The 144,179-nt window shown below is 43.5% G+C and overlaps 2 protein-coding genes across 3 annotated transcripts; one reads left to right on the top strand and one right to left on the bottom strand.

Annotated features, from left to right (window-relative positions):
• The first annotated feature begins 7,537 nt into the window (after positions 1 to 7,537).
• Positions 7,538 to 36,547, top strand: LOC147894533 (receptor-like serine/threonine-protein kinase ALE2). Of its 2 annotated transcripts, XM_087384705.1 has the most exons (9): positions 7,538 to 9,156; positions 9,381 to 9,494; positions 9,881 to 10,519; positions 10,721 to 11,098; positions 11,228 to 11,449; positions 30,755 to 31,141; positions 32,675 to 32,918; positions 35,497 to 35,644; positions 35,780 to 36,547. In XM_087384705.1, the coding sequence occupies exons 1-9, from the start codon at positions 9,075 to 9,077 to the stop codon at positions 36,194 to 36,196; spliced, it is 2,631 nt and encodes an 876-aa protein (XP_087240831.1). In that variant the 5' UTR covers positions 7,538 to 9,074; the 3' UTR covers positions 36,197 to 36,547. The 2 variants fall into 2 exon arrangements, with proteins under 2 accessions (XP_087240831.1, XP_087240832.1); XM_087384706.1 differs by lacking the exons at positions 10,721 to 11,098; positions 11,228 to 11,449.
• Positions 36,548 to 57,914: 21,367 nt separating this feature from the next.
• SEX1 (Pyruvate phosphate dikinase, PEP/pyruvate binding domain-containing protein) lies at positions 57,915 to 141,205 on the bottom strand. Its single transcript, XM_087384385.1, has 34 exons — positions 141,115 to 141,205; positions 139,514 to 139,837; positions 135,637 to 135,678; positions 135,431 to 135,543; positions 135,258 to 135,336; positions 135,053 to 135,144; positions 134,805 to 134,958; positions 134,461 to 134,694; positions 134,008 to 134,352; positions 123,756 to 123,866; positions 123,572 to 123,670; positions 123,333 to 123,464; positions 123,145 to 123,233; positions 122,927 to 123,061; positions 122,626 to 122,788; positions 122,414 to 122,503; positions 122,134 to 122,319; positions 121,901 to 121,963; positions 120,095 to 120,157; positions 119,746 to 119,805; positions 119,483 to 119,635; positions 119,257 to 119,340; positions 118,979 to 119,155; positions 80,313 to 80,419; positions 79,638 to 79,851; positions 79,456 to 79,559; positions 77,224 to 77,362; positions 77,000 to 77,125; positions 76,367 to 76,477; positions 76,188 to 76,286; positions 66,718 to 66,891; positions 66,533 to 66,625; positions 58,581 to 58,696; positions 57,915 to 58,357 (listed from the first exon to the last, which is right to left on the bottom strand). Exons 2-34 carry the CDS (start codon positions 139,811 to 139,813, stop codon positions 58,153 to 58,155), a joined length of 4,452 nt encoding a protein of 1,483 aa, XP_087240511.1. The 5' UTR covers positions 139,814 to 139,837; positions 141,115 to 141,205; the 3' UTR covers positions 57,915 to 58,152.
• Between the last annotated feature and the right edge of the window lie 2,974 nt (positions 141,206 to 144,179).

Raw genomic sequence — 144,179 nt, 5'->3', positions numbered from 1 at the left:
CCACATGTGTCACTCAAGCAGCTCTCGGATTGTTGCAATGTGTTTCCACGAGAGAAAGAGGGAAGGGGGAGAAGGGAGAGGAGAGGGAGAAGGGGAGAAGAGAGGTGAGAGGGGAGGGAGAAGGAGAAGGAAGAAGAGAGTAAAGGGGGATGGAGTGGCAAACACAAAGGCACTACAAGGGAAACAAGAGAACACCCAAAGACACTCTTGAAGAGAAGAGAGAGCTTGTATTCCAAACTTGTGCATACAACAATGAAGACCAAAGTCAACCACTTGGTCTTTTATACATGTCACCTTTTGAAGGGAGGGCCAACCCTAATCTCTTTATACCACTCTCTCTTCTCATTCTTTTACCATCCTCTTGGGCCCTTCTAGCTCCAAGACACAATCCTGGCTCTACGTACTTGCCATTGTGCCATCAAATCACATCACTAACCAGCGGTGGCGTATTGTTAACCAATTGGTTAACACTCACTCTCTCTAGCACTGGGGCAATTTGCTACTCAGTTGAAATTTCAATGCCGACCTGACAACCCAAGTATCTCGCCATGTGCCCTCTTGAATTCCACCATAAGCCAAGTGTATCCCCCCAATCTTGGATCCTTTGAACCTCCTCAGTCAATTGTGAGGAAGCCAACTAATTTTGTCCAATTGATATTAGCACCCAAGGCCAAACAATACATCTCTAGGGCTCCCTTGACCCCGTTTAGGCTCTCTATTGTACCCTCCATAAAGAGTGCCGTGTCATTTGTGAACTCAGAGTCCAAAAGCTCCTCCTCTTGATGAATCAAGAGCTGCATACCCAAGAGGCATGTAGCTTAGAGCCTTTGCTTCGGAGAGAAAGAGGAAGGGGGCAACCTTAATGAACTGAGCAGGGAAAAGCAAAGGCCTCCCTAATGTGACCACACTATGAGCATTTGGCTAGCACTCCCTACATACATAGCGAAAATGCCTTGAATCCATCTGTCCAAAAAGCCCAACCTCTGAATGGTGCCCTCCTAAAAAGACCACTCCACCATGTCATAAGCCTACTCTGTGAGATAGATTCAAACATAAAGGTATTCAAGAGTAAAAAATTTAGGTCAAGTGCTCATAAAATGTTTCATTATGTTGACACTCATGAATACTTCTGCTTTGAAGTACTTGTTAGATGTATTATTTCTATTGTGTTAGCATTGGTGATGCTCTTGCTTAGCGGCTTTAAATTTCTAGTTGTTTTGTGCCTAGGCGTTAATATTAGGTATTCTCTTTCTTTTAACACTTAGTATCCAATATCAATGAAGGTAGACTTGACCCCAAGTTTTAACACCCCCCCCCCCCCCCCCCAAAAAAAAAAAAAGGATTAATGAGGCCAATAGACCTATACATGCTAACTCTCAAGGGTCTTCTATGATGGGTGCTTGTATAATTTTGGGGAAGGACAGGGTTAAGGCTACATACTTCCCTCACCTCCCAAGGAGTAGAAAATCACTCCATACAGGTGGAGTTTGGGGGGGCTAGTTGCAAAGTGCCCCTTGAGCATTTGTGAATTTGGGATCATTTTTTTGGTTTCCATTATTCTTGGGACTTAGGTTTGTGAGGCATATCAGCCAGTGACCCTCCCTTATAACTAGGCGATGATCATAGCCTCACTTTAATCATGTGCATAGCCCTTAGGTGGTTAGATGGAAAAATATGTGCAAATCTCGAGGGCCAAGTGAAATTTGAGCATAAATGTTATTCTCCTTGGAAAAACTTTGATAGTTGTGGACTCATCCTTGCTCAAAGATTTAATAATGAATCTTATGTGCTAGGATATTGCATTAGAGTCCCTTGCATGTTGTGGATGTTCAATTTATTTCCATCCACAAATCTTGCAATATTTCTTTAAAATTGCTCCCAACACCTCATGGCCTTGTTTCCTTAGTGTGCTAATGATTAATGCAAAGAATATTATGAAATACTTTTCATTGGGAATTTCTATGTATTCTTATTTAAGCAACCTTATAATTCTTATTGCTTTAAACATACCAAATTTGGAAATAAGAACCCACAATCCCCTCATATGTTTAACTCTAGCTATCTTACCATTGCAAAATAGAAGGAAAATGGTCTTTAACCATCCACTCAATACATAGTTTTCTTATTTTTCACCTTAAAAATTTCCATGTTTCAGGAAGATTTTCAAACACCTAAATTGGCATTTTTTAGCACCACATGGAGAATAATGCTTGTAATTTAGCAATTAGTTTGCCAACAAGCACTTATCTATAAGCAACTGACCTTATCCCATGCTCGAGGGTCCACTAAGGAAGTGTAAGATAGCACGTGAGATCATAAAAAGGGTTTTCAAAATACTAGACAATTTATACCTTTTAAAACTTAATATAATTATAGAAGGTAGATTAAAATGGGATTTTAGGGAGATTTTTTAAATTCTATAAAGGATGAGGATAGAATATATGTGTATCAGAACGGTATTTAGCCCTTGAACGCACATGCTATATAGAGTTTCTACATAGAATATATATGTAATAGAAGGGTATTTGGCCCTTGAACGCATATGCAATATAGGGTTCCTACATAATGAATCCCCCAACATCCCATGCTTTGCATTATGGCATGACAATGGTGCATATAATGATGGTTCGGGTCATGTACCCATTCTAAGTTAGCACTGGCACACACCCACAGAGGCGTGTATTACTTGTCACATGGCATATGCCTCATCTAGACATGTGCGCCTATTGCTTCCTTGGTCATTTCATCAACCTCCATCTAGACAATATACCCAATGCCTTAAGACCCCACTAGGCGAGGCAACTTGTTATTTATAAAAGGTGTAACATTTTGCAAAGAAGTGCCTATCTTCCTCAAGGCACTTGGCAAGTCTCATTCTCCAAGTTGCATATAGGTTCAATGCATAGGCACACCCCATGTACTCCCTTTAAAGAATATATTAATTTAAAAACACACTCACCCAATCTCACACCTGATTTGAGGCTATCTAGGGGCACTTGCCTCTACCCTCCTTGGGGGATCGAACAAGGGCCGATGTCCTGGTAGGCAGGCAACCCTACCACTAGGCTGCAACGGCTTCCTTGAGCCCATGTACTTTTGCATGGGGGGGGTACACCCCATGTACTTTTGCATCAACTTCAAGATGGGAGGTTGACAAGGGGTCATAATATGCCCCCTACTTGTGCAATCAACATCGCCATGACATCTCTACCATGGCTACTTAATGCCATGTGTAACATTATAAATTAGTTAGCTTATATTAAAGGGCTTTGTTTGCGTGAGGTGCTTGGTCAAGATGTTTAGCACTTAGTTTACCATAAATTTCAACGATCATATTCTTGAACCTCACATTTCCCTTGAATAGACATCACAATTATTGTCACTTCTTTCAATAAGCATATGGAAGAAAAATGAAAGGATTTTTTGTAGATTGACCCCAATTCAACTAACAATTTCTTTATTGACTTTGATATAGATGTTGGTTATGCTTCTATAAATCCTTGGGATGCTCTAAAGAACCATACACAATATAATTTTTGATCCATGTACACAAGTTGATGAATAGGGCCCTCCATCGAGAAAAAAACATGTATTAATTAGTTAGTTGTAGCGCGGAGGGGGGGAGGGGAGGGGGGGGATGGTAAATTAAACTAAGCTTTGCGAGCTGGGGAAATTAACATAAGCACGAATGAATTAATCACATTCTAGAAGGTTCGAGGAATTCCAGCCGAATTCAAGAAGGTTCTGTAGATTCCACCCTAAGCTAGTACATGAGGGGGAGGGAGAGTTGAGGGAGGGGCAAGGAGACAAAGAGTTGAGGAGTGAGCTGATCATTATGGGCAAGAATGCTATTTAACATGTGTTTTATCACATATCCTTTGGCATACATGTAATGTAGTCTTTTTCTTCTATTGTAGTTATGGTCGAGAGAGGTTTTCTACACATTATGTTTATATAATCTATGTCACAACCTAAAACCTTGTATGAGCTCAAGGTCCATATGTATACACCCTTGTTAAACTTGTTATATATAAACTCTATGCAATATATAAGAGGGAAAAGATGAAAACTTGTGCATTTCTTGGGCATATACAAACCTCATCTTCCTTGTTATATTATGGAAGACTTGGATTGTGATTCAAAATTTTAGGTACTAAAGATCCTTTTAATAACATGCTTTAATCAATTTACAACATCATAACATACTTCGTAATATTCTTTCTCATAGCATATATCGTACGCTACTTTATGAAAACACAATTTAAAAGTTGATACTACCACTCTTCACATGATTTTAAACTCTATGGATTTCTTGAAATAGAACTAAATGTCCATTATTGGTATAGAGTTAAAGGAATTGTGTGCACTCATGGTTTCTAGGCTAGTCACACTATTGTGATGGAATGTCAATTTTAGGATTTGATGGAGCACTATTTAAGATATCATCAATTGTTCAAGCTTGACTTTTTATGACACGTATGTATTCACAAAAAGGTTCTTAAGTTTTATACTTAATTCAAACTTACATTGTTGCTTTACAATGCAAGTTTGGGTGAGGAATAGGGGGTCAAATTCAAGCCATGAAAGAACACATTGCCTTACCACGTTGCACTTGAAAAATTTTTCTTACGTAGTCTAGTATGTGCCTATTTCATTGCATATGTGTCCGTAAGTCAAAAAGTATAAGCTACTTCACACAAACTTTCAACTACCTTGCACAAATGTCTAGGACAATTACACTCTTTAAAGAAAAGAATGCCTAGAGGGAGCCCCATGTGGGGAGGAGTCTATAGATAAATGTCCATTTCTCCATGTTCCATTGTGAATCTATTAAAGTGGTCCATGCATTGGTTGACACATTTATGACAAGCTAATAAATAATCCCTTTGGAGTACGTAAAAAGGAATGTCTTGAGTTTTTCCTTAAGAGGTGGAATTTGAGAAACACGGTTCACAGCGAAGAGTAGGATGACGATCATCGATTGGGGGGTAAATTACCCAAAGCAGGCCATTCTTGTCCCCTATTCTAGGAAATGATCCATTTGAGGCAATCTCCTTATGTCAACTGTCAACCCATCTATGCTTGTCATCACAGGTTAAGGCATCCTTCTCCCCCCCCATCCCCCCCAAAGAGTGGTTAGCTAGGTCCCTCTTACACGTAAATTGGTGTGTGGATAGTGGCGAGTATGGTATGTGTGTTAAAAATTAATAAATAGAGCAGCTAGGGGGTGAAGGTAGGCTAGCTCCTCCCACACGTAAATTGGTGTGTGCGTATTGACAAGTATGGGTCTCTACATTTAAAAATTACAAATAGAATAGTCAAGTGGTGAAGGTAGGGGCAGATGGGGAGTAAATGAGATTCACGAGAAAAAGAAGAACATGAAGAATAAGGGCTTAAGTGGCTGGTGAAGGTTCATTTTCCCTTTGGAGGGTGGGAGATTACAAATGGGGTAGGGTGTTGCTTTACATCAACCCTTCACGAGATGGGTAGTTCTTTTGAAAGTAAGAGTGAAATTTGATAGGTGTACCATCCACAATAAACATGCTTATAAATGTCCATTGTGCCATCTGTGAGACGAAGGCATATTTCTCGTAGAGGGCATTGCGGGAGGCTAATGGCTATAGGGTATCTCACCCCATCGCATAAGGCTTAACATTCGGTTGCCCACGGAAATTTAGGGTGACTTGGGCCCAAACCTCCTACTGGGCAACCGCTACTTGAGGTGTAGGCTCCTTAGCCTACTAGAAAGCAAGGTGGTGGTCATTTCCACTTGTCGTGGAGCCACTGAAGGTGTATAACGATCTAAGTCTCGTAAATTGGAAAAAATAGGCGTGTCAACCTATGGACCTTCTTTGTTCATCTGAGTCATAAGAACTGGTACTAGAACTTTGTTGATCTCGCCTCAATTTGGTGTAGCTCACGACTCTAGCCCAAGTAAGATCGATTTGCCAACTAGGTAGAGTCTAACTGTTGCTCTCCCTACCCTATCTCATGAGATCTTCATGAATGCTGTGCTCCTCTTGAAAGGGACTAGGTGAGAATCAAGGCTTATTACCCTTATACTACCACACTATTGGGGAAAAGACGACGTCAACTTAGCATTCAACCGGATAAAAATTTCAAGCTAGATGGTTGGATCGTTGGTGAGAACTTCATACTATTAAGTTAAGATGCTAGTAGATTTCCTTGCTCGTCTATTTTTGGTCAGAATTTCCGTTTTGCCAGACGAAATCGGTTAGTCGAGCCGACGCCCAATATGGGTATGGCAGCTCTAGATCGAGCACCGTCGGTTTATGCAATTTAAGCGTGGTGAGCTGGAGGCCTAGGGGTTGAAGGCAAGTCCCCGCATGCCTGGATCCATCACGGTCCTAGTATCTTCTTTGCTCACTAAGTTTCCGATTAATACGGAGGGTCCACACTTGAAGTGGCACCGAATAAGAAAGGTGAGAGGGAGGAAAGAATTCTTCATGAGGTGTCTCGTGGGAGTAAGTGCCTCACAGAGCAAAGCCGACTCTCAAAACAAAACAAAACGAAACATTTTCCCGGAACACCGGTCACCACAGAGGGAGGAGTGGCTATTAACTCAGGCAAAGCCAATTTCAGGCCAGTTTCCCGGCCATGGCGGTGGCAGCAGATTCCGCTACCGATGGCCGATAGAGTCCACAGAGGCTCTGGTGGTCTGTTTTGGCCATCGGTGGCCAAACACCCAACAGTCATTGTCAAACTGCTGGGTGCGCGCACCTGCATGGCGCGAAAACAGGCCCTTCGTCTAGCCGAGAGTGCCTGAACGGGTCACCAGAAAGGGATGAGCAGTCAAAGAAGAGAGGTTGACTGGCATGGCACGTGGAAGGGTGATGCAAAGTCAAACTTGGTTGACTGATTTCGGTCAGCACTAAGATTGACCAAATTAGCTACAGGATTTCAATTTTCTACCTTCGTTCAGTGAATTGGCTATGGCGAAGCTCGCGAGCATTGGCGGACTCTTCTCTACGGCTCGCAGGCACCCATGCGCTCCCTTCCAACTCCCCAAGTATTCCTTTGCCACTTCGCAACTTGTCAGAAATCGCACTCGCGGAGTCTCTGCCAATCGCTATGCCACAAATCCCGTAGTTTTTCACTGTCGCAGTGGAGTTGACAGTGAATTATAGCCCCAGACGCTCCGTATTTCGTTCGTAGCGCGACACCACTGACCAACAGGGCGCAACGCACCGACGGTCCGATTGTCCTTCTCATCAGAGCTGGGGATTCGGGAAATGCGGGGGAGCCTGGAACAGCTGGAGGCCTGTACTCTGCAGCCGGTTCTTTGAAGGCTGGCTTCCGAGCCCCGCTGCGGATCAGGGCCGTGCGGAAGTACACCTACGGGGCCGACGTTTCTGTTCTGGATACGTAGGGCGCTTGGAAGTTGGCGGTGGATGAAAGGCCTAGGGGCGTGAAGATTCCACGACGAAAAGGGCGAGAAGCGGGACCGCCGGGGGGTCCCGAAGCCGCGAGGGAGGGGCCGAGGACGCAATGCGCTGGCGATGCAGGAGGGCGGAAAGAGATTACAAAGGGAGTCACAGCCTACAGGTGTTGTAGGGAGGAGAGGATTGTGGCGGAAGGGCGAAGGGAAGGTGATGAAATTGAATGAAAGGAGGACCAGGAAGTCGAGGCGATCCGCTGTGGAGCTCACTGTGGGAGTAGTGGAGGCATGATTGATTGATCGATCGATCGATCGAAAGAGTAACGGAGGGGAAGCGTGAAAATGCCATTCGTCTTCTCAATCCACCGTGCGTGATCTCGAGAAGAAGGTGTGAGCTGTTGCAACAGCTCTGTTGTGTGAGTGAGCTGGGAAGCATCGCGCTGCATCGGTAGATGGTATAGCCTCGTGACTGCTACTCGACGCGCTGCTTTTCCTGTGACTGATTGGAAATTCGACCCCCCTTCCCTCTGCATCCGGATCTCTGTCGGTCCTCTGCTTCCACGCCTCAGATTCCTCCGCCGAACTCATCATCAAAAGCACCGCATTCCCCCATAGCAAATCTGCGCCTCTGTCTGGGGCGGCGCGACAGGAGGAGAAGGAGAGGAGAGAGGAAGGAGAAGTCTTGTTGCTGATACGGATTGCCGAAGAGTAAAGTGCTTGATCCTGATAAAGAAAAAGGAGGCTGATCGTGGGAAAGAAGAGAGAAGGAGGAGGAGAACCAGAGCAAGAAGAAAGGACCCCCACCCGCCTGCAGGTCCCCCCCCGAATCGTGATTCTTGAGTGCTGCTGTCGGCGAGCTGGCGAAGGGCTGGAGCCTGCTCTTTGTGGCTTGAAATTTGAATCATCGTTCGATGGTCTTCCTCGTACTTTGTCCACTCGATCGGCGATGATCGATCTGCTTGAACAGCAAGCGTATCGGCATCGTACCGCACAGTAGGCTCGCAAATTGCAATCGATGTCACCCGTTACGCCCACCTACGCGCAAATCGGAATGTGCAGTCTCCTGCAAAATGTGCGTCGTAGTCTCGTAGAGACGAGAGCGTAGAGATGCCACGGAAAATTTTTGACCGAGCTGTAAAAGATCTGTCGTGCAATGCTGGATGTTAGGTGCATGGATGGATGGAGGTCTTGAAGAAACTCCAAAGATCCGTGTAATGCTGAGCTGCGGATGGCCGATTTGCGCTGCTGATTCCGCATTGCAATCTGCATCCGGCGTTGAATGCCTGCGCAGTGAAGCAGAAAAACCTCTACGGACGCTGTAGATCTGTACATTATGGCTCCGAACGGGCGTACTACAAATCCTCCGGCCTTCAAGAGGAGTCAGGTTGCAAGGGCAATCAAAGGCGAATGACAACCGCGTTGAAAAGGCTCACCGGCACCTGCATGAGCACATGGCATCTTCTTCTTGATCCCTGCAGAAGAAGAATCGCAGGGGATCACCCAAAACAGTGGATCCGCCCAATTTTGCTGCATACGCTCCTCCTGAGCTCGCTCTATAGAGTGAACTTCTTGATGGAGCAGGTCTCGTCCCTTGTTTCACAAGAGTGACATGCTGAGGATCATTTCGTTTCCGAGTGTACGCGCAAGTGCTCAAGATGTAAAATTTTGAAATCGTATGTCGGCCAGCAACCTAGCGAATATCTGCGATCGATTGTCTCGCAACTGGATCCAGCAGCACGGCCAGATTTGCCAGGAAGGTCAGTCTTTCAAAGCTGCGCATCGCGTTCATCTGAACTGAGAGGAGCAGTTTTCGTAGAAATTGTTCTTAAAGCTTGATGTTCAAAATTCAGAGAGCCCATTTTCCCGAAAATGTTCTGGTTGGGTCGGATCTGCAAGCTGCTTCGTTAAGGTTGCTTGTCCGTGATTATGAACTTTGAGAGTCTTCTCGTAATAGTATAGTATTCTCAAACTTTGGCGGCAGCAATGTGGAAGGGAGCGCCCAGAAGCTGGATCGCATGCCTTGCTGGAGTGCTGCTATGCCTTTGGGTTTTACAGGTCCAGCTCGATGAGGACGACTTTGCAGAAGTTGACGCGGGTACCATTCTTGACACTAGTCCTTTGCTTGAACCTCAATCTAGAAGTGTTTAGAAATTAGTTTCACAGTCGACTCTAACAGCCCAAAATCTCTGTAGATTATAACACTGCACTAACACTATTTGTTTGCGTTGGGAAATCCTCTGTCCCATATTTATTACTCGGCTTTTTTGCATTTTTTTGGGGAAAATTTCAACCAACATTTGACTCTCTGTATTACAACACCAGTTTTGTTAAGGTCTAGTCTCACGCGTTGGGGTAGAGACTCAAGAGGGTCAAATCAGGATGAAAGCTCTGGTGTGTTGCCTCTTAGATTTTTGACAATGCTGATTGGATTACAAAAAGATCAAATATGAACAATGAAGTTTGACATTCTGAATTTCGCAGTTGGGCAAAGTGGGCAGAGCAAATGCAAAGCGTTGTCAATTCTGAGTGTACACAGAAGATGGAGCAACTCAATTGCATCAAGGGCATCCAGGTTGCTTTCAGCAGCTTCATCTTCTCCAGTAGTGCAACCTATTTTTTCTGCAAGCCCTGCAATGTCACCCCATACTGTAGATCCTCCAGTAAAGTCTCCACCTGGAGCTTCAGCACCATTGTTGATTGCAAGTGTCTCTGCGCCTCAGCCAGCAACCGCCAGGAATCCTTCAACAAAATCTGGTACCAGCACCCCGCCAAATGTAAATAGATCCAGAGCTCCCACATCTTCCTTACCATTGCCTGTTCTACCTGGTATTTCTTCACCTGCTCTAGCCCCACCACCGATGCAACCAAGGTCACAAGCCTCAGAACCATCTCCAATTTCTAGGATTTTGCCTGCGGCACAATCGCCTTCTCCTGCTAGCAATAGTCTTGCATCTCCAACCTCTGCGCCCCCATTGCTTAGCCCTCCTGGTGGTGTAGCACCATCAACAGCTACAAGCTTCCCTTCTGCTTCCTCGCCTACTATAGCTTCACCTTCATTGGATTCTCCCCCAACTGGCAATGCATCCTCTTCAGGTTCTCCCACGACGTCACCATCCTCAGGTAATGTGGATCACTTTCCATAGCCTAGTCACTCTTGGGTTTGGTTGTACTGTGATTCAAGGTCATCAATTGAGGGAGTGCTTTCAAAAACAGCCTTGTTGGCATCAGAGAGGAATGCATGAAACATTGATAAATTTCAAATAAGTATACGCATGTCCTTTGCTAACAAGAAGCTGAGTTAATTTTAAATTTCTGGCTCAGGATGTTGCCGTTTAAACATGGTGCCCAGACCTGGGCTACCCACAAACAGCTGTATATGCGTTTACCCAATAAGACTGGAGTTACTTGTTGATAACGTTTCCATAACCTTTGAAAATTGGAGTAGTGCATTTCAGCAGGAGCTGGCCTCACAACTCGATGTTAAAGTTTTCCAAATTGAAATTACATCGTTTCACTTTAATGGCCTAAATCTCTCCCTGGAAATTGTAATTGGTCCATTGGCCAATGAGAGTTTCTCATTAAAACAGGCAGAAACAATCAAGACAGATCTGGACCAGTTCAAAGTGCATTTCAACAGCTCCTTATTTGGAAATTACACGCTTCAGCAGTTTAGATATTTTGAACCACCTATTCCACCTCGTGAGTTTCTATTGACATATATTCTTCATTATTTCTGTGGATAAACGTTGCCTGTGCATGGAAATGCTGCATTTTTTAATAGTTATTTGTATGAACTGAGCAGTTGTAGATTGTTTACCACATTGTCAGCTGTCCAAACGCCTGCTTCGGGAATGCCTCCATCGGCTGTATTCCAAATGCTTCCCAAAAGTGCACCTATTGACAGAAAGAATGGGCGCACACTGGCTCTATGGTACATAGTTGCTATAGCTGCTGCTGCTCTGATCTTAGTATCAGTGCTTCTGATTATATCATGGAAATACCTATTACCGTGTAAAGCAGTGAAGAAAACATACAGATGCTGTGTGAAAGGTATTGAATTCTGTCTCTTGAATTTTGTCATGTGATGTATTTTAAATTTTTATTCGAGGGAGAAACATGAGCAAATTTTTTGCTTCAATGAGCATCTAAAGAGTTTACATGAAACTTAATCAATAAAGCTAGTGAAAGACCTTCAACTTTTTGACCAGGGAACAAACCATTCGACTGACAGCAGACTGCCCTACCAGTTTGCATGAGACAGCTGACCCTGGTTTACTCATTCCAGGGAAGTCTGCCTTGGAGGAAATGACTTTTCCTCCATGAAAAGCAAGGGGACTGAGGGCCCATGCTGGATCATCTGTCGAGGCTGCCAACCTTTTCTGGCACGGCATTGGACCCTGCCTTTGCTGTGTGGCATATGGATTGGCTATTGGCTTTTTATTGGACATCACCCGTGGTGTAACTGTTTTTTTTTCAACCCCTCTGTTTTTCTATGTAGCATCTACAACTGTGGGACCATTCTTCTCTTTGGCTGTGTGCAATGTGCTCTAATTTTACTGGAGTGCATGATTTTGCTATAGGGTAGTATGGGCCCATTTGGTGAGCTGATCTAGGAAAGAGGACCTTTTAGGATAGGTGCTTTAGAACAGGTTCAGCTAAGAATCTTTAGAGACCGTGTACAGGAATTCAGCCCTCAGTTGCTCTGCAAATGGAGCACATGCAAGGAAACATGCCAATGGGCCCACCTAGGTGGTGCCCAAATTGGCCTTCAACCCATCCAAATGATATCATTGGAACAGCTTGGAAGACCTTAGCTGTAATAACCTTTGTACTTTTAGCCACTTGGCATTTTACTGTAGCAGTTATCCGTGTATGGTAGGACAGGGAAATACCCTGTACCTCCTACCATGCCTGTTGGTCTCCCTACAGTATGAGCAAGCAGGCTTCTCATTTGTGGTACCGTGCTCACCACATATCAGTGTTGATAGATTCAGGGGCCAGACAGGCGGAAATGTTTGGACTGATGGCAGAATGCCTGGAGCAGGATTGTGCCTTCATGGAGCATGTAAAAGGGCAGGAAGAAGGGTGGTAGGGACAGAGGACCACAGTTTGGTGGGACTCAGGACATATTAAACAACTACAATCCCCAATTTAGGGGCAAACAAACCAGCAGCCAGCAGGGCCATGCTGTCGGCCAGAATCAGGCCGACCAGCTGGTCTGGCTGACCCAGAACTGGCCGACCAGCCCACCGACCAGCTGGCCAGCCCACTGACCAGCTGGCCGACTGCCTGGGTCAGGCCTATAAAAGACTACCTCTCCCCCTCATTCTCTGTGACAGGACCTGCAGTTGCTCTTCACCTCTACCATCCTTTGCTGCAGCCCCTCCTGCTCCAGATCTGCTCCTCTGCTCCAGTTCTGCCTGCTCCATCCTGTGCCCCTCTATTCCTCTTCTCCAGATCTAGCCCTGGACCTCTAGCTGCTGCTCCAGATCTGCTCCTCACCACCTAGGGCAGCTCCAGCCCTCTATCATCTTCATCATCATCGAGCTACACGGAGGACTGCGTTTCGCTCCCTTTGCTGCTATCTTTTCTACAGTTTCTCTACATGGAATCATCTTTTTGATTCACCTCAGCCACGGTCCTTGAGACACGACGGCTTGAGGTTCTTGTATTCAGTTTTTCATATTACCGAGAGGCACTATGTTTTTTGAGTTCCGTTCTTCAGTTGTGTCTGAGGATCGTCTATTTTTGATCGCTCCACTGCAAACCCTATTCGTTTCTCTATATGGTATCAGAGCCATGGTGATCTAAAGACCCCATATCTCTGGTGATCTAAAGATCCTACTTCTTCATGGAGGCCATAGGTACGGGGAACATCACTCCTATGAACATATCAGTTTCCTCTTCATTCCGCTGCGCACTATGGGAGAGAACTCCATCTTCTACTCCCATCCCTCCCTCCCTTTCTAAACTCCATCTTCTACTCCCATCCCTCCCTCCCTTTTTGGTTTCAGGCTTGACTCCCATTCCTTCGAACAAGGAGGTCATGATCCTTCACCTCTACCAGATCTCCATCGGCATCGACTTCGAGGATCTACAAGTTCTCCCTAGGCGGGACCCTTTCTGTTCAGATGTGTCTTGATGTTTCGAATCTTCTACATGCATGGAGGCGGGGATAGACTCCTCTCTCCCGAGGTCCAAGATCGGGCACACATTGGCTCACCGTTCAGCTCCGATCTCTTCCTTTGGGGGAATCCCACCATCTCTGGATTATCAGTGCTGCTACGAGATATTTGTTCTTTACCTTTGCTTTTCCCTCCACCTTTCGGCGGTGAGAGGGGGTGGCTTATTTTCTCGAGCTTCACAGTGTTCTTATTTCTGCTGATCATATGTGTAACTCAGGCACTTGAGGAAGTGAACAATTCCCTTGCAAGGGCACTCCTCTTGTGACCTTCTCTGCATTTTTTTTTTTTTTTTGGCATTGCATCTCTTGGGCGTTTCGCAGGGATTGCCACCACCACTGTCAACATCTCTACACGACGCTCCAAGCACACAATGTCTGCTCCTCCAAATTGGCAATTGAGAGGGGGTATTAAGCAATTACAATCCCCAATTTAGGGGCAAACAAACCAGCAGCCAGCAGGGCCATGTTGTCGGCCAGAATCAGGCCGGCCAGCTGGTTTGGTCGACCCAGAACTGGCTGACCAGCCCACCGACCAGCTGGCCGATCAGCTGGCTAGCCCACCGACCAGCTGGCCGACTGCCTAGGTCAGGCCTATAAAAGACTACCTCTCCCCCTCATTCTCTGTGACAGGACCTGTAGCTGCTCTTCACCTCTACCATCCTTTGCTGCAGCCCCTCCTGCTCCAGATCTGCTCCTCTGCTCCAGTTCTGCGTGCTCCATCCTGTGCCCCTCTATTCCTCTTCTCCAGATCTAGCCCTGGACCTCCAGCTGCTGCTCCAGATTTGCTCCTTGCCACCTAGGGCAGCTCCAGCCCTTCATCATCATCATCATCATCATCATCATTGAGGTACACGGAGGACTGCGTTTCGCTCCCTCTGTTGCTATCTTTTCTACAGTTTCTCTACATGGAATCATCTTTCTGATTCACCTCAGCCACGGTCCTTGAGACACGACGGCTTGAGGTTCTTGTATTCAGTTTTTCATATTACCGATAGGCACTATGTTTTCTGAGTTCCGTTCTTCAGTTGTGTTTGAGTATCGTCTATTTTTGATAGCTCCAATGCAAACCCTATTGTTTCTCTATAGAACATTTTTTGTATTGTGTCCGGTTGTGGATGGAAATATATTTTGTTGGCTCTATATCTCTAGAGCAGTCTATATACTGGCTTGCGCACACACACATGGTTGTGAAGTACACATAAGTAAAGAAGTTTTGGATTCCGTAGTTAAACACTTCCGCGTGTAATTCCTGGACGCTCTATCAGTCTTCTGTTTCAGGATACCCTTTGTTTGGTTCATTTTTAACGTGGTGCTAGAGCCTTGATCAGACCTTACTAAATATTAAAGACTACTATATGCCCCACATTGATGGTCTCTTTTTGTTTTAACAAGTTCTAGGGTACACAAAGCGCAACGTCATCATTGAATACCTTGAGTAGAATTCATCATGTATTCACCATACACCTTCGTAAGACTAGAATATATCCAATCGTTTTTTTGTTGTTCATCATGTATTCACGATAGCTTACAATCTAAAGACACAACATGAAAATCCCAAAAAAGAAACCCATCCATGAAGTGTTGTAGAAGGGAACTCACGGCTCACCACCCACGCATTATGGTCTCTACATTGAACCACTCTCAAGTTTGAGATTCCATGAGAGCTAGCTGCTTGAGATTCCATGAGAGCTAACTGCTTGATTAAGAATATGAGCCCAACACCACATGCCCAAGTGACTTAGTCAAGATCCAACTAATAAGACTACACACTTAGGAGCTACACTACCTCAAATCCCACTAAAATGAGCCCTTTGCTTATATATATAAGCCTAGGTCTGCTATATTTTTTGCAACCGTAAACAGCTTGTTATTACTAGAATCGCCTTCTCAATAGATATAGACCTCATCAAAGGCTAACCTAAACTCCAGTCGTTACCAATTCCAAATTAGACTACGCGTCCATCCCTAGACATGTTTGGATTCTGAATTTATATGTTCTCAATTTAGACCATGATTAGTCCCGTCTAAACATGACATTGTCTCCGCCTTAGTACCCCATTGGCGCCTCCTGCAAGCCCCGTGCTTGAACTCGACAGCATACAATCTCTAGCTATTGCCAGACAAAACCCTCACTTATGTCACCAACATCTCGAGTTGCTCCACCTTTGATATGGCTTTTGAAGTTGGTGGCACATAAGGCTTGAGCCAGAAAACACGGAACACTAGATGCACAGCACTTGGTTCCCAATCTGCTTGAATCTCCTCCTCATGATACCCCCATCATTCCTTATATTGAACATACTTGCAGTGCTTGTTCCCTTGGGTCTAGTAGGTCTCCTATGCTATGGCAATCTTCTCCTTGATAGACTCTAAAATTTGCTCATAGTTCTCTGTGATGTGGTCCGCTTTCATAAACTTTTTCTGAAGTGAGAAACTTTTTGCCGAATGCTGCCTCATATGGGTCCTCCCAATGCTAGACGAATGTGTCTTGTTCAAGATACACCAATGGAACATATTGCTCACGCTAGGCTTGTATCTCATTGACATAACACTTCAGTACATCAAACGCCAACTATTTATAGATCTCTTTCTAACCCTTCAACTAAAAACTCATCTGCATACCGAATTTGTCCCCCGAAAAAAAAACCTCCAAAACTTAGTAATGAGCTTGGAGCCACTATCCATCCTAAATCTCTAAGAATGCCGCACAAGCGGGGGTGTGCAATTCCGTATATAGACAGTGCACTAGAGATATAGAACCAACAAAATATATTTCCGTCCACAACCGGACACAATACAAAAGAGGCCCAGAGTCCCATTAAACTATGGCCCTTTGTCGCTACCAAAAGTTGTCCTACTATCTGCTTGGCACTTCTAGATCCCTGAGCCTACATGCTCCCCAATGAGCTTCTGTAGACTTCGTCACATGTGCCAACAAACACACTTCCAAGCTATCCTTCCAGACAGCTACTTGTGAGGCAGTGGATGCCTAGAAGACTTGACCTCCTTGCTGCCCTAATGTGCAGCCAATGGTGAGGCCCAAGCTTCTCCTATTCCTTGTACCTTGATCCATGTACCTTGCTGTCCTGGATGACAGCCAAGGGTGCAACCCTTCCCATAGATCTTTGTTTGCAGGTCCTTGTCACCTTCCTCGGTATTGTGGAAGCCCTTCTGGCTGGCTGTGTACTGCTCCAATCTGCTCCCTGGAAGCTGCCACACTGGATGCCCAAATGGCTCTCCTGACTCCTAGTCTCCTTGCTTCCCTGGATGACAGCCAAGGGTCTTCATCCTCATGAGCTCTTTGTCTGCTGCTAATGGCCACCTCCCTTGTCCAGATCCTGGTCCTTGCAGCAGGCTCCCTGCAGCTCCAATCTGCTCCTATTTGGACTCTTGGTGAGTGAGTTATGAGGCTTCTTTACATAGGGGAAGTCCCCCTCTTTGTAAACCGACACGGTAGGGTTACACTAGCCGACCCAGCAGCCCCCCACTGGCCGGTCGGCAGCCCTAACCCACACACTCCTCATATAGGGTCTTACAAATAAGGAGGTGACTTCTCCAACACCCCCTCTCATCGACACATCTCGCCACAGTCTGGACTCTTTGATGAAAACGCTCCATTGGCTTCCATCTCAAAACCCTATAGAACAATCTAGTGTCAATCTCAATTTCTAGCTTTTCATCTAGTAGCTCCTGCTCTGCCAAGTCCGGTTCCACAAGCACATCATCCTGGTACACATGTCCATGCAAGGTAGCACCTGATGGCACCACCACCTCCCGTCACGTACCCGCCTTCGAACTCGAGAAATCTTGGTACAAGCATCCTCCAACTATCCCCCTCATAATGAGTGACCAGCTTGAGGTCCTCCAGGCACCATGCTCTCAAGGTCTGTTTCAAACCATCCTCAATCTGGCAAGTTTTGCATAACAATTTTGGTACAGAGCCACCCTCCTTGCAAAGGCACAATCCTTCAAAAGTCGAAGTAGATTCTCCCAAGCAATGAATCACGGTTGTCTGTCAGCAAGGTCCTTGCCTTCAAGCTCCGATTCCTATGAACTAGAATGTATCCAATAGGTCTTTTCTGCACCATGAAAGACTTATATGGAGCTGTAACTTGATTTAGGTAAGCCTTCTGAGGAGTTTTGTTGGGATTCCCTCTTTTGGATGGCTTTGTCTCTTCTATGGCTAATCATATGCAGTCAATGATAACAAGTAAACACTACAAACAACCTCAAGAGAGTGACTTGACATATCTTTTGGCCGAGTATACATGAATTGTTTACCATTCTTGTTTGATTTAATAAATAGACCATCATAAGCCATCAAGAAGGTTCTTACTGTACTATATTAGAATGATTGGTCACCTCCTCACTTGTGAGCCCTCATATAAGGACATGGGGGATGATGACACACATCATAGGATGGGATGAAGGGGGATGGATTAGAGCTGCCATGTGGGCTGCAGACTGGCTACCACGTGGGCAGCAGACAGATTTTTCTTAGGTTAGTATAAGGGCAGCCACATGGGCCACCCTAGTCAGCATGAAGGGCCAACCTAAAACCCTCTGTTAAGGCTGGCTGTTGGGCTGCAAAAAGCCCAGCCATGTGCCATAGAAACAGGGCAATGGCCAGGGCAAATGTGCAGCAACAAACGCTAAGATCGATGCATGAGCAGCTGCTGTTCAGCCTGTGCAGGTCAGCCAGTAAGGCTGCCAAAGCTGGTCCGCAGTGGCAGTACCAATTGTAAAGGTTGGCAGTTTGTGGGGGTCTAGTCAGCCTGTTCTTGGTCGGCTAGTCAGCAAGGTTAGGGGGCATTGTGCCTGAGAGTGCTATCAACGGGAGCAAGAACGGAAGAGGGAGAGAGAGAGACAGAGAGCCACACAAGTTTTGGTGGGTGCAGAACCCCCTAATCTTCTTTTTCATTCATTTATATATGTGTTTGAGTATTGTACATAACCGGGGTAAAGGCACAATGACCTTTAACCCCCACAACCTCCCACTTAAAGGACAATGTGCCTTTAAGGGAGAACCACCAGTGAGCATACTATCCAATGCCCATCAATACACGACAATACTCAAACCGTTGACTAGGTAGACTCTTCATCAGCATATCTGCAGGGTTCATCTGTATGAACCTTGACAAGCTCTATGCGCTTGTTCTCAAGTACCTCCCTGATGAAATGGTACCTGATCTCAATGTGTTTGGTCTTTGCATGAAAGACCGAATTCCGTGCTAACTGAATAGCACTCATGGAATCACTATGCAATGTCGGTACACCTGTATGAATCCCCAAATCTCCCACTAGCCAATCAAGCCATATAGCCTCCTTACAACCCTCTGTGGCTGTAGCATACTCAGCCTCTGTGATAGACAAAACAACGCACTTCTGTGCGCGAGACATCCATGACACTGCACCACTTGCAAAGGTGAACACATAACCAGAAGTGGATCTCCTACTATCCACATGCCCTGCATAGTCTGAATCTGTGTACCCAAGTACACGCATGTCTCCTTTACCAAAGCAAATGCACATCTCCTTGGTATCCTTCATGTACCTCATGATGCACTTAACTGCCTCCCAATGCCTCTTTCCTAGATTAGCCATATACCAGCTAACAACTCCCACTGCAAATGCAATGTCTGGTCTAGTAGCTATCATAGCATACATAAGACTCCCAACTGTTGATGCATAAGGAACCTTGGCCATCATGGCCCTCTCGTCATCTGATCTAGGACTATCTGTATGACTCAGTTTCACATATGGAAGCAATGGAGTACTCATTGCCTTCCCCCCCTCCATATTGAAATGCTGCAATACTTTTGTAACATACTCTTTTTGTGAAAGCCAAAGGAGTTTCCTACTCCAATCACGCGTGATGTGCATACCAAGAATATGACCTGCGAGTCCCAAATCCTTCATATCAAAGGCCTCATGCAACTTGGCCTTTAATGCATCTAGCTCATAAGTATTCTTGCTAGCCAATAGCATATCTTCCACATATAGTGTCAGGAGTATGAGGCTATTATCCTTAGCCCTTTTAGTGTAGAGGCAGTGATCAATTTCACTCCTTCTAAAACCCTGGGACCGAATGAAAGCATCAAACTTCTGATACCATTCTCTAGGCGCTTGCTTAAGACCATAGAGACTCTTCTTCAGCTTGCAAACTAAATGCTCTTTGCCCTTTTCTTCAAAGTCTTCCGGCTGCACCATGTAAATTTCCTCATGCAAATCCCCATGCAAGAAAGCTGTCTTGACATCCATCTGCATAAGCTCCATATCCTCTGATGCCACTAGTCTAAGTGTGGTCATCTTCACAACCGGAGAGAATATCTCATCAAAGTCCACACCCTTCTCTTGCTTGAACCCTTTAGCGATGAAACGGACCTTGTACCTAGGTACATCATCAGTTGTGACCTTCATTTTGTAGACCCATTTACATGGCAATGCTGTCTTTCCATGTGGCAAAGAAACCAAGTCCCAAGTCTTATTCTTCATAAGTGAACTCATCTCTGATTGCATAGCGTACTCCCACTTGCATTGATCCTCACGCATCATAGCCTCTCTATAGCAAGAAGGCTCCCGCAATCAGTAAGCATCACATAGTCTACCCCTGGAACAAACCTATCAGGCGGCCTAGACACTCTAGATGATCTTCTCAAGGGCATTTCAGTTTGCTGTCCCACCTGCATATCAGCCACATTTGACTCATCATTTCCACCAATAGATGATCCATCATCTACCCTTGATTGTATACCTGTGGGAGTACTTGGTGGTACCATTTCTTGCACATTTGGTGCATGGACAGCTTGCTGCCTATCAACATATGTAGGTGGATTCACATCCTGGAAAGTGATTCTCCTCATTTCCACATCCCTCATGGGTGCCTTATGCATCTTCTTTCCATTGAAGACTACATCATGGCTGTGCATGATCTTCTTTGCTTCTGGATCTTAGTCCCTCTCCCCACTTTCACCATAACCCAGAAAGATGCATTTCCTAGACTTAGGATCTAGCTTCTTTCGAAGCTCTTTTGGCACATGTGCATATGCCTCACCCAAATATACGCAAATGAGAGTAAGAGGGCTTCTTGCCACTCCATGCCTCTTCAGGAATACCACCATCCAAACTCTTACTAGGTGATCTATTGATCACATGTACTGCAGTCTTCATTGCCTCAGCCCAAAAACCACCAGAAAGACTTGCATTGGAAAGCATGCATTGCAACCTTTCTTGAATGGTACGGTTCATCTTTTCTGCAACTGGATTTTGCTCTGGAGTACGAGGGGATGTGAGCTCCCTCTTAATCCCACGTGTATCACAGAAATGCTGAAAGTCATGAGAGAGATGCTCTCCACCATTGTCAGTCCATAGGCATTTAAGCGTTCTACTTGACTGATTCTCAACCAAGGCCAGCCATTTCTGAAATACCTGGAACACATCACTCTTCCGAGCTATAGCATAAGCCCACACTTTCCTAGTTGCATCATCAATGAATGTCACATAGTATTCAGCTCCGCCTAATGATCGTGTAGGCATGGGACCACATACGTCTGAATGCATCAAATCAAGCTTTTCAAACTCTTTCTTTCCCCTTCTTTTATGGGCTGATTTAGTCTGCTTCCCATAGAGACAGTGCTCACAAAATTTAAAATCAGAGAAACTCAAATGTGGTACATAACCCAAACGGCATAAGAGTTTCATTCCATTCTAACTCATGTGCCCCAACCTGCAATGCCACAAAGAAGTGCTTGGCTGCTCGGTTATTGCAACAACATGATCAAATACCCCTGATACATGTAAGGGATACAAAGTCCTACACTTGGCACCCCTAGCCAAAATAAAAGAGCCCTTCTGAAATTTTCAACTCTGAAAGCCAAAAGTGGTGTGAAAACTTGCATCATCTAGCTGACCCACTAAAATAAGACTCTTGGTCAACTTAGGGACATGTCTCACATGTTTCAAAATAAATGCAGACCCATTTGCACAAGAAAACTTTATGTCACCTACTCCCACTATGTTACATGCATAGTCATTTCCAAAGATGCACACAACCTGTCTTTCCATTGTCATAAGTGGAGAACCATTCCCTATAGGAGTAACATGGAATGAAGCACCAGAATCCAAAATCCAATCCTGGGAATATGCATCATTTGAAGTGGTAAGCAACTCTGCAGATAAACTACACATGAAGAGAATCTCATTGTCACTATCATGTGTGATTGCATTGATCTCCTCGATCTTTACTTTTCCTTTGTCCTCCCTTGGACTCTCTTTCTTTTAATTTGCACCCCAATTTGCATTCTTTTTCTTATCCTTTTGCTCTCTTTTCAGCTTGTAGCAATCCTTTTTCATATGGCCCTTCTTGCCACAGTGGTAACACTCAATGTTTAGTGCCCTAGATTTGCTACGAGACTTCTCTCTTTCTTTGGACTTCCCCCTGAACTGTGATCTGCCCCTTTGCACATTTAAGACTGCATCCTTATTGTTGCCATCCATAGACTTCGTCTAATCTCCTCGGTTAACAAGCTACCCACAACATCATCAAATTTCAGTACTCCACCTGGTGCAAAGTTACTGATAGCTATACAGAAGGTATCCCATGAGGATGGCAATGAACATAGAGAAATATTGCCTTAGTCTCCGCATCAAAATTCATCTTGTGAGCCTGAAGCTGGTTGAAAATAATATTGAATTCATTCAAGTGAGAAGCAGTGGAGACCCCTGCCTTTATCTGCAGCTCAAACAACCTCTTCATGAGGTAAACTTTATTAGAGGCAGTTTTCTTTTCATAAGTGGCACACAGTTTCTTCGACAAATCTTCCGTAGTCTGCTCATTTACTACTGTGAAATAAACTGACTCTGCAAGATGAAGTATAATAGTAGATTTTGCTAATGCATCCTACTCATTCCAATCATTCTCAGACATATTTGCAGGCGTAGCTTCAATCCCTGCCAAGGGTTTAATTTGCTTCTTTTGAATAAGCACATTTTCTTTCCATAAAGAAAAGTTTGTCCCATCAAACTTTTTAATGCTGAAAAACTCCTTTTCAGACATGGAAGAGGATGCTATGATGCAAATAAAGCAAAATCCCAAATGCTAGTGCCTGCAAGAGAGAATCACACCAAATACCAGATGCACCCAAATGTGTATGCCACAATAGAGTGAAATATCACCAAAACTCATGTCTCAAAGCATGTGACTCATGTGCATATACTATGCATCCATATGAGCAAATCTGGCCCAAAAGAAAATGCCAATTGCAATGGCAATCCAAAATGCCAATAAGTGCCAAATGACTCAAGCATAAACACCGTCCACTGGCATATGCATTAATAATATCTCATCCAAGAGAGCATAGCACTATGAGTGCATCACCTGCAATGTGTCAAAGCTGTCCCTCAGCATAAAATAGCATCATGTGCAAAGCATCCATAAAAATAGCATCCCACAAGGCAATTTGAGCCGATCCGCGCATCCAATAAGAACCGCAATGCATCCAAATGGCCTATAAATCATTCACTGCAACCCAATGTACACCATGAATGAGCGCACTGCTCAAACTGCAACCAGAGTGATCTGCATAAGGTATGCTTAATAAATCATAGTCCCACGGTAATGACTGCTATTGAAAATAGAACCTGAGATGCCTCAAAACATGGGCGCCATTGCATAATCGGACTCAGCAAGAAAATCTGCAAATATCTCTCTTCTGTCGGAACTCCAAAATCCCAACCGATGAGTGAGAAATGGAAGTCAACACTTATCCACGGCCATGTGGCATAAATCTAAGGTTTCAAAACCTTAGAATGAAAAATGCATAACAGAGAGACGAAATCGAATACACAGAGATCTATAACTCTGAAAATCCTCCACCGAATCGCGTAAGAACTGACAAGTAGGGGTTTTTGGGCGTCCGGAACGCAATGGGACAGACGGTTTTGGAAACTGTGGTCTCAATCACTGGGTCCAACACACGGTCTGAAAAACGGTTTTGGAAACAGAGCTGTTTGTAAACTCCACCGGAGTGCGAATGATGAGCAACATCATAGAAGTTTTAGGACCTCTTGAGTCCACCGGAACTGACAGATCTGCAAATGGTTGCTCCAAACTTGAGTTCCAACACCCGGGCAGAAAAATGCAGAAACTGACATAGTGAGTCAGAAATCCAATGAAATGATCCCAGATTCAAGAATGAAGGTGTTTCCAAGCTCCTGAAGTGAAGTGGACACCAAAAGCAAGCAATAGTTGCCTCTACAAGTCAATATGGAGTCTCTTTTACGAACGGAATAGGGAAAAGCTTAAAAAACGACTTTTTCTTTGAAAACACTTAATAGGCTCTCAAAACCACTTTGCAAAGCCAAAGTGACTTTTCCAAAGGTTCCTCCAAGGTCTCTGCACACTCGGATGCAAGTAAAGTCGCCCACAAAGCTTCCCACAGAGCTTCTCCTTCCTCCCACAGAGCTGCTGAGCTTCTAGGTATTCACGATGCTCAGCTAGATCACTCGGGCTCTGATATTCATGTGGTAAAGATGAAGGTTCAATGAGTTCAACTAGGATTTCATTTCCAATGAGATTATCATCATCTCCTAATTTCTTTGGAGAGATTTTGGACTACCTTTTGATTAGCCTTCTCCTTTAGTGTTAGCCTTCATCATGGCTGAGTCTACCCTTCACCTCCGGAGTGTCGACAAAAACTCAGTACGAAGAATTTGTATAAATGGATGCTCAAGTATATGTGGGTGTGTGGATTTGTATGTGTGAGAGCATATTTTTATACTATGGTCTACACCCATTGTTGGGCGCTGATGACATTAGTGGGGATGTCATAGTAGCTAGTCCCTGCTATGCATGATGGAGTTTATGGTTTTCAATCTTGTGAGGGACTATCATGAGATTGAAACTGCACTATGTTGTGTTTTTAAAGGATGAGTTCGGGAATGTTCCTGGATTCATCTAGATATATATCTCCTAATTTCTTTGGAGCCTACTTACATGAAAAATTGGATGTACTCAACGTCCTTCTGGTAAAGGCTAATTTGTAAGCAAGTTTTCCAATTCTCTCAAGTATTAGGAATGGTCCACAACACCTAGGACGTAACTTGATATTTACCCCTCTTTAGGGTCTTTTGGCACATGCTTTCTTTAGCTAACTTAAGCATTTGATTCATATCTTGAAGAAAGTGTTTGGCTGCGTGAATATACTCTTTTTCAGGTCCACCACAGTTGGGGCTCTAGGTTGAAATCCATAGATCATCATGAATGGACTAAAACTATTGCTGAATGTTTGGCACTATTATATGCAAATTCTAATTAGTCTCAATGGTTTGCTTTTACTTACATATGCTCGAAGCATGTCCTCAATGATTTGATTGGCCCTCTCTGTTTGACCATCACTTTGTGGATGTCTCCGGGTGCTCATATTCAAGTTAGTTTTCAACCTCATGAAAACAACCCTCCAAAAATGATTGTTAAGTTGCTATGCCCATCACTAACAATACTGGCTGGTAGCCAATATAACCTATAGATATGCTCCACGGAGGTTTGTTGATTCAGGAGTTTTAACTTCTACATTGGTTGGGCCATCTTGGTCAACCAACCCACGATAACTTACATAGAGTAGTGCCCTCTCTGCGTCCTAGATATGTTAGAAATCAACCAACAGAGAGTACGCACAGTGGAAGACTGTAGAATATCCCAGGAGCTCACTCAGTGTGTGTGGTGAGTGGAATCACAAACTTCTTAAACTTATGTGCTTCAAATAGATGTGGAGCTCATCAATAGACAATAATCCAACCAAATATAGAAGCTACCAAAATAATATATTTATGTCCCAAACTATGGACACAATAAAAAGAGAAATAGATCCAAAGTCCCACCAGAGCGTGGTCTTTTGATCTTACCACCACGAACTTCTACTATCTGCAGGATATCTCTACAACTTGAGCCTGCGTGCTCCACCTCAAGCGTATGTAGACTCTCCGTCCTTTGACCTCAGCTCCTTGCTGCCCTAGAAGACAGCCAAGGCACCAGCCCTATGTGAGCTCAGTCTGCAGCCTTCCTTGGACTCTTTTGCCTCCTGGATGTGGGCTTGAGGGTGAGTGAACTGCTGCTCCTGCTGCTCCTTGTTTAGCTGGACTGCTGGACTAGGCCACCCTTTTATAGGGCCCAAGGCCCCTCAAAAATACCGACTGGATCAGGCCTAAATGGTCGACTTTTGCAGCCCCTCCAACCAACTGGAACAGGCCCTAAAACTGGCCCCACAGCTTCTATAAGTGGGGGCCCAGATCCCCTTGTTGTGTGTGCCTGGTTCCGTCCACTCACCACCATGTATGGGGCTGTGGGCTAGCCTATGTGGCCGACCAACTCTCTCCCCCACCTAGTCATGTGGGGCTATAAAACGAGGGCACAAGGCCCTTGAATCATTGTGGGGCCCAGCCCCCCTTGGTCCTGCCCTGATCTGGACCTGGAAGCTGGCTTTGACCAGCCCTACCAGTCCTCCATCTAGCAGACCATGCTGCAGGCCTCCCCTGCCACAAATGCACCACAAACAGGCCCTGTCACAGGCCGGATATCTGCTCGTAGATCCTGCCTTGTGCTGCGCATCTACCTCCGGGATACCTCGCCATCATTGCGCTCTTGTGGGGTGCTGCCCATGTGGCAGCCCCCTCTCTCTTTCCTTCGTGCATGTCCTCCCCTAGGTCTCCCTCCCCTATGCTCGCTTCATTTGGGGGCTTATAGATGGGGAGGTGACCTTTCCAACAAGATAATCCAATAATCAAATCCATGGAGATACCTTCTCATTTTCCAGATGGGATCTCCAAAGGATGTAGCAAACCGCCTACTTAAAACGTTCTAGTTGATTGACCTTGCACTTTTGGCATCATGACACATGCTTATTTCAGGGACACATACTCTCTCTATCTTTGTAGAGCAAGTAGCCAGGAGTCCTTTATCACCAACTTGTGGTGTGTCATCGTTTTCATGTGAATTCTCAATTAAAGCTTCTTGAACTGTTGGATCCCTCATAATTGCTTTCCATATTTTAGAAAAGTGAGGATCAACCTTGGGTTTTCCTTTTAGGGACTTCAGGAAATCATTTTTAATAAACTGATGAGCGGAAAAAATTTCATCTTTTGTCCTGAGGATGGGTGGGAGAATAACTTTACCATAAATTACCCTGGAGCTGTGGATGGTATTGTTGTAAGCAAACTCCACCACTAGGAGATATCTTTCCCACTCAGCTTTTTGACTAGCCACATAACATTTCAGTTTTTCTAAAATAGTGGGATTGACTATTTCACATATCAGAGTAGGGATGAAAGGAAGAGGAAAAGTCCAGCTCAGTTCCCATATTTGAAACAAAGCTCTCCAAAATAGGCTGGTCATTTGGGATCTCTATCGCTGACTATGGACTTAGGCATACCATGATGTTTGAAAACTTGTGCTGAAAATACCTTACCATATGATTAGCCTTGATGGTCTTCGGAACAGGTATAAAGTGTGGTTGCTTGCTGAATCTATCAATGATAGTCTAGGTCCCATCATTTCCCTGTTTTGACCTTGGGAGATCAAAAATGAAATCCATTGCTATTCTCTACCAAGGTGCCTGCGTTATTGGAAGAGACATCAATAGACCAAGTGTCTTATGCTTGTCCTATTTCACTTTTTGACAAACAAGGCATTCAAAAACAAACTGATGAGTATCTTTCTGCATACCTGGCCAAAAGAAATACCTCTCTAGAGCTTGTATAGTGGAAGCAATTCCACTATGTCCTACATAAGGCATAGCTTAACACTCTTCCATAAATTCCAATCTTAAATTTGTGGTAACACACAAGCATCATCATCCTTTATAAGATATCCATATTTCAAGGAATAGTGGCTGGTTGACTTGTCCGCTTGCAGCTGCTGCATAATTTCCCCAAAGTTTCGGTCGAGTGCATAATGTGGTTGTATTTGTTCTAGATCCTGATGATAAGCAATAGTAACGTTATTTACTTGGGGCCTCCAAGATAGGGCATTGGCCACTCTGTTCTGCACTCTTGGCGTATGGACAATCTGAAAATGAAACAGAGACAGAAAGTTTGCTCACTTCATGCGCTTTTTAGAAAGGCTGGTCTAGTTCAAGAAATACTTAAAATTTTGATGGTCAGTCTTGACCATAAAATCAGCCCCTAAAAGAGAATGTTTCTAGGTGGTCATAGGATGAATAACAGCCAGCAATTCTTTTCATAAATCGGAAAATGCTTTTTAGCATCTCGAAACCTCCTACTTTCGTAAGCCATCACAGGCCCCTCTAGATGCAGAGCAGCTCTGATACAATCCCCATGTGCATCACAGTCCACATCAAATGGTTTATATAGATCAAGAATGACAAGAATGGGCTGAATGGTCAATTTCTCCTTAAGAGTGTCGAAGGCTGTTCTTTTATGTTCCCCTCTTTAAAAAACAATATTTTTCTTTGCCAAATCATGGAGTGGCACTGCAATATCAGCAAAATGTCGGATAAATCATTGGTAATAAGAATATAACCCTAGAAACTGCATACTTCATGTACGGTTTTCAGTTCGGACCATTCCTGTATAGCTTGGATCTTTGCAGAATCCATCTGCCCACCATCCTAAAGAAATGATACGACCAAGATAATTGAACTTGTCGTTTTTCTTACCGTTTACTTAAAGCTTATGGTTGCGAAGTACCTAGAAAACTCTGGCTACATGCTGCCTATGCTCATCAATTGATTTAGAGAGCACAATGATATCATTAAAGAATGTGCCCGTAAAGTGTCTGTGTGGCCTGAAAATCGTGATAAAAGTGGCTGGTGCATCAAAAGGCATAACCAGAAATTCATATAACCGAAAGGAGTACGGAAGGCGTCTTATGTACATCCTGTGTACATTTGTAGATGTGATGATACCCGCTCTTAAGGTCAATCTTGTCAAAAACTCTAGCACCTCCCAGACGGTCCACAACATCATCAATATGGGGAATCGGGAATTTGTTCTTAATGGTCATCTTATTCAAGGCACCACATGCGGATCCTTTTTCTAGTCAACAGGACTGGGGAACAAAAGGGTGATGAGTTGGGCTGAATCGGCCCTTTCGATAGAAGATCCTGCACCTAGCCATTATTTTCTCCCTTTGCGATCCACTCACCCTATATGGGGTTCGGTTGGGCGGTGCACTCCAGTTTTCTAAAAAACAAACAAGGGAACCACAGGTGATTTGAAGGATTTTTCACCCAACCATGTTCTACAACACAAACGCAGGGTCTTGAATTATATATTCACGTTTCAATTCACTTGTTATTTGCAAAGCCCCCAATCTCCCTAGATGGGCCTAGACTTGGATGTTTCTTTTTACTACTCCTTTGAATTTCTTTACACCATTTGCCCCTAGGCTAGGCACAATTCATAACTAGGAATACCTAGACCTAGGCCTTTAGACCCACCTAGTGACGCAAATCACCCTCACCGATGCCCTTGACATGAAATCCTTTTGACCATATACATAAAGGGCAATGCATGTTATTTACAATTGTCAACCTCTAAAGGGAAAATGCCAATTCACCCTTCCAAAGTGATGTTATCTCAACTTGAGCCTTGAAAGCAATCTCTGAAATTTTCAAGAACATAAAAAGTCCTATCTATCAAGGGAACTTAATTCCGCATACATATCCTTCTATACTTCTTTAACAAAAACCATAGACGCAGAAATTGATTAACTTAGCAATGGAATGATCAAGTACATCGGGTACGGTTTCCCCTCTGTTGTTTGCAACATTTTGATGCTTCTTTCCCCTATGATAAAAAATCAGCTCTCTCTCAGGCATCATAAGCTACCTCCTTCTTGTGAAACCAGGGAATTCCAAGCACCACATCATGATGCTTTAAGGATGAAATAAACAAGTCCTCTTGGTCCACATAGTCCTGCACATGAATGCGAAGTTTGCCAATAAGAGGACTGCAAACCCTAAAACGAATCTATAATAGCTGGAAAAAACCTTGAAATCAGCTTGGAAAAAGCCGGACGGAGCACTTCCTAGTGACCAAAGATCTCATCTATTTCTTGATCTTCCATTTCTGTCTCTATTTTCACATTTTGAAAGACACATCAATTTCTAGGTATGACTTGAATCACAGACCACCACTAGTTGTCCACTCAACCAGGTTGAAAGACCACCTAAGACAAAAATCCATGATATGTTCATGCAAACTTTAATGAAGTGGAAGGACAAATGATATCCATTTAATAAAAATGCTTACTTGCTTCAGTGCGTGGGTAGCACAAATGTGTAAAGTCATCCCAAATTTTGTTGAGTCAATGGCAAAAAACTCACTTGAATCCTTTTTTACTGTAGCTTGAACACCTTTGTAGATGAATTTGAACCATTTCATATCAAATGTAAATACTTTGAATTTTCTAAAATTCACTCGCAAAATATCTTGTATGATTCCAACATAATGCATTTCATTTGTGATGAGATTTGTATCCCTTGCACTAGATCTAAAAAGTTGCCCATGACTCCTCGATCAAATGTGTTGAAGCCTTTCAAGTTTTCCCAAAGCTACTAATCTGTTTATCTTTCTGCTGCTTTGGAACTATACATTGATCGGGATTTAATGTTTGACTCCTTTAAAACATCATCTTTCTGTTTGCTGGCTTTGAATATTGTGTTGATTTAATGCTACAATGTTTAATTGCTACAAGATTGGGTATGAGCAAGGTAAAAAAGGATTTCGTAAGGTTGATCGTTTAGTCTTTTTATATATACTTTGGAGGAAGCATTCTTTTCTTGAGGAGGCATCCTGATGGAAAAGCTTATCTGCAAATATTCCGTTTGAAAGACCATAGGGGTCAGGAATTACTTTCTAGTGAAGTTATAGAAGTCTGGCTTTGGAAATCCTCTTGTATTTTGCACTCTATTCTGAGAACATGGTAGCAGCATAAAGGCAAAAATTCATAAAAGGAAGGGTATATTTGCAATTGCCCAATCCTATTGTGGAATAATGCTTAGTTCTTGGACCAAGAATTGTACGTACAGTCCTGAATAAAAGTAGTCCCGGGATGGATCAGAATTAGAGTATAGAGAAGGATCTCAGTAAATATCTTATGTCTTTCTTTTGGGTTTCTGATTTGAAGTCTTTGCATCTTTCTTTTTCTTCTGCAGGTGTTTGCTCAAGAGCAACCTCAAGTCCATTTGACACCGTTTTATATGATACTCGGTCAATTCCTCGTTCTGGTGCAACCAGATTGTTCACATATGATGAATTGAAGCAAGCAACGAGTAATTTTGATCTGGCAAATGTTCTTGGAGAAGGGGGGTTTGGTCGTGTTTATAAGGGAGTATTGAAGGATGGAACTGCAGTGGCCATAAAGAGGCTGACTGGTGGACGCCAGGGAGATCGCGAGTTCCTAGTTGAGGTAGAGATGCTCAGTCGTCTGCACCATCGTAATCTTGTGAAGCTTGTCGGCTATTATACAAGCCGAGATTCGGCGCAACATCTGCTCTGTTATGAGTTGATTCCTAATGGCAGCCTTGAAGCATGGTTGCATGGTGAGTATTTTGAATGTCTGGAAGTTTGAATGGCATGCTTGTCACGTGACATGAATTCAAGTGCTGGCAGCTTCCAAGGACTCCTGGTGCACAATCTATTGGCTATTGTGTAGGAGTCAAGGGTATTGTTTCAGAGTTGGGTACGAGTGAGCGTTTATAAACTCTTATTTGTCAGGGGTTTATCCAGTTTTTATCAAAAGTTTTTATGTATAGAAGGTGGCGTAATGGAGTTTTAAATAAGATGTTCTTGAGATACTTCCTCATCTGACATAAATGCTAATTTTTAACATAATCAAGAGTCCTGGAAACTTGATAGAGATACGATTGTGTGTGCATGTGCGCGTGTGTGTATGGATGTCTTTTATAAAGTGAAGAGAGTAAGGCCGTAGAAGAAGTATCAGAATGTTGGATAGTGGGAAGAAACGTGTGGTCTTCAATTCTGCTAGCCATTGAATGCGATTGCTTATGAGGGTCAAGATAAGGACATACAGCTGACCTTACAATGTTCATTAACAATTCTAGCTCTTGCAATTTAGAGAGCAGATTGAAAAAAGACTGGAACTGAAAGAAATTGAGAATTTTTTAAAAAGCCCATCCTATCTAGCTAGCCATAAATGCAACTAATTTTTAGAACCAAGATAGAAATAGATGTTTTAGCCTACTCTTTTAATAGACTTAGGTGCAGAGTTGTACGTCTTGCACGATTTTCTTAAAGGTCAGACGGTTCAATAGAAATGAGCAGGCACAGAGACAGGACAAAGGCATCAGAAAATAAAAGCAGGTGTACTATTTAAGAATGCATTGGCTTCCCTTTTTGAATCTGTCACGCCTAGAATGCCATTGGTTTGCCCAGGGAGGATTCTCTATGAAAAGATCAATCTAACCTGATACTCACTGATGGGCATGATGTTCAGTGGGGGTTATGACTTTTCTTCTTAACAGAGTTCATAATCTAATCTTACTATTTCTTTTGGTGTTTTTATTCGTATTAGAAGAAAAGTACTGGTCTCCCTTGGCAGATCTTTTCATGAAATGATGTGCCCTAGATTTTATAACTTCATGAATTTCAAGAAACATCAGGGGTCGTGAGAAACTTCAGGGGTTTCATTTATGCCACCTCATGGCATAATCTGAAAAACTAGGCAGTGCCACAATTTCGTGCCCTAAAAACTTAGTGGCTCATTCTATAGCTGCATTGGAATCGTCTCTGTATCTTTTTCTTTGGCTGTGATATTATATCCATGATTGCCAGCCAAATCTCTGGCATACTCCATTGTCAACAATCCATTCCCTGCCTGGCTATGTTTGTAATGCACAGATCATAATGTATGAAAGGTCATAATAGCTGTTATCGCTAATGAAAACTTTGATCAAATTTTGAAGGTTGACTTTGAGAGATAGTGAATGCATGTGACCTTTGTTACTTGAATATTCTGACAATGCTGAAGATCAGTTTATATCGTTCAGCTTTCTTTCCGAACTACCAGCTTGATAGATGTGGTTTCTAAGCTTCCGGATGTCTACTTTTAACAGGGCCTCTTGGTGCAAACCAACCCTTGGAATGGGATACAAGAATGAAGATTGCATTGGACGCTGCACGTGGTCTTGCATATCTTCATGAGGATTCCCAGCCTTGTGTTATTCATCGAGATTTCAAAGCATCAAACATTTTGATTGAGAACGATTTTCATGCAAAAGTCGCCGACTTTGGCCTTGCAAAACAGGCTCCAGAAGGTCAAATCAATTATGTCTCCACTCGTGTCATGGGAACTTTTGGGTACGAACATTTTGCCAGCACAGCAGCCCCCCCCGCCTCCCCCCGCCCCCGCAACCCACCATTTTCACGCATGCAGGCCACACACACACACACAAGCACAAGAGTGGACATGCACATTCACAGGCATGTACTTTGTTTTTCAGGTTTCGTTTAGTGCTTAAATCAGTTCTTTCGACAACCTTCTCCCTTTTTGTCCATTCCTCTTTCTTCCTCTTTTGTTCGTGAAATATCGATTGACATTGACATTGACGTTGACGTTGCTCATGTTGTAGTGTATAGGGCGTGCATCACCCTCTGAAGAGCAATGAAATAGTAAGCATGCCACTTGGTTTAGTTGGTGGTGACGATCTTACTTTACGCACATGAAATAGTTGTCCTAATTTTCTTTGTGCAGTTTTAGGCAGTGCTGCAAAGATGGAGGTGAAGAAGAGCATCGCTCAACCTTTTTCTCTTTCTCTTATTGCATCCTGTCTACTTGGTTGATTGGTGTTGGAAACAAGAGGAATGGATTATGGATTAGTTTATTGGTTTGCCCTCTGTGATTTAGTGGTTAGGATTACATTTAAATGTTTTAGGGGTAGTAATCAGACCTTAGGTCCTAGGTAGACTGCCGGGCTATTGTGCTAGTTCTTACCTTGTTGGAAAAGCTTTGTACTCTCAGCTACTTGCACTTTGCAAAATTTTCGGTCACAAAAAACAAAGGGGGGGAGGGGTTGAAGGGGGAGCTGCAAGGTATTGGCTTGTGTGCCATGTTTTTCATGATTCTTTTATAGTACTTACTTCGACAGTCTAGTGCAACTATAAGAGTTCATATGTACCTTACATTGATAGCTGCTTGGAAGTTTTTCCACCAAATTCGGCCTTCTGCAACTTACCAAGTCTCGTTTCCAATCCTGTGTCTCCCGTTCAAGACTCTTTTTGGCATCAATAACTAATCAAGCAGGTATAAGAAGATTTGAGTACGCTGGCCATTTGGTCAAACGGCAGCTTCTCTTTATTTTCAATTTGATGGTGGATCTTCAGCAGTGGGGCAGCCATATTGACACCAACCCTAGAAAGTTCCCCCAATTTTGTCTATTTTTTTGGGAGATTTGGCACTTCAGTAGATCCAGATCTAGAGCACCGTTTCAATGTAAAACTTCACATCCTCTTCAGATGTGGGTATTTGCTCAGATTGAAGCATGCATTACTTAGGATGCAATTTAGTAGTTGGAGCTCTTTTATAAGAGGATTGGAGCCTGCTGCCTTGTAGGTGTTGGTTCTGGTGGTAATGATTACAACATTAGCCAATTTGATTTTGAATCCTGAGTAGTTCTATTGTCTTTCAGCAGTCACACCTTCTCATGTTCATCAATTAGGAAGGTCCAATTAACTCAGCAGGTGCTTGGCAGCTCAAGTCAATCAAGAGTGTCATGTCTCAATACAAATAGGCTGAACCACTTTTCACATAGTTCGTAGTCTCTTGTGCATGCTCTCTCTTGATCATTGTAACCCTAAGAGATGGGTGACTGCTTCTTGACTCCGTTTTGTGGAATCACGCTATGGTCCCATTAATTCATAACCTCCTCCAATATATAAGTTGGCACCACCTTGAATTTGGCTCCAAGGTAAGTCAAGAATACCATAACCTTACCCTAATCATAATTTTGACTCTAACCTTGACCTTGGCTCTCTAACTATATTCCCAAGAGGTGATTGATTTTTCTCATATTGTAAAATCACCCATTGGACCCATTAATTTCAACCCCACAAATTAAGCTCTCATCTACTATGAGCCAATATATCACATGCAAGTGTTCATCTTCTAGGGCTTCTCATAATCAGAATCATTGCATTCTTAGCTTGTGATGAAGACTCGGGTGAACTCAGGAACAAGAAAGTTGTCTTTATCTTTCCCTTCATGTACATGACTCAATTTCTGAGGTAATGCTGTCTTCTTTCTTTACTGAATTCCTCATCCTCAATTGATCATGAACTCTTGTTATGTCTTCACAGATATTTGACTGTGTAGTGTTTCTTGTACACAAGCTCTCCTTACAGGCTTGCCTTGCAAGAGGGGTTCAAGAAAATTCTTCCTAAAATCTGATGAAGATTCCCTTAACATATATACTCATGCCTCTTCACACTCATCCGTGGTAAACAACTCCTGTTGTAGAGGCACACATTCTTTTTGAATAGAACTAAGAAGGGCTGAAATAAGAGTTTCATCATCATCAAAGGGACCATGTGCTATGCCTAAATGTGGCTTGTGTATGCTTAGCATCCCATTTGCTTTCCAAGATTATGCCAGAATTGGCATGCAAAGCGAAATCTATGATACCTGATCTAAAGAACTTCAAATCCAGCAGGCATTGTAACACCTTTATAAGTGGAAGTGCCTTTATTAACAGTTTAAATATTACTTTAAGTTGTGTGGTAGCTTTTGTCATGTTAGAGCATTTTTAGAGGTGACGTGAAATTCTTAAAGTAATACCACAACGTTTAAATTCATGTTCAAGTATACATAGGTGCTGTAAACTGTACATTTGCTATTTTGTGGTAAATATTGACATATTTATGATCTAATTTTCAAATGTAGGTATGTAGCACCTGAATATGCAATGACAGGCCACTTGTTAGTAAAAAGTGATGTGTATAGCTATGGAGTTGTCTTGCTGGAACTTCTTTCAGGAAGAAAACCTGTGGATATGTCTCAGCCGTCTGGTCAGGAGAACCTTGTCACATGGGTAAGTCATTACTTATAAGAATAGGATGTAGAAAGATCTGATCGCTCGTTTGATTCACAGGTTTGTATAACTCTAAGACCTAGAAAGAATCAATAAACTGTTTTGGGTCACATTTCTGGAATGCTGCTTTTGCAGGCACGACCTATATTAAGAGATAGGGAAAGATTTGAGGAGCTTGCAGATCCTAGACTTTTTGGTAAGTATCCAAGGGAAGACTTTGCTCAAGTAGCAGCTATAGCAGCTGCATGTGTAGCTCCAGAAGCTGGTCAAAGACCTACAATGGGAGAGGTGGTCCAATCTTTAAAACTCGTGGCACGGTCCTCTGAATACCCTACAAGTGGAGAACGAAATCCTTCCTCAGACATTGTAATGGCTACAAATTTGTCAAACAAATCCCTCATGCAGAATGCTCGGCCAACTTCTGCTGTATTTGAGTCAGACGGCTCATCCTCAGTCTTCTCTTCAGGACCTTTCTCTGGCCCTAGTGTACTTGAAAATGACTTTCTCTCAAGAACTGCTTTGTTCTCAGAAGATCTTCACGAGGGACGGTAGAAAGGGCATTGTCTTATACATTGGTGATATGGTCACATGCATGATTTATTTGGACCAACAGGCTCGCAATTGGAATTGATGTCGGTTAAGTGGTCCTCTAGGTCATCTCTTTATTTGTCAAAGGCTTCTGGCCATTCTAATTCTTTGTAAAATAAATTTCCTCTTTATTGAGGTTTTTGAGATCAGCTTCTTCTTCTTAAGGCTTCACTCATTTTAGCTGCTGCAGGATAAAACTATTTCTGCCACATACGAATGCAAAAAGCTGTGCATGCTACTCATGCCAGTAGCATGGCATTTCCTCGATGGGAAGGGGCACTGGACAAAGCTTTTATTGTTCTGGGTTCCTAACCCATATTTGGTCTCTGTGGATGTTGAAAATCTACTGTATTAACTAATCCCTCTTTGTCTCTGTTTCTCTTGCTCTCTCTGTCTCTGTCTCTGACTCCAAAACACACACACTTGTACTTCCTCTTTGGGCTACATGCTAGTCACATATTCTTTTATTCACTGTCATTGTTGACAGATAAGGTGTTCTCAAAAACATAATTTGAGAAAGAAGTTGCTCTGTCTAATGTTCTATCTGTATAAACAGCACTTTTTTCTTCTAAGCACAGTGTTATATGACCAGCGAAGAAGCTATGAGGACACAGTCGCCTTCAAGAAAGAGTGCTGGGAGAATAGGGGTAGAAGCATCACACTGCACTAGAGCCCAGAAAAATACAGAGGCCTCAGATGTTGTGAATAGGCGAGAATGGGCACTGCTCTCACAAAGCACTGTGATTATCTAGCTCAAATCTTCAGGAAGGCAATGTGGATCCTTAAACATCCCATACGAAGCCATGCTGCTTAATGCTGTGTAGGATTGATTGCACATAATAGCCAGCATGAACCAGGGTTGAAAAGACCACTGAAATTCCAGATTGACATCAAAACTTGGGCTGAGATAATTCGCCATATCATAGCCAGCATTGATGCCAGTCCATAAGTATCACCAAAAAAGCATTTACGAGATTATCTTTTCATGTCAAATTGCTGCATAAGGCCATCATTTTGGATGGCGACTGTTATCATCACCCAAACCCTCCTTGAGTGAGGGCAACTCCACAACACATGAACCAAACTCATAAGAGTCTCTAACAAAGATGTCTCTGACAACTGTAGGTTCTAGGGTAAGTGGGCAGTCTAGGGTGAGATATTGGGCTCTTTTGGAGACTTCCCATCTTGTAAATCTATGAGAATATAAATATACTTCACTGGATTTACAAAAAAAAAAGTGGGCAGTCTTAACTTGACAAGGAGGAGCCAGACATGGGGCGTTGTGAGTCCAGATAGGTGTTGGCTTAGATCCAAAGCGCGAGCGGCCCTGCTGTCTAGGCAGAAGCTGCCTCCCTCAGTAACCATGCCCAGCTTCCTACACTACTACTACATCCCTTCTGAAGCATCAGTTCGTTGGGTGGACTTGGGCCCATTCCGAAATGCTGTGGCATTTGGGACAACGAGAAGGTTACATTTCAAATTTTGAAAGGATGAAAGTGACATGCGGATATGGTACCACATTGACATGTACATGTACAGTGTTGCACAACCCAAAAACGCTTTCAATGCCACAAACTTTAAATGCAAACAGTGTGAATTCTTGTCACGCAGTATAATGGATGATGAGGCCCTCTTCAAAACATCTTATGAGTCTAGAACTATGATCTCTATTTCAGTCTGCTTGAGCTGAATCGCCTGCATGGTTGTTAGCCACGTTAAGACATGACATGGTAAACATGCTTTAGGCATGGTTATCTTAAGTGTCTTAAGAATAAGATAACACATTTTTTAAATTGTAAATATTTAATTAAAAAGTACATAGAATAGAAGTATACAAATATATAGATTTGGTTACTAGTATAGCCGTAGCCAAAAGCTTCCATATATTAGTAATTATATAGAATAGAAGCACTTAACAATACTACCAAAATGAACAGGAAATATTGAAGTCCAAAATTCTATGTTAGATCAATGATAATAGGTATCATAATTGAAATTTACATCACAACACAAACATCGAGATGATAACTAAAATGAAAGTTTGAAGTCACATGTGAAGATTGAGCCATGACAATTGACAGATTAAACAAAAGGGTTTTAAAACACTAGCAGATGCTTTTTGAGAAAAATATTACCCACCACAAAATAAAATACATAAAGAAACCCAAAAAAGAAAAAGAGAAGAAGGGAAAACATGTGTCTTAAGCGCGTCTTGCAGACACGTATGTTTCTAATGTGTCTCGCGTGTCTTACCTGCAAGACACATGTTTCTTAACCACCATGTCTTCATGTATCTATTGTCTCAGGCCTGTTGAAGCAGAGTATGTAAGAAGCACAAAATCTGGAGTATAGAATTCAAAAACTACATATGAACACAACCTGCTACATAAGTGCATCATTGCCATGTACAAGCGGCACCAATATAGAACTCATAAATCAACTCCGAAATTGGAGCAACTGATCTTAGCTTAAGTAATTGCATAACGATCCTACATGTGTGCTCTCATGCACAGGCCTACACAAATTTAGGTGGACCCTACTTGGACTGACAAACCTTGTGGGCATGGTTTTGTGTACCCAACATTCCCCCCCTCAAACTTATGCCAGGGTGGAATATCCAAGTTTCTCTGAGTTCACAAAACTGCCCTTTGGGCAGACCCTTGGTGAGAGTATTTGCCACTATATCCTCAGTTGTGACATAGCGGCACTAGGATATGCTTAGTCCGTGAATGCGAAACATGATCTTTACAAAGTGCAATAGCGCTTTGGTTGAATATAGAGTACCTGTGTATTTTCTGCATTTAGATGAACAGCAATCATGAGCTGCTGTAGCCAAGTTATCTTCCGAGCTGCAATGGGCACATAAATGTACTCTACTTTGGTCGCTGCATGGTAACAACCTGCTGTCGTTTGCAAATCCAACTGATGACAGCATTACATAGAATAAAACAACTCCCTGAAGTGGTTTGCAATGAATCCTATCTCCTTCCCGGTCGATAGTTCTAGTATAGCAAATGATGCCAAAGTCAAGTGTGCCTTTAAGATATTGCAGTACTATGGCGTCACCCATTGTGTTACTGCTAACTTTCATAGGTGTTGCAACATGATTGTAATCCTATATTCAAGGCATGCTAACTCATTATGATAGCACTTCTTCTAACATATATGCAACTGACCTTTGGTTCTGTTTCAAGTAATTTCCATGCCCATGCAATATACAACTTCTCCCATGTCTGCTATGTCAAACTGCTTGTTCAACTGTTGCTTTGCATTTTCCATGGCATCCATGGAGTTCCTTATCAACAATATATCAATCCACATTCAAGGCTAAAAACAAGACCACTCCCATGTGGAACCTCAAATACAAACTTGTATCTGAATCTGCACTTCGAAAAACAATTTGTTTTAAAGACGTGTCCATTTTTGTGAACCATGCTCTTGATGCTTGCTTCAGCCCATACAATGATTTGCACAATCTGCATACGATAGATGCTTTTCTCTGGTTGCATCATGTAAAATTTCTTAAATCTTTTTTGCAAATTTTTTTTTTCTTAAATCTCCATTTAGAGAAGCAGTCTGTATATCCATTGGTGGATGTCCATATGAAACTGAGTTGCATATGCCAATAAACTCTAGATAGTATTGACTACAGGTGGAAAACTCTGGATAGTACTGACTACAGGAGAGAAAGTCTTTTGGCCTGTGTGTCGTAGGTAGTGGTTGTCTTTGTTGAAATCCTTGATATTCCAGCCTCTTCCTTTGCCCTTCATTATCTTGAGGAATGTCCCGCCCTAGTTTGGCATCTGATTCAGCATTGTCCTGTCAAGAATCCCATCATGATCAAGCTGCTCATCTATCTCAGGAACGTGCTGCATTGCATTGTTTTGACCTTCATGATCTTCTACATGGATCTTGTTAACCGCCATAGTTAACAGTTCATGCAAGCGCTAGATGTTTTGAAAGACCAAGTGGAGAAGTAGGAGAGAATCTGAGATAGGTAATATGAGATCCATCTCGGAGCCATATGGGCCCAAGTGCTTGTAAAAAAGAGAGTGAGAGGTGCAAAAGAGAGAACAGGGTTGGCCCTCCCTTCAAAAGGTGGAGTGTATAAATGGCCAAAAGTTTGGGTTTGGTATTCATTGTGTACATGTAACTTTTGGGAATACAAGCTCTCTCATTCTCTCTATCTTCTTGTGAGTGAGACTTCTTGCTTTTTCATTGTGTGTTGCCTCCCTTCCTTCACTCACTTCTCTTCCACACTCCCTCTCCCTCTCTCCTTTCCCTTTCCCCTCCTCATTCTCGTGGAATCACATTGGGACAATCCGATAGGCACTCCCCTTCCTTCACTCTCCCCTTCTCTTCCACACTCCCTCACTCTCTCTTCCCTTCCCTCTCCCCTTTCCCTTCCCCCTCCTCATTCTCATGGAATCACATTGGGACAATTCGATAGGCACTGGCATTACGCAAGTGATAGGATCGAGCTTGCAAAGCTTGGATAATCCAATAGGCACTAGCATGACACAAGTGATAGCATCGAGCTTGCAAAGCTCTCACAAGGAGTCGTTTGGGAGTGGAGTCTCCATCGGCATTCCTCCAAGATCCTTATGGCACGCGGAGTCACCGTCAGACTACACATTTTTGGCACCGCCATGCTTTTGCAATGCATAAGCCTTCTTCCATTAACCACCCATTGCACAATGCTTCCTAACTTAACTAGAAGTGTTGTTAGTGGAGATTAGGATTGGTTTGAGAGGAAAAGGAGTGTGTTTGGAGTTACAAAAATAAAAACTGTCATTTCTGTCCATAGAGCATGTTTGATGCATTGAAGCTTGTTTTGGATTATTAGTTACTATCAAATCGTAGAAGTAGTTAGTTTGAGTGATTGCTAAGGTGCGTGCATAGTCAAATCTCACTAAAAACACCAAGAAATGAAGTTTCAATCAGATTTGGAAGTGGTGTGAGTGTGTTGCCAGCCACCCTTTGGACAATCTCTCATTTGGCACTTTAAAATTTGTTATTTTTTTATTTGAGTAGGTAGATTAGTTAGGATAGCACTCCCAAATACTCACAAACCTTGCACAAAAACGCAAAAATATGCAAGAATCACACAAAACCAGTCCGCGACATAGTCAGACTGTGTCACTGTGTTAAGCTTAACGCAGCAACTTCGGAAGTTGCTGCGTTATCAAACAACGATTGCCCGCTTTATCCGACAGTCATCCACCTACCTCACCTACTGACACATTGCATTAAATGGACTCACAGCTATCACATCACCGGTTTACCTGCTGCGTTAGGACTAATGCAATGACCACGGAGTCGCTCCGATAAGGAGTCGCTACTATATTCAATTGCCACTGATATAACCACCCGGCCTTGTTAAGAAGCCGCTTCTATAACCAATCGCTGTGTTATTGGAGTCATTGCGATAGAAGCCACTACTTTGTAGAGTCGTCGTGCTAAGGAGAAGCTACGTTAAGGCTAATGCACCGCAGCTACATGACAATGCAACGACTCAGAAGTCACTAGATCAAGGCTAACACAACGACTGCTGCTTTACGGCAAAAAATGCACAGTGATTGATTTTGAATGGAGCAGCCTGGTTGAGTGATCAACAAATGCACCTGAGGCACAGTGATTGATTTTGATTGGAGCAGCCTGGCTGAGTGATCAACACATGTACCTGAGGTCTGGTAGAGTGCTAGAATCCAACCCAGAGCGGGAGGACAGTGCTTCGAATAACATTCTACCCGGTCCATCAAACACCGTAGTGTGATCTTGACCTTAAGCTCATATTCAGTCCAAGGTCCTGCACACACTAATTCTTTTGGCTGGTAGGACGCAATGAGCTTTGACGCTGAGGCAAGTGAGAACCGCTGGGGCCTCAATGGCTCCTAACTCCATCTCAATCAAGCCCCAATCTCCCACATCCTCAAGCACAGCCTCAAGTCTGAGAGAGTGGCTCTCCAATCTCATGGGGAGATTCCGACGGTTTGACCCTCGTATGGTTAACCCCTTTGCTAGAGTGCCAAAGGAGTTCAATATCTTTATCAGGTGAATCCTACGGGGCCCAATGTCCAAATCTACAAAGGAGAACCATCCTTTATCAGAACCTCTCAGACTAGGGTACTCCGTTTTTGGCCATCTAGTCCTGAGGCAGGGAAACAAACAACTCGACTTTGGGAGAAACATGCTTCCACACAACATGGCTTTTCGCCGCACCCCTCTCAGTACCCAGCTTGGGTGGGAGCTCCAGAGAGCACTCCTTACCCTAGTGCCTAATGTGAATATGCTTATGCCCACGCCCTCACCAGTGTAGCCAGTGCGACCAAATCTGCCACATATTCTAGCTTTAGGCCTTATCCTATTGGGCCATGTTGTCTAATACAATGCTTGCATAGCCCATGGCCTTTTACAACCAACCTCTTAGACAGTCCAACTATGGCATCGTGCTAGCCCCACAAGTACCTCCTCCTGCACCATAGACTGTACTTACTGATGAGGCTATGAGGATCCTAGCGCAAGTCCTAGTGCAAGCACTATGAAGGGGGGCCGCGTCGCCAGCCAGTGCTGGGAGGGATACTAGTGCTGCGAGGAGCAAACCAACCACCATCTCCAAGCTCATTACCAAATTCTTGTGTCATATAGAAAGGTTCGAGCAAATTTGTGAGACCTTCGGAGACATAGGTGACTTATACAAGCTCAATGCATTTGGGTTGAGCCTGGATGGTAAAGCAAGCAATGGTGTAGGGCCCTAAGCACTGAGGAGAAGATCAATTGGGAAACTCTTAGAAAAGCATTAGCATTCCTAATGGGGTTTGCCCCCATTGGTCCCAAATGGAGCCTTATCAACCAATTGTACGAGGTTAAGCAGAAGAAACATGAGGCATTACGGGAATATATTGCAAGGATTAAACTCTTAAATTCCTGCTCGAGCCTCATGAGAGGATGAGTGATGAACGATTATTGCCACGCTTCCTCATTGAGTTAAGGGATGTGAAGTTGCATGATCATCTGTTCACCTTGAATACCACGTCATTTGAGTTGTGTAGCAAGATGGTTGTACTCTTAGATGAAGGACAAGGCTCAAACATAAAAGCCATAAATAGCTCCATCCAATGTGTCTCACACCGGCAAAACCATTAGTACAAGGGAAGCCAAGGAGGCAACTCCACTTGCAAAGGGAGCGAGCATAGATGAGGTGGACACCAATCTCTTGAACTGAGTAGCCCACCAACTTAAGGGAAGGATTGACAAGAGAAGGCCCCAACAATCATCACTTGTTTCCTAAATGAGACAATGTGTGGTGTTGACTCTGTACAGGCAACCACCCAACAAATGAGTGTCCTCGACTTAGGGCTAGGCCGTTACTCTACTATGTGCAAGATGAGGAAATCATGAGACAAATTAATGCCGGTACCCCAAGGTGATTCCCCGGCATATGTATCAACAGAGGCAACCCCTCACCTTACCTACGCCACCCAACTAGTATAGTTAGGGACAAGTTGCAATACAAAGGTCCCCTTCTACTAACTAAGGGCAATACATGGCTCAAAACCTCCCATTGCCACCATTCGTTTTAGGCCCTCAACGTCCACCACCCCAGATCATGCCTATGAACCGGGTGATTATTACCTAGTGAGTGGGAGGATCCATACTATGCCATTCTGGCATACGATTGCTGTGATTCCGATCTTCTGCCAAAATGAAAAGGCCACTGCAATATTGGATCACGGAGCGGGTGTCAGCATTGTCACGAGTGCAGTGCTGGGCGAAATGGTGAAAGCCTGAAATAGGAAGCACCAACTTGATCGTAAAACTAGCTGATAGTGCGACAATGCAGCCAGTGGGAGTCCTAAATGACATAAAGATCAAGTCCTTTGGCCTTACCTATAGGGTTTGGTTTGTGGTGATGGACTTCCACGGGCAGTCAGATGGCTATGATGTCATTTTAGGGAGACCCTTTATGTGCGCTATAGGTCTAATCCATTATTGGGCCTCCAATAGAATTTATATGCACAAGGATGAGAAGATTGTGAGGGTCAACCTACAAACCTGGAAAGCCCACCCCATGATCGGCAATCTATTTGTAGCCGAGTCAGACACTACTCAAAGAACCTCACCCATTAATGTGTTTTGAGCCTAAAGCAAGGAGGACATGAGAGAGGACGGGGATGAGCACTGGTATGTTCCACTGTTGGAACCCGAATTATCTCAAAATTGGATGCATGTCCTAGAGATCATAGACGCGGTTGAGAAGACATGAACTAAAATGGTAGCTCACAATCCCAAGGTGCCAGAAACTGTAGTTTCCCTAAATATGATAAATGTCTTAAGGGCATCAATGGATGATCAAGGACTGCAAAAGGTGAAGGCGGATCTTTAGTGGTTGAGATATGTGGGTTCTATTATAGCACACCATGAGTTCTCACCCAATTGGGAGCTAGATTGGACAGAATTAAGGCTCCCTTGGATCCCTTAAAGTAGAGGAAGCTCCCCTTGCCAAAGGTAAGCCTCCCATGGGAGAGAAACCACCTTGTAAACACAAGGCTTTGAGAGCCAGGGGCACTAAGGACTCTTCCAAGGAAAGCATCCTGCCCCAGAAGTTGTAGGGGACGAAGAGGAGGAAGAAATCGATCTGTGACAAGTCCCTAGACATTTCAAGGATTACACAATACAAGACTACAAGATACTCTTGGAGTAGGCTAAACGATTAGCCGAGCACGGAGATCAGTACAGTTATGATAGTCCCACTAAGTTCAAGGAAGTGGACCTTGCTAATGAAGGCGAAGACCCTAAACCAGTCTACATGGCTGATGATTTGACCCCTGAGCAAGAACAAGCCTAGCTTGCTTTGCTACATTAATTTCAAGATTGTTTTGCTAGTAAATATACGGCCATGAAGGGTGTATCGCTAGACGTTGTACAACATACCATCCCTATGATGGAAGATATTAGACCAGTGCGGCAATGAACCTATTTGATGAACCCAAACTATGCAATGATCGACCAAGAAGAGATACAACAGCAAATCGATGCAGGGCTCATTTACGAGATTGACTGGGTGTCTCCCATTGTCATAGTGTTGAAAATGAATGGCAAAGTTAGAGTATGCTTTCATCTCAAGAAAGTGAACTCCATGAATTGCAAGGACCATTACCTGTTGCCCTTTATGGAACATGTCCTAGAGAGAATCGTAGGCAAAGAGGCTTATAGCTTCTTAGATGGGTTCTTGGGATACAACTAGGTGTCTATATCACCATAGGATCAGCATAAAACTGCATTCACCACGGAATGCATCAAGGGTAATGCTCTTCGGACTTACTAACGCTCCAACAACATTCCAAAGGCTAATGATCATGGCCTTCAAGGAATACATGAGATATTTTTGGGAGTTTTTATGGATGACTTGTGCATCCATTCCAAATGGGATGATCCTATCAAGTATCTGAGACTCATATTCGAGATATGGTGTCTCTATTGAATATCCCTTAACCCCTTGAAGTGCCAGTTTTGGGTAAAACACGGAGTTATACTTGGTCACATAGTGTCCAAGAATGGAATTTCCATGGATTATAATAAGATCAAATTTATCCTAGAATTACCACTAATGCCAAAGGAGTACAAAAGGTTTATCTACAATAATGCCGAGATTGCCCACCCCCTATACAAAACTGCTGATCATATTTTATTGGTATGAAGAATGCCAATTATCCTGTGAGACCCTTAGTCTTGGCATCAGCCCCGATTCTGCGACCACCCAATTGGGACTTAATCTTTCATGTCCATATTGATGCTTCAAAATTCACGATAGGGTGTGTGTTGGCACAACCACGTGACTGCAATTTGGACCATCTGATATACTTTGCAAGTCACCAGCTAAATGATGTTGAGATGAATTATATTACAATTGAACGTGAAGGACTTGCCATGGTGTATGCAATCAAAAAGTTTAGGCATTACTTGTTAGCAACAAATTTGTCTTCTTTGTGGATCACTAGGCTCTCCTTTAATTGGTTAACAAACCATGCATGACTAGACGCATCATGCAGTGGATGCTCATTCTTTTAGAATTCGGTTTTCACCGTAGCTTTCAGGAAGGGACATACACATTTCATGGCCGACCGTATGTCTCGAATTCCCAATGGAGAACCATAGACAAGAGTGGAAGACGATCTTCTAGATGCACTGTTATTCTTGGTTGACTTAGTGCCGAAATGGGCACAGGAGATTAGACAGTTCTTAGCTAATGGATTCCCTCAAGAAAAGGTACTCAACAGAGATAGGGCAAGAAAATTAATCAAGGCCTTAATAGCTGGACAACCTGAATTGGGAAAGATGGCATTATGCACCGCTGTCTCTGAGAAGATGAATTTATGGAGATTTTGGATGAAGCTCATTTAGGCATTGCAGGTGGTCACTTCGTAGGAGAGCTTATGACCCATAAGATATTGCAAGCCGTATTATGGTGGCCAATGCTTTTTGCAGATGCAACCGAATTATGGTGGCAATGAGTCTCCATACCTCACAGTCAGGATTATATGCCTGTAATCAGAGTTCTCACTTACGAACCAACCCTTGGAGAACTGGGGAATAGACTTTGTATGTCCAATTAGTCTAGCCCCACAAAAGGGACTCATGCCTGTTACATTATGGAGGCCACATATTATTTCACCAAGTGGGCATAGGCTAAAGCCACACAGAAGGCGGATGTGAGAACAATGGCTAAGTTTCTCTATGAGAATGTGATATCCCGCTTTGGCCTTCCATTAGAAACACAATTCGTAAATGACACGATTTGTATACTGATGAGTGAGTTCGTCTCATCGTGCATCGAAAGTCCACATCCTATTATCCTTGAGCAAATGGTCAAGTCAAAGCTCAAACAAGATCTTGTGTCGCACAATGATGTGCACTGTCCAGGCGAGTCGCTCGCAATGACTGGGAGCACAAGATCATTGCAGCACTATGGGCTTATCGAATGGCATACAAGGTCATGACAAACTGTACACCCTTTAGCCTAGCTTGTGGGGTAGAGGTAGTTATGCCGATGGAGTTTATTATGCCAAGCCTCAGAGTCACGGTTAGGGATTAGATATTAGACGAGGAAATTCTTGAAAGGTTAATCGAGCTTGAAAAGGTTGATGAGATGAGATTAAGGGTGGCCTATGGCATAAAAATTGAGAAGCTACACCATAAAAAGTGGTTCCAATCGCAACCTACAAAACAAGGACCTGAAGGAACGTGACCTCACGCTATTACATATCATAAGAAACACCAAGCGCAAGATGAAATATCAAGGAATGGATCCAGATTGGGTTGTAGAAATCACACCACAAGGAAAATGTAGAATCGTGACCCTTGACGGTATTGAAATGGATGGTTACATTAGTATTAGCAAGCTTAAGGGCTACTATGGCCCTTTGATACCTCACACGTCACAAGCCATCCACTGAGAGAAAGAACTTAAAAAAGAAGTCACTCAAATGAAGTGGCAAGCAATAGAAGAAGCTAGGGTGCGTCAGGCCAAAGCAAAAAATTTAGGGCTCATAATTATTTGCAAAGTGTCCGCCATGGAAGGGTTAAACCCCATGGAATATCTTACCATTGCCCCAGCAAGGCTGTCAAAATATTTTGAGTTGTGCAAGGAAACCGTATGCTCAGCCAAAGCCTTCATTGACTGTGGTGTTAGCCATAACTTGCTTTCATGTGAGATGTGTACCTGACTCCTAAATTCAAGGTAACTCTTGAACCTACACTTGTCATGGTACGTGTGGTAAATGGAAAGATCTTGCCCACTATAGGCTATATCACAATTCCTTTATGAGTTAACAACCATCGCGTGGCTAGTAGATTCTATGTTATGCTAGTAGGTGCTATGGATGAACATGTTATCCTTGGAAGGAGATGGTGTTGGGCAGTTAATTGCTAAATTGATTGGTGGGAACACACAACAAGGTCTGACTAGCAACGTCACACCTTAGTCATCACCATCGGCAATGGGATCCCTAGTCCAACATTCCCTGTAGTACAAAAGGCCAATAAAAGAGCCCATGAGTCCAACAGCCCCAATAGAAGCTTTCTCATTCACTACAGTTATTACCAACCCAAAAGTAACTATAGCGATAGCTACGAACGGCAATAGATCTACTACAGCTGCACTGAACACCCCAATGCCTCGTACACTCAAAGGCAAGAACTCTTATTGTCTTTTGAAGGATACAAACCCACTCTCAGCCTCTGAGGCTACACAAAGACAAAGTAATTATATAGCTTTGCTTTCCCACCCCCATTTTACATCCATGAAGGTTCAAGCTATGTGATCTTGGAATGCCAATTATCGAAGATGCAAGCTAACAGTAGCACCATTGTAGGTGGATTCCCAAGAATTTGCGGAGGCTTAAGGATTTTACCAGAGCCACAACCTCATATGGGTGCATAAGGCTCGCAAGTCTCCTGTTGATGCCAAGCAGCCCTCAACATCGTTTACAAGAAAGGACACAATAGTACCACAAGAACCTACCTCCAAAAATGAGCTAGACATACAAGAACCTACTACTAGAGCCTCACAAAAAAATACAACTAAGAGACGACCACAGGAAACTCCCTTGTATCCTCGTGTGATTATGCTACATGGATTAGCTACACTAGCTACCGCATCAGTTACACAAGAACATGTTCCTAAAAATGGGATAGACCCACAAGAATCTGCTACACTCAAAGGGAAAGGTGAGGCTTGTTGGGTTCCGAAGTACCCCTCAACACACTCAGCCTCAACCTCGGCCTTGGTATCGGCAACAATGAACATGATAGATCCACAAGAACCTGTTCCTAAAAAGGGGAAAGACCCACTAAAACCTGCCATCGTTTCTATGCCACAAACATTGGAGGAAAGCACCAATCCCCTTGCAAGAACCACAGGGACTCAATAGATTCCTCAAGTTTATGCTAAGCTTCAACCAGTCCTATTGTCAGTTGAGGAAGGTACTCGACGAAAGCAATTTGATACCAACAAACTCACAGCACTATTTATGCATGCTTCAAAGGCACAACTCTTCATGATTTGAGCAAGTACGTAGCCTAGAGAGATGCCAGATACTCCGAGTTCTAAAGTCTCCAGTCCAATCATCCGTGCACTCGGTCTAGATGAGAATAGGGAGTTGACATCGTAGGTGAAAATAGGGTGTGATCGAGTCCAATTCACCTTAGGTGAAAGAGAGTCCTTGCCATTCATTGGAAAGTCATCCACTCCACAAAGGTTCAATCCGGTCCAACTAGGTAATTAGGGTCCATGTGTCCAACTGCACCAACTCACCTAGTCATTCACTCACTAGCACGCAGGTGGCCTAAGACCTCTCTACAGCATGAGTATGTTGCTTTAGAGCTCAAGGGGATGCAACAAGTGAGCTTGATCAAGATTATGTTGAGGCAATGCCAGTTTATTCATTGGAAACCAAAACATGCATTTGTCAATCTCGGAAAAAGAGAAGGGTTGTCTTGTGGGATGAGAGCATGACAGAGACCATTAGGGAAGGTGTGATCTTATATGTTTTCCCCGATTACTCTATCAACTTTGATTTGTTGGTCAATGATTTCATTGGTGTGGTATTGAGATGAAAGAACAAAGTACAACGGATGCCACTCCACTTTCAAAAAAGGGAAGATACACTTTCATTCAGAAGAAGCCTAATCAAAGAGAGCCTACAGTGCATCAATGTGCAAAATGTCGTTGGAATCGATGCAGCAAGTTTATTCCATTGATTTTTGTGACAGTATATGTTTCCAATGAGTTAATCGAGAAATGCTAATGGCAATGAGGAAGAATTATTGGGACGGCTCCTTGGAATCTCATACAAATTATGTATATGAAAAGTTGTCAGTGGCATGGCATCATAACATGGTTGGGTATGGTATGACTTCAAGGTGATGGTCAAGTGGTGTGTTGCAAAGCATGGTACGAGATGCATGGAATACCAAAGACATCATTTTATCAATATAGGGGGCAATTTGAGAGTGGTGCGTGATGATATGTGCATGGGAATACATGGATTCTTAGGACTAGTAGCACATAGGTATGGGCATGGCTCTCATGCAAGACTTTGTGGACAATAACTCAAAGCATGTGCCTCACAAGAGTAGAACCATGTTGTATGGTTCTAGAGAGAGCAATTGCTGATACCAAAAGTATGAAAGCAGATAGACATCCTACGTGAGGTCAACACTTCGCTTAAGGAATGGGGTTATGAGAGCCTATCTGCATCTACATTTGGTAGGATTTGGAAAACAGACTTTAGGAATGTAGCCCTTGCTAAGACTAGTGAATCATCTAAATTCACTTTGTGCAATGGGATCAAGGCTCAATTGGCAGGCACAAAAATTCAAGAGGAGCACAACTTGCTGATGGAGGAAAGAAGGAAGCACATGATACATTAACAGATTTGTAGGAACTAATACTATGCATGGCGTAAGTACTCCGAGATGAATCCAAATAAAAACCTATTCATAATCTACGATAAGACCAATTCTCCATGACAATTAGAAGTGTCACTCATTGGAATGATTACTCATATGCATGGACATGGTCATTATGGACACTTCACCCTCAATGGTTCATGGCCGTTTGATCCCAACCTAACAATTGGACCCCTTTCATTTTGTTTGCGCAACGTAGACAGATGGAAACACATGAGCTTAGAGACCTTTCTGCTGATGGGATTCCAGGAAGCAACGCTCGACTTCTAAATGCTTTGTGCTCAAGAAAGGCATTGGACTATCATCAAAGTTCTGAAGGTAAGAAGTTTTCCAATATGGGTGGCTCTTGCAGATAACACGATAAAAACCTTCTATAGCTATGCATTCACATCCATTGGCATTGCTGCTTATCTGCAATCTTTCATCTGATAAGCCTCCAAAATCTTCTCAATCCACCGTGCGTGATCTCGAGAAGGTGTGAGCTGTTGCAACAGCTCTGTTGTGTGAGTGAGCTGGGAAGCATCGCACTGCATCGGTAGATGGTATTGCCTCGTGACTGTTGCTCCTCAACGCGCTTCTGCCTCCAGCTCAAGCTTGCGGGCTACAGCCTCCGATGGAATCTTTAACGACCTTCAGCGTGCCTTTCCAAAGCGTGCCTTTCCACTAACTGCTCCGCGGTTTTCTACACAAGCTACAAGCGAACCTGCCAGCCCGGATGGTCGCTCCTTCAGCGATGGCTCCTAGTAGTAGCCTCAGCCTCTACACCGACCTATAGACTCTCTGAGAACAAGGACTCACAAAACTCGCCTCCAACACCTCCATCGACTGCTGCGATGCGCTCCCAGCATAACGAGTTCACGAGACTCCAACACCTACAAGAACATTAACGAAATCGGCATCTTCATCAGCATCTTCTAAAGATTTCGACACACCAGCACGGAACACGTGGCAGATCTACTTATCCTATCCTCAGGGTCACCACACCCCAGAGCTTGGTCAAAGACCAGCCACGTGGCAGACCCTATCTGCCACATCAGCCTCGCTTGCCACGTCATCAGTCACTCGGATGTGCCACGTGTACCTATCTTATCCTTTGCCATGTGGCATCCTTATCCACAGTGCCACATCAGTAGTGGCACCTCAGCAATGCTACCTTAGCTGTCCAATTAGCATTGACCCCTGCCAGACACACACAGTGCTCCACAGGCACTTCATGTGACCACTCTTGCCACCTCAGCACAGGGCTTCACAGGCACACCTCTTGCTAGGCACAGTGCCACATCATCACTGCATGTGACTCACAGTGACACATCATCATTGAGCACCATTTGCACTCCTTTTGCCTCTCCACCTAGATCAAGTTATATCTCTTGATCCAGGAAGAATTTGAGGGCGCTCCAAAAAGGAAAGTCGCTCGTTTTTTCATGCTCTACGCGCTCGTCATTGACCATCATGTGCACATTTCGGTGCAAGTTACACTCACATTTGAGCCTCGCCGACAAAACCACTTCCTTCACACACATTTGCCTCTACATCGACGCATCTGACCCAGCACTTAAAAAGAACAAAAGAAAAGGAATTATTTGCTGTTCTTTCATCGATCGACGGTTGGTTTAGATCTAGATCAGAGTAGACTAGATCGCCATAGAGGGGACGCTTTGAATTTCCCCAAGTTGCCAATCTAAGCCATGCCCGAATTTCTCGACTAGTACCTACTCAGAGTCAGTCCCTACGCTCACATCCGGTTTCACATCATTACATTACCAGAAACCTTACGTTCATCAGTTCAGTGAGTAGACTTCAGAGTTCGGAGGCATTGCAGATTAATTCAATGGGCAGATAGCATTTGATTTCACACACACATGCCACCATTGTAAAGCCTATTTGGCTATCTCACGGCATTGTGCACATCATTCCAGCCTTGTAAAGCCTCTTGGCTATTCCCGGCATCATTGCCACAAGCCTTGTAATATAGATCAAATTGTATATACCGCAGTTCTATCTTCACCGATGGTACAGAGATTTCACTTGGCATATTCAGTGTATTTGCAATTGATTTATAAAGAGATCTTCACGACACTTTTGAGTACATTTCTTGCACCACGTCGACTAGCAACGTCAATCTAGAGGCATTTGCAAGTTAGACAACTCCAATTACGGTACATGGAAATACCGAATGGAGACCATTCTTGTGCTTCAGGACAAATGGGAATATGTCAATGGGTCTACACCTAGACCATTGGCTGATCCAGCCACCAGTAGCTCTACTCCATCTGTTGTCACAGCACCAGCAACGGAATCTACAACAGGATCTACATCTACATAAACGGTTTCCGCACCAGTAGCAGATCCTGCCATTGCCCGAGCTCAAGCAGAATGGGATAAGAAAGACAAGTATGCCTATCACCTGATCAAGCATAATGTGCAAGATGTCATGCTAGGACAGCTCAACACAGTCAAGACATCAAAAGAAGCATGGGATATGTTCGCAGCTCTCTACGAGTCCAAGACATATCTAGGATTCTCACCTTGAGAACCAGATCAACCAGAGTTTCCGCAACAGTAGTGAAACCGATCATGCTTATGTACCCCGCATAAAAGACTACAACAATCAACTTGCAGCAGCAAGAGAGACTATGAACCCCGCAGAAATGCTTCAAGTAATCCTGAATGGACTAGGAGAGGGATACGAGAATCTAGTCCAGAGTATTGCCATCCAACGGCAAATTCTGACACTAGAATAACTTCAGTCAGTTCTACTTGGTGATGAAGAACTCAGGACTCAGGCCATTCAAGCACATAAAGGTCAAAAGAATGTCATCTACACAACAGACAATACACCAAATCCAGTTCAAGGGATAGATGTTATCCCTATGAACAATTTCACTGGTACAAAAGGATTAGTCAAAGATGTGCTCTATGTTTCGAAGCTCAGCAAAAACCTTTTGTCAGTAGGTCAAATGACGGAACACAATTACAAAATCATCTTCGACGGTGATGAATGCACTATCAGAGACAAATCCAAAAGATGTCAGCTAGTAGCAAAAGGTGTCAAGGAAGGACGCTTATACAAAATGCTAGCTACAATGCCAGATAAGCATGCCATGTCAGCTCAAATGCAACAGATGCCACTATCTGCAAAATGGCACAAGAGATATGGTCATGTCAACTTCAAGTACTTGTTAGATCTCAGGAATCAAAATATGGCAATTGGGATTCTAAAGCTACAATTTCTTGGAAAAGTTTGTGAAGCATGCTGTTTCGGCAAACAAAAGCGAACCAACTTTGTCAGAAGTACCTCTCATGCACGAGGTATTCTTGAGTTGATACATACAGATGTATGGGGTTATGCCCAGACCTGCAGCGTCAATGGTTCAATTTATTACTTGACCTTCATCGACAACTACAGCAAATATTGTTGGGTCTACTTGCTGAAAGAGAAATCTGAAGTGTTCCAGATTTCAAGAATTCAAAGCCATGGTAGAAAACCAGACAGGCAGAAAGATCAAGGTCATGAGATCAAACAGAGGAGGTGAATACATGTCTTCAGCATTCATGAAATTTTGCAAAAGTCACGGCATTCGAAGACAATTCACATGTGCAGATACTCCTCAGCAGAATGCAATAGCTGAAAGGAAGAATGGGACTTTAACAGACAGTGCTAGAGCAATGCTTAGTGAAAAGCATCTTCCGAATCAGTATTGGGCAGAAGCAATAGCTACAGCAACTACTTGCTTAATCTGCTTCCTACCAAACCGATACAGGGTATGGCTCCTTATGAAGCATTCACTGGACACAAGCCATGCATTGGGCATCTCCGCATATTTGGTTGCATAGCATATGACCCACATAGATGATGATCATCGCAGGAAATTGGATGCGAAGTCACGCAAATGCATCATGGTTGGCTACAGTGAAGAAATCAAAGCATACAAATTATATGATCCCATCAACCGCAAAGTCATTATCTCCAGAGATGTAATCTTTGATGAGGAATCAGAATGAAAAACCTCACCTACACAGGAGATAGAAGCATCGACTTCACAGTCATCTACAGAACAGGTTGATGAAGAAGAGCAAGAATTGCCAGCAACACCCCAAGCAGAGCCACAACAGCTCAGACGGTCTACTAGGGAAAGCAGACCACCAACCAAATTGACATATGCTCAGAAAGGCAAAGCAATTCCGGTGGAAACCACCAACTATGCTCTTATGACTACCATCATGGCTACAGAAGAGCCAGTGTACTTCGAAGACACAGTAGACAAGCCAGAATGGCAAACTGCTATGAATGAAGAAATGAATGCTTTGTATAAGAATAACACTTGGGAATTATGCGACCTTCCACTAGGAAAGAAGGTCATAGCAAACAAATGGGTATACAAAGTGAAGTACAATCCAAATGGCAGTATTCAGAGATACAAAGCCAAATTAGTTGCAAAAGGATTTGCACAACAATATGGTCAAGACTATGATGAGACTTAATGCTCTAGTAGCAAAGATGGATTCCATACGGTTCTTGATATCACTAGCGACACTCAGTAAATGGAATGTGTATCAGCTCGATGTCAAGAATGCATTTCTCAATGGTTATCTAGACTTTGAGGAAAAAGCCTCATTAGGACCCTTGCTAAGTGCTATACTAATAAGCTCAAAAACTCAAGACTATATTTGTCGCGTTCTCTCTTGTTGTACTGGAGAACACTCTTTGCATATGGTGAGCCATATCAAAAGTGACACCTCAATCCCCTCTAAGGAGAGATGAGATAATTGGATCTCCATCATGCATGTTCTGGTCGTCCTATGCATCGTGCATGGTCTCTATGTCTCTGGCTCCATTAATCCGTGCCGTCTCTTCCTGTTGATCCACTCTGCTCTCATGTTGGCAATCTCCTCCTCTTCTCCACACTATCTTTGGGCTGACTCAGATGCATAAAAATCAATAACATGTCATCATGCTTGATCTACCTCTACCCCCCATGGCACTGCCACCTATTATTATCTAGTCTGTTTCAATAGGATCTCTTGATGTCACCACATCTCAATCAAATAAAGGCCAATGAAGACTTGGTCAGAAAAGTGGATCACTCAAGAGAGTGGCCCAAAACTCAGTCTCTTTTGAAAGACAGAATGGTATAGTCCATGGATCTCATAGTAGACAAGCCAAGTGCATAGGAAATGCTCCTCTATCTCCACCTCCTCCAGTTGTGTAACCTACACATCCATTGCTCTCTCTCCCAAAGGCAATCCTCAGCTCATGGGACAAGACCCGCATTTGCCCAATGACTATCCTCAATGCATGTGAGACTCGTCCGTCCTCCACATACTGCGGTCTAATATTCAGTCCATCCTCATATACTCTCAAATTGGTCAGAGTAGAATTGGATTGTGGTAGGAAACTCATGGGCCCTAGGTTTGTGATGGAGTAGATCCAACACACACACACACACACACAGAGAAGGTTTTGAGAATTTTGTACCTTTGGCTCTCATATTATGTATTTGGTGCTGTTAGTTGAGAGAGAGAGAAAGAAAGAAGTACAACTTTCAAAAAGTGACTGATTACATCTCGAAAACCAGAGAGGATCGGGCAAGTGCACAAAGCTCGACTTCTCCCAAATTATTATGGGCAAAACTATATTCTAGTACTATCACAAGGGACCTTTATAACATTAATTTATACTGAGAGTCTTTGGGTTTAGTTTTGAAATCCCTAATCAGTGCTTGCCTATCTCAATAGACTGCCCATTTGCCTTCTTTGCGTGCTTCGTTTACTTTAGCAAGTTCACTATTTCTTTGTTTGAGTTGGGTCAGAGTAAGCTTCTCAGATATCCAAATCTTTGTGCTCTTCAACTTACGTGTTTGTCTCACGATCTTAACTCTTGCCCTCCCTCTGAAGTAGACTTGTGCTTGAGTGCCAGTTTGACAGATATAGCTTATATTGTTCTAGTCCCATTTAACTTGCGGTATTTCCTTCTTAAGGCATACAATTATATCGTTTATGTCTTTCTCTTCATCATCATGGAGGCATCCATCTTTCAAACCCCCAACGTGTAAGATCATTCTATTATTTACCGTAGATTCTCTTCCTTATAAAGATCAACTTTGTGCACTGTGCTATTCACATCAGCAATCATCCCTTGCTTCATAGATTTTCACTTGAGTGGTGACCATGTCAAGAGCACTTTAGAAACCAATTGCAGTGTCGGTGGAGATGCATTACATTTTTGTATTGCCTCATGGATGACTTCTTGCTTTCCATTACCCTCCATATCATGAACCCTCCTTTCTAGAGTTGCAAGCCGAACCTTTAAGCCGAAGCTTTGAGCTCTCGAACTTCGAGCTCTAGGTAATAGATGCACTGTTGTGGATTTGAGATGGTCTTCATTGGGTGGTATGTCTTTGCACGAGGAGTTGGGGCAACAGCTGCAATAGTCGACTAAGAGATCCTACTAGTTGAGGTCGAGGTAGCAAACAACTTCTTGGCGGGTTCCATGCTGGCCTGTATAAAACTGCCTACCTTAATGCTGGTTAGATGAGTTCCATGCTGGCCTGTATAAGACTGCCTACCCCAATGCTGTTTCTAACCTCCAGGTTGGGCCAGGGGTTTAGCCCAACCTGGGGTGAATGGACTGAGTTGGAACTGAACTGGGTTAACAAATACTCAAACTGAACCGGACTACTGGGCTGAGCGGAATTGAACCGAACTGCTGTGAACTGAAAGCTAAATCAGACTGGCGCTTGGTAGGTTCCATGCTGGCCTGTATAAAACTGCCTACCCCAATGCTGGTCCTAACCTCCAGGTTGGGCCAAGCGTTTAGCCCAACATGGGGTCAATGGACTGAGTTGAAACACAGAGAGAGAGAGAGAGAGAGAAAGAAAGTGTAGAGAGAGAGAGAGAGAGAGGGGGGCAGTAAAGAGAAAAGGGAAGAAAAGAGGGGTAGGGGGGAGAGGGAAGTGTAGAAAAGGAGAGAGGGGAGCGAGTCCACTCACCCTGTTGACATACACACGAGTAATAAAATATCACAGTGAAGATTTCAACAGTCCACGGTGAATTCAGATACCACGTGAAATCTTCATTTTGACTTAGATGAGGTCATTTCCATAAGCACTAAGTTCAAAAAAATCCAACGTCTCAAAATGCCCAAAGGTCCAGAAGACCGTACTTCTGCGTTCTACGACCTAAACAGGTATATTCAACATGCCATATAGACTCGAAAGGATTGTCAAAAAGTCATCTTTTATTACCTTCATATATCTGAACATTTAGTCAATCTCACTGCAGAAATGGCGACATTTACTTATGTCGGCGGCTGATAGATTGACAATAACAATATGCTGAAACAATGCTTATTAATACCAAGGATGATAGCATGCATTGATTTGAATGATGCCTTGTACAGAAGGTACAAGACAATGGAGGAGCCCATCATCCAAAATAGCGACTGCTTACATTTGCGGCCTAGTTTGTACAAGATACAATTCACCCTCCTTAATGACACCTTCAATATCCTGAGCTGAACCATATAACTCCTCCACAGCGGCTCCAGCTTCCGCAATCATAGACAGTACAGACCTCTGGAAATCATTATCTACGACGAGTGGATCTGATGAGTAGTCCACCACTCGCTCTTCTTCCTTGTCCATTGGAACACTACACAGGCAGGAGACGTTTGAAAATCAGAAATCTAAAGAATGACTAACAGAAAGCATTGATATAACTCAGCAGCACATCTCAGAATTCTTTTAATCTGATGAAAGAATCCTTTTAATAACATAAACTATCTGGCAGCACCTTCAGACAATTCTAGCTGTGAATATTGTCCAATACTATTGGGATTATCAGATGCAAATGAGCTGTCAAAAGATAAGCATACCTATCATAAAGGCCCGCACCAGCATAACCCTCAAGATCTTCACCATTAGAATCCGATCTGAAGATAATGGATTGTTTGATGAACAGCCCAATTCGTTTGCTAGGAAAACCCAAAACCTGTTTCCAAGCAAATTACACTGAAAATCTCTCTCTCTCTCTCTCTCTCTCTCTCTCTCTCTCTCTCCCCCCCCAAAATACTCGGCACGATTTTCTACACTACTCATGTATTGACTTTATACCACTCCAGAGGACCGAGCAGCTTGCTTCACAAGGCTTCCCTTCACGCCTTCACATACATCACTCTTTCCACCCGCCCAGTACATGGAGGAGAAGTTCATATTACAACAGACATTAAGAAGTCAACAAATGGAGAGAAGTCCCTTTCAAGCCATCTATTGGGGGGAGTCAAAGCCAGAAGGTTTTTATCACAAGCACAAAGTAAAAGGAAACCATGTATGTAATCAAGATATGTTTTGAGAATGAAGTATGGCCTTTGGAAACTCATACATATATAGTCAAAGGCATGAGGATCAATTGGAGACATAGCCAGAGGGTTTTGGTTAATACGGGCCTTAGAAAAATTTCAGCCAAGGTTATCTATTGGTGCCTGATAAAGAGGGTGGGATATGCGCTAGACCTTAATGAGCTATGGAGTTTGAGACGGTCTACCGGGTGGTGGCAAAATACACTTAACGCAGATTTGGAAGGGCTGCAAGGTGGGAGCTTGTAGCTGCATTCTCTAGAAAATAACTTTGAACTGGCTACCTGTGCGTGCCAAGCTAGTGAAAAGAGTGTTGGTCAACCCGATGTGCCCATTCTGTGGTCGTGCGATTGAATCCATTCAGCATCTGTTCTGTTTGTGTCCTGCAACAAAGGCTCTCTGGAATAAGATTTTAAAAGCGATAAGAAAGGTGGGGCTGATGTCCACTTTTCGCGTGTCTTCCAATCCAGCTACTTGGAGATGTTCGTGGGCTCCCTTCGATCCTAGTGGCGTGCTGGTCTCCAGTCCTACTGTGGTAAAATTGATCTGGTCAGTGCGTAACCAGATTTGCCTGGGTCAGCTCAAGCCCTGAGGTTTTGCAGACTCTAGCTTGATTGCTTGTTGCAGGGTCACATTGCTAGATTTGGCTAAGGCTTATGGCCCAGTTGATACCTTGATTGCAGGATATCTGAGAGAGAGCAAAAATCCTTTCAGTTTCTCTTTTGCTGTTATAGCGTTGGCCTGGGGCTTGGCCCATGTTTTGGCTTGTTTTTGTAATACAAGTCGGCATCTTTATTTTTATTTTTTTATTTTTTTTAAATGTCATTGCAAAATCTGCGAATGTGAGGCAAAAGCCCCAATTTCTAGAGCAAAATCACCTCAATGTCACTGCAATGTACGCAAATGTGACATAAAAGAGGGTTAAAAGCTTCAAATCCAACTGTACGAGGAAGATCTGAGTCAAGAGGGAGAAAATCCCAGCCAAATGGTGCTAGAGCAGGTTGGAGCAGCTAGAGGAAGGCCCGAATGACTCAAAAGAGTCCAGATCTAACAAAAAAAACTCAAAAAACAGCCCAAATAAGCTTGAAATCAACTTTTCGCAAGTCATACGAATTCCTGGCACTGTCGCGCACGTGTCTGTCCGGACATCCGTACAAGCAACTTTTTTCAGGCAAAATGGTGCGAGACAGGGTCATTTGTATGCGGGCAGCTTTAAAAAATTTTAAAACGTCAAAATCGGACCTCAAAAATTCAAAAAACAGCCACTGGACTGTTTTTCTGGTCAAACAAGTTTTTGGTGATGAAAAGAGGCACCGAACTGAACTGGAGCAAAATGGCAGGTAGGAGCAATGGATGAGCACGAGAGGAGGCAGGTAGGAACAAGAGAACTCACTCTAATACCACTGTTGGCTGCGGGAAGCAATGGAATTGGGAGTGGAGTGCAAGGGAGCAAACAACAAGCTGAAGGAACATGAAGTACTTGCAAATGGATAATGAGAAAGTACAAAGGGGTGGCCTATATGGCCCCGAAGTCAACCGTATGCTTGACCAGTGAAATCAACCTAAGGGTTGACTGAGTCCTAAGACTAGCCTACAAGGCCATACCAGGGCTAAGTGCTAACATTGTCTCTCTCTCTTCTCTCTCTCTCTCTCTCTCTCTCTCTCTCTCTCTCTATCGATATCGATATATATGTGTGTGTGTGTGTGTGAGAGAGAGAGAGAGAGAGAGAGAGAGATTGTGTGGTTGTACGTGAGAGTTGGCCGTATGTTTTTCTCGTCATCAATTCTGCAGCAATACAATTTGTATGGACCTTTCTGTACAGACTCTCTCTCTTCTACCGTACGTTTTTCCTCTTTTCTACCGTACGTTTTTCCCGTCATCAATTCTGTTGCTGTACAGTGTTTACGACCTTTTCGTACAGTCTAACTTCCCGTACAGTTTCTTCTCTATCCTTCTGTATAGTTCGTATGGGTCTTTCTTTGCATAGGTTCTCACCTTTCGTAAAATTTGTACAGTCTTTCTCTGCTTGGGCTTTTTTCGTTTGCAACCGTACAATTTGTATGGAACCTCCGTACTGTGTCCTGCTTTTGTACACAAACCTTCCGTACAGTTTTGTTTTCTTTGGTGCACATCCAGGGGTTGTTTTCCACCCACGAATTTTGCTTTACCAGCTTGGTTTTTGCTCATATACTTTTTCAGGTTTATAGACTTACTGCTCCTTTCAGGGTTTTGACATCAAAAGATGGCTGATTATGCCTTTGAGAAAACCTTCCACAAATATAGGTTGGGATAGCATAAAAAGCAAAAGCAGTCTGAGGGTCAAAATGACCCTATTCACGACTCTTTGGAAGCTAAGTTGGTTTATGATATTATACATGTGGGATTTGAAGACACCCGGAAAGATTGGAATGACTCAGCCCCTACTGTCGGGCTTATGGTTGAAGTGGATGATATTGTTGACCCTGCAAGGGATTATGCTCAGCATGTTGTCATTATTTTCTTCCCAAGTCGTATGCCTGTTGCTGCAGATATCGGCAAGTGGTTGACTGCTACACTTGGGGGCTCTTTTGTTCGAAAAGTGCATTATGCAGCAAGAGGTTTTTTTAAGGTCATTATGACAGATGAGGAGCATAAATGGATGCTTTTGGAGCACTCTCCTCTTTACTTTGGATAGCAGATGGTCCATGTCCTTATCAGGCTCTTATTTGTCATAGATGTCCGGCTTGGGTGGAGGTGGTGGATTTCCCTTAGTGTTTGGATTCACTTTTGCCTAACATTGCAGCGTCCTTGGGCAAAGTAGCTTGCCCTCCAAGGCTTCTAACCGATTTTGCATCTTATGGGATACTGATAATCCCACTCCTGAGTCCTACTCTGTTACAATAAATCATGTTGCAATGGGTAGCGCTTTCTACAAGCTGAAATGAGGTTTGTTTGCGGGCGCTTGTTTTGAATGTAAGAAATTTGGGCATATGGCCTCACAATGCCCCTTGCGTGTGCAAAAAATGCCACAGGACTCTGTGCCTGTTCAGATGCAAAATAAGGATTTTACTCGCACTCCTGCGATTAAGACCAAAGGTACTCGGTAGGTATATGTTGCTCAGGATAAAGGTAAAGCACAAGCTGTTTAAAATGCAAATGCTACTGCTTCACTCCCTCTACTTCTCAATTGAAAGGAAAAGAGAAGACTTTGTAGGAAGTCTGGCAGACTCCCACGAAAAACTGTTGCACCTAGGATACCTCCTCGCACTTGGAGTGGGGCTTCTTCTAATGGTCACACCCTTGAACAAAATTCAGGTGTAGGCATTACTTGGGCTGCTGTCACAGCCAATCGTACTCTTTTCCCGGAGGAGGACATTGCTACTTTGTTGTCCTCTCCAAGGAAATGATGTTACCTCAGGATAGGGGTCCTGATCCTGAGGTGGATATGCAGACTTGACTTGCATTTTGGGCTCAGCTGTACATATATTGTAAATATGTTGTCGCATATTAAATGCTTGACTCTTAATGTACAGGGTTTGTGTGATACTAGGAAATGGAAACTAGTTTGGGTGTATCTCAATGAATTACAGCCTCACATTGTAGCTCTTCAAGAGCACAATCAGCACATGTATGCAGGACAACATGGACACTTTCATGGTTATGATATTTTCTATGCTGGACATCATTCTTTTTCAGGAGTTGTTCTTTTGATGAGACACGAATTGCAACTTGCAGTGGCTTTTAATGATATCTATGGAAGATGGTTTGTTGTGCAGTGCTTAATTCAGGGAGAGATTTTTGACTTTGCTTCAGTTTATGCTCCACAATCATCCCATGATAGAGGCAAAATTTGGGAGGACATGCAGAGCTATCCCTGGCGTTATCATGCCTTCATATGTGGAGATTTTAATAATGCTCCTCAACCTGGAGATAATACATCTGGACACACTCATATGTTGGCATTTGAAAGAGATCATTGGTCTCAGCTCTTGCTTCACCTCTATTTGACTGACTTATGGAAAGAATCTCTACCTTTTATGCCAAGTTTCACATTTCAGCACAATGCAGTTTCCTCCTATTAGGCACGCCTGGATTGTTGGTACAGGGTTAATCCATAGCATTATGACAATATTACTTCAAAAATGTGAGTGGATTATACCTTTGTACATTCGGATCATGCTCCTATCTAGCTGAGAATATCTTTGCACGATATACCAGATGATTGATTATTTCATAGAAGGCTGCTCATTGTAAACAACAGTTACTTGAAGCATAATGCCTACAAAGACATGGTTTCTCATGCATGTCAGCCTCTTTCCCGTCAAAGTCTTATTAATATAGATTATGCTTGGGATGCTCTTGTTGCTCACATGCAATTTATAATCAGGACCTATGGTAAGAATTACATGAAGACTCTGCGGGAAAATGTAGCTCAAGCAAAATAGACTTGCCAATCTTTAATTGAGCTCAACCATTTTCGTCCTCTCTCCATGGATGAAAGCGCTTCTTTATGTCAGGGTCGACAGTATCTCCAAAGTAATGATCATAGGAAAATCTTAAAGTGGAAGACAAGATCAAGACAAAAAGCCTTCCTGGACAAAGGATGCTCATCTAAAGAAATTTTTAAAAATTTGCATTGCAAGAGGCAATCTTCAAATATTTGTCGTGCTCTTATGCCTGATGGGGTTTGGACTTCTTCAAGAGCACAACTTGCTGCAGCATGTGTTGATCATTTTTCGCGTCAGTTTGGGATGGCAGATCTCCCTTCATGAGATGTTCTTCAAGCTAGGAATGCTCTCCTTCAATATGTTTCTACCATTGTTTCTCCTATGCAGGCTACTGAACTGGAAATGCCTTTTACTGAAACAGAGTTGACTAATGCTTTGAAATCCTATGGCAGATGAAAATCTCCAGGATGGGATGGTCTCACAGTTGAGTTCTTTCTTGCATATTGGGATATTCTTAAGCTGCCTCTTTTATGCATGATCAATTCTACTTGGGAAAATCAGCATCTACTAGATTCATGGAAAAAAGGGATTGTCAATCTCATTCCAAAAAAATATATATGTGAATCCCTGGCTGATTGGAGGCCAATTACCCTTATGCTTGTTGTTTATAAGATCATACCAAGATGGTAGTTGATCGCATTAAAGGGTATCTGCATGATGGCCTTCATCCTGCTCAATATGGTTTTGTTCCTCGATGGCATATTACAGATAATATTGCTAATGCATATGTGGGTATAGAATATGCCAAATATACAGAGCAAGATGTTTTACTATTGCAAGTTGACATTGCTAAAGCTTTTGACACAATCCAATGGGATTTCATTTCATAGACTATGCGTGTATTGGGTTTTATCAAAAATTGCAGAATATTATTTGCTGGCTTTATAGTGACAGTAAGACTGCTTGCATACTCTCATGAGATATTTCTGAAGCATGGACTCTCCGGTGCTCAATTCGTCAGGGTTTTCCACTTAGTGCATTGCTTTTATGCTATTGCTACACATCCCATGCTTTAGTATATGGATCATCTGGTAGCAACAGATATGCTTCATGGTTTGGACATTCTTGGCAGTGGTACGCTAAGTGCTCAGGCATATGCTGATGATTCCTTTTTTACTCCGAGGAATACTCAGCAGGATTTATCCTCTCTCATGCAAGCACTCTCTTTTTGGTTTGGCTACTAGCCTTCATGTTAATTTTCAGAAATCCAAATTGTTACCTTTGCATTCCAAGGAATGGCATTCTCTCTTATGGCTTGGTAAAATTGTCCAACCAAATCAACTAGTTCGTCATTTGGGTTATCCTCTTGGTTGGATGATTACTCGTTGACAACACTTTGATTGGACTTTGGCAAAACTGAAGAAGAAACTTGAATATTGGAAACTTGCCACATGACCTTTGCATGTCAGTGTTCAATCCATTCTTATGGCATATATTCAGTTTTATTTGCCCTTAATCATGTTCAACAAAGGGCATCTTGTAGTCTTCATGTCTCTAGTCATGGAAGCCTTTTGATACTCTAAACATGGCAAAAAAAGCTTGCGATTACTTTCGGTGCAGCATCTATGTTTTCCCAAGATGTAGGGAGGACTTAATATTCTGAATCTTCGTGTACATATTCTTGCTCATAAAGGCAAAATGATGCTGCAATTTATGCAGGGTGGTTCTCAGCCATGGGCTGCCATGATGCGTCATTTGCTCTCTCAACTTACTACGCCTGCCTTTGGTTATTGGCAGCCCACTCCCTGGGACTTTATCTTAGGTTCTATTCAAGGAAAAATCGAAGGCTGCCCACTGGTCTCCAACATGTTGCTGGACTGGAAACATATTCTATCTCACTTGGAATGGAATGGCAGGGATTCTTTACAAGGCAATCCTTTACGTTCTGAAAGCATACATTGGTCGAGAGCATTTTCCCCTTTGTTGGCTTTGCAGGAGCCTCAACGTTCGTATTTTTTGAGTATTAAGGGGATCCATTATGTTGCAGATGTGATTCATGATGATGGGACTCCACTTTCTTTTCCTCAGGCTGCTGCAAAATTCAGTCTTGGCATGCATTACCGTCCTGTTTGTATCTTATTACTCATATGCTTCAGCCTTATATTCCAATAACTCCTTTGGAAATTCAGGATCGGCTTCAAGACTGGACACTTCATTTGCCAGGGTCAACATGTCATCCCTTGAAGCTGTCTCACATAACAGTTTCTTCTTTGTATAAGGTTCTTCAACCCTTGCCTTGGGTTTCGCAGCGGGCAAACAACCTTTGGCATATGAATCATCCTGCACAATGGTGGCTACGGAGATTGCGAGGGATTTGAAAATCTAAAACTCCACTTCGACAACAGGTTTTCCTCTGGAGAATATTGTTAGGAGTTCTTCCATCTGGATAGTTTCTGTCACGCAGACATGTTGCTCCATCTGTTTGTCACAGATGCTTGGTTCCACAAGAGTCAGTGCCTCATCTTTATTGGCATTGCTCTCACACACGTGATTGCTCTCACACACGTGACTTTTTGGGATTCCTGCGCCAGCGTTTACACACTAGATTTCCAATGCTGCTTTTGGAAAATCTTTATGGTTATTTGGGATTCACCCACATAGACAGAGTTTTGATTTGTTTTTTGTGTGGGTTCGATATTGGGCACTATGGACTCTCTCACAATATAGAAATCATAGAGTCTTTGGTGATCCCGTTTTCCCCCTATACTCTTTCTTCAGGCCACTCTTTGCAGCAATTTTTTTTAAATTGCTTGCAAACAGGTACTTTTGATCATGATGTATATTTGTCATATCTTGACATCTTCTCTTATGTACTTCAGCACATCTTGCTTTGGGATTGTGACTCTGTAATATAAAAGAAAAATCTTTTCACCAAAAAAAAAAAGTGTGGGTGGTGTGCATGCATGTACATGTGCGTGTGCGTAGATGTGCTCAAACTACGAAAAACAGCTTATTGAAATCTTTATCATCAGATGCTACATTACCTTGGGTGATTTAAGATCAGTCTTCTTAGAAATAAAGCTCAAAGCACGACCAGAGTAGGCCCCAACGAGTGTCTCCCCTAAGCCTTTCACCACCTAGTCCATACAATCCAAAGAAATTGGTCAAGAAGTTAAACAGAATCCCCTGCAATATCAATAAAATGACTTGTTTTGATCAGCATTATGACCTCTGCATATATCTCTGATGAGTCATCATTTGATGGATTTGTTGTGTGTATGACAAATGCATAATCTGCCCTAACAATCTCTTGAACCAATACAGCCATGCATAGATCATCATGTTCTATTCTTGCTTTCCGGGTGCTGAAGTATGCCCTTTCATTCCATTTTGATGCCCACACCTGCAATATGAACTCCCAACTTGTTAGTTTTAATTGTTGGCCTCACCACAAGCCAACACTAAATCATCTCAGATGTCCAAAGATCATGTCAAAAGGACAAGATTTTACAACGTATCACAAGTTCAACTCACATCATGGATGGTATAACAATTTGGGAAAATACTTCAAGCACACAAATAATAAGCAAGCTTAAGCAGAGGATGCAAGTTGATCCCAGTAGTGACCATGAAAGCAAGGTCGAAATCCCATCATAATATTGCACAATTTCACACTGTTGTACAATCCATGGAGACCTAGGACTGTTATCTAAGTGTGTATTCCAGAGTACTCGTTATAGACATGAAAGTCAATATCAACACATATGTTTTAAGACCATTACATGCTATGCATCCTGTCAATGACAAGCTCTCTATGGCTACTCCTTTGTCTTAAATTTCTATAAGGAAAGAATTTCCTTGAACTTGAACCTACTTGAAATATTACTAAAATTGATTTTGCAAAGATGATTGATCTTTGAATAATTTGATTTGATCTGATAGCTATGGTACCCTTAATCTAGACATACATGGAGAAGATCCATCTACAAAAAGCTACATGCTTCTTTATCACAGCATATATTCTACACTATTATACTTACCATATTAGCACACAATAGAAGGTTGACATTTGAACTTCATCAAGGTTGAAATGTCAGTAAATTTGAGTTTGCCAAGCTCATTAACCTTGAATACATTAATTTGATCTGAAAATATTTCATTAATGTAGGAGACCGACCCCAAACAAATTTGAAAAATTGTCTTGCACTCGCTTATCACGGGATGTGCTCCAAGTATTAATATCATTCATAAATAGAACAATGCAACACTACAATTCCCTTACATTACTCAACAGGGATTGAGTTCGTTCGAGTTGAAGTATGGTTGTAGACTAGCAAACTATGGTTGGAATACCTCAGAAAGTGCCTAGTGCTGCAAACTATGTTGTTCAAGTGTGGGAGATGCTAGCACTTGCGGGAGCTAGCATCCGCCAAGCTATGAATAGAGCTAAGATGTGGGTGGATGAAAATACATTTTTTGGAGAGTTTGAGGAAGGAGAGAATTTTTCTCACGATTCCTTCACACTCTGAGTCCTTGACTGCAGGAGCGTGTGCTAAGCTATCACCCTGATATTATGGACCGTGGGTTAATTTTAAAAAGAGTAGGCAAGGTAGCCTAATTGGAACTACAATAGGGTTGTAAGATGCACCAAATGTTTCATGTTCCTCATTTAAAAGAGATTAAGGGTGTTGTTTTGTTTAAGGAGATAGAGGATCATGCAAGGTGCAAACTGAGAAGAATCTTGGACCGAGGAACAATGCAAGTGCCCAATTAGAAGATACCCACGGTGTTGGTTGCATGGCATGGTTTACCTCTATATGTGGTCACCTTGGACGATTATTCGAGTCATGGGTTTTACTATAGAGCAAGGCTAGGAGGAGATTCTTTACGCAATCACCCGTGCTGCTTTATGAAATTGGTGAGTTTATTTTGTTGTGTTTCAGCAATAGTCCAACTAAAAGCACCCTTTGTATCAAGATAGATGCGGGAGATTTGTTGATCATCATTGATTTGCTGCTCATGGGCACCAATGCAGAGAAAATTGCAGATTTCAGAACTCGAATGCGATTGACAATTTGAAATGTCAGATTTGGGGCTTTTTCATTAGTACTTGGGGATCCAGTTCATGCAAAATGATTGTAGCAATGTTATGACAAATTCAAAAGTACATATAGAGATTGTTAGAGCGGTTCAGGACTGTGAGCCCATTTCTACTCCCATGGAGCCAAGGATGAAGTTAATCATGCAGCAATGAACCGTTCGATGCCTCATTACTTATGCAAAACGAGGCCAGATATTCATTTTGCAGTGTCATAGTTGAGCAGGTTTATGCACAGCCCAAGGAAACTTCATTGGCAAGCTGCCAAGCATGTTTTCTACTACTTGCAAGAGACAGGCTCATTTGGTTTGATACTTCCCAAGGGGGTGATTTGCAATTGCATGCTTATAGTGACTCAGACTGGTCTAGAGTTTATGATACTGGCACCCAACAAGCAGACACTTTTTTTGGGGGGAACAATCATGCACTTAATGGTGAATAAGAAGCAATCAACAGTTGCTACCTCCTCTTGTGAAGAAGCTGAGTACATGGCAGCTTTCACAACAATGATTAGATGTGTTTAGTTTTGACAATTGCTGGCAAATCTACATGCATCATTAAATTCTCCCACTCCAATTCTCATTGACAGTAAAGAGTACTATTGCAGTAATATGGAATCTTGTGGTTCATGCTCACACAAAACACATTGGAATTCACTATGACTTCACTATCATTAAGCCAAAGAGCAGTTACATGCAAGGGAGATGAGTCTGATGTTTTGCCCGACAAATTAGAATGTGGTCGATTTGATCACCAAGGCACTAACTCGAGAAGAGTTTGAAGCTTTCTGCAAAGCTTTAAACTTGTTTCGATTTGGTGATTGAGATCACACCTTGTGCATCAGGACATCGTCACTGTGGGGGGGTGTTGGAAATATTAAGGAAGTAGAGTTAGGGGCATTTTTTCTTGATTGGAATTCACTATCATTAAGTCAAAGAGTGGTTACATGCAATGGAGATCAGCCTGATGTTTTTCCCAACAGATTAGAATGTGGCTGATCTGTTCACCAAGGCAAGAAACTCTAGAGAAGTTTGAAGCTTTCTGCAAAGCTTTAAACTTGCTTCGATTTGGTGATTGAGATCACACCTTGTACATCAGGAGAGGGTGTTGGAAATATTAAGGCATTAGTTTTGGTGCACTTTTTTCTCATTGATTTTTTTATCCCTTAACCATGGTTAGTGCTTAGTTAGTATGTTAGTATGGACCCCCAGTTTAGGTTTCATCCTAGGGTTCTATACCCTTGTACTTCATTTCAGACTCTCATCCTCAATATGGCAGTTTAGCGCCTTGTTTCTCATCCACCATTTTGTGCACCTTTCTTCCATTTCTCACAAACCAAAGGCAAAGTTTGATCATGAGTTAAGGATCCCTCATAAAGACGAAAAACAAGTTACCAAAGTAAAGCCTGAGAATGGTCTCTACAAAAAGGAGGTTTGTGGAGAGGCAAAAAGCCAAACTATCACCCATAACTCAATAGGTGCTTCTTATGTGATGGACAAGCTAGCAAATCAATCGTTGTCAAAAGTAAGACACACGAAGACATCTACGTAAGGGTTTTGCTTATTTAGTATGTTGGCAATCTAATCAAGACAAGTGATCATGAAGAGAAGATCTAAGAAATCTAAGCACTGTTGAAGAAAGAGTTTTGAGATGATGGACTTGGGACTGTTTTCTTGGTATGGAGGTACATCAAGAGAAGGATGGTATCTTCATTTCTCAACAAAAGTACTCCATAGAGATCTTGGAGACTTAAATGATAAAGAAATGCATGATGATCCAATGGTGATAAATGTAATGTTATCCAAGGAAAAATCAATGCTTCACCCTCTGGACATCCATTGAGATTAGATGCTCACATGTAACAGCCCGCATCTAGAGAAGCCATGTAACGGCCCACATCTAGAGATGCTCACATGTAATGACCCACATCTAGAGAAGCCATGGGCAATACAATACAAGATAGATGGATGCTTCAGGCATCAAGATTCATACCTCTATCAGTCAGATAGAGAGGTTGATGTGTAGACAGTTAGGTTTTCACTCGGTCTACATTGTCATGACATGAATTTGTATTAGATCCTGGTGGATCACTCTAGGGAATCTGGTAATTACCCTATGGTCATTCAAGGAAATTTGGTGATTACCCTATGGATTAACATTGTAAATTTCCCAATTTAATAATATGTGCACATATGCATTAGGTCCTAGGATGGGTAGGAAAGGGTCGTATTTGCCTGGGAAATGCATTATGGTAGGCATAAAAAGCATCATAGGTTAATGGGGTATGCCCAAGGGATGTGATACCAAGGGGCATGAGAGGTTGTACCCTCTCGCATCATTCATGGTATGTTGTGTGAGCATTGGCACTCATATGGCTTTGTGGCTTGCAATGAGCATGTACAAAGAGTCTGAGCATGTACAAAGAGTCTGGCACAAATAGAGTCACGCAGGCACTCCTTCCACCCCATTTGGAGGGCCAATCCATCTCAATTTTTGCATCATTATCCACACATGGGCATCTTGCATTTTATGGTTGTGACAAGTGGTATGATGTATCAGAGCAAGGATCCTATGCATGTGTGGACCTGTAATTGGAGGCTATAACAGATGCCGACATCAGCATGACGTCATTGGAAGCACAAGAGACCACAAAAGGACCAAGGGGACCTCTCCTTCCTCTTTCCTCCATTGAATTTTGATTGTTATGGCAAAGAGAGAGAGAGAGAGAGAGATCTAAAGTGCCCCCCCTTCTCTCTATTCATAGCAGTCTCGTCGTCCAAATTGTATTTTCTCTCTCGTCTATATCTCTCATCTGAGAGAGAGAGAGAGAGAGAGAGAGAGATAATTTGGGCCTACGTACTAAATTCATTGCATGCAGAATAAATACCTTGGCTCTGATATTAGCGAAGCTCTTCAATGAAGCGGTCTGCATAGGCTTCCCACACACTTGGACCCTTAACACCACCACCCCCATTTACAAGGCAGCTGAAAGACTACAGGATTGTTATGATTGGACATGTCATGTCCAATATCTATGCATTAGTACTTGACAAAGAAGTTCATCTGGCCGCAAAGCTTCAGGGACTCAAAGCTATGGGACACCAAGGATAGATAGAGGATTTATTGCTACTTTGTGGATTTCCACAAGGATTTTGACATAATGCCAAGAGCTTGACTCATCAGACGCCTACAGGACCTGGGATATGATCAAGAGATCACTTGGGCAATCATGGCACTTTATGAAAGAGTCTCAGGTAGGATTCGAACAGGTGTAAGGTGGACATAGTATCATGAGCACCATTGGGGCCAAATAAGGTTGCCCGTTATCACCAACCTTGTTTGCCTCTGTATAGATGAGCTTGAGACCTTTATTGGGACCCTGAGAGGGGCTGGTTGCTCTCTAGCCAAATCCTTGCTCCAGATTCTCTTGTATGTAGATGTCGTGGTATTACTCTCTTTCTCAGTAGAGGGTCTCCAACGACACGTAAATGCGCTTCATACCTTGTGTGAGACCCATAACTTGAAAGTCAAGCTTGATAAAACCAAGGTCATGATCTTCAGCACGTCTTGAGCAGTGATGCACAGAGAGCATTTCACCTTGGATGGGTTGCTAGTGGAGGTGGTTGCATCCTACACATACATGGGGGTCCTTTTCTCCGGCCCAATCTTCATGATGCAACCAACATTACCCGCCCAACTAAGCAGGGAGTACGCCACACTGGCTTGACTCAAGCGGCAACACTTTCACACTCACTTCCAGGACCCCTGGACCAAGACTCTTCTCTTTGACTCTTTGGTCAATCCAGCAGATATGTTCTCATGCTCTCACAGAGTAAGCCTTCAGTCCCACATCACCACAGTCCTAACCGAGTTTGGAGCATCCCCACTAGAGCTCAATGCAACATTTTAGGTTATCATGTATCTCTACCTGAGGTGCCTGGCGGATTTCATCCATGAGATCATCTGACACAGGAAGCATTTGCAAAGGCGAGATCATGGCATACAACCAGAATCCACTCGGAGCATGATTACTCTGTTTTTTCAGAAGCACTCACCAACAGTAGTTAGGGAGACGGCGGGCCCATGGACCAGAGCAAGAGGCACGTCAAACTCGCTAGTAGGTTGAGACACATATCAGACTAGGGGACCTTCTTTCCATGCTAACCAGATCAGAGACATGGCCGAGTGGCATGATAGTGGCACTGGTTCATCGCACGGCCATTGCTAGGAGACCACAGCGGACCACACGTACTGACAGCCGTCAACATCCCATCATAGGTTTCGTACTGCCCACACCTCCATGTTCACCATGGGAGCCCGTCCAACAGGGATTACTGTAGCCCTTGTTAGAGCTATGACCAGGAGACATCACAGGACCGCACCCTCGAGTGGCCGACAACACTCTATTGCCGATTTCTTGCCTCTAGTGCCTCATCCACCTCTGATGTCCTAATGAGGATGATGATGATGATGTGACTGATTTGTAATTCTATCACCGACATAACTATGTTGTACTTAGTACTTAGAACTATCATTTTGCATTATTTTTACATTATGCATTGGGGTGGATGCTCATTTAGTAGCTCCACCCTCACAGCTTGATTGTACCAGGGTTTCACAGACTCATAGACCCATCGGTCTTCCGAAGACTTTAATAAAGTTTCTTTCTCAATCCTGGAGTACTGCGTTCCCAAATGGCACGCAAGGTAAAGATAATGTCCTGCTAGATGGCAGCAAGGATAGCCAATGGAGTGATCTGCTGACCTCCCATCACTTGACTTCACAGCCCAACCCATATGTTCCAAGCAGTGATGCTGGATACCACCTCCCAAACATTGTCCTCTGGTGAGGGTGTCGGGCGTACACAAGAAAGCAGCGATGAGTCATCAGTCTCTATCCGGAAGGCCTCCTTTCTTTTTCTACCTTCCCCCTCCCTACGATCCTCCCGCTCTGTCTATAGTCAACCTGCCCGCCACTGACGGGCACTCTCTCTCTCTCTCTCTCTCTCTCTCAGGTTTCCAGCATTATTTTGGTTCTCAGACTCCGTGACACCTGGACTTGTATCTTTGCATTGGCATATTGTACTCATCCCCCCATTTTGCACCCAGGGGCGGTTTCCTTGCATCTAGTTTACTTTGTATTTAGACTCAGATTTGACATTATGTACTTTCACTTGCATTGTATTGCGTAGCACTTAGATGATATTCGACGATGCCTCTTCTTTGTGGCACGTTGATTTTGTGCTATCTTGTATGCAGAGTTCTTGATGTCCCATGGGCCCATTTTGGCCTTTAGTGGACAATAATACACTTTCTTTCTTTCTCTCTCTCTCTCTCTCTCTCTCTCTCTCTCTCTCTTTGCGCAGCTGCCACCACAGTACCGGGTTTCGGCTACTGAGCCTTAGTTTCTCAGCTTCTCAATTTATCAGCTCTAGTCTTTTTGTCGTTGTGGTTTTGAGCTATATATAGCTTACCTTAGCTTAGCAGTCAGCAAGGGCCCTAGCGCGCCCGTTGCAACTTGTATGAGTTTCTTTCCATTTGTTGTACTTTGTCCCGTATGCCCATGAGGCCTCCCGAGGAATGTAATCTCTCTCTCTCTCTCTCTCTCTCTCTCTCTCTAGGCCGCATGTAAAATACCCATTGCGTTTCATTTGCTCCCCCCTCAATTCTCTGTCTGCCTCAAGCCACATGTCTTTTACTGCATGGGGCGCAATCGGGCAGTTGAAGTTCCCCTCTTACTGCCACAGTGGCAACTTATTACCTTTCCCCTGTGTAGCAGTCTGCCAGTCAAAGCTTTTTCCCCTAATGGAAGCAGCCCTCTGACTCTAGCCCTTGCCCACATGGCCCTGGTGCCGCTGTGTGGCTAGTGGCTCAGCAACAACACCCAGCAAAGCAGCCATTGCCGCCACCATGTCTTCATCTCCAATCAGCCCTATATGGCCCGAATTTATATCCCCCTCCACACGGTTCATTCAAAACCCACCAGCCACCGCCGTGTGGCTGTCTTCTGCCACCCCTCAGTACTTGGAGTCTCTAACTGCCCTTGCATTGCATTGTCCAATCGAAGCCCCCCCTGCACACATGTCCAAACTGTGTCAAAATGCCCCTCCCCCCCTCTCTCAGTCGCCACCATCTAATGATTGCCCCCCCCGCCCCCCCCCCCCCTTTTCAGTCACCACGATCTAATAATTACACACCCCCTCCCCCCCCCCAAAAAAAAAACATAGTCTTTGCGTCCCCCCCCCCCCCTTCAAGTAATCCCCACCTCTCAATTTCTGCATCATTATCTGCACATGAGCATCTTACATTTTATGGTTATGGCATGCCCACATGCTAACGTGCATGTACCACTGCAAGAATGCAACATATGACATGGAAAACCACCACAGGGTAGGTTGATAAATGATGTGGCGAACAGCCCCAAGGCAAGGGGCATATGCTGTGGCAAAATGGCAGGTTGACAAATGATGTGGCAGTTGGTTCTTGATGTGGCAAGTCAACCATCTGGTGGTCCGTTTACTTGATCAGCTCTATTTCCTATTGGTCGGCCTTATCGCAATTAGTTCTTTATGTGGCAAGTCAATCATGTGGTGCCAGGAGGCTATCCCCTAGTGGTTGGCCTTCTGAGCATCCCCGTCTACCAAGTCAGCCTATATATTGAACTCTAAAACATAGACATTAGTCATGCATACATATATGTAAAGTTTGAAACAAACATATATTTAATATGTTAGCCAAAATATTTTTCCCGCTTGTTTCCTTAAAAATATTTGAAATGTTTCAGGGTTGAAACATTACAACGTTTAAGGTCACCTAAAATGCATTTTTATATGACTACGCTTTTCCCGTTCCTATACCCCTACGTATAGACATCTGAGTGCATACCTTAATTGATAAATTATTTTTTAAAAAAATATGGCCAATTATTACATCTATTGCTGGTACCATAAAAAAGACTTGGTTCCATCAAGATGTAAGGGTTCCATCAAAATCCCCAATTGATGTCTAGGCCGTATAATCAGGCCATTCTAATAGTAATGCCAATAAAACAATTAATCACAGCCATGGAAATGCTAATAATGTCAGCACTATCAAAGGCTTAATTATATTAATAGAATGTAGATAAATGCCCCAATAATAACACACATGCTTTAGGAGCATCATAAGGTCTCCACCAGAAACTGTGCTTATTGTGATTACTTCTTAGCTTACATGGCCTTCACATACGTCGATGTCTTTCAGGATTCAAAACATTGGATCGATAAAAAAATTTCAGGATAATTTGTGATACTTTAAATAAACAGGTTTCTCATTTGGCATGTGCAAATGCTCTCGGTTGTGAAGATGCTCCCACCCCTCCAGAAGTATGGGGACTGTGACTTAACACATAAGGCAGCACACACACACACCTTTTTTGGGTAAGAGAAACTTTTCATTAAATGCACACGTGCACACACACACACACATGCACGTGTGGGCGCGCGTGCACACATTTAAATTCGAGTCCGGTTGACAATTTAAATTAAAAAATACAGTATGTGAAAGCATCTCAAAAGACACAAACAATGCAAGTTTGTCGATTTTTGTGCATTGGATTCCCACCTTCTTAATCGCAGTCCATGCTTGTTCCCACCTTTGCTGTCCTTCATCACCAGGCCAAGGCATATTGGACCCTTTCATGGTCACCTTTAATTCTTCAACCTGAACAAAACGTCCCTTCTTCATTTTCTATCTGATTACTAACATCCAAGTAATATTACCATCTACTAACTACTACTCACCAGCTGAGGGGGTGCTTGAAGTTGTAAAACCATCTGTCGAACATCATGGAGTTTTGTAGAGTCTCCTTTTTTCAAGCATTCATTCAAAACTTTAATTTCAACAGCTACATCCTGGAATTTTTTTATTAAAAAAATCAGTATCTTCATCTCAAATCTGATGTAACTGATATCTACACGATTTTATTGTGAAATGAGAGACTCTTAAATCCTGCTTAACATCCAACCACTGCCTAGATATCCACAGACTACATGGTTGGTCAACCATTCTGGAAAAAAAGACAGGTCTCTAAGATTCCTCCATAATAGTTGCAACAGAATGATGCAAACCAGTTTGCAAGAGTGGATTTAGATGCTATTTACCCCAAAAAAAGTCAATTTTGCATACAAGCATTGGAGTGCAGAAATACTTATATATAGAACATGCCCAAATTCATCCTCTGTGTGGTTTTGACCTTGTGTTAGTAACCCACATAGTCTCCATCGCACATAGTAGGGACTAGCTACTATGACATCAGCGCCCTATGATGGGTGTACACCATAGTACAAACATATGCTCAGACATACACATACCTGTGTAGACTCAGCTGTGCCTAAGGCTAGCACTAAAAGAGAAGTATTACAGTACAACAATACCTTGTTGATCTGCTCTGAAAGTACTCTCTCAAATGCACCAAATGGGATGGCAACAGATGTTGGAACTTTAATCCATGATGGCAGTTTACTTTTTAGGTGTGCAATGTTGCGCGATTTTGCTCCAACCTAAACCATTCATTCCAAAAACAACAATGGTCTTCATATAATACCCTAAAAGGCTCTAAATGGTATGCCAAAACAACAACAATGCACTTTGCACATACAAGGTCACTGCTGAATTCATCTGCAGCGACAGCAAATTTGCCACGGAATGCCTTTTTCTTTAAGCTAATTCCTGGTGGAGGTTCCTCATCAAGCACAAAGCTTCCACCACCATTTCTGATTTCTGCATCACTGATCACACTGAAACAATGCAAAAGAGCAGATGTTATATATAAGAATGCTGTGCCAAGTAATCGAATGGACAAACAATGGCCAAACAAAGACGACAATACAACCACCACTTTTTAATCAGTTGCACAGATGTTTAAAAAACACCAAAAGAGAACTTGCACAGCAAGGAAAGTTATCTTTGTTACAAACTAATATAATACAAAGCTTTCTCCACAAGATGGATATGAATACGACGCATACAGCTCATCCAGTAGAGAAACAGTGAGAATGTTCTTGTGAGCAGTATTGAATGAAAAATTTGTAGTTGAAGCTTCCATTCTGCAGTTTGACAACGTGCACATAAAGAGGCTCCTACCGTGCGTTTCCCGGAATGCAGATAGAAAACATACTACCAAAAGAGGACTTGCACAGAAAGTACAGACAATGCTATATTCCAAAATTAAGATAGAACAAAGATGCTTCAAACAACTCGAAGATTAATACAACCCAGAATGCCTCCCATGGAAAAACAGTAAGCAAGCACCTCTTGTGGGCAGTAATACATGAAAACAAATAGTTAGACTGCACTTCTGAACAAATTTACAAACTAGACTAATACTAATAGTTTTACAAAAGCTAACATACATCTTGAAAAAGATAGATTTCGTGTCCGGTAAAACACAAATCTACAGGACAGCACATAGGAAAAACCAGCAGCAGATCATTTGATTGAAAACTGAAACTGAAAAAAGAGCCCTTGATAAACTTGGTTTGGGGACTAACAATGTTGAGCCAACTGATTAGCTTGGCAGGAATTAGCTAATTCTTCTTCAATGAAATTATTTTATGGCTCTATACTAAGACAGATGGCCAATACCTGTAAGCTTGCATATAAAGTTCACTTCTATGGAAACTCTATTGCGACTTAGTTCATAGACAGGCAGAAGCATTTTATTTTGTGAGAGATGATAGAAGTGCTCAATACAAGACAAGGATGACCTAGATAGAGGTGCCATTTTATTTGATGAAAGATTGATCTAGATAGAGGTGCCATACACTATTAAATAGCCAGGAAGAGTAAGCAAAATGAGGAGTCGTGATCAATGCAACAGAACAAGGAGCAATGACAATCTGATGACCTAAATGACCTATGGAATTACCCAGGAAAAGAAAGGAGAACATCACCGCCCTTTTCATTACTAAATATGTACAGTCGACCTGACCATCAAACAGCGGCACTTGTTATTTCCTCTGCAACGGAAGTAGCAAAATTCCACAAGAAGCCCCGGCTATCTCAGTAAAAACTATACAATTCCACATGTGGTCCAATCTGAAAGATGTTCACAATGGAATTATTTTATGGATCTATACTAAGACAGATGGCCACTACCTGATAAGCTTGCAATAAAGTTCACTTCTATGGAACTCTATTGCAACTAAGTACGTATACAATGCCAAAACAGGCAGAAGCATTTTATTTGACGAGAGATGATAGAAGTGTTCAATACAAGACAAGGATGATGAGATTGATCTACATAGAGGTGCCAAACACTTTTAAATAACCAGGAAGAGTAAGCAAAATCAGGAGTTGTGATCAATGCAACAGAACAAGGAGCAATGACAATCTGATGACCTAAATGACCTATGGAGTTACCCAGGAAAAGAAGGAGAACATCACCGCCTTTTTCATTACTAAAACTTACAGTCGACCTGACCATCAAACAGCGGCACTTGTTATTTCCTCTACAACGGAAGTCACAAAATTCCACAAGAAGCCCCGGCTATCTCAGTAAAAACAATACAATTCCCCATGTGGTCCAATCTGAAAGATGTTACAGCCCCAACAGTATACCATGGCCAAATATTTACACTGAAGAATATTAAAGTTGCTACATTCCCGTGTGCAAAATTTCAAAGTGATTAAACACATGGAAGAGCTGTTACCATAGTTAGATATTGAAAATAACAAAATGCTGGACACTATCCCAACTTACATAAGAAAAAGCCTCATACCAAAGTCCAGGGCTTTCCTTTATTGACCACATTCTCTAGATTGTTTATAAAAAATTTTCAATAGCAGAACTTGGCACCCAGATTTTCAATATATTCAGAATGATTAATACCTGTAGAGAAGGTCAGATGAGGTTGGCTGCAGTTTCAAAGGTACACCCTTCTTCGATTGTAAATCACCCAGAATTTGAGTATCAAAACAAGTGGCAAAGCACACCTGGAAAAAACGACCACAGTTGGAAAGAGATACTAAACCAACAAGGTACACATTTCAATGCTACAAATCGTTCCTTGCCTTTTCATTCCTTGCTCGAACTGAAACATGTGATAAGACATCTGGCATATCTGGGGTCAAAACTGCAACTGCCCCACCTGGAATCTCCTCTTCACCTTTTACTTTGTTGACCACTAAAATAGTTGGCCTTTCATACACTTTATCCTGGACGTCCCCTAGGTCACCAGCTACCTCAACATATCCACGTACTTCAACTGGACTGATAACCTGCCAACTGCATAAATGGCGCACTTAGAAACTGTGACTGCATACAATGATTGTTAAATCTTCATCAGTCTTTCAGATATATAATTATACAAATTGAGAACTTAATGGAAGATGAAGAGAACCGATTGGAGAAGAACAAGAAGGGTTGACTACTGATTGACTTTACTAAGCCATAAGACGAACTTAGTAGGAAAAACCCAATCATTAAGACATCTAGGGGCCTCATCCTTTCTCCTTGTTTCAAGGAGGGTTAATAACAGTCCATGCAGAGGTAAGAGAACCATGGTGGCCTATAGTACACTTAGGAGGGTCTAGAGAGCACAATATGAGGGAGGGGCACACACACACACACACACACACACGCACACACACACAGAGAAAGGGATACCAGGGGAAGGGGCTTGCGCGCAATTAAACATATGTGTGTTGCAATTGTTAGCAATATGTGTGTGAAAAGTGAACACATACCTGCCAAGATGTGCAGCAGATCGTAGTATAGGATCTAGTCGATTCAAAAGCTGAGACAAAGAAGCAGCGGAGCCTGATCTAATTATCTCCTCTGTGAAAATATCAATCTGCTTCACAGAAATAATCGCTTCTTCAGACAAAAGAGCAAAACATAAAATAAAACATTCTTGAAGGATTCTCTGTTTTTTTTAAAAATATTCTTGAAAGATATAAGAATATATGTGCATGTGCGTGTGTGTGTGCACGTGCGTGCTTTTATCATGTAGACATGTTGCTCCAGCTATTTGTCGTAGGTGTTGGCTCCGAGGGAATCTCTATCTCATATTTTTTGGCACTGCACCGAGACATGGAACTTCTTGGGCATCCTTCGGCAGAGATTGAGACTGAGATTTCTTCAGAATTCTTTTGGAAAGCTTTTCTGGCTGTTTGGGTTCTTTGCAGCAATCGCTCTTCGATTGTCTGCAAACTCACTACATAGATCATGATGTATATTTGTCCTACACGGAGATTTTCTCTTGATGTAATCTTTCAGCTTACAGGATAGCTATCTTGTGATATAAAGCATTCAAAGTTTTCACCCCAAAAAAAAAGTGTGCTTTTTTTGGGAGGGGGGGAGCAGGGCGCGGGAGTGCTCACTGCCCGTCTGTCTTAAAGCAGGCTTTTGGCCTGTTCTGTCCCTTCCAACGGCTCTCCTAGCCTTCGTGCACGTCATCCTCCCATCAAGCAGCAGTCCATTCTCTTCTCAATGTTCAGACTTTCTCTCCTCTAGCCCTCCATATTGTCTCTCTGTGTGTGTGGGCGGGGTGGTGCGTGGGGCGTGGGGGTGTGTTGTGGGAGGGCAGGGGGGTCGTGTGTGTGTGTGTGTGAGCTCGGTTTCCTCAGATTGCTTTTGGCAAGTTCTTCGGGCTTTTTGGTGTACATCCACCCAGACAGTAGTTTGATTTCTTTTTTGTTTGGGTTTGGTACTGGGCACTCTGGACTCTCTGGAAGGATCGCAATCATAGGGTCTTTGGTGATCCTGTTTTTCCAATTTCTCTTTCTTCAGACACTCTTTGCAGCAATCGCATTTTGATTGCTTGCAATCTCGTGTCTTTGATCATGATGTATATTTGTCCTACAGTGAGATTTTCTCTTGATGTATTATAGCTTTCCCTTTCTAGGATAGCTTTTTTTGTAATATAATGACTCAAAGATTCCACAAAAAAGTGTGTATGTGTGAGAGTGAGTGAGTGAGAGAGAGTGTGTGTGTGTGTGTGAGTGAGAGAGTGTGTGTGTGTGTGTGTTTGCAATATGGCTTTGTTCCACGTCCCCATATCACAGATAACATTGCCAATGCTTATATTGGGATTGAATATGCCAAATACACGCAGCAGGATGTTCTACTCTTGGAGGTAGATATTGCAAAAGCCTTTGACACAGTTCAATGGGATTTCATCTCGCAAACTATGCGAGCTTTGGGGTTTGGACAAAAAATGCAGCAGGTTATTTACTGGCTTTACACAGATAGCAATGCGGCTTGCATTATTTCTAGGGATATCTCTGATGAGTGGACTCTTCGTTGTTCGGTCCGCTAGGGATGCCCTCTTAGTGCTTTCCTGTATGCCATTGCTACTCATCCTATGCTGCAATATATTGATCATCTTGTGGCTACAGGATCACTTCATGGCTTGGAATTGGATGCTAATCGCAGCATGGTTGCTCAAGCTTATGCTGATGATTCTTTCTTTACCCCAAAGAATACGCCCCATGATCTTGGTGCCTTGATGCAGGCCCTCTCTATTTATGGTTTGGCAGCTGGTCTTCATGTTAATTTTCAGAAGTCTAAGCTACTCCCTTTGCATTCCAAAGACTGGCATAGTCTATTATGGCCCGGGGATATCATTCCACCCACTCAGTTTGTTCGTCGTCTTGGTTACCCTTTGGGGTGGGAACTCACTCGCCGACAACAAACTGATTGGGTTTTGGCTAAGCTTCGGAAAAAGCTTGAGGATTGGAAACTGGCAACCTAGCCTTTGCACGTCGTCTTCGAATAGTGCAATCCATCCTTGTGGCATATATTCAAATTTACTTGCCATTGATCATGTTCACTAAGGCAGATCTTACATCTTTCATGTTTGTCTTTATGGAACTCTTGTTGCAATCCAAACATGGCAGAAAAAGTCTCAGGCTGCTTTCGATGCATCACATTTGTTCTCCCAAGATGCATGGTGGATTGAACATCATGGATATTCATGTGCATATTCTTGCCCACGTGGGGATGATTAGGACTCTGGTCACTCGTATCAGTATTTCTGTGTTTGGTCACTGGCAACTCGATCACTGGGATTCCTTTTTTGGCTGCACTGATGGCACTTTGCCTGGATGCCCTTTTGTCTCCCGCTTGCTTCTTGACTGGAAGCATGTTCTTTCTCATCTGGAATGGAATGGATGGCAATCTTTGCTTGGAAATTCTTTGAGAGCTGAAAGCATTCACTGGTCGAAAGTCTTTCAGCCTCCCTTGGCTTTACAGGAACCTCGACGTTCCTAGTTTGTCTCGTTTAAAGGCATCACCTCGGTTGCTGATGTTATAGATGATGCTAGTACTGTGCTCCCCTTTTCTCTAGCAGCCACTACATATGGATTGGGCTCTCATTATCTTCCTTTGTGGCGACAAATTACTTCTATGCTTTCGCCCTTTGTTCCGATTCCTCCTTTGGAACTCCAGGAAGGACTGGAAAATTGGACTTTGACTTCTCCAGGGTCCTCTTCTCGTCCTTTGAGGCTATCTCAGATTACTGTACCTGCATTGTATAAAATCCTTTTGCCTAAACCTTGGGTTTCAGAGAGAGGTGTTTCTGTTTGGCGAATGCATCGCCCAGCCAAGTGGTGGAGGAAAAGATTATAGCAACTTTGGGCCTATAAAGTACTGCTTCGGCAACATGTTTTCTTTTGGCGAGTTCTTTTGGGAGTGTTTCCATCTGGACAGCTATTAGCTCATCGACACATTGCTCCTACAATTTGCCATAGATGTTCTGCTTCTTCGGAGACTGTGCCTCACTTGTTTTGGCATTGTCCGTGCTCTCGTGAGTTTTTTTATCTACTTCAACAGCACCTGCGAGCGAGATTCCCATCTGTTCCGTTTGGGAAGTCTTATGGCTATTTGGGTTTCATCCATCCAGATCGGAGTTTCATCTTTTCTTCGTTTGGGTTCGCTACTGGGCACTATGGACTTTATGGACATATAGGAATTATAAAGTCTTTGGTGATCCTACTTTCTCTCTGTTTGGCTTTTTTAGGCGTTCTCTGCAGCAATATTTCTTTGATTGCTTGCAGACCCGCTGCATAGATCATGAGGTCTTCTTGGCATATACTGAAATTTTCAGTTGATGTAATTGTAGCACCCCTTTTTTTGAGGTTGCTACTCATATAATATAATCAATCAAAGATTTCACCCAAAAAAAAAAGTGTGTTTGTGTGTGTGTGTGAGCGATGGAGACCTCCTCCTCTGCCCTGCCAGCTTCGTCTTCCTCCCCGTTTTCGTCTGTACAGTCACCCTCCACGTCCTTGCTGCCTACCTTGCCTTCCGTACAGCTGCCGTCAGCTGTACGGCCTTCCGTACAATTTCCGTACAACTGCTGCCCCCCGTACAACCCCCCGTACAGCCCCCGTGTCCCTGCCCCTCCCCGTACGGCCTTTCGTGCCTGCTATACGGCCATCCGTACAGGCTGTACGTCGACCGTACAGCCTGTACAGTCAATTGCGCAGCCTCCTTCTCCTCTTTTGTTTTCTCTGCCTCAGCGCCTCCTTCAGTTTCGGCTCCTTCTACTCGTGTTTTTCTTCGGCGGAAGCATGGTGGTTTGTCTGTCTCACCTTTGATCAAAATCGGCAACGCTGGATGTTTCCAATGGCCTTTTTTCCCCTCCAGCTGGATCTTCTTCACCAATTGTGCTCTGCCTCTATTACATAAGTTCCTTCATCGAGTTTCCCGCTCGTTTGTTCCTTGGATTCTGCCCTATTGGTCTCTGGTCTTCGATAGGCTCAGCAATTTGGAGTCTGCCTCTATTTCATGGGTAGGGTTTTATCTTCAGCTCAGCTTTCGTCATTGGGCTGATGTTGCAGTGGGTCTGGATTGTATTTCTTCCTTTCTCTTTCTGGGCAAAGGATTTTACTATGCCCACTGCTCTTCGACTGAGGTGGTAGAGCACCTTGTCAGTCATGCTGGTGTTCTTGGGGCTGGTTTCTTTGCTTATGTCATGCCCTGGGATCCACTTTTCGATCCTTCTGCAACCCTTTTGACTCATTGTCCGGTTTGGACTACTCTCAAAGCGCTGCCTGTGCCTGCATTTTGTGGGATATGACACAGCCCGTGCCATCTACTTTGGATCTTGATTTGGGATTTGCCCATCAGGCTCCATTTTGCATCTTTTCCCACTGCATGTTATCGGTGCCGACAAGTTGGTCATTTTGCACGTGCTTGCCCTTCTACATCCAGGCCCATTCCTCCTGCTCCTTCTTCAGTTGTCAAGGTTACTCTCCCTTCTCCTCCGGTTTCTGCTATGGCTTCTTTGGCGAAGCCCTCTACTGCTTCGAAGCACTACTGGAGGTAGGTTGATAAATCACATGCGAATCTTCCTCTTGCTGAAGAAGCTCAGAATTGCACCCTTGTTGAGCACCATCAATTTCCTTCTACTCAGGATATGATGTACCCCTTCCAGAGGGCATTTTACAGGATGATATGCATGCTCTCTCTCAGGATGCTGCCCCTACTCTTACTCAGATTGATCCTCAGAATGAAGCTCAAATGCTAAACCCTACTGTATTAGATGCAGCTTTTTCATCGGAAGATACAAATGTTGATTTAGCTTCTCTGCCTTTGATGCATGTGCCAGAGTTTTCTTCTGTTCGGGATGCAGAAGTACCTTTTTTACTGGAATCTTTTCATCCCATGTTGCAACACGTTTTTGATCCTCTGATTCAAAAATTTCGGGTACCAACCTATATCAAGAAGAATCACAAGGGCAAAAAACAGCTTGTTTTTATTGATGGTGTGGTTTCATCACTGCATCAGTTTTTACAGAGCAACAATTTGAAGCTGGAGGATGCCGTGTTTGATCCTCCTCCAGCTTGATATGTCACTTTTGACTTGGCTACCTCATGACTTTTGCTCTAAGGTTTTACTTGTAAAAACTTTTTCCTTGTACTTATTGGTGGGTTTTTACCTCTTTTGAGGTTTCCCACACATAAATATAAAGATTTCACTTTATTAAAAAAAAAAGAGTGTGTGTGTGTGTGTGTGGGGAGTCAGCTACCTCTTGAAGAAGTACTTTTAGATACGTCTAAAGACATTCTCTAATCCTCATATTTCAAAAAGTCATGCAAGCAGAATCTCTCTATATATATGTGTGTGTGTGTGTGTGTGTGGTGAGTGTGTTAGTGTGTGTGTGTGTGTGTGTGTGAGAGAGAGAGAGAGAGAGAGAGAGCTGCAGCCCTTGCTTCAGCCTTCCCATCAGCTCCCTAGCCTCCCCAAACCAGCTCGTTGGTATCACCTACCTGCTGCGCTACATCAGAGTGCAAAAAATGACATTTTGGAGCATTAAATACCTGCCGTAGAGCCCGCCATCCTTCCGTACAGTTTCCGTACATGTGTACGGACATGTACGGCTTGTCCCACTCTGCTCAGGCTGCTGCTGCCACTTGATTTCCTGCTCCTGGGTCGCTTTTCTGTAGGGATTTGCTCACGGACTGCATCTTTACGCTGGTTTCTGAGGGCTCTCTGTTTCCCTTTCTCTCCTCTTGCATTTCTGGGTCCTGTGTACTCTTGCCATCGCCAGAATCTCTCTTCTTTTTCTGAAATCTAGTTCATCTAGGAACTTTTGCTGTTTTTTTCTCTTCTTCTTCTATAGAACTTGTCATTTCTTTTCTCTAAATTCCTACATCTCTCTTTCCCCTTCTTCTCTTTGCAAATACAATACTTTCTTCTTCTCTTCGGCTGCTTTTTTGGGACTGTTTTTTCTCTACTATCACTTTATAGGTACCTCCTTCTTAGGTTTCATCCTCTTTCGAAGACATGGCTGAATACTCTTATGAAAAAACTTTTCAAAAGGATCAATCAATTCAATGCAAAAAGCAAAAGCAGGTTGAGGGTCAGCATGACCCAGTGCATGATTCTGTTGAAGCACAACTGGTTTATGATGTCATGCATGAAGGATTTGCAGACACAAGGAAAGAGTGGAAAAACTCCGTTCCGTCGGTTGGTCTGATGGTTGAAGTGGATGAAATTGTGGATCCAATTAGAGAATATGCCAAAAATGCAGTTATTTTATTTTTCCCAGGTCGGATGCCACCTACTGCAAAGGTAGGCAACTGGTTGACCCGCACACTGGCTGGCTCATTTGTTCGGAAGGTACACTATGCAGCCAGGGGCTTTTTTGAGGTCATTATGGTAGATGAGATTCACAGGCAAATGCTTTTGGAACATTCGCCCCTCTTTTTTGGGCAGCAAATGGTGCACGTTTTGCCATGGTCTCCCACAAGAAATTTTCAGGCTTTGATCTAACACCAATGTCCGGTCTGGGTTGAAGTTGTAGATTTCCCGCAATGCATGGCTTCACTCTTGCCTAAAATTGCAGCGACTTTAGGCAAAGTGGTTTGCCCACCACGGCCTAATGGCAATTCAAATTGATTTTGCATTCTCTGGGATACTGATAATCCCACACCAAAGTCTTATTCAGTCACAGTGAACAATGTTGACATGGGAAGTGCTTTTTTTAAATTGAAATGGGGCTTATTTGTAGGGGCTTGCTTTGACTGTAAAAAATTTGGGCACATGGCTTTGCAGTGTCCAATGAGTCAGCATAAAATGCCTCCTGCCACTTTACCTGTTCAGATGCCCACTAAGGATGCTCGTGCCTCTATTGGGAATAAAATAAAGGTAATAGACAGCTTTTTGTGAATCAGGATAAAGGCAAAGCTCCAGTGGTTTCAAATGGGACTGCTTCTTCCCCTTTGTTTCCTGCTATTCAACCCTCAGCAAAAGGACCGAAACCTCCAATTGATGGATGGCAAAGTCCAAGAAAAGTTATTTCTGTTCGACGACCTCCACCCCCTCGCACTTGGAATGGTGCATCTTCTAGTGGCAACTCTCCATAGGTCAATTCAAGAATTGGGATCACTTGGGCTGCAGTAATAGCTAGCAGAACCCTCTTCCCTGAAGAAGAGGTTGCTGCTTTGCTGTGTACTCCTCAGGCAGATGTTTCTTCTCAGGGAAGAGGCCCTGACCCTGAGGTAGAAATGCAGGGTTGATAAAGTTGCTGCTGTACATAGCTGTTATTCTTCTATAAATATCTGTAAATATGACTGCTCATATCAAATGCTTTACACTTAATGTTCAGGGGATGTGTGACAGTAGGAAATGGAAATCTGTGTGGCTGTATATCAATAGATTTCAGCCTGATATAGTGGCACTCCAAGAACACAATCAACATGTCTATGCAGGAAAGACAAGTCAATACTGTGGCTATGATATCTTCTATGCTGGGGAGCACTCTTTCTCAGGAGTAGTCTTTCTGATCAAGCATGAGCTTCAGCCAGCTATTGCTTTAAATGACAATCAAGGCAGATGGATTATTCTTCAATGCATCATTTAAGGCGAGGTATTTAATTTGCTTCTGTCTATGCACCTGAATCTTCTTGGAATATATCTGCAATTTTTTTTTTTTCAAAAAAGAGACTTCTATTAAGTAAGAAAGAAACTCACTAGAGCAAGCTCTGAGCAGAAATACAACATCATGAAATCATGAGGAAAAATAAAACCCCCTCAAAGTGAGGTGGAAAACAACCAAGGCTGAGGCTGAAAGTGCCACCTCAACCCTGTAGGAGTCTCAGAGAAGAAAGGAGAATCCTTCCATTCCCTGAAGAAAGAAGCCCCCCTAGCTAAGGCTGCACGGGAGTCTCCCTGCATACTCATCCAAACGGCCATCAAAGTATGTACGGTGTCTGTCCAGATTCTGTCCAGATACTAGCCAAAGTGTCCGAGGGATGAACCTGAGTACCGTCCATAGCCTCTGTGCATCTGGCTCTCCAGATATGCTAGGATGCTATGCTCGCTAAAATCTCCCAAGAAGTATCCACAGAGACATGTACATCTGTAAAAGGAAGGTGTGATACCACATCCAACGAACAGGACTCGACTCAATCTGATGACGTCAAACCAAAATGGCCCGAGAGGAGTCAAGTCTCTCATAAAATACCTGAGGCCCTCTAAGAAAAAGCCAAGCCACTGAACCCCATGTCATAAAGAATGGGGAGTGGGCAAAGTGACTGAAAATCTTGGCTACCCCCATCCAAATCATCCTCACCTGTCTACAATCCTATAAACAATGCTGAGTAGTCTCTCCGAAGCAGAGAGGCAACGAGGCCAAGTAGGGTCGGCTCCGAACCTAGATCTTCAAAGGTTCACTGCAATCCCACCATGGATAGAAAGCCAAAAGAATAGAGTGATCTTTCTATTCCTGTGGGATTTCCAGAGTCTCCTCCAGAAGCACCTCTGCAGATCCGCAGTGATATCAAATGTTTTCCAATGAGGAACTCTGGAAGGTCTCCAACCTCTACTACTGAGCTGAAATCTCCTGGCATTACTGACCGTGTAACGAAAGAAGGGGATGCTCTTCTCTCGATGCCCTGCGTCAATCCACTCCCACTCTCTAGGGTCCCACTGCAAATACCTAATGGGAACTCCCCCGTAGGCCCAAAGCCTCCAAGACCCGGTGGAGAGTAGCCGGGGGTCTGGGTCGAGGAACCACTCTGAATCTGATCCCTGTACCAAAAGACCTACAACCCTGATGGGCTGAAAAGCAGACTCAAGCAAGATGTCCTCTGTGATCTGAGCAATCTGCCACCATCCTGCACAGTAAAAACGAAAGCATCCTCCTGTGCATCTCGAAAGGCCAAAACCTGAAGCGGAACACCGCCTCTCGTAAAAGCACCTGTCCAAGTGGAGCAAGTGAGTGGCATATCATCTGTGTCTACCCACTCCTCTGGAAGGGCTGCCTCAATCTGCAAGATCCTCCCTGCACTCCCTCTGAGATGTCCTCTCAACTGAGACTTGGTCTCCTCTGGAAGCCTGCGGAAAGCTTTCCAAGACCCCAAAGATGATGCAGGTCCCCTCTCCCACATGGACCACTGCATGTAGAGTGAGGCACGAAGTGGTCTGCCATGATCATCTAAAATACTGTCATTCCACATGATGGGTTGCCTATCAATCTCTTCACGAGAGGAAGGAGGAATCCTCCGAAGAGTGCTCCTGAAACTGGCCCATGCTTTCAGAATGGCAACCATGAGAGGCGACAAAGGTGATCTGAGGTGTGCTGTAGTGAAGATCCACCTAATACTGCTCATCCAGTCTCCTCCTGAAGAAGGTGTGCACCTCTGTATGTTGCTAATGAGAAAGGCCTTCCACGGTTCCTGCCCTAGCATAAGTCCTCGCACCACCATCTTGCATAGTAGAGCTCTGCATTGTAAATCTGGATCAATAATATTGAGACCCCCTTCCTGTGTAGGGAGGATGAGGGTCTCCCAAGCCACCCTGGCTAAGGTATCTGCTGTGCCATCAATCCCACTCCAAAGAAAATTTCTGATCGGTCTCCTGAGCTGAGTGATGCAGTCCCTAGAATAGCACCAGCAAGAACAAACAAACCATGCCGTGGCCAAGAGAACCTGGTTGACCACCACAACTCCAGAGGCAAGATCCAGCTTGGCTGAGCTCCAAAAAAGGAGCTTCCTCCTGATGCTCTCCAACACGGGAGCAAACTGCTGTGTGGAAGAAATATCCAAGCCGACCTGGCAGCCCAAATACCTGACAGGCACACCCCTCTGAACCCAAGTGAATCATATGTCAAGCCCCCAAACTGGAGTGTCCTCATCACTGATCCAAAAACCATTGGATTTATGCCAATTTATCTGCACCCCCGCCGCCAAGCAAAATAAATCCAATGCTATCCTGAAAGAAGTGAGCGTCTATGGAGTGGCATCCAAGTAAACTGCTGTGTCATCTACCAACTCACTATCAAGTAACTCCTCTTCCCTTCTAATGGGAAGTCTCAGCCCAAAGATGTCAGCTTGAGATCTAACATAGATACGCATAGCTTCGGCCACGAACAAAAAAAGAAAAGGAGCAAGGGGGCATCCCTGAAGGACTGATCTGGAAATCTGAAATCTCTCACCCCTTACCCCACCAATAAGTACCTGGCTGTGGGCTGATCTGTACAAGGAGGAAACACCTCTGATCCAAGCATCAGTAAAGCCAAAATGTAGAAGGGTGCCCTCCAAAAAACCCCAATCTACTCTGTCATAAGCTTTCTCAAAATCCAAAAGTAGAATGGCTAGATTCCGGCCGCTTTGCATGGCCCACTCTGAGGCTTCCCAGAAAGCGAAAATGTTATAAAAAATGCTTCTGCCATGCACAAATCCCGTCTGAGTGTCATGAATAAGATCTGGGAGAAGGGGCTGCAATCGGAGGCTGATTGCCTTAGCCAGAATTTTGTAACAAGTCCCTAGAAGTGTGATAGGCCTCCACTAGGACACTAGATTTCTGCAACCTCCTTTTGGGACAAGGTGGATGAGACCTTCTATAAGCAACCTGGGCATATCACCAGAGTCCCAAATACCTTGCAGGGCTGAAGTAATGTAGTCTCCAATCATATCCCAAAATGCAATGAAAAAAGAGGGCGTAAGGCCATCCGAACCTGGGCACTTGCCCTTGTGAAGGGCTGAAAGTGCAGTCCTGAACTCTGTGTTGGTGAAAGGTGCATCAAGCAAAACATGCATATCCGGTTTCACCAATAAAGGAATGCTCTGCCAAATAACCTGTCTAGCATCCTCTCTATCCCGTGTCTCAGGATCAGCAGTAAGAAGGGCGGTATAAAAATCTGAAGCTATGCACAAGACATCAAAACCCCGTGTGAGTCAATAAGTTGGAATACACTCTCTCTACTATGTCTAGGGCCAAGAGTAGAGGAAAAGTGTTTATTGACTCTGCCACCCATCTGAATCTAGAAGGACTCCCGTGCGTGAAAGGCATACTCTGCTCTCCGATCAAGCAATACCTCTGATGAGCCCTTGCTGCAGCAAGGCGCTCCTGAATCCAAGCATCTGAAGGCCGTTTCTGCTCTTCCCTCTGCAAAGCTGCCAACTGCTGGCGAACACCAATCTCACGTCTGAGAATATCTCATCTTCTAAGACGAGCAACTGAGAGGTAGAAGTCACTAATACCAAAAAGGACAGCAGCTATCTGTGATGGCAATGGCTGCCCACCCTGGACATAAGAAACCCATATCTGCAGGGATGCCTCTGTAAGGTCCTCCTCTGTGTACAAGGCATCTGGAATCTTGATGCTGGCAGATCAGCCTCTCAAGTGAGGCTCTGAGATAGCCAGCATAATAGAAAAGTGGTATGAAGTGGAAATCCCAGCAGCAATGCATACCGATCCACCTCTGTCAAGTGCCCAATAATCTACATAGAATTTGTCAATGCGTGCATGAATAGGCATCTGCTGCCTCCTGTTCGACCAAGAGAACAAGAGGAACTGTGACTGAATAAGAAAGGCATCATCGAACCAAGTATCTCTGCCATAGTAGTGAAAAAGGAAGACATCCCAAGCTGCTCTCTCCAAAGAGTGAAGTCCTCCTTCTCTACCCCCTTTTTTGTCTGATAGTAACTCAACCATGTTAAAGTCACCTCCAATCACCCACGAATCTGCAATGGGGGCCCAGGAGAGCAGATCCTTCCATATGACGACACGTTTCCCTCTAATGTTGGAGGCATACAGGTTAAGGAAACCAACCTTACACCCTCCAATCAAGAGAATAATCCACTGAGCTCTAGAGGGAATAACGACTCCGTGTCCAACAACAAAGGGAAGAACCGATTGCGAAACTGAAATAGAAGTGCCCCCCCTGCAGTGACACCTGGATGAAGTTGATTCCGGATCAGCTGCCTACAGCGACGGTGTGGAACTCCGCCTAGGCCCTGTATGTTCCAGCTGACTATCCTCATGGACAAGAGGATGCTAGATGGAAAGGCTTACCCGACCTAGTAGAGGAGACCAGCTTCCCCTTGGTCGAAACGATCCTGCTGAGGGCAGGAAACTCAACAGGTGAAAGGATCCCTACACCTGCTGAGGGGGAGGCCCTGTAAAAAGGAATCCCAATGACCGGGACCCCTAAGGTGGAGGGCACAAACTCTTCATCATCCATAAAAGTCGCTGAATCAGCTAGTGTCGCAAAAGAGTTCCTGAGAAGCAAGTCTGATCGAGGAGTGCGAAGAAGACCCGCACTTGTGGAGGAAGGAGAAGAAGGACCTGCCAAGCCTCTATCAACAGATCTAGAACTGGGAGCTGAGGAGGCTTGTGGCTGGGCTAAAGAAGGATCTGTAGTCCTCATCTATGCAAACATTCCCTCAGCTGTGGCATGAACAGTCTGAGGGGGAGAAGCATCGGTGGCCCCCTCGTGATCAGAAATGAAAATGACTGGGGCTGGTGCATCTGAAGTCCCCTCCTGATGTGGAACTGTAGTATCTGGGGCTGCAACAGTATCCCCCTCTTGAGTCTGGATGGCATCTGTCTGAACTGGATCAAGGGTCTCCTCCTGAGATAAATGAGCCACTCTGACCGCTCTCCAACGTGGTAATGGGAGTGCTGGGAGTGACCACTCTCCAACGTAGATCTGCAATTTGGGATGCCATGCAGCAATGTCCATGGAGATATCATGCCTTTATCTGTGGGGATTTCAATAATGCTCCGCAACAGGGTGACAATACATCAGGACATACTCATATGTTAACCCCTGAAAGGCATGCATGGTCTCAATTACTAATGCATCTTGATTTGGTAGATCTTTGGAAGGAATTGCAGCCTTTGTCACTAGGATACACTTTCCAACATAATGCTCTTTCCTCTTATCAGGCACGTATGGATCGTTGGTATAGTGTAGCTCCGCAACAAAACGATGATTTTACATGCAAAATGTGGATTGACTATGCCTTTGTGCATTCAGATCATGCACTTTTATGATTGAGGTTATCTTTTTATGATATGCCAGATGATAGACTACCTCAAAGGCGACATCTGATTGTGAGCAATAGCTATTTGCAACATGTTGCTTTCAAGGCCATGGTTACTGAAGCATCTCACTTTGTGTCTTCTCAGAGCCACTTTGATATTGATAATGCATGGGATTCTTTTGTTGCTGTAATTAGAGATTATGGCAAGTCTTACATGAAGACTCAGAGGGAAACTATTGCTAAGGCCAAATTAACTTGTCAAGACCTCACTGAACTCAATCATCTTCATCCATTGTCATTGCATGAGCAAACAACACTATGCCAAGCTAAACATTGTCTTCAAATCAATGATCACAGGAAACTGGCTAAAATGGGAGACTAGAGCAAGACAAAGAGCCTTTACAGATAAAGGTTGCTCTTCCAAACAATTTTTTAAAAGCTTGCATCAGAAGAGATTAAAAACAAACATTTGCAGGGTGCTTCTGCCTGATGGTTCACGGACTACATCACGGTCACAGCTTGCTTCTATTTGTGTACATCATTTCTCTCAGCAGTTTGATTCTGCAAATCCTCCCTCGCAGCAGGTTTTGCCTACCAGAAATTTACTTTTACAGCATGTTTCTCCTATTATTTCCACTACTCAAGCTTTGGAATTGGAGGAATCTTTTACTGAGAGTCAGATGCAATCAAATCCTATGATAGATGGAAATCTCCAGGATGGGATGGTCTTACAGTTGAGTTTTTTCTAGAATATTGGCCTCTATTGAAGCATACATTGCTGCATATGGTAAACTCTGCTTGGCAAAATCAGAAAATGCCAGACACATGGAAGCGAGGTCTTGTTAAACTCCTTCCAAAAAAGCAAATTTGTGAATCTTTGGCTGATTGGAGACCTATCACGCTTATGCCTACCAAAATGATTGTTACTCGGTTGAAAGGCTATTTACATGATGGGTTGCATCCTGCCCAATATGGTTTTGTTCCTCATAGGCATATCACAGATAACATTGCTAATGCTTATGTTGGAATCGAATATGCCAAATATATGCAACAATTTGTTTTGCTATTGCAAGTTGATATTGCCAAAGCTTTTGATACTGTTAAGTGGGATTTTATTTCATCAACTATGCAGGCCTTGGGATTTGGCCCAAAAATGTAGCAAGTTATCAATTGGTTATATCAAGATAGTAAAGCTGCTTGCATACTTTTAGGGGATATTTCTACAACCTGGACTCTTGGTTGTTCTGTTCGGCAAGGATGTCCCCTCAGTGCTTTACTTTTTGCCATAGCCACTCATCCAATGCTTCAATATTGCCATAGCCACTCATCCAATGCTTCAATATATGGACCACCTTTTGGACACTGGCATGTTGCATGGATTGGAAATTCCTGGCAGCCGTAGCATGATCGCCCAAGCATATGTTGATGATTCTTTCTTTACCCCGAAAAATACTCAGAGCGATCTCTCCATGATTATGCAAGCTCTTTCTACATATGGTTTGGCTGCTGGTCTTCGTGTCAATTTTCAGAAATGAAAATTATTGCCGTTGCATGCTAAAGATTGGCATAGTCTTTTGTGGCTTGGGGAAATCGTTCCAACTTCTCAACTGATTCGACATCTTGGCTATCCTCTAGGTTGGGGGCTTACTCGTTCTCAACAAATTGATTGGGTGCTTACAAAGTTAAGGGCAAAACTTGAATATTGGAAGCTTGCAACTTGGCCATTACATGTTCGTTTGCGAATAACGCAATACATTTTGATAGCATACATACAATTCTATCTGCCTCTGTGAAAATTCAGTCAATTGTTGTGCTGTCCTTTTTGCCCATTTAACCTCTTTTCTCCATTTAGTCATATACCAGTTTCCATACTCTCTAATGACATTTTGTATACGAGAGACAAAACTATGCCAAGCATAATCCATGTCCTCCTGAGCATGCAAGGGCAAGGGATGAATTGCAGATCTTATCGTTTGCTGGAAATATTGATGTCGAAGATAAGCCTGATTAACATGCAGTAATCCCCTGGAAAGAGGTGGCAAATCATCCAGTGGCATACCAAGTTGCAGATATATCCATAATGGGGCATGATCTGACAAGCCCAATGAGAAATCTATGAATAGATGAGGGCTAAAATCTGCATATTGTTGTGGGTAAAATAAATACCATCTGTCAAGTCTTGCCCAGTATGTAGTAAATGCATTATGATGAAAAGTATAACCAGGCAGTATAACCAGGCACTGACCCTTGGAGAAGCAGCCATAAATCTTCAGCCTGCACAGAAAGAAGCATACTATCCCATGTCTGCCTTTCCAATGATAGCATATGAGATCTTGAAGTGGTGTTATCTCTCGGCAGAGGGGAATTATTAAAATCTCTACAGATAAATGCATTAGATCTCCATGGATATTTGCTTAAAGAATCCCATAGGGAAGCCCTCATGGCTGAGGTCTGGGAGGCATATACTGATGCAAACTCAAGAATATCACCATTGACAATGCATTGTATGACCATCCATCTACCATTGCTGTCATTGAAGGCTAGCTGAGGCTCCAGCTCATGTCTAACCAGTATGCATACACCTGAGTAGATAGTGGTACCAGCATAATATATATCATAGCCACCAAAGTAATCATGATGACCAGCCTTAGAGTGTTGATTATGCTCTTGCAAACAAGCAATATCTGGCTGCATTTTATATACATAATTCCAGAAAAGCCTCCACTTTGAGACATTGCAGAGGCTCTGTACATTATATGTAAAGCACTTGAGTGTGTGATAGATGAAAAGGATATATACAGAAAGTATGAATGTAATAAACAAGATATCAGAGAGGCAAAGCCTCTGCCTGCATAGGCTGCATGCCTTCATGATCCATGAAAGATATTGCATTCTCCCCTTCTTCAGAATCACAAATGGGGATGCCCTTCTTCAAAACCCCTACCCAATTTTGAAGGACAGGAGCTGAAGTGGAAGCCTGTCCTGATGAGGGAGAAGAGGCATCCCATTGACGAGATTGAAGGGGCGTTGCTTCAATACAACCACCTTCTTGGGCTGTTGAAAACCATCCCGATCTGTTCCCACAGATTCCTTCATCTTCTCTTTTTCTTTTTCTTTTCCTTTTCCAGCAAATGATTGCACCTGATTGATTAGTTTGGCATTCTTTGCTCCATTTCTATTTGTTGCCTTAGCTTGCAAATTCTCATTCTTTTCCCATGTCTGGGGTGGCAAGGCATTAGGAGGGGGTTGATGCAGAACCATTGGGCATTCAGAGGCTAGATGCCCAAACTTGTGGCAAGAAAAGCAAGCTCCTGCAAACACACCCCATTTCAATTCAAAATACTTTTTCCCCAATGGCAATCCCTCAACTTCCACTGCAATAGAAGGAGGGGTGGGTGTATCAGTGTCCCAGAGGATGCAGAACCTGTTACGGTTTTCCATGGGGTGTGGAGGACAAATGACTTGTCCCAAAGATGCAGCGAGGCCAGGCAATTCTTCATGCATATAATCCGGGAAGTTAACAACCTCAACCCATACAAGACAATGATGTCGTATAAGACTTCGGTAATCCTTATTTGGGGACCAAGGCATAGCATGTACCATCTGCTTCCCGTAGAAGAGGGGAGAAAGCTCAAGTAGCCTCTGCTTGCACAAAGCATCTGATAAGTGCACCTCATAAAAGCCTCTAGATGCAAAATAGACTCCCTCTACAAAGCATCCTCCAAGGATGGACTTGATCCACTGTGCAACATCACTGGCTGTTGGGATTCTTCCTGGAAAGAAAATTATTACTGCGGTTTGAGATAGTTTCCTGAGAGGATTCACGAGGGATGGCAATTTCAATTTGTATGTGACCTCTGGAACTGGTTTGCCCCATTCTTGTCGTGATTGCTGAAAGTCATCCTTAAGTGTATCAGACACATATTGAGCTTCCATGGTAAGTTCATCATCTTGTGATGCAGGCTGTGAAGGACGGCGCTTGGCATCTGCAGGTCGTTCTCTCCGAGCATATGTACACACATCGGAATCTGAAGCCATGATTGAGATATGGCAAAGCAAGAAAAAGCTGTACGGAGAGATATAGAGGGAAAGATGAAGTAGACAGAGAACTGTGCGGAAGAGCACCGGATAAAAGACCAGAACTGTACGGTATGGATTGTACGGGGTAAACTTTACGAAAGGGACTGAGCAGGTTGTGCTGTACGGAACACCAACGGGGTTGTACGGAGAAGTCTGTATGGACGATGATGGATTGGACAGAAATACCAAATGAAATTTGTACGGAGGCTGGGCTGTATGGAGAAACTAATGAAAGGAACTGACGAAGAGAACTGACGGAATTTGTACGGAAGAGGCTGGGCGTACGGAAGCTGACGGAGGGCTGGGCTGTACGGAAGCTGACGAGGAGACTGGGCTGTACGGAGAAGCTGACGAAATCTGGTACGGAAAAGGCTAGGCTATACTGCGTTGTACGGAAAAACGGAGAGCAGGGAGACAGCACGGGCCTGCACGCAGATCTGCGCAGGGATGGCGACCGTACGGACATACGGACGTACGGACAAAAGGGCCTGCAGGGGGATCAAGGCGAGGCACACACACACACACACCCCTCTCACTGTCTCTTCACGGATGGCTTTGGACCTCTCTCACGAGTGATGGACTACGAGGATCAGCATTGCCTAGCCCTTTATGTCAGGGAGGCCACTATGCTTCGGCGAGACTACCTCAGAGAGCACAGACCGGAGCGTGATAGAGCCCAGCCTCATAGAGCTCAGGCACACGCCATACCAGAGGACAGAGACCAGGAGGAGCACGAGGACGGCAGAGCCCACACAGGACACATGCCTCCACCATGTGGATGTACATATGAGATGGTTTGTAGACGCCGCAGGATCTTGTTACATAGGGGACGTACTCGCCGCTTCATCTCCAGACGATCCAGGATGATGGCAGCATTTCGGAGGAGACTTACTCATGGAGACCTCGCCCCACCAGCCGCTCACCTCACCTTTGCCCAGATTTGTACTCTCATAGCAGGAGGCAGAGTCGATGGACAGGATTTCCAGTATTATTTTGGTTCTCAGACTCCGTGACACCTGGACTTGTATCTTTGCATTGGCATATTGTGCTCATCCCCCCCATTTTGCACCCGGGGGCGGTTTCCTTGCATCTAGTTTACTCTGTATTTAGGCTCAGATTTGACATTATGTACTTTCACTTGCATTATATTGCGGAGCACTTAGATGATATTCGACGATGCCTCTTCTTTGGGGCACGTTGATTTTGTGCTATCTTGTATGCAGAGTTCTTGATGTCCCATGGGCCCATTTTGGCCTCTAGTGGACAATAATACACTTTCTTTCTTTCTTTCTTTCTCACAAACACACTTTTTTTAGTGAAATCTTTTATTTCTGTGTGGGAAACCTCGAAAAGAGGTAAAGACCCACCAATGAGTACAAAGAGAAAATTTACAAGTAAAGCCTCAGAGGAAAACTCATGAGGCCACCAAGTAAAAAGTTACATATCAAGGTGAAGGAGAATTAAACACAAAATCCTCGAGCTTCAGATTATTGCTTTGTAAAAACTGATGCAGTGTAGAAACCACACCATCAAAAAAAACAAGCTGTTTTTTGCCCTTGTGATTCTTCTTAATATAAGCTGGCACCCAAATTTTTTGAAACACAAGGTCAAAAACGTGTTGTAACATGGGATGAAAAGAATCCAGTGAAAATGGTGCATCTGCTTCCCGAACAGAAAGGGACTCTGGCATAGGCATCATATACAAAGGAACTGGATCAACCTCTGTACCCTTTGATGAAAGAGCTGCATCTGATTAATCAGGATTGATTATGTCAGCTTCAGTATGGGTATCAACCTGAGATATACCATGTGCAGTATCCTATATAGTGTCCTCATCAGGAAGCACATCCATAGCCGGAGAAGGAGGAGGCTGGTGATGCTCAATAGGAGACTGATCCTTAGCTTCTTCAACAACAAAAAGATTAGCCTATGACTTAGCTACCTTCTTCCAGTAGTGCCTCGGAACAGAAGGCTTATCCAAAGCCATAACAGAAAGCGGAGGAGAGGGGAGAGTAATCTTGACAGCTGAGGAAGGAGCAAGAGGAGTGGTCCTGGAAGCAGAGGGGCAAGCACGAGCAAAATGACCAACCTGCCGGCATCGATAACAAGCTGTAGGAAACGAGGCAAAATGCAGCCTGATGTGCATCAGATGGGCAAATCCAAATCAAGATCTAGAGTAGAGGGCATGGGTTGCATCATATCCCACAGAACGCAAAGGCGAACATCCGGAGTAACCTGCAAAAACTCATGTCTCAGAATATGGAGAGGCCTCCCTAAAAGCGCTGCAAGAGTAGGAAGATGTTGAAAAAGAGGCACAGGCAATGCTTTGAGTGTAATCCAGACCGGGCAGTGAGAAAGAAGAGAGGCAGACGGATCAAAAAGTGGATCTTAGGGCATCACATTTGCAAAGAAACCAGCCGCACGACTGACAAGTCGCTCCACCACATCAGTCAAAGAACAGTGGGCATAATAAAAGCCTTTTCCCAAAAAGACAAAGGAGGAAATACAATCCAGACCCGCTGCAACTTCAGCCCAACGTCGAAGATGAGCGGCAGATAGAACCCTATCCATAAAATAAAGACAGACCCCAAATTGTTGGGCCTGTCGAAGACCTGAAACCAGAAGGGCAAAGCCCAAAGAACAAACAAGCAGGGATCCCAATGAAGGAACAACTGTGACAGAGGTGGAGCACAATCGGCGAAGAAGATCCAGTTGGAGGGAAGAAGAGGGGCCATCTACAACATCCAACTTTGCCGATTTGACTGAATACAAGGCAAGCAAACCACCATGCTTCCGCCGAAGAAAAACACGAGTAGGAGGAGCAGAGGCAAAGAAAACAAAAGAACCATGTGTCGGAGCAGCAAGAAAGGAGGAGGAAAATGGTACTTGAGCAAAAGCCACTGAGGGCTGTAGCACCTGTACGGACAGGGAATCGTGTACGGATGGGGAATCGTGTACGGACGGGAAATTGGGTACTGATAGAGCAATTGGAACAAGTATAGACGGGGAATCTTGTACGGAACAGGTACGGATTTCACAAGTACGGATGGAGCAGGTGGAGTAGGTACGGATGAAGCAGATACGGTTGACTGCACCACCTGCACCTGTACGGAGGGTTGCACAAAGGGCTGGACAGGAAGCCGAAGCTGTACAGGATGCTGTACGGAGCATGGGAGTTGAGTCAAACGCTGTACAAAGGACTGCATGGGCTGGGGGGGCTGTATGGGCTGTATGGAATTCCGTACAGCTAACGGCAGCTGTACGGATGATGATGAAGACTAGAGGGAGGAAGACGGGGACTGTACGGGCAAAACCAGGGAGGGAACAGGGGCTGAGCAGAGGAGGAGGAGGTCTCCATCGCTCACCCACACACACTCTTTGATTCACCCACACACACACACACACACACACACACACACACACACACACACTTTTTGGTGCAATCTTTGAGTCACCCACACACACACACACACCTTTTTTTTGTGAGAAGAAATATTTTATTGCCGTGAAATAATTACATTCATAGTTACTCCACTTTCATAGTTACTTCCAAAGTGGAGTAACTACTACTCAACTAAAAATCTTAGCATAGGCTAGATATACATCTTGATCAATCAAACGAGTTTGAAAGCAATCATAGAACGATTGCCGCAGAGATCGTTTGAAAAAAACAAAAGATGGAAAAGTAGGATCACCAAAGACTCTATGATTTTTGTTTATCCATAGAGTCCACAGTGCCCAGTAGTGCACCCAAACAAAAAATAAATCAAAACCCTATCTAGCTGGATGAAAACCAAATAACCAGAAGAACCTGCCAAAAGTAACAGTAGGAAATCTCACCCAAAGCCCCTATCGGATGAGAGCGAGGAAATCACAAGTGTGTGGACAGTGCCAGAAGATGTGAAGCACAGATTCGGCAGAATGTAGACATTTGTGGCAAACAGCCGGAGCAATATATCTATGTGCGAGTAACTGCCCAAATGGAAAAATGCCAAGTAGGGCTCACCAAAGGAAAAGCTGTTGCCGAAGAGGGACTTTATAATGCCAAAGGAGACGCAGCCGCTTTCTCCACCACTTCAGTGGGCGATCCATATGCCAAACAGAATTTGCTCTGTCAGAAATCCAAGGCGGAAGTAATAACACTTTATACAGAGAAGGCACTGTGATATGTGAGAGCTTCAAAGGACGGGCTGAAGAGGAAGAAGAATGTAGAGTCCAATCCTCAAGCCTATTCTAAAGTTCCAACCGAGGTACCGGCAAGAATGATTGAAGCATCTCTGAAATTTGATGCCATAAAGGACGATAATGAGCTCCCAAACCATATTTGCTAGCAGCCATAGAAAAAGATAAAAGAGTGCCATCATCCTGAAGTACATCCGCCACAGAAGAAATACCTTTGAAAGATAGAAAGTAAGAATGCCTGGGTTCTTGTATAGCCAAAGGAGGGTGAAATACTTTGGACCAATAAATATTCTCAGCCCTCAAGGAATTTCCCAACAAAGAATCTCTGCCATTCCATTCTAGGTGGGATAAAATATGCTTCCAATCAAGAAGCAAAGGAGAGACAAAAGGGCAGCCTCTGATCTTGCCTTGAATAGAGCCAAATAGGAAATCCCACTGTGTAGGCTGCCAATGCCCAAAAGCAGAAGTAGCAATATGCAACAAAAGAGAGCGGAGCACGAAAGCCCAAGGCTGATCCCCTTGCATGAACGGCAACATCATTTTTCCCCTGTGAGCAAGTATATGCATTTGAATGTTGAGTATGTTCAGACCCCCGTGCATCTTTACAGAGCAGATACGATGCATAGAGAGTAATCTGAGACTTTTCTTGCCATTTTTTGAACACCAGAAAATCTCCATGATAGCAGACATAAAGGAAACTAGATCTGCCTTAGTGAACATGATCTTTAAGGCCTCTCTCTGAATCAGAAAATGATTCCCTTTCACATGCTCGGATCAAACTGACTGATAATGATCAAAGGAAATTGAACAAATGGCAGATTAGAGCAAGAATGAAGCCCCTCATGGATAAGGGCTGTTCATCAAAAGCCTTCTTCCAGGGCCTGCATGCTACTTGAAAGAAAAACTCATGTCTAAGGGTAAGGAAGCTAGATGGCTCTTGGACGCACTCTTTCTCTGATCTCCAAGATGAATGCCACAATTATTTTCAGAAATTGTTCTCTGTTTCTGGTTCCCTATCAAATCAAATCATTGATGCGAGGACTGAATTCCTTCAATATGTTTCTTAGATAGTGGAAATGGATGATGCACTTATATTGGAGAGACCTTTTACTGACACAGAACTTGATAATGCATTGTCCCACATCAGCAAATCCAAGTCCCCTGGGATGGCCTTACGGTCGAATTCTATATTTCTTTTTGGGATGATTTGAAAGAGGTCCTTTTGCAAATGATCAATGTTGCCTGGCAAGCAAATCACTTGCCCAACCTCTGGAAGCATGGCATAATCAAACTTGTGCAAAAAAAAAACCTGTGTGACCATATGTCATATTGGAGGCCTATTACTTTGATGCCTGTAGTTTACAAACTCATTGCCAAAATGATTGTGTATAGGCTCCACGGGATATTGAATGCGGGCCTTCATCCTCATCAATATGGGTTTGTGCCGCGAAGACAAATCCATGACAATATCTCCAATGCATTGACTGCAATCAAATATGCTAAGTATTCGCATCAGGATGTGCTCATATTGTAGGTAGACATTGCTAAAGCATTTGACACTGTTCAATGGGATTTTATCTCTCAAATCATGCTAAAGTTGGGCTTTGGTCCCAAGATAGCAAATGCTATTTATTGGCTTTATTCCGGCTCTACTTCTCAGTGCATTCTTGGGGGTCATCTATCCCGCCCATGGACATTGGCTAGATCAGTTAGACAGGGCTGCCCTCTCAGTGCTCTCTTCTATGCCATTGCGACCCATCCCCTCTTGACATATCTTGATCATCTTACAAACAGAGGACAGATGGCTGGTCTTAAAATCCTTGGGGCTGCATCTTTTTTGGCACAGGCATATGCTGATGATTCCTTCTTTATGCCACAGAACTCTCCTCGGGAAGTTCGCATGCTTATGACCACACTATCATTGTATGGATTAGCAGCGGGATTGCATGCCAATTTTGACAAATCTAAATTGCTTCCCCTGAAACAATGTGACTGGCATTCTGTTCTCTGGCCAAGTCAGATAGTGCATTCCAAAGATGTTGTCAGGCATTTGGGATATCCTATAGGCTGGCATATCACCAGGAAGCAGCAGTTAAAATGGATCTTCCAAAGACTTCAACATAAACTGGAATATCGGAAAATCTCTACTTGGCCACTTCATGTCAGGCTCAGAATAGTACAATCTATTGTAATGTCCTATGTTCAGTTTTTTTTGCCTTTGCTACACTGGTCCTCCAGAGATATTTCGGCCTTTATGTCTCAAGCTCTGGAGCTATTATGAAGGACAAAAACTGCAGTGAAAGCATTGAGACTGATGAAGATGGAAATGGTGTGCTCTCCTAGAATGCATGGTGGACTTAATGTTCTCAATATAAGATATCATGTACTAGCAAGGAAGGTGACTCTGCTCCATACTTTCTTCCGTCAACAACAGCCATGGACTTGCATGTTAGCATCCATGTGTGTCAACATGAGGACACCTACTTATGGCCATTGGACTCCTGATCCTTGGGAGGTTGTCATTGGGAGATTTGTGGGGAAGATACCCGGCTGTCCTTTCTCTACTGCTCTGATACTTGATTGGAAACAGGTACTTTCTAAGGTCAAATGGGCTCCCGATAACTGTTCGGGGACAAATTCAATGAGGAAAGAAAGTATTCATTGGAGTGCCATCTTTGACATTCCACTTGCTTTACAAGAACCTGTTAGGGCATATAATCTCATGAAATTGGGAATTAGATACATCAATGATGTGGTAGATGATCAGGGCTATTCTTATCTTTCCCTCAGGCCACCGCTTCCTATGCATTGGGAATGCATCACAGGTCGATATGGAAGAAAATTGCTGATTTGTTACTTCCTTTTCTACCTATTCCTCCTGTGGCTGGCACAGACAGGCTTATGGATTGGCAATTGCAACCCTCTGCTACATGCTCTCACCTTGTTCCTTTGCCTGCCTTGACTTCTATCCAAACCTACAGGCTTCTTCAGCCTGCTCCATGGATTCAGCAATATGCTAATGCGCTGTGGCATATCAGGAAACCCCCCTCATGGTGGCGGAAGAATCTCCGGATATTGTGGAAGTGTAAAATGCCTTTGAAACAAAGACTTTTGCTTTGGAGATGCATGACTGGCACAACTGTCCCTCATTTGCTATGGCACTGCCCGGGTTCTAGGAACCTCCTTGCGAGAATTTCAGATCATCTTCGACTTCGTTTCCCGAGTCACAGATTTGGGAAACATTTTTGGTTATTTGGCAGATTTATGAGGTCTTTGTCTCAATACTCACTATTTCTCTCATGGGTGAGATATTGGGCTCTTTGGACAATCTGGAGTGAGCATAATTTGGCATACTTGGGTCGGCAGATTCATAAGTCATATGAATCGTTCCGAGCCTCATTGCGGCAATCTTTATATGATGCCTGCCATGAGGGTGATATACATGCTTCTTGCATAGAGCTTTTCTTTTTATGTTTCTGATCTCTAGGATATTCTCCATTTTGGAGACTTCCCATCTTGTAAATTTATGAGAATATAAATATATTGCACTGGATTCTACTAAAAAATGTGTGTGTGTGTGTAGAGGGTGGAGATGGAGGTTTTTGTTGCTCCTCCCCCCCGTCCGTACCTTCGTCCTCAACCGTACCTTTATCCTCCTTCCCGCTATCTGTACAGCCTGATATCCTCGCGTCCGTACCTTTGTCCTTTTCTGCTCCGTCCATACAGGTGCTTAGCCATACCTTTTGTACTTACATCCACTATCCAATTGCCTTTCCCTAACCTGTCCGTACAGCCTGGGGCTGTATGGCAGTCAGTACTCTCTGCACACTATGTTTTCAGCGCCACCGATTCTATCCAGTCTGCTGCAACATCCGTACCTGTTGTACGGCCGTTCGTACAGCCTATACGGCCATCCGTATAGGTTGTACGGTCGTCTTGCAGGGTTCTTTTCCTGCAGATTTTGGCCCGATTTCCTCTTCCTTACACAGCCTTTCCGTACAACCTGTAAATTTCATACCAAGCTCGTCCTTTGTGCAGCCCTCGTCTGTCCTTGATCCTACTTTACAGTCCTTTCAGCCTCTGCAGCAGCCCTCTCCCCCTCAGCCTTTTCTTGCTATATCTCCCCCCCTTTTCCCCGCTGCTCTGACTGATGGATCTTTTGTGTTCTCTGCATCAGTTCCTCCTTCTGCCTCTCCTCCTCCTGCACGTGTCTTTATTCGGAGGAAGCGTGGTGGTTTGGTTCCCTCACATTTCGTCAAATCCGTGAAGCTTGATGTTGTGGATGGTCCTTCTTCTTTACTCCAGTTGGACCTTCTTTGCCAGTTGTATTCTGCTTCTTGCACAGATGTTCCTCCATCGGCTTCCCCTTTGGTTTGTTCTTTGGATCATGCCCTTCTGGTTTTCGGTCTTCGACAGGTTCAGCAGTTTGGGGTTGTTCTCTATTTTATGGACAGGGTTTTATCTGCAGCTCAACTTCGTCGTTGGGCTGAAGTTGCAGTGGGTCAGGATTGCATCTCCTCCTATGTCTTTCTGGGCAAAGGTTTTTATTATGCCCACTGCTCTTCGTTTGATGTGGTGGAGAGCCTTGTTACTCGTGCTGGTATTGTGTGTGTCTGTGAGGAAAAGACTGCGGGAACTTTGGGCATACAAGGTTTCACTTTGGCAACAGGTTTTCTAATGGCGAGTGCTTCTAGGAATTTTTCCATCTGGACAGTTGTTGGCCCGTAGGCCCATTGCTCCTACTTTATGTCATTGATGTTTGACTTCTCAGGAGACTGTGCCTCATTTATTCTAGCATTGCCCATTTTCTTGACAGTTTCGGGATTCTCTTCGACAGCAGCTATGAGCAAGATTCCTGACTCTTCTCTTTGGGAAATTTTTTTGGCTCTTTGTCTTTCATCCACCACAACGATTGGAGTTTCATATTTTCTTTGTTTGGACTCGCTATTGGGCACTTTGGACTTTATGGACAGACCGCAATTGTGAAGTCTTTAGTGATCCTAATTTTTCTTTGTTTGCTTTCTTTAAGCGTCTCCGCAGCAATCTTTCTTTGATTGCTTGTAGACTCGCCAAATAGATCAGGAAGTATATTTGGCTTATACTGAGATCTTCAGTTGATGTATTTTCTAGCACCTCTTTTCTGAGGTGACTATTCTTGTAATATAATCAATCAAAGTTTTCACCCAAAAAAAAAAATGTGTGTGTGTGTGTGTGTGTGTGTGTAAGTGTGTGTGAGAGAGAGAGAGAGAGAGAGAATTTCTCTTTCACAAGAAGTGTGCATGAAGCTCGAAATGGACTACTATGCACAGAAGGTTTGTGTGGTTCCTGTGAAATGCTCCATGTTTTTGGTAGATCTATAGAAGATGAAAGCTTCAGGTGTCTCGACCTTGGATTTTATCAATCACTCATATGATGATTCAAGTGTCGAGCATTTTCAAATACTTTAGAGGAAGGATTCTCAGTGACTAAGCGTGTATGGGCAGTCAATCTGCTACCACCTCTCTCCATTCATATTCTTAGCGAAGCTTTGATCGCTCTTGTTCTAGATTTGGCAGAGTTGTCTTGTTCTTCTTAGGTTGTAGCCAGCTGCACCAGATGTTGGTTCATGGCTCAAAAGCTATGTTACAGGGGAATTATGTGTGTCGAAGCTACATAGTTGATCGTGGGTTCAATGAGGTTACCTTCATGAACCATAGTGCAGGCACATGCTACTTGAAAAATCTCCTCTTTTGTTTGGTGGTTGATTGTGCATGTGTACCAATAGTTGCCTACGAAAGACTACCAACGTCTTATTCGCCATAAATGCACAATGTGGGTGGAGGTGCCAAACATCCCACTTTAGTGTGAATTGCCTCTGCCTTATTTTGCTCATAACTTAGGGATGGTGGTTTGTCTACCAAGATCTTTGGGAAATGCACATCGTTTCCATATTCTATGGAACACTGATGTGCCAATGCCACCAACTGTTACCTCAATATAAATCTGAATTTCCCCAAGAAATATATGTGAGCTGCTTGCAGATTGGAGGCCCATCACACTCATGTATGTCATCTGTAAGCTTTTTGCAAACATGAGTGTGACTCATATCACGAGCTTTTTGTAGAAGGGCTTATACCTTGTCCAATATGGGTTCATTCCCCGTAAACCTATTATTGGTAATATTGCTAATGCCTATGTGGGGATTGAATATGCCCGAGTACATTGTTCTCTTATTGCAAGTGGATATTGCTAAAGCTTTTGATATTGTACGATGGGATTTTATCTTGCATACTATGCGATCTCTGGGATTTGAGAAAAAAAATGCAGCATGTCATTTACTAGCTATATCAAGATAGTAAAGCTGCAGGTATCCTGGTAGGGGATATAACTAATGAATGGACTCTTTCTACTTCATTACGCCAACGCTGCCCTCTTAGCACATTGTTATATGCAATAGCAACTCATCCTATGCTTCAATATATGGACCACTTAGTAGTACGGGTGCTTTGCATGGATTGTAAATCCATTGAAGAAGGCCATTGGTTGCGCAAACCTATGCAAATGATTCCTTCTTCATTCCTCAAAATACTTTCTTACCTTATACGTGCACTATCTTTATATGGTTTGGCAGCCGGTTTGCAAGTCAACTTCCAAAAATCTAAGCTTCTTCCACTACATATGCAAGATTGGCATCATATTAATGGCCTAGCGAAATTGTTTTACCCACATAGATGGTAAGTCATCTTGGTTTTCCTCTGGGGTGAATAGTCAATCACCACCATCAACAAATGGATTGGGTGCTTGAAAAGCTGAAGAAGAAATTGGAATACAAGAAGTTAGCTACTTGGCCATTGCATGTTCACTTTGGCATGGTTCAATCAATCCCGATTGCCTACATGCAGCTGTATTTGCCCTTGATGATGGGATCGGTTGCCTACATACAGTTTTATTTGTCCTTGAAGATGTTTGCCAAGCAAAATATTTCATGTTTTATGTCTACTATCATGGAACTTTTCTGGCAGTCTCATCATCGAAATAAAGCCCTCGGGCTACTTTCTTTCTTTCTTTTTTCATGCAAAAGACTTCTATTAAGTATGAAAGAAACAAGCGCAAGCCAGCTTGAAGCGGAAATACATCATGCTAGGCTTGAGGAGGAAAAAACAGCTCAAAATGTGCTCGAAAGAAACCAAGGTTGAGGCACCTCAATATTGCTATAGTCTTTGAAAAACAAGGGGAACCCCTCCATTCCCTAAGGAATATATCTCTCTTAGCAGAGGCTGCCCGAGAGGACCCTTGCATGCTCGTCCAACTGGGCATAAGTGTGTGAACTGTATCAGCCCATATACTTGCCAGGGTGTGAGAATGGTAGACCTGTGATCCGTCTAAGGCCTCTATGCATCTAGCCCTCCAAATTTGCCATGTAGTGATACTGGCCAAAATCTCCCAAGCGGTATCCACATCAGCATGTACTGGTCTGTAGCGGGAGATAGGGACATCCTCCAGTGAGCAAGGCTCAACCACATATCGTTGAATCGAGATTGCCCAAGAACATCCTGCCACTCATAGAAGATTTGAGGACTACCGGCTACTTTCTGAGGCTCACCTTTGCTCACCGAAGATGCATGGGAGATTGAATATTCTAAATTTCATCTACACCCATTAGCTCATAAGGGGAAAAGGATACTTCAGTTTATGCAAGGTGATCAACCATGGATATTTATGATGTGGAATTTGCTTTTACATTTGACTACTACAGCCTTTGGTCATTGGCAGCTTACCCAATGCGACTTTCACTTGGGTCATATTGATGGCAGGGTCAAGGGGAAGTCCTGTTACGAGGTTGTTTTCTAACTAGAAGCACACCCTTTCTCATCTTAAGTGGAATGGCCGGGATACTCTTGTTAGAACTCCTTGTATGTTGAATGCCTCCATTGATCAAAGGTGTTTATGCAACCAATGGCATTGCAAGAACCACGCCGATCTTATTTTCTTTGGTCCAAAGGCATATGCCTTATGGGTGATGCAATTGATGATGCTAGTATGGTGCTATCTTTTCCTACAGCATTCCGTGGTATGGTTTGGGACAGCATTACAGACCCCTAAGGCACTTATTACAACAGATGCTTTATGGTTTTCAGCCATTACCTTGCCTTGAGATTATGACTGCATCAAGGATTAGGCCTTTCACTCAAATAATCTTGATTGTTACTTGTTTTGCTATTAGATAATGTCATGGTTGCTTCACTGTATAAGGTTTTGTTATGTCATGTGCACGGATTGGTATCTGACGTGTACTGGGTACACAGAACTAGCTCAGGTTAGCCTGGGGAGGCTTAGAGCTAGGCAGGCTTGATTCTCGAGTTGAGTGGCAAGGGTACGAACTATTTATAGGTCTTCGCTATTTTTGGCGCCGGGGCCCGAGTCTATAAAAGAGGCCCAGGGGGTTCAGTTCTCAGTGTGCAGTTGGGAGCAAGTCTCGTTCCCAGGTGCTAGGTCTGATCCTGGATTGAGTCGCGGACGCGCGCCTGCATCTTAGCGTAGCCCAAGGCCCAGTGGCAGATCCGGGGCTTCACAGCGCCACCTGGTGGTATGGGACACCAGGCTGGTTTGGATCTGATTGGGAGTTCGTGCTAGTAGCTCAGCTCGTGGCTCGGAGGGGACATCTTCTGATTCGGGATCACATCCCGTAGATGTCACGGTTGGGTGGTGAGCAGCCTGCTCAGATCTGATGTTGTGTGTGGTTGTTTTGCAGATCAGGGGTTTCAGGAGTGCTGGGATGTGTCAGTTGGTATCAGAGCCAACTCCTGAGGTAGGAACTTCTGATGCGATAATTTTTGACGGATTACTCCTCCAGGTATGCCCTAAATTTCGAAATTTCTTGCTGCGTTTTTGCTGAATACCTGGGATAGGAGGGGTGGAGAGATATCTGGAAAAGAAAGAAGAATAGGAGAGAGAGAGAATCGAGATTTCTGAAGGCCCCTGAGAGAAGTTAGAGGGAGGAGAAATAGAGCAGAAAAGAGGGAAAGATGGGCAGGAAAAAGGCAGCAAGGGAGACGGGGATGCTGCGTTTACGAAGGTATGGAGTAGGCGGGGCAAGTAGAGGCTTGACAGCCTGCGCAACAGGCTGTCAACAGCTTGCACAACAGGCTGCGAACAGCCTGCGCATAGGGCTGCGTGCAGCCTGCGCAGGGGGGGTGCTTTTTCTGAAAAAAGCACCCCTCCAAAGCTGGAGGGGCTTGGCCTTTTTTGGAAGCTCGGCTTCCAAATAAGGCTGCCCTGCACCCTATATAGGTGGGGGCAGGGTACTAGCCTAGACACAGGCAGCCTAGAGCTTCGAGCTTTCCCCTCAATTTCAGTGCCAGCCAGCCAGCCTCATCCGTACCCTGCCTGCTCAGCATCGCACTGCCTCGTGCAGTCTCCTGCATCTGCCCCTGCTTGCGTCAACCTGCGCAGCCTTCAAAGGCCCTGCAGCAGCCGTACAGCCTGTACGGACTGTTTTCGCCAGCCCTTGTACCTGCTGCTGCATCAAATTTCGACTGCGCCTGTACCTGCAGAACTGTACGGACACCGTACAGTTACATCAGCACTGTATGGCCTCCGTCAGCCTTTGTACGGCCTGCGTCAGCAGACCGTATAGTTACTCCAGCAGCACGTGCATCCGCGTTGGGGATTCGGGGAGGCCTCGGGACTCGCGGGCTTCCGATTCGCCAGATTCCAGCATCTCCTTCCGTCTGCATCATTCGGGACGGTTTTCTTCTGCTCCATCCTCCTCTGTGCTTTGTTGCAGTCAGTTATTTCTCTCAGTTTGTATTCAAATCAGATTTTAGCCATGTCTGATGCTCAAAATCCCGAGTTCACCATGGGAGAGCAGGACTTGGATTACACTCCTGTGGGAGAGGAGGATCAGGGTCTCTATGACGACCTGATAACTAAAAAAGCCTTCAGTGAATTTACGACTGCTCTTGATGGCAAATTCGAGCAGGTCAATGCTAATCAATCGGGGTTGACACAGCAACTCCAGGGGATACAAGCAACTCTCACTCTTCTGGCTAGCACTGTACAGGCACTCACGCATGTGGATGCCATGGCTTCGGTGCTAGGCCCGAATATAACTCCAGATCCTTTTCCAAGTGACCAAAAGTCAAGAACAAAGGAGGTAGTTGACACTTGGTTGCACAAGTGGCAAGTACACTTCCAATTCCACCCCTATCCAGATGAGAAAAAGATTCAGCTTGCAGCAGGGTTTATGTCAGGTAAAGCCTTGCTATGGTGGAAAGAACTCCAGCCTAAGCCTGATACTTGGACAGATTTTGAGGGCATCTTCAGGAAGGAGTTCCTGAAGAAGGAGGATGACTACGATATCGTTGGCAAGCTCAAGGCCCTCGATATGTCAAAATTGAACTTGACCTTTGAAGTTTATCTTCAAAGATTTAGGGATCTGCAAACCAGGGCCACCAAAATGGATCCAGTAACCTTGTTAGGTTTCTTCGTGGATGGTTTGCCAGACTCCTACAAGTTGCAGATAAAGAACAACAAGTGCACAACGTTGCAGGAGGCCATGACATATGCACGCATATATGATGATACCATGGCCGGTACCAAGGCAACCACAGTTACCGATACGAGTGGAAAGAACAAACGCAAGTTCTTTCAGCATACGACTGGTATTGCGGAGACGAAGTCTACGGACAACGCCTCCAGGAAAAGCTTAACTCCAGCAAAGAATGCTAAAGCCCGTTTCCTTCGCACTCTGAGGCTCAAGAAAGAAGGGCGATGCTTCTATTGCGAGGAGCGGGGCCACACAAAGAATGAGTATCCTAAGCGGAAGAACCAAAAATTGGTGCTAGGACCGAAGCTCCAGGCGGGTCCACGTACCGCAGCCAAGGGAGCAAACCAAGTTGCGATGTCAGGTATTTCAGTGAATGTCATTACCTGCCCACTCTCTTGTAATTGTACTTTCAATACTTCGTTGTTTGGTTCCCATGATCTTTTCCGAGTTTATGGAGAAGTTAGGGACCAACAGGTTCACATTCTCTTTGATCCGGGCAGCTCTCACAATTTTGTTAATTACAAATTTGTGCAGAAGATGGGGCTGTCCACAGTACCTAGCGACCACACCTATGAGGTGCAGCTTCCAGCTGGGAAGCAGTTTTGGGATCGCAAGGTTGAAGCGCTTCCTATCCGGATTCAGGCCTACACGGGAGCTCTTACATGTTATGTTATGCATCTGGAGCATGTAGACTTGTTGATCGCGATAGAGTGGTTTAAAACCCACAATATTCAGATCGGATGGACGGAGCATACGCTTTCTTTTGTAGATAAGGACACCCAATTTTGTATTCAGTGTGATAAAATTCCCCCTTCTCAGGGGCCTATTGTATCTGCGATGCAGCTTCGGAATAAATTAAACAATTCTCATTATGATGTCTATCAGTGTGTTTTGATTCCACTTTCTTCATTTGTTGTTTCGGTAATTAACAAGAATGAATTAAGTGTGTTTGAACACCGTGAATTGAGAATGTTGTTAGATAATTTTAAGGATGTATTCCCAGCTCAACTGCCGGAAGGTTTACCTCCAGAACGGGCAGTAGATCATCGCATAGACTTAGTCCCAGGGGCTCAACCTATCAGTGTACCACCTTATAGGATGAGCCAGGTAGAGGAGGATGAGTTAGCTATCCAGCTTCAGGATTACCTGAATATGGGCTATATCCGCCCAAGTAAATCACCTTGGGGTGCACCTGTCCTCTTAAGAAAGAAGAAAGATTATTCCTGGAGAATGTGTATAGATTATAAACGATTAAATAAAGTTACAATTAAGAACCGCTATCCTTTACCTCGTTCCGATGATTTGATAGACCGTTTGGCCGGAGCGAAGTATTTCACTAAGATTGATTTGCGTACGGGTTATCACCAAATCCGTATCTATGCTAAACACATAGATAGGACCGCATTCCGGACTAGGTATGGTCATTTCGAGTTCCTCGTATTACCTTTTGGTTTGACCAATGCTCCTGCTACTTTTCAGCAGATGATGAACGATTTGTTCAGGGATTTTCTGGGCAAATTTGTTGTAGTGTTCTTAGATGACATCTTGGTATATAGTAAAACGCTTGAGGAACACATAGGACACCTCCGGGTTGTTTTGGTTGTTCTAAGACAGCATAAGCTTTATGCCAAGATGAGTAAATGTGACTTCTTTATGAAGGAGATCATTTACTTAGGACACAAGATTTCTTCTGAAGGTATTAGCATTGATCTGGATCGTATCCAGAAGGTTTTAGAATGGCCTATTCCTCAGACTGTGAAACAACTTCGTTCTTTCCTAGGATTTACGGTATTTCTTCGGAAGTCTGTGCGTGATTATTCACATATCACCGCATCCCTGACCAACATATTGAAAGGTCGTGGACGCAGGTCTACCCAGCCGATCTCTTGGAATGATGCAATGAACAAGGCTTTTGAAACCTTGAAGTTTTCTATCAAGGAAGCACCCGTTCTTGCATTACCCGATCCTACCCGGCCTTATGTTTTAGAGGCCGATGCGAGTGATTATGCGATTGGGGCAGCTCTATTCCAAGAGGGCAGACCTGTAGCTTTCGAGAGTAAGAAGCTAGACGACACTCAGTATCGTTGGCCCACACTTGAGAAGGAACTTTATGCTGTAGTGTATGCTCTCAAGGTTTGGAGACACTACTTGTATGGTTCAAAGTTCCTTGTATTGACTGATCACCAGTCAATTAAGTATGTGTGTGATGGCTCAGAATTGAGAGGAAGGAAAGCTAGATGGGCAGAGCTAATGCAGGACTTTGATTTCGAAATACGTTATCGTAAGGGTTCGTTGAATAGTGTGGCGGATGCCTTAAGTCGGGTTAAGTTTGTAAATGCATTGTCATTTACGAAAATATCCTCAGACCTATTTCAATCCTTGAGAGGGCTATACGCAACTGATAGTCATTTCAGTTCTTATTGGCAGAGAGTCCAGGAAGGGAATTCCATGGTTGACCAGGACTCAGGGATTGTGCCACCTAGGATACAGGCGGCAGGAGGTCAGTGGATGATTAGGAGGATGATTAGGAACGGCTTGCTGTTCCGGAATGAAAAGATTTGTGTACCTGATGTTCTGGACCTTAAATCCAAGATTCTCTGGGAGTGTCATGATGCTCCTAGTGCGGGACATCCAGGTATACATAGGACTCTGTCTCTTGTGAAGCATACCTTTTATTGGCCTAAGATGCGTGCATTTATAGAGAACTATGTTGTAGGTTGCCGGGTTTGTCAGGTTACTAAGGCTGAACGCCTTAGAAGCGCGGGCTTATTACAGCCATTACAGATTCCAGGTAATAAATGGGAAAGTATTTCCATGGATTTTATTACTGGTTTGCCTCGCACGCGCAAGGGTCATGACTCTATTTGGGTCATAGTCGACCGTTTGACAAAAATGGCTAGATTCTTACCTACAAGAACAACTATTTCAGCTGTTCAGTTGGCTCACGAGTTTGTGGACCACTTGTTCAAGCTGTATGGTTTGCCAGCGGACATAGTCAGTGATAGGGACTCAAAGTTTACAAGTAACTTCTGGACACTTGTATTTGAGAAGTTGGAAACTACTCTAAGTATGAGTTCCTCGGATCATGCACAATCCGATGGCAGTACAGAGAAGGTCAACCAGTTGGTTGAAGACATGCTTCGGGCATATGTATCTAAGAGACAGTCTTCATGGGAAGATTATCTACCTATGATTGAATTTTCTTACAACAGTGCAAAGCATTCTAGTACAGGTTACAGTCCTTTTATGCTTATGTACGGGTTTCAACCTAAGTCACCAGTTATGGTTGGATTAAAAGGGATTCAAAATGATGCTGCTAAGAATTTCTTGCTAGATATGCAGGAAATGTTGCAGTTTGCCAAGGAGTCTATTAGAAGTGCCCAAGATCGGGACAGATTTTATGCTAATAGACATCGTTCACCCAGAGAGTTCTCTGAAGGAACGATGGTATATTTGAGAATTCCTAAGGAATCCAAGAGCCTAAGTACTGGTTTGGTTCCAAAATTATCCCCTAGATACTGTGGCCCATTCAAGGTCATTAAAAGAATTGGACCAGTTGCATATCGACTAGAATTGCCTCCTGATGTTAAAGTACATCCAGTCTTTCATGTCAGTAGACTGAAAAAAGTCTTGGGTGCAGATGATCAACTTGTTTCTCCTCATGAGATTATAGAAGTTACAGATTTAACTTTTATTCCTCACGAACCTGAGTGTATTCTTGAATTTCGTGAAAGACAGACTCGAAATCGTACTATCACGGAATACAAGATTAAGTGGAAGGATCGTGTTGAGGAGGATGCAACATGGGAGACATTACAAAACCTCCAAAGAACATTTCCCGATTTCTTAGCGAACTCAGGAGTGAGTTCTTAGAGGAGGGGGAGTATGTCATGTGCACGGATTGGTATCTGACGTGTACTGGGTACACAGAACTAGCTCAGGTTAGCCTGGGGAGGCTTAGAGCTAGGCAGGCTTGATTCTCGGGTTGAGTGGCAAGGGTACGAACTATTTATAGGTCTTCGCTATTTTTGGCGCCGGGGCCTGAGTCTATAAAAGAGGCCCAGGGGGTTCAGTTCTCAGTGTGCAGTTGGGAGCAAGTCTCGTTCCCAGGTGCTAGGTCTGATCCTGGATTGAGTCGCGGACGCGCGCCTGCATCTTAGCGTAGCCCAAGGTCCAGTGGCAGATCCGGGGCTTCACAGCGCCACCTGGTGGTATGGGACACCAGGCTGGTTTGGATCTGATTGGGAGTTCGTGCCAGTAGCTCAGCTCGTGGCTCGGAGGGGACATCTTCTGATTCGGGATCACATCCCGTAGATGTCACGGTTGGGTGGTGAGCAGCCTGCTCAGATCTGATGTTGTGTGTGGTTGTTTTGCAGATCAGGGGTTTCAGGAGTGCTGGGATGTGTCATGTTACCTCCTCCTTGGGTTTCCATTCATGTAAATCAATCTAGTTTATGACGCGTACTTCTCGGTGGTGGAGGAGACAATTGAAACAAATTTGGGCTTGCAAACTCCCCCTTCGTCAATATATTTCCTTTGGGTGAGTTTTGCCTGGGGTTCTTCCGTTTGTAACGATTTCGCCTGCCAACACATTGCTCTAGACACTTATTGCTGATGTCTATCCTTGCAGGAGTCCATGCCTCATTTATTTTGGCATTGTCCTAAATCTCGTGATTTCTTGTTTATGTTAGAGCAGCGATGTCGGGCCCACTTTCCTAGTGCTCACTTTGGCAAGCTATTTTGGTTGTTTGGCGATCATCCTATCAGGCAAGGGTTTGATCTTTTCTTTCATTTATAGGGTCCTTGATGACCCATTCATGGCTAAGTATCACTTCTTCTGGGCATCTCTATGGCAATTTTTCTTTGATTGCCTGTATGATGGGATCTTCCTTATCCTGCTTTTTTGTCATACAAAGATCTTATGATGTTGTAACTTGTAATTACATGTCTCTTTCTTGGGAGCTGTTTCTTGTAGTATAAAAGTAAATAGATTTCACCCAAAAAATGTGTGTGTGTGTGTGTGTGGACTGGCTGCTAGCCTTCATGTGAATTTTTAGAAATGTCGCTTGTTGCCTTTGCATTCTAAAGAGTGGCACGGTCTTGGATGGCCGGGGGAAATTGTCTCGCCCACTCAGTTGGTAGGCCATCTTGGTTATCCTCTGGGTTGGATGATTACTCATCGTCAACAGACTGATTGGGTCCTTGCCAAATTAAAGAAAAATCTTGAATATTGGAAGTTGGCTACTTGGTCGTTGCATGTTCGGCTCTGAAGTTCAATCCATTTTGGTGGCCTACATTCAATTCTATTTTCCTTTGATCTTTTTTCGCAACGAAGATCTTACCTCCTTTATGTCCACCATCATGGAAATTTTCTGGCGTTCCAAGCATGGTAGGAAAACCTTGCGCTTACTTGCAGTACAAAGTTATGTTCACCAAAATGCATGGGGGATTGAATATTCTTAATATTCATGTGCATATTCTGGCTCATAAGGGGAAAATGATGCTACAATTCTTACATGGTGCTCACCCTTGGGCTGCTATGATGCATTTTCTGCTTCTAAAAATCACCACCCCACTTTTGATTACTGGCAGCCTACTAAGTGGGATTTTCTGTTCGGTAGTATTGAAGACAAGGTCAGAGGTTGCCCTCTTGTTTCTCATATGTTTTTGGATTGGAAGCATATTCTTTTGCATTTGGCTTGGCATGGTCGTGACTCGTTGCAGGGCAGCAGGGGCAGCTCTTTGAGAGCTGAGAGCATCCATTGGTCACGGGTTTTTTCTCCACCGTTGGCTTTGCAGGAGCCCAGACGATCATATTTTCTTAACTTGAAAGGGATCTCTTCTATGGCTGATGTCATTCACGAATTTGGCACTCTCTTATCCTTTTCTTTGGCTGCTAGAAAGTATGGTTTAGGAATGCATGATCACCTTGTATGGCAGGCTATTACTCGTATGCTTCAACCTTTTCAGCCAGTAGCGCCTTCAGAATTTCAAGACAAGCTTCAGGACTGAACTTTTCTTCCAGCACACTCGTCCATTCAAGCTGTTTTATATTACAGTGCCCTCTTTATATATTCTATTGCCTCCACCTTGGGCTTCATCTTTTGCAAATCAGATTTGGCGATTGGATCGTCCAGCCAAATGGTCGTGAAAAAGATTTGAGGCAGATTTGGCATTCCAAGGTCCCTCTTCGACAACAGGTTTTTTTATGGCGCATTTTGTTGGGGGTTTTCCCGTCTAAACAGCTTCTATCATTACGACGCATCGCTCCAGCTATTTGTCGTCGTTGCTTGGCTCAGAGGGGAGTTTGTGTCTCATATTTTTTGGCACTGCCCTGACACACGGAACTTTTTGGGCATCCTTCAGCACAAATTACGATTGAGATTTCCTCATACTACTTAGGCAAGTCTTTCTTGCTTTTGGGGATTTATCCTTGCCGACCGGAATTTGATTTGTTCTTTTCCTGGATTCGATATTGGGCATAATTGGACTCTCTGGAAAGATAGAAACCACAGAGTCTTTGGTGATCCTATGTTTTCTATTTTCGTTTCTTTCGTCGCTCTTTGCAGCAATCTCTCTTCGATTGTCTACAAACTTACTAAATAGACTATGATGTATATTTGTCCTACAGTGAGATTTTCTCTTGATGTATTTTTCAGTTTTTGCAGTTTGGGACATCTTTGTTAATGTACTTTGGCATATCCCTTATTGGGATAGCTATTCTGTAATATAAAGTTATAAAAGTTTCACGCAAAAGAAAAAAAGTGTGTGTGTGTGTGTGTGTGTGTGTGTGTAGAGAGAGAGAGAGAGAGAGAGAGAGAGAGAGAGTTGTATGACATACAGCCCACTGTTCCACCCCCAGTAAACCCCCAAGGAGATCAGCTGATGGCTGTAAAAGTTCCTGGTATTGTTCAGCTTTGTCAGCTAGTGCAAGCCTGGTGCGGTCCAATACAGCTTTAGCCCTTAGTGCCCATTCATCCTGACCACTTTTGCATGCCTCAGAGATGTTATACCATTCCTGTCATAAAGAAATACACTTAACAATAGTCAATCACTATCAAAGATAAGTGGCTATACAAAAATTGGCTTTCTGGTAGCGATGAAATATGACATACTCACCTTCAGACAATATACAAGTTCTTCATTGTTATTGGATGATAAGCACAAATTTTCAAGTACCAGAGTAATCATATAAACAATATTCTGCAACCAAAAAGGCAAAGTGTAATAGCTGATATGTAAAATTTCTGCTAGCTTTGACTAAATATATTCAAGAGCTCAGACACTACCTAACCAAATAAAGGAACTTGTTTTCTTACAACACAAACAGACTAGAAATATGTACCACTGCAGAGGCATTGCTGAGCCCCTCAAGCCCTCTTTCCACTGCAGTTCTGACAGTTGAATCTAGAGCCAAATCCAGAAAGATGATGTCTCGCAGCCGATCACTTGATTTAACGAGGGATGGTTGAAGTTCTCTACGAGACTCCAACAGACCCTAAAAGCAGATTCATTTAAACACAATCAGATTCTGCAAAGTTGAGTAACACAAGAAATAGACATAGACAAATTTATAAAGGATGGAATTAAATCCAGGGTATCACTCACCTCCATTAGAGGAATCACGTCCTTGTCTTCCACATGTTCCAACACAAACTCCAGGAGTCCCTTCAAAAAGATGTATGCCAGCTCCAATATTAAGAATATCTTCCAGACTCTTGTGGCTTTTCATGCCATGAAAACTTTTACAAGCCCTATGACTATATGTGAACTTACTTTCACTGAGAGTTGATGCTTAAGAAGTAATTCTAGAAGAGTACTTGCAGAACCATTTTTTAAAAGGAGAGAGAACTAGTTCAAACTATCAAAGCTAATGCACCATTAGAGCGAGTACCCCCAGGGCTCAGTGAAGAGTGTAAAGGGTGAGAGGGATGTATCAATTTCCCTAAGTGCTTACTGGTAGTTCTGATGAAAGTCCTGCGATTGGGCGGATATGAACACCCCCCATAAATCCTTCCCCCTGTGTAGAATCCATGAGCAGAGATTAGTGCAATTGGACTACTATATTTCACAGACAAAGGGAGGAAACCTGTCCATAATCTTAAGTATGAGAAAGTAGCTTTTAAATACATTATTAGAACCTACTGATGATTCATTAAATCAGCTAAAGCATTGCTTCCTAGAGTAATCAAACATCATGTGTCAATCATTAGCAGCATGAAAATTTAGCTTCTATGACACTAACTGCTTCTTTTCTCATATTTGAAAGCCCTCTATGACCTCATCTTTGAACCCCCTACATGCCTTCTTCTTTTCCAAACAATTTTAAAATGAAAATAAATGCAATAACTAATACCAACTTTACATAATCTTTTTAAAAAGAACAAAAGAAACACTACGGAGACCTTTCCACTTGGACGACAAGCTAGTTTAGTCGACTACAAATCATTCCTTGCTAAACCATTTTTTTCACAAATGCTAAACCAATATATTCTAGCACAATAACTACAAATGATTCATCCAATCATTCCTTGCTAGATCATTTTTTCACCCGTATCCCCAGTCTAGCACAATAAATTCTAGGAGCAACAAGGCAAGAATCTCTGCTTGGACCTACAAAAAAGTGCCTGCCCCCAAGCTGTTCAATTTGCCTACTGCCTCCTTGTCTTGAGAAACATTAAGGGCATACATTCTCCCCTGTTTACTCCTGCTCCATGGCCTCTGAAGATGGAGGACAACCTATGGTTTGTAAAAGTATGAAACTCAGAGGACACCAAGGTATTTGCTCCAACAAAGGCCCATTTGTTAATATAATAGTAGCCAAGTGTCTCCTAAATTGTCTTGTACATTGTACAAATGAACCAAAAGACTTTAAAGCTCCAATTGCAATCTCCTCAAATCTTGATGAAACCAAGAAACCCAAAATGAACCAAAAGCTATAATAGCTCCACTCCAATCTAAACATGAGACTAAAATAAAAACACACATATATACCTTCATAAGACTGGAATACATCCAATCTTTAAAATTAAAATTTTCATAAAACGAGCAAACGAACAAAGGAAAGAAGGGATGAAAAAATAAACTTGGTAAGCAGAGATAAGCAAATGTATGCTCTTTAGAGTAAAGGCAACCTAGAGGCTATGCCTCACTTCAAAAAGGCATGTATCACGTTTTTGGGGTTTGTCTTACTCATTTGAGCTTGATGCTCTTTTGGTGAAAGCATGAGTGGGCTTTTTGTGAAGATTAACATACTTAGATTTGTACATCGTATTTTGCTCTCCACTCCCTTCATAGATTCCATGATGTATCTCTCTCACATTTCTTTAAACAACACTTCCGCGTGTAATCCAAAACAAACTTGTATATACTATGCTCTTTCGTAGTCTTAAAGCATCATTCATGTGATACAATTCCGTTGTACCTCTTTTACAGACCTCCCTTACGTTTCTCTTAAATGGGCATAAAGAGGATTGCAGTTCCCTCCCTACCATTTTTATTAGCATAAAGGTTGAACAAATAAACCAGATAGCTGACACGCAACCCAGAGTTCTCATAGGAATCCCACCTGCTTTCCTTCAACGATAATGAAGGCTCAATCACCAAGGAATTGCTGTGGATTTGAAATTAAGTTTAAAAATGGAATACCATGCATCTACTGTTAAAGCAAAGACAATAATGTCCAGTTCATAAAAGCCCATCATAACATGTGTAAAGCATGGTAACTTACAGTGCACTTCATTTGCATGGGACAATGACAAACCTGAGAAGAATAACCCATACAAGTTGAAATAGCTGATTCAAGGTCTGCTCCTGAGTGTACTGCCTATAGAAAAGAAATCACTCCAACACCACACACCCACACCAAAAAAATAAGGGATTGAAATAGAAGACAGAGATGCAGAAAAGAAATCATGGAACATTACTTAAGTTAACCAAATTCCTTTCACTCTTAACTCTAATAAACCACCTAAACTGCGTAGCCAGTAAACAAACCTTGAGTGTCCTTAAGTAGGCCGTTAAGTCACGAATAAGACCCTCTTTTTGATCTTGCCTAAAGCGAGGCTCAGATACAATAGGTCTATCATAGCTTTTAAGACGCTCTTTGGTAACACCATTGGAATTCAAAGTTTTCCAGTATGTTTCCATTTTAAAGTCATTTTTTATATAGTCAAGGAGAGCCTGCAATATGAAATTTAGCATCAACAGGCTTGAAAGCTAGAAATAGCAGGCATCTTTAAATGTAATTTCAAATGCCCAAATCTCAGGTCCAAACCTCGCATATCACAACATCATCTGGGCTTGTATTGTTATGAAGCTTTTGGTGCCATTCTTCCATCATCCCGCCTTTGCAGTCATTTTTCCTCTGAAATCATAGAAGATCAAGACAAAAATTCATGCCTTCCTATAACTTCTGCCATCATCTTCCGAATTGAATTCAAATGTAGCTGTACAGGCATCCACAGTATACTTTTTTCCTTTTGATACCTGTACTACAAGTATCTCATCCCTGATACGCTGCCCTACATCCCCTTGTCCACCTCTGCCAACAGTTGACATTATGAGCCTAATAATCTCCCTGTCTTGAGGCTGCTCTTTGAACATGTCTTGAAGCAAACCCGTGAGCCGATCCTGAGCAGCACTAATCTCTCTGCATCAACCCCACAAAACACTTTAGTTCCCTTAGATGTCTTATTGAAAAAACATCAGGAAATCACTGTGATGGGCCAAAAGAAAAAGCAAACGAGCAAACATGAAATAATATCCTGCTAGGGAGGAATGGACTGACCGGGGCTTCACATTGTAGTTTTTATTCCAAGTAAGTTGCCTGGTAGCCATGAATCTCATCCAGACAAGAATAGCCACTAGTGGTAATTTTCCCCCATTCCTTGCTTTCTGTGTCAGCTCAGTGGCAATGTTAAATCTGCAAATCCAGCCAGAAAACTCCTTGATAGTCCACAAGAAGAAATAGAAACCAGCCAATAATACATCATTTAAGCTACAAACCTGTGCATTAAAGATCTTTCAGCATCACTTTCACAGCTTGCAATGTCCTGTATCAACCATTTTGCAGTACCTTTGCCATCTCCAATGGCCTGCTTGCAAATAGATCTCTCATAAGCCACAAATTCCAATCCCTGAACCACCAAACTTCAATACTAATTTGGAGAAAAACAGTATCAAGTTGGCAGTACCTTTCTTGGCTTCTTCTCTGCCTTCAGTGAAATGTAAAAGTCAGACCCACTGTTTTTTATCCAGGAATCACCTGACCGGAAAACAAATGGGATGCCCATAATACCAGAATCTCTGACAATTATCTCCAATCTCTAAATTCACCAAGGCAAGCAAATTATGTGTCAATGATTAAGAAGTTCCCCAAACAGTGAGGATTTCAGATCAGCTAGTTTGAAAATTATAGATACTGAGTGCATACCTGAACAGATAATTCACCAGCAGAACCTTCTTTGAAAGCGGTCTCACATGAACCTTGAAGGACTGTGGAGTCGAAAGGAATGCTGCCTTCTGGAGGAACCTGGTCAATCAATACAATTGTTTAGACGATTTTATACTCCGGAAGATTCCAAATGCTTTCAGATGACTGCAAAGGAATATATTGCCTGCCACTCTCCAGCAGAGTGCTTTGACACAGCCCAATGGAGAACAAGCGGAATTTTTGCATCTGAAATGAATGTGATACGATGTTCTTCTCTTGGATTTGTCACAACAACCTGCACATTATCAAGATATTAAGAAAGCACAAACCCAAAAATCTATACAAAACATTTGTGTGTGTGTGTGTGGGTTTTTACCTCTTTTGAGGTTTCCCACACAGAAATATAAGATTTCACTAAAAAAGTGTGTGTGTGTGTGTGTGTGTGTGAGGCGCTATTCAGCGGGTCTGCATAGATCATGAGGTCTTTTTGGCATATACTGAAATTTTCAGTCGATGTAATTGTAGCACCTTGTTTGGAGGTCACTACTCATGTAATATAATCAATCAAAGATTTCACCCAAAAAAAAAACAAAGTGTGTGGCGCTATTGGGCACTTTGGACTTTATGGACAGACAAGAACTGTAAAGTCATTGATGATCCCATATTTTGCTTGTTTGGTTTTTTTAAGCGTTCTCTGCAGCAATCCTTCTTTGATTGCTTGCAGACGCACTCCATAGATCATGATGTATATTTAGCATACACTGAGATTTTCAGTTGATGTACTCTTGGCTGCCTCGTTTTGAGGTTGCTACTCTTGTAATATAATCAATCAAAAGTTTTTACTAAAAAGAAAAGAAAAGTGTGTGTGTGTGTGTGTGTGTAAACCTTAGGAGAGAAAAGCATCATGGAGAGACATGGAATGTTCGTCAAAAGCCTCTATGAAAAAGATGGGGTAAAAGGTCAACCACGACTATATTGTCAAGGCAGCAAATGACATCATAACAAAAGAAGACATGGGTAAAGGTTTGAAAAAGCTAGCTAATGGGAGGCTTCAGACCCACAAGGGCTGGTGGCGGAAACGGTAACATGGGGAGAAGAGAAGACAAAGAAAATACTTACCAGGCTCACGAATATCGCTCTAGAGGAAGGGTTTCCCTTAGAATGGCATTGTACCAATCCAAAAGGAGGGAGATGGCAAGTTGGCAAAGAATGATTGGACAGTGATGGTAAGCACCCTAATGGCCAGGCTATATAGCACTATCCTTGAGCAAAAAATCAGCAAATTGGCGGAGGTACAGGGAGTCGGGGAACCATCCCAAGTAGGGTTTCCCCCAAACACTCCACGGTAGATCACTTGGTTGCCATAAGGGCTGCATCAGAGGGAAAGATATTGTCTATTGCTGCTTTGTGGATTTCAAGTTGGAAGTTGTCGGAAGATTGGAATAGCTTCAAGTTTCTCAAGAACTTAGAGAGGCCACATACTAACTCTATGAGAAAGTTTTAGCAGAGTTAGCATAGCCACCAGTGGGATGGATCATGCTCCAAGGCAAAAGCTGTCATAAAGCAATGACATAAGGATCAAGCAAGGCTGCCCCTCTCACCAACTCTTTTCAATGTCTTTATTGATGATTTGGAAAGGTAAACGAGAATACACAGCAAGGAGGGTTTTTGGATTGCAGGATATGCTCTAGTACTGCTTGTCTACGTGGATGATGTAGTTTTCTTTGCAAAGGCAAGGAGAACATGCAAGCACATTCGGATGCATTGGGAGACTTCTGCAGACACCACTCAGGAATGTATGTCAACATAGACAAGACAAAAGTAATGGTGATTGGGATTCGTAATAAAAAAATTGATGCCACCTTCGAAGGAGAGCCCTTGGAAAAAGTCAATATAAATATCTGGGACTGGAATTTGCAGACAACTACAAATGGAATGCATGTGTGGAGAGGAGAATTTTATGTTTTCTCATAGGGGACTTAGGGGATAAGGCATAGACACCCTACCCCGTTCTACTGGCTGAGACAAATATGATACCTCTAGAAGGGGAGGCATTATGTCAATTCATGGTTTACCTCAACAAAGTTGAGGAGATTGATGCCAATACGATACCGCACAAGGCAATGGAAGCTACACAAATCAGGGTATGGCACAGAGAGGAAATGAAATGGATGGAATCATGGGGTATAACAACTATTGATATGCTAGAACATGCATGTGAAATTAGGAGATGACGCAGAAAATGATACAAAAATAATGGCAAAACAATGGGGACAAAAATCAAGTTCTACAAACAGGAAACTAACCTGAATGGACAGCTATGGAATGCAAACATACCTTGGGGCAAGACATACCAATGTTTAAAAGGTATCTAATCTTTAAAATTAGAGCTACTTCACATGAACTAGAAGTGCACAGGGGCAGGTGGGCAAGACCGAGGATCCCCAAAGAGGAAAGAAGAGGCAAAATCTGCCCCATAGGGGTGGTAGAAAATGAATAGCATGTACTTCTAAGATGTAGAGCCTACGCACACATCAGATTAGGCTATAGGGATAGCAGAGACAATCTGAACACCCTATTGGAGCAGCCAGCCAAACAGCTAGGAAGGCACTTAAAACAAGTTTTGGAATACTGCAACAAGGTACTAGGACTAACACACAAGCTATCCCAAGTACTCACTACATAGTAGCAAGTTCTTAATTTTTCCTCCACTGGATGTAAGGATCACTATTTGTTGATAGTGATCGCCAATCCCATAGATCTAGAAGGGTCCCACGTGGACTTCAATACAATCATATCATATCTTTTGGCATAGACATCTCTCTCTCCATAATTCATTATGTCGCTACCAGATCATTCCCCACAACCATGTCTACAACTCACCCTTCAGCTGGGAAGATGCCGCACAACCCATGGTTTGAAAATGAGTGTTGGGAGATAAGATGTGCCCTCAACAGGAGCAGGCCTTGGGACACTTGACAAGGTCTGAGGCACAGTGGATTTCACAGCGTATGACATGACGTAAGAGGTGGTATGAGTCAATCGAAGGGAGAGTACAAGCTCCTAGAGGCCTACCAATTGGGTCAAGAGTACGAGAGGAGCGAAGTAGGAATAGACCCTCGCACTTACACTATTTGGGCTCAATATTGATGAGATTACTACTTTCATTGACTGCTTAGGAGATGAGGAATCATTCCTAGCTGATCTGATGATACAGAATTGTTGTATGCAGATGACATTGTCCCTCTATCCTTCTCAGTAGTAGGCTTACAGAGACACCTAGATGCCTTGGAGGTGTTTGTAGAGAGAGAGAGAGAGAGAGTTGATGGTCAACCTTGGCCAAAACCAAGTTGTGATCTTCACCACCTCATGAGCAGTACTTCACCGACACAGCTTCACTTGTGAGGGGAGCCGGTGGAGATCATACAATCTTACACCTACCTAGGGGTAGTCTATGCTGGGCAAGTCTTCACAATGACTCTCGCAACCACGGCATGAACCTTCTGGGGGGTGACTTGTCAACGATCGAGTGGCATTGATTCAAGAGGCTACAGGTAACTATGGGTTCCAGGATGATTCAGAGTAAGCCCTCGGTCCCCGACCAAATCATACGGAAGAGTTTGGTATGAAGCCACTCCAGATTGATGCCATCTTCCAGACAGTCACTTACCTTCACACGGTCTAGATCTTACCTAGAGGGAGACTATCGAGGGTGGCACTTGAGTCAACTATATGATTAGCTAGGAGCACGGTTCGCATGGCTTGGTACGCATGCATTTCCAAATGGTTTAACAACCAAGGTATTAAGACCGTCTCTCCCCCTTTCAATACACCTTGGATGCTCCTGATACCTTGGTCCCATGGGATGAGACCACATGCAAGCCCAATGGTGCCATCCAAATAATCATGAGCCACATTGAATTAATCAAAATTGAAGTTAATTACTAGTCACCATGGTATCCCATGATGTTAGGCATGGTATGATTATTTGGATGGGCTTACATCAAGATGGTATAGCACTCATCAGAGATCTCAACCCTAGACCCAAAGATTCACTCTAAAACTAATGTAATGAAGGCCACTTCATAGAAATAATATTATACTCTAGTAATGTGCTAAATAATTCGAGCTGAGATGCCATGTGCACTCCTCGACTCTCTCTGACTCTCAAGGATGTAAATGTTTCTTTTTGGATGTGTACTTTGTCTCATAGTCCCATGAGGGCTTCTACAGACGTTAATACATCTCTCTCTCTCTCTCTCTCTCTCTCTCTCTCTCTCTCTCTCTCTCTCTCTCTCTCTCTCTCCGTCCATAGCTGCTTACCCGTGTGCTCACGTCCGACACCCATCTCTGCTTGCCCGTCCGTCACCCGTCTGTTCACGTCCATCGCTCATCACACCTCCAGCTCGTCCAAGCACACCTCCAGGCAAGCCCAAACAAGTTCACTGGCTCACAAGTCACGCAGACCATCCGCTAGGGCTGCCAGGGCACATGGGCCTGCGACGCTCCAGCTCCAATAGGCTCCCCATGGGCTCATAGGTCATGGAGACCATCCACCAGGGCTACCAGATCACACGGCCCCCCAATTCTATTTGTGATGCTCTAGTCAATCCCAAAGCAGACACACAAGTCATGGGAACTTTGGAAGTTCTCGCTAGGACACACGGGCCATCCTGTCTTACTTACAATGTCCATGCAAACGTAGCATGCTAACTAGGCCCGCACACATGCAGGGGGGGTCTTTTTCCCCGCCTAGCACTTTGGCCTTGGGGGCCTGACTTTAGCTGCTCTCAGCCCTATACAGATTAAGCAACAAAATTACACAGAAGCAGCCCCTAAATCTAAGAGAAGTCACAATGCAGCTTTGAAAAAGTGGAAACATCTGTTCTATCAGAGAACACTAGAAGCTGCCAAAACAGGCTCAAAATGTGAGAAACCCACTCTTCTTTGCAGTTTTGGAATTCTAAATACAAGGAGCGTCTTTCCAAATAGTCACGATGCCTACACAAGGATGCTTTGAGGACAAATGGGGGAAACAAGTGCTACAGAATGCCATGACAGCTTATTCAACAGGGACACCCAATAAGAATGCAGAAAATGTCCTTATCAGCCTCAACTAAATCTGCATAGCCCTCATTGAGAAAATAGACAATTTGGAAGCCACCAATGTGGCCCTGCTTGCTGAGAAAACACTTGTGGACAAGGCCTCTTCAAGGAGGGAAGATGCAAGATGAATGGCTGAAGGAGAAAACAAAGAGAGAGGAGTGGGAGAAAGAAAAGGGGGACAGGGAAAATGTCAGGACCAACCTCCAAGACAAAATGCATGCATTGGAGATTGAATTGCAGCAAATCAAAGCAATGAAGGGGGGCTCGGATGGGACATGCAAGGCAATGGAAGAGCTCAAAGCAGAAAATGCCAAACTCAGGAAAGACATTGCAGATATTCAGGCCACAATGCAAGGGAAGATGAATCCAGGAACATTCCCAAACTCATCCTCTAAAAACACAACGCAGAAAATGCCAAACTCAGGAAAGACATTGCAGATATTCAGGCCACAATGCAAGGGAAGCATATACCTAGATGAATCCAGGAACATTCCCAAACTCATCCTCTAAAAACACAACATAGTGCAGTTTCAATCTCACAATAGTCACTCATAAGATTGAAAACCATAAACTCCATCACGCATGGCAGGGACTAGCTACTATGGCATCCCCACTAACATCATCAGCGCCCAACAGTGGGGGTAGACCATAGTATAAAAAAATGCTCTCACACATACAAATCCACACACCCACACATACTTGAGCATCCATTTATACAAAGTCTTCGTACCGAGTTTCTGTCGGCACTCCGGAGGTGAAGGGCAGACTCAGCCATGACGAAGGCTAGCACTAAAGGAGAAGGCTAATAAAAAAGTAGTCCAAAATCTCTTCATTCAAGCTACAACTGCTTGTGAAGTCTAAACGATTTCATTTTAGTCTAAATATAAGGGAAGCATGCTGAACTCACGCAACAAATCAGCAAGGGAGAAGCCAAGATGTTGCAATTGAGGGATGTGGTCGAAAAAGGCACATCAGCCCCCAAAAAAGAAATTATATCTGATGCTCTTGAAGAGGACAAACGGTGAAACAGCAAGTCATTAAATGTACTTGTCAGAGGCTTACTGGTGGGAGATACTCCCATGGCAGATGCCAAAAGTCTATTCAACAAGATGGGAGTTAACCTCACTAGTGAAGCAGCGTGGAGGGTGGGTAAAGTGGATGCACCAACAAGACCATTAGTGGTGAGATTCCGGACTAAAGAGGACAGGTCTACTTTAATGAGTATGAGAGCAGCATTGAAGGGCACCAGAACCTTCCTAGATGATAATCTCACTCTCTTGCAGCAACAGCATCGAAGGGAGGGAATGGTGAAAGTAATGGGCGGCACGACAGGAGGAAATGGTGAAAGTAATGGCAGCATGACAGGAGGGGAAACGGGCTGCATATAGAGATAGTAAAGTTATCATTCTGATAAAGCAAATAGAGTAGAAAGAGAGGAGGAGGAGGAGGAAGGTGAAATAGACAGCACATGATGGTGTCGGGGCATAGACAGCACATGACGGTGTCGGGGCCTTGAGACAAGAGCACAAAGTAGAATACAAATGGCTGTGTGGAACTGCAATGGAACCCTCAGGTATGATCCCGGGGGGTTCTCTGAAACATACACTAACAGGGATATGATCTTTTACACAGAGACCCATGAGAGCCCAAAGAGGGGACTACCTACTGTGACAGGGTACATGTGGGAATCAACCCATAGAATAGAGACAAGGAGAGATAGCAGCATACAAGGATCAGGAGGGGTTCGCAGTCCTTTTCAGGTCACACTTGAGGCCCTACATATCTGTCATGAGGAAAGAGGAACACGTAGGGCACATGTGCCGAGTGACTCGGCAAAAGAGACTGCTCAACAACTACAGATACGTGACATCTTTATTGGAGAGATACCAAACTCCTGGATATGTCCTCGGAGCTTTCGCAATACTCACTGAAGTCTCCTGAGAGCCCTGAGAGTGTGCTTTTGAGTTTTTGAGATCATTAGCTTAGTTTAGCACTCAACAAGGGCCTTAGCAAGCCCTTTGCTTCAGCCCATGGCGGCTTGTATGAGATATATTATAGATTGTACTTTGTCTCATAGGCTCGTGAGGCCTTTCGAAGATGTTTATATAACTCTCTCTCTCTCTCTCACACACACACACACTTTTTTTTGTAGTGAAATCTTATATTTATGTGTGGGAAACCTCAAAAGAGGTAAAAAACCACCAACAAGTACAAGGAAAATTTTTTACAAGTAAAGCCTCAGAGCCAATGTCATGAGGCAGCCAAGTAAAAAGTTACATATCAAGCTGGAGAAGGATCAAACACAGCATCCTCCAGCTTCAAATTATTGCTCTGTAAAAACTGCTGCAGTGATGAAACCACACCATCAATAAAAACAAGCTGTTTTTTGCCCTTGTGATTCTTCTTAATATAGGCTGGTACCCGAAATTTCTGAATCACTGGGTCAAAAACCTGTTGTAACATAGGATGAAAAGATTCTGGTAAAAAAGGCACTTCTGCATCCCGAACAGAAGAAGACTCTGGCACATGCATCAAAGGCAAAGTGGCTAAATCAACATCTCTATCCTCAGACAAAGGAGCTACATCTGATAAAGTAGGACTCAGCATTTCAACTTTACTCTGAGTCAATCTGAAAAAGAGCACGGGCAACATCCTGTATAATCCCCTCTGCAAGGGGCACATCCATATCTTGAGTGGAAGGAGGCTGAAGATGCTCAATAGGAGTCGGATCCTGAACTTCTTCAGCAAGAGAAAGAGTGGCTTGTGATTTTTCTACCTTCCTCTAGTAATGCTTCGGAGCAGTAAAAGAAGGCTTATCCAGCAAAGCCTTAGCATAAATCGGAGGAGAAGAAAGAGTAAACTTCACAGCTGAAGAAGGAGCAGGAGGAGTGGTCATGGAAGTAGAAGGGCAGGCACGTGCAAAATGACTAACTTGACGACACCGATAACAGGTTGTAGAAAAAGAAGCAAAATGTAGCTTGATGCGCATCGGATCAGCAAAGCCCGAATCAAGACCTAGAGTAGATGGCACAGGCTGCATCATATCCCATAAGATACAAAGTCGAACATCACGGGTAGCCTGCAAAAACTCCAAGCTCGGAACATGGAGAGGCCTTCCCAGAAGCACTGCAAGAGTTGGCAGATGCTGAAGAAGAGGCACAGGCAGCGCTTTGAGGATAATCCAAACAGGGTCAGAAGAGAGGCAGACGGATCAAATATGGGATCCCAGGGCATCACATAAGCAAAAAAACCCACTCCAGGGAACACCAGCACGACTGACAAGGCACTCTACCACATCAGTCAAAGAGCAGTGGGCATAGTAAAATCCTTTGCCCAGAAAGACAAAGGAAGAGATACAATCCGAACCCACTGCAACATCAGCCCAATGATGAAGATGAGCTGAAGATAAAACCTTGCCCATAAAATAGAGGCAGACTCCCAAATGCTGAGCCTGACGAAGACCAGAGACCAAAAGGGCAAAATCCAAGGAACGAACAAGCGGGGAACCTGATAGAGGAGCTTCTGTGACAGAGACAGAGCACAATTGGCGAAGAAGATCCAGCTGGAGAGAAGAAGAAGGACCATAAAAAACATCCAGCTTTGCCGATTTGACTGAAGGCGAGGCAAACACACCACCATGCTTCCGCCGAAGAAAAACACGAGTAGGAGTAGAGGCAGAAGGAGGAGGGGCTGAGGTAGAAAAAACAAAGGAAACAGGTGTTGAAGCAGCAGGAAGGGAGGAGGAAGATGACACAAAGGGTTGTAACACCGGTACGGAAGAAATCTGGATGGGCTAACTTGTGTAGAGGGAGCAGACGAAGTAGTTACAGAAAACGCAGAGACAGATGGAAACCATACAAGCTGTACGGATGGGCGTATGGTAGGGTTTGGAAAAGGAAAAGGCAGAGAGGAAGGCTGCTGCAGACCAATAGCTGTAGGACTCAGTCCCGAGGGCTGTACGGAGGGTGCAGGAGAGGCAACAACCTGTACGGACTGCGTGAAACCAGGCTGTGCAGACGAGGGGACAGGTACGGCAGGGTACGAAGACTGTATGGGGAATAAATCAGGCTGTATGGACGCTGAAATCCGTACGGCTGAGGGCGGATTATTTACGGATAGGGGTACGGGGATGTACGGATGAGGCAGAGGTGAAGACGGAGTTGAGGCAAGGGGCTGCAAGCAGGGTACAGGCGAGGGGGAGGGTGGAGAGGTCTCCATCGCTTCGTCACACACACACACACACACACACACACCCACACACACACTCTCTCTCTCTCTCTCTCTCTCTCTCTCACACACACACACACCCCCCCCCCCACACACACACACACACTCTTTTTTGGGGGTGAAATCCATTGAAGATTATATTACAAGAAGTCCCAAAAGCTGAGTTACGCTTTATAATTGTCTACGAGCGCGGAATTTTTTAAATCCTGCTTTCTTGTCACATAATGATATCATCACACACACACATACATACACACACTTTTTTATGGGGTGAAAATACACACACACACACACACACACACACACAAGCACAAGTGCAAAGGCAAGAATCAAATTCCCTGGGGAGCTAAGAGATTCTCTTTTAAGTCAATTATTGAATGTGAATAATGACATTACCAGTGAATCACTCCACCCAATTTTAATGGTATTTTGCTGCACAATAATTCCATCATCAAGACCTTCCAGCATTTTCACCCCCAGCTCTAGCGTAAATGGAGGTCCCAAAAGCTGGAACCTCCAGTTTTGCTTTATGATTGTCTACGTGCGCAGGATTTTCATTATCCTGCTTTCTTGTCACATAATGATTTCTTCACACACACACACACACACATTTTTCTGGTAATACTCTATATTACTGTGTGAAAAACCTCAGAAGAGGTGAAAACCCATCATGAATTACAAATGCTGAAAATTACAAATAAAAGATCCCGACAAGAGAGTCAGGAAACTCAACATGCAATAATCAAGTAGACCCCGAGCCAGATATTAGGATTAAATCATCCATAGACAGTCACTGGGTTTCCAAAAAAGTTTGTAGAGGAACAACTTCACCGGTATCAAAATGAAGGTGTTCGATACCCTTACGATTCTTGCGAATGACAGCCAGTATTCTGAATGAAGATATCATTCTTGTGTGTGTGTGTGTGTGTGTGTGAAGATATCATTCGCAAGAATGATATCTTCACATACACACACAAGAACACTTTTTTTGTTGTCACACACACACACACATACAAGCACAGATGCAAAGGCAAGAATCAAATTCCCTGGGAGCTAAGAGATTATCTTTTAACTCAATTATTGAATGTGAATAAAGCCATTACCAGTAAATCGCTCCCCCCAACTTTAAAGGACTTTTGCTGCACAATAATTCCATCGTCAAGACCTTCCAGCATTTTCACCCCCAGCTTTAGTGCTGTACCCTGCTCTGTCGAAACAGGTGCAGCAGATTCAGTTGGAGATTCTGTAAAGAAGTTTATCATATCTGAAAGATCTCGCTTTTTCCTTTGGATTCTTGATTTCATTCGCCTTTTGCTTTTCCCTGTTTGTTTTTCTCGTTTTTTGCCATCAATTACAGCATCAGGGAGTAGCTTTTTATACAAATCTGCCAGTGACACTCCATTGAGAAGCTCATTTTGCAAATCTTTGCGAGCTTCTTCAAATTCCTTCTGTGATACAAAAAGTTCATCAGGTCATCAATCAAGCCTCTCAACTTGGTAAGCTAAGGAAAAAGGTACCAGAATTGCAAAATGTAAGTATATGGAGAGAAACATTACGAGCTGCAATTCAGCAGAGTAGGTGGGCTTCCCAGCCTTTTCCCATCTGACAAAGGATTGGACTTGTACCAACTCATCCGGAATTTCTAATTCAGAAATTGACGGAGTGCTAGTACCACTTGCTTCACCCTCACCATCACCTCTTCTACCACGTAATCTTGCCTCCAGGATCTCAAGCGAGATACCTCTGGCAACTTCTTCTTGCAGCTCTTTCTTTGCCTCTTCATATTCTTTCTGCAGATGGGTATATATAAACAGGTCACAGCTTATTGGAGAGACTCTTACATCTTCAATGGGAGAAGGGCTACAATGAAAACAATTTTACTAAAAAGAAACCCACATACCGCTTCTTGTTCTGGCGAATAGTTTGGTTTTCCCTTCCTTTCCCATCTCAAGTAAGCTTGCACCTGCACAAGTTCCTCGGGTATAGGAATTGCAGAAAAACTTAAATCTGGTTCCGGCAGTACAACACGAAAATTCCGCCCATGAAGCTTTAACCTGTGTACAGATGTCTCTTTTAATTGTCAAACAAGATGCTGGGATTAAGACTTAATGATAGATTCTCTTTCTGTTGCTTTCTAGAAGAGCTCACCATTGGTTGTTTGAGTCATCCTTCAATATAAACTCGATTGCATCAAATTCTGTATCAGGAATTTCAATCTTAAGAAATGCAATGTCGCCCGACTACAAAAAAAGCCAATACTTTCCAGGATAAGGTACAAAAGCTGTCATTACCAAACTTCATTTGGCAACTGCTAAGACTGTACAGAATTATGTCAAAATATCAGAATGTGCACCTTCAGAAAAGGAGTTTGCAATGCTTGGTTTTGGAAATCACGAGTTCCCTCAGGCCATTTTGATGGAAGTACCCAACTTCTAAAGGTATAATAAAATTACACAGTTAATGTTGTTTTTTCTAATTTTGCCGCACAAAATTAGGCAGAGAAAGAGAATGATCACTGAAACCTACCTCTTTCCAGGTTTTGTCAAACCCCAGTGGAGAACAGGGGAATTCAGATAACAATTGTTGATTTGAAAGTCTATGAGTGCTGGAGACCCTGGCCTTGCACCCATAACCTTGACCTATGATTGAATGCACGCCAACTTAAATAAGCACAGCTCAACTTAACAAAATGAATGCAGAAAGAATCACAATCTGTAAATACTTGCAAATACCTTAAGCTGCAAACCTCCATCCAGACTATGTTCTTGAGAGCTCTGTTCATCACAACAAATAAAATTATCAACATATGTTCCGTTGAATTCCAAAATTCTCAATAGCAACATGTGCACACATCACTAGAAGATATGACAGTAAAAGCAACCAATACATATTACTGGACGATCTACATAGCTAGGTACTCGTAGGTTGCCAATACAAAAGGGTTCAGAATCTATCAATCTGTAACTTGAAGCTGATACCCTCCAGCTACAATGATAACAAGGCAAATTTTAGGGATAATATTATTGCCATAAATAAACTGAACCAGAGGTTGCTTGTTGCAGTCAAGCAGCTGGGCAAAAGTAAAAGGAACCTAGGGGTGCTAAGTTGCCACATAAGGATGCCTCAATGATGAGCATGGTGTGCTCCCACTCGCCACTTGCCTTGGCAATAGTCAGGGGACTCTGATACTTTCTGTGCAGAGAGGCTCAATGGCCTAGTGGATTCATCATCCACCCTAGGAGAGTATCTCCATGACAGCATTTGAAGCTAATAAGCCCACTGAGCAAGACGTTCGGAACTATGGATGCAAATATCCAGCTTGTTGATCACAGGTGCAGCCAGATGCATGAAGGATGGAAAATGCTCTCCTTTTCTGCTGTGTGCCTCTGATTGAGGACTTCAGTGGCTATGGGAGGACCCAAAACTCTGTACCAGTCAGCAATCTTTCTGCCAAATGTTGGTTTTTGTTCACTGAACAATCTCTCCACGCAGGCTAAGGGCTGCTGCTGCTTTTGCTTCTAGTGCCTCTAATACAACCTGTTGCTGCCTCTGTCTCCACCTGCTCTAGTGTTCTGATGCACCCCTGCTGGCTAGAGCAGATGCTGGATCCACTGCCCTGCACTGCTGCCTTGTTCTCCCTCCTCTAGCGTCTGCTGTTCACTTCTGGAGCACTGGAACATAGCCCGCAGATGGCTCTCGTGGAGTGAGTGTATGCCCCCCCAATGGGGGTTTTATATAGGGCAACAAGCCCCTTGAACGAGGCCAACTGGCACTTTTACTGACTGACCCAATTCTTGAGATTGCCGACCAATGGTTGGCCAGACCAGGCCCTTGGGGCCTATAAAATGCCCCCCTGGCTGCTAATTCTGCCCACAGCCTAGGCTGTATACCCGCCTATCAGCAGGCCTACACAGCCTTGTCTGCCCCTTGACAAATGCCCATGTGTGGCCAAAGGATGGCCAGCACCATGGCTGTCCTCTCTGGGACAGGTCTGCCCTAAATGGTGGACCTTTATTAAACCTAAGAAGGATATATCCGCTGTCCATATGGCAGCCTCTTCATCCCTCCATATTTCACTACAGGTGTCACTTCCCCATACCCTCCTTATTTAGGGGCTTACAAATGGGGAGTTGACCCTTAATCTCTAAGACCCCCTCTCAAGGAGCCATTGTGAGTTGTAGCCCACCTCTTGAAGTATGCACCCTAGGAAGAGTGCTGAGGAACAGATCGAAGGCATCTTCTATGTATGGTTCAAACTCCTGTAGATCAAACATCAGCATCTGCTTTCTGATTGTGTGGTCCATGTCATCTGGAAATTGCACTGCATCATCCACTCTTGAGTCATACATAGTAACTCGTCCTTCATGATGTCACCCTCCAGGTGATAGAGACCATTTGGTAAATTTCTTCATGGAAAACGTCGTCCTGAAACTCTGACCTGTGTCCAGATTGATGCTCCCTGCTGTGAGCAATCCACCAGTTGAGAACCAGAGTTTTCCAAGGTCTGCTCCCTACTCTCCTTGTGCTCTCTCATCTCTGATGAGAAGTCTTTGACAAAGTCTGCTTTGTAAATCTCTACCATAGTGCAATGGGAACTATTTTGGAAGGCTTCTTTAACAACCCTCTTTGTCAGCTCGGTGTCCTCCGAGAAGTCCACGTCACCCACTCTCTCAGTCATCATCCAGAAGGCATCGCATGCCTCTACTCTGAAGCTACCCCTTTCACTATCTGGTGGGTCTCTTAATGTTAACAACCATCTTTGCTAGCTCCATGTCCTCAAGAAGTCCACACCACCCACTTTGCATCATGCAGAATGCGTCGCATGCCTCTACTCTGAAGCTGCCCCCTTGGGCTATCTGGTGGGTCATCCCCCATGCGCTCGTCATTTGGGGGCTTACAAAAGAGGAGTTTTGACCCTGGATCGCTGACCCCCCCAAACATTGTGAGTTGCAGCCTAGTCCTTGAAGTATGCACTCCATCTACTCCCTTTGAGGAACACCTCGAGGCATCTTCTATGTCTGATCCAACATATGTAGACCAAACATCAACATCTCCTTTCTATTGGTGTCGTCCATGTCATCTAGAAATTGCTTTGCATTATCCACACTCCACCTGAGTTGTATTTGGCAACTCGTCCATGACGTCACCCTCCAAATCGTAGCGACCATCTAACAAATTTCTACGTGGAAACCCTCGCCCAAAAACTCCGATTGTCGCCTCTATTGAGGACTTCAATGGCAATGGAGGAGCCAAAACTTTGTACCAGCCAGTACCCTTTCTGCCAAAAGATGGTTTGCTCACTGGATAGCTCTCCAAGCAGGCTAAGGGCTGCTGATGCCGCTGGTGCCTCTGATACACCCTGCTACTGCCTCTGTCTCCACCTGATCTAGTGTATAATGCACTCCTGCTGGCTGGAGCAGATGCTGGATCATGGCCCTGCTCCTGCTGTTTGTTCTGCCTCCTCTGGTGTCTGCTGTACACTTCTGGATGGCTGGAACACAGCCTCCAGATGGCTCTTGTGGGTGATTGTGTGCCCCCCCAATGGGGGCTTTATATAGGGCAACACGTCCCTTGCACCAGGCCGACTGGCCCTTTTACTGACCAACCCAAGACTGGAAAGTCTGTGGACTGGCCGAACAGACCAGGCCCTTGAAGCCTATAAAATGCCACCCTTCGCCCACTGCCTGGGCTGTATACTCGCCTATCAACAGTCCTGTACACAACCTTGTCTGCTTCTGACAATGCCCATGTGTGGCCAGCACCATGGCTGTCCTCTCTGGGACAGGTCTGCCCTAAATGGTGGAACTTCATTAAACCTAAGAAGGATAACTGTCTCCTGTCCATGTGGAAGTCTGTGTGCTGCCCACATGGCAGCCTCTTCATCCCTCTCCCTTCCCCCTATCTGACTACACATGTCACTCCCTCATGCTGTCCTCATTTGGGGACTTACAAACAGGGACTTGACTCTTAATCTCTGACACTCCATTCTCTGAACTTGTCGAAGGCTTAAACTTCTTTAACAGAGTGTATGTCCGCATCATCCGGATAAAGTCATCAATAAACATGAGAAAGTATACAGATCTGGCAAGGAATCTCATGGGCATAGGCCCATAAATGTCTAAGTGAAACAGTTTGAGTGGTTCCATGGCCCGGTTCTGGCCATTGTCGAGAACAAAATCCTGATATTCTTTGCTTTCCATGCAAGCCAGGCAAACTTCACGACTGCCGACCAAATGGTGGGACCCATCCACCATTCCAAATTTTTGCAGTCCCAAGCAGTATAAGATGATCCTGTAGAGGCCTTCTTCCTTTACCCCTCTGGCAATGACCTTAAATTTTTCTTTGGATTGATAGTCGTTTTGAACTTCAGGAGGAGCAAGAAATGCTTCTAAATTAGCAGAAGGGACACTGATCTTCTAAAGAAAGAATTACTAAATCAAATCAATAAAAATCTACGTAGTTCTTCTGAAACACTGAAAGTTTATTAAACCCACAATAGGCCTAGACCTTGAGGAATTCACCTCAATCCAACCTTTCTATAAAATTCAAGGCAAGACAATTGAAGAGTTAAAGCTCAACACATGAAAAATTTGCGGTAATCACCATTACCTCAGCGGGGGCAACAAGAACTGCTCGTGGTGCCAAGAGCATTTGCTCTTCACATTCGGGTGGCCAACCCCCTTCCTTGTATATAGTTGCAGCAGAACCAAAAAAGCCTTTGTGAAATCTGATATTACTGCCCTGAGTGCGTAAGCATGAAATAGCTGAAGATATTGAGTTAGAATGACAAGGACAGAAGCACACAGCAGTCGGCCCTTGAACTGCCCCAGAACCTGAGCACTGGCCAGCTTGCAAGGAAGGGGGAATAGGTGTAGTTTGCAAAGTCACCGAAAGTCCACTGCTCAACATTGTGGTTCGAATCGTGTTCAATATCTGAAAGAATTCTCCATAAAATGGAGCAGCACATCTTGAAGTAAGTAAATACTGCATATCAAGGGCAAGTTTTGCATAACAAACAACTGAAAACCTTTACTCATCACTGCAACAAGAATGCACGCAAACGTATCACATATGACAAATAAGCCAGTCCTCTCACCCACGGAAGTAAAGCATTCAGACTTACGAAGGAGGCACCGCTATAAAATTCTAATTAGCCACTGAAAAGGGTGTGGCGCGTCCGAAGCATTGGATTGGATGTTGCAAAAGGCCCATACGAAATACTACTACTACACACTAAGGCCCAGTTAATATCAGTTCTGGATCTTGCATACATAAGTGAATATTTGATTTTTCATACAACAAGGGAAAAATGACAGATCTCTGCAGTAAATCAACCAAAGGTAACCAAACTGACGATTGCGAGCTAGATCCGATATTTCGGGATCCGCATCAGGGAATACACTTCTTGACAGAACGTACAACTCACCTGAAGCATGGTCAATTTGAAACACATGCACCACGCCAACTAGCATGTGCTTATAAGTTTTAAAATTCAACCGCTTGGAGTGATGAGACAGAAAACTGTTGGAAATCCAGACGGAATCATACACCCCAAGTAGTGTCCTTGCCAACGGAATTGAGCCACTAAATGACAATACGAAGCAAAGTAGCCCAGATACAATTGAGGGGGTGCGCTATAGTACAAATGCCAATACTTGTTTAAAGAGCAGCAACGAGTGCACCGTAATAGCTCAAATGTGTTGGGTGTTGCACGGTTCGCGTGATTTGCGTTCTCGATTGGATGATGAGTACAGCTCCCAGGGGGAATATCTTTGGTGCTGCTGAATTTCAGTTCTAGTCTATTAAAGCAAAGCCCTTGAGACGCCCAGGCAGGTTCGCAAGGAACTGCGTGCAAAGCAAATTCAAGGAGTCCACCAAACAAAAGAAAACAGACTACACCGGCATGAAACAAAGCCCGCAAAGGCTGCCCATGTTGAGCCAAGCCACGCGACAGAGCGAAACTGCCCTCCAACTGCAAATTCGTGACGCTACACGGATGCGAGAAAGAGAAAAACCGATACCAAGACGTAAGACCAATGCAAATCCAATAGCTAGGCCACAGGCAATCGGTGGGGCTACAAAGGCGGAGCGCAGGGGAGGAAAGAAGGGGTAGAATGCGGTAAAGGGAGGAGGCAAACGGATAGAGGCCACATTGGTAAAGTGATGATCAATTCTACGAGGAGGGAGGGAGGGAGGGAAGGGATGCAAACCTGGGGGTGGGAGAGGAGAGCGGAGATGGCGAGGGGGAGGAGGAGCAACAGGAGCAAAGGAAGAAGCTCACTTCCCAAATCTTAATTCTCAAGATATGCTCATACAGAAAGAGAGAGAAAATTGACGTAAGTATAGAGAGAGAATATACATGGGACACGCTCCTTAGAAATCACGTTCTTTGTGGCCCTTAACCCGTCATTAGTGCCTTAATCCCCGCTATTAGCTCCCTTCCCCCCCCCCCGCCCCTTCTATCCTCTCGACACCTGTTCCTTTACGTACCCTTTACACGTGTCCCTTGTGAATCTCACGGAATCCGCAATCCCATCCTACCACGTGTCTCATTGTCCCACTTTTTCCTCTCGAGTGTGCCATGGGTGTGTGCCCATATATATATATATTATATATCGAAAAAAATCTCTCTCTTTTCTTTTCCAGCCAGTAACGTAGCTGTTACTTTGGACGAGTGTGAATTTCCAGGGACGTCTTGCTCCTGTCTCATGGGATTCAGTTTCTCTCTCAAAAACCGCAATCTCGTCCACTGTGCAAAATCTCATCTCGCTCGTCCACCGCACGAAAATTGGAAAAAATTGGGGCTTTACCTATGCATCCATCCACCTAATACTTGTGAACGAGTGTTTGTGAACGGAACACTCGTCTGGACAACTCTACTTACTCCACATGTTTGGATGAGTGTGAAACCCCCTTGGGGTGCAAAAGAAGGGGTAGGCACTGTACGAAATGGACAGCACATTCAATCTAGCAGGTGTAGGCTTCAAATCCCTTTGTCGGCCCAAATTACGCATGGGCAAGGGGTTGAGGCTCCCCAACCTCATGGGCACTCCCCATTTTGTGCAACGAATCAAGTGGGTACACATGGTGACCACGCCAGGGCACGCCTTGCTAACTGCACTTGGGTACCTAGTGTGTAAACACCCTTACACAGGTGTTATGTGGGTCCTCACCCTCAATGAAGTTCTCCTCATGTTTGTAGCCTCTTAGGTGCCAAATAACCCTCCATGTGGGGATCACATCGCAAGCTAGTCACCCAATCTGAATGTAGCTCATGGAGTAGGCTACGTCATCAAATGACAACCACTAGTCCATTAGAACATGTGCATCTTCACAAAATGTATCATTGCTACCGGGTAGATGTGAGGATAGCCACATATGCACAACAAATTGGAGGGTGACAATCAAATAGGGGTTCAGACATGACCACAAAACGCTATCAATCATGCCCTGTAGTCCTACTATGAGCAGAGAACCCAAAAGTGGCCTGCCATGCAATTGAGAGCTACACATCGTGTCTCCTTTTTCACATTGTCCAAAAGAAAAGAAAAAAGAAGAAGCTAGATTATTAACATATTTTGAAATCCATGCAATAATCTAGGTGAGCCCTTATCCAAGAGAAATTAAGTGTCTTCAACCTAACCCACTATCTCCTCAACCTATCTAGTGTCTTCAACCCAACTCAACCCACTCTCTTCTCTACCATGGACTTACCACGTACGCATGCACACACACAGTGAGTCTACGCACCATGTCTTTTAAAATTCTTGTGATGCATCTTTACGTTCGTAAAATACGTAAATTCTACCATGACATATACCATTGCTTTTGTTTTTTTTGGGACAATGCCAAGTTTTGCATCATCGTCCTCGAAACCATGTTTCTAGGGATGCATGTCAAAGGCGGCATGTGCTTTTTTTGGTATTGCGGTGCCGCCAGGGCCTAGCCAAGGGTTGAACTTATGCACACTCACACACACCCACTTGCCTTAACCGCCAAGCTAGGATCCCATTGCCGAAAGGTAGGGATGCATGTTAAAGGTGGCATGTGTTGATTTGTATAGAGAGAACCTTCAAAAGACAAGCACTAAATTTCATAACGTGTAAGAAACACTGGGGGAATATATGAGTGTGCGAGCTCTTTGTATAAGCTTTTTTGGTGTTGAATAATTGACTTCGTTTATTTATCCCTCCTAATTTATTTGGTCCCCAATTGATTACCATGACTTTGATTTGCACATATCCCAAAGTTGTTGATAATTATGAGGGGATTGCATGGCATGTCACATGTGGATTTATCAAGATTCGAATCTTCTCACATGCTTGTATAAAACCATTTCATGTTGTTGTATCACGATGTTTTCCTTTATTTTGTCTTTTAAAAAACCAATGCTTCCTTTTTAAAATGAGGAATACCCTTCATTTCTTATGCAAGTAGTATCCACTTTCCTTATTTCAAATGGGTAGGCCATGCCTACCATATAGCTAGGGATGATTAATCAATCAAATTGTATCTATAAAAAGCAAACTCATGTAGGCTTCACGTTTAAGCACAAAATATCCACAATGAAACAAAAAATGGCCGTACAAAAGTATAATATGTATAAGCCGTTCCTAAGCATCCCATAATACTCCACAATAAGGTTTGAACTATTCCACAACTCTCATTTGGCAAAGCTCCTTGCAAAGTCAAAATCATCTCATGGAAAACCATTTAGCAAGGGCGGAAAACTTAGCAAATGGGTTGGCATTTCCCGCTCTGTTCCAGGTGTTGGAAAATGCGAGAGACAATTTTCAATTGTTTTTGTCACAAATATACTGAAGGAACAAGGGAGCTCACAAAGGGAGAGAGGAGAGAAAAATGTTGTAGACATTGTGGTAATTAACAACACACTACATACGAAGGGTAGTGTATTAATTACAATATGGCTCTATAAAGTTGCTTGACCTATATACACGTTCTTTAGTCACTCTCACACAATGACTAAAGTAATCTGCACATGGATATGATCAGCTTCGACGAAACACGCATGGGTTCTCTACATTTTGAACTAAAGGAGGGTCTTACCACTTGCCTTTCACAAAGGTCAAGGGCCTACTCCCTTTACAAAATAAGGAGAAATAATATGCATGTTGCATAAATAATTATGGTGACAACAACCTTCAACAACAATTGTAAACCTAAATGAAGTAGGGAAAGAATTGCTTTTAAGAAGCAAACACATCCTTTTGGCAATCTAGAAAGGTAATAGTCATGATAGACTTGATAAGAACCT

Source organism: Dipteris shenzhenensis, chromosome 14 (genome assembly GCF_047967505.1).
Source record: "Dipteris shenzhenensis isolate YYH24624 ecotype China chromosome 14, Dip_SZ_1.0, whole genome shotgun sequence".
NCBI classification, from domain to species: Eukaryota; Viridiplantae; Streptophyta; class Polypodiopsida; order Gleicheniales; family Dipteridaceae; genus Dipteris; species Dipteris shenzhenensis.
The sequence above is the reverse complement of the archived record's forward strand: the minus strand, read 5'-3'. Positions and strand labels throughout refer to the sequence as shown.

Bases quoted from the DNA above. Each gene is read 5' to 3' on its own strand.
- LOC147894533 (XM_087384705.1), top strand. From the start codon at position 9,075: ATGTCGGCCAGCAACCTAGCGAATATCTGCGATCGATTGTCTCGCAAC. The intron at 11,450-30,754 runs GTATTGAATTCT...TTTCTTCTGCAG, and splicing joins ATACAGATGCTGTGTGAAAG to GTGTTTGCTCAAGAGCAACC. The intron at 35,645-35,779 runs GTAAGTCATTAC...CTGCTTTTGCAG, and splicing joins AGGAGAACCTTGTCACATGG to GCACGACCTATATTAAGAGA.
- SEX1 (XM_087384385.1), bottom strand. From the start codon at position 139,813: ATGTTGAGCAGTGGACTTTCGGTGACTTTGCAAACTACACCTATTCCC. The intron at 123,234-123,332 runs GTACTGCCAACT...ATTTGCAAGCAG, and splicing joins CAGAGAAGAAGCCAAGAAAG to GCCATTGGAGATGGCAAAGG. The intron at 58,697-66,532 runs GTAATGTAGCAT...GCTTGGAAACAG, and splicing joins CTGATCTTAAATCACCCAAG to GTTTTGGGTTTTCCTAGCAA.